The 124,564-nt window shown below is 34.5% G+C and overlaps 11 protein-coding genes and 2 long non-coding RNA genes across 14 annotated transcripts; 3 read left to right on the top strand and 10 right to left on the bottom strand.

Annotated features, from left to right (window-relative positions):
• Window positions 1–5,588: 5,588 nt before the first annotated feature.
• LOC120176513 (beta-galactosidase 16-like) lies at window positions 5,589–10,915 on the top strand. The gene is made up of 17 exons (XM_039182935.1): window positions 5,589–5,759; window positions 6,524–6,619; window positions 7,252–7,364; window positions 7,437–7,503; window positions 7,578–7,670; window positions 7,754–7,897; window positions 8,016–8,110; window positions 8,744–8,849; window positions 8,988–9,072; window positions 9,219–9,337; window positions 9,417–9,581; window positions 9,649–9,830; window positions 9,904–9,992; window positions 10,065–10,168; window positions 10,251–10,343; window positions 10,433–10,531; window positions 10,599–10,915. Exons 1-17 carry the CDS (start codon window positions 5,601–5,603, stop codon window positions 10,854–10,856), a joined length of 2,067 nt encoding a protein of 688 aa, XP_039038866.1. The 5' UTR covers window positions 5,589–5,600; the 3' UTR covers window positions 10,857–10,915.
• A 758-nt stretch (window positions 10,916–11,673) lies between these two features.
• LOC120176515 (RING-H2 finger protein ATL66-like) lies at window positions 11,674–12,531 on the top strand. Its single transcript, XM_039182937.1, has one exon. The coding sequence runs from the start codon at window positions 11,813–11,815 to the stop codon at window positions 12,287–12,289; it is 477 nt and encodes a 158-aa protein (XP_039038868.1). The 5' UTR covers window positions 11,674–11,812; the 3' UTR covers window positions 12,290–12,531.
• A 6,189-nt stretch (window positions 12,532–18,720) lies between these two features.
• LOC120176516 lies at window positions 18,721–19,113 on the top strand. The gene is made up of 2 exons (XR_005521335.1): window positions 18,721–18,816; window positions 18,912–19,113. It is a non-coding gene; the product is annotated as an uncharacterized LOC120176516 (long non-coding RNA).
• A 1,332-nt stretch (window positions 19,114–20,445) lies between these two features.
• On the bottom strand, window positions 20,446–21,908 carry LOC120176514 (transcription factor bHLH51-like). Its single transcript, XM_039182936.1, has 2 exons — window positions 21,593–21,908; window positions 20,446–20,997 (listed from the first exon to the last, which is right to left on the bottom strand). Exons 1-2 carry the CDS (start codon window positions 21,854–21,856, stop codon window positions 20,539–20,541), a joined length of 723 nt encoding a protein of 240 aa, XP_039038867.1. The 5' UTR covers window positions 21,857–21,908; the 3' UTR covers window positions 20,446–20,538.
• A 6,024-nt stretch (window positions 21,909–27,932) lies between these two features.
• On the bottom strand, window positions 27,933–30,767 carry LOC120176499. The gene is made up of 3 exons (XR_005521331.1): window positions 30,432–30,767; window positions 29,883–29,887; window positions 27,933–27,945 (listed from the first exon to the last, which is right to left on the bottom strand). It is a non-coding gene; the product is annotated as an uncharacterized LOC120176499 (long non-coding RNA).
• A 6,060-nt stretch (window positions 30,768–36,827) lies between these two features.
• LOC120176456 (probable protein phosphatase 2C 25) lies at window positions 36,828–38,671 on the bottom strand. Its single transcript, XM_039182884.1, has 4 exons — window positions 38,108–38,671; window positions 37,552–37,893; window positions 37,281–37,460; window positions 36,828–37,157 (listed from the first exon to the last, which is right to left on the bottom strand). Exons 1-4 carry the CDS (start codon window positions 38,597–38,599, stop codon window positions 36,993–36,995), a joined length of 1,179 nt encoding a protein of 392 aa, XP_039038815.1. The 5' UTR covers window positions 38,600–38,671; the 3' UTR covers window positions 36,828–36,992.
• A 4,668-nt stretch (window positions 38,672–43,339) lies between these two features.
• LOC120176518 lies at window positions 43,340–44,688 on the bottom strand. Its single transcript, XM_039182939.1, has 2 exons — window positions 44,099–44,688; window positions 43,340–43,983 (listed from the first exon to the last, which is right to left on the bottom strand). The coding sequence occupies exons 1-2, from the start codon at window positions 44,232–44,234 to the stop codon at window positions 43,349–43,351; spliced, it is 771 nt and encodes a 256-aa protein (XP_039038870.1). The 5' UTR covers window positions 44,235–44,688; the 3' UTR covers window positions 43,340–43,348.
• Window positions 44,689–44,814: 126 nt separating this feature from the next.
• On the bottom strand, window positions 44,815–46,725 carry LOC120176505 (disease resistance protein RPP2A-like). 2 transcript variants are annotated; one of them, XR_005521333.1, is made up of 3 exons: window positions 46,583–46,725; window positions 45,427–45,527; window positions 44,815–45,049 (listed from the first exon to the last, which is right to left on the bottom strand). XR_005521333.1 is itself a non-coding variant. In XM_039182931.1 (3 exons), exons 2-3 carry the CDS (start codon window positions 45,733–45,735, stop codon window positions 44,864–44,866), a joined length of 495 nt encoding a protein of 164 aa, XP_039038862.1. In that variant the 5' UTR covers window positions 45,736–46,500; window positions 46,583–46,725; the 3' UTR covers window positions 44,849–44,863. The 2 variants fall into 2 exon arrangements, 1 of the variants encoding a protein (XP_039038862.1); XM_039182931.1 differs by having other exon boundaries at window positions 44,849–45,049; window positions 45,427–46,500.
• An 84-nt stretch (window positions 46,726–46,809) lies between these two features.
• LOC120176638 (disease resistance protein RUN1-like) lies at window positions 46,810–69,230 on the bottom strand. Its single transcript, XM_039183032.1, has 5 exons — window positions 69,132–69,230; window positions 68,460–69,056; window positions 67,542–68,193; window positions 66,868–67,309; window positions 46,810–47,005 (listed from the first exon to the last, which is right to left on the bottom strand). The coding sequence occupies exons 1-5, from the start codon at window positions 69,228–69,230 to the stop codon at window positions 46,810–46,812; spliced, it is 1,986 nt and encodes a 661-aa protein (XP_039038963.1).
• A 5,875-nt stretch (window positions 69,231–75,105) lies between these two features.
• On the bottom strand, window positions 75,106–78,320 carry LOC120176681 (disease resistance protein RPP2B-like). Its single transcript, XM_039183062.1, has 3 exons — window positions 77,412–78,320; window positions 76,701–76,979; window positions 75,106–76,620 (listed from the first exon to the last, which is right to left on the bottom strand). The coding sequence occupies exons 1-3, from the start codon at window positions 78,057–78,059 to the stop codon at window positions 75,616–75,618; spliced, it is 1,932 nt and encodes a 643-aa protein (XP_039038993.1). The 5' UTR covers window positions 78,060–78,320; the 3' UTR covers window positions 75,106–75,615.
• A 186-nt stretch (window positions 78,321–78,506) lies between these two features.
• Window positions 78,507–79,056, bottom strand: LOC120176683 (TMV resistance protein N-like). The gene has a single exon (XM_039183064.1). The coding sequence runs from the start codon at window positions 78,991–78,993 to the stop codon at window positions 78,586–78,588; it is 408 nt and encodes a 135-aa protein (XP_039038995.1). The 5' UTR covers window positions 78,994–79,056; the 3' UTR covers window positions 78,507–78,585.
• Window positions 79,057–91,959: 12,903 nt separating this feature from the next.
• On the bottom strand, window positions 91,960–104,292 carry LOC120176637 (disease resistance protein TAO1-like). The gene is made up of 8 exons (XM_039183031.1): window positions 104,107–104,292; window positions 103,478–103,630; window positions 102,871–103,396; window positions 102,402–102,608; window positions 95,085–95,586; window positions 93,924–95,001; window positions 93,349–93,468; window positions 91,960–93,267 (listed from the first exon to the last, which is right to left on the bottom strand). The coding sequence occupies exons 1-8, from the start codon at window positions 104,290–104,292 to the stop codon at window positions 91,981–91,983; spliced, it is 4,059 nt and encodes a 1,352-aa protein (XP_039038962.1). The 3' UTR covers window positions 91,960–91,980.
• A 6,672-nt stretch (window positions 104,293–110,964) lies between these two features.
• Window positions 110,965–116,129, bottom strand: LOC120176636 (disease resistance protein RPV1-like). The gene is made up of 10 exons (XM_039183030.1): window positions 115,897–116,129; window positions 115,763–115,852; window positions 114,603–115,680; window positions 114,030–114,308; window positions 112,616–113,949; window positions 112,410–112,467; window positions 111,873–111,978; window positions 111,602–111,663; window positions 111,390–111,502; window positions 110,965–111,301 (listed from the first exon to the last, which is right to left on the bottom strand). Exons 1-10 carry the CDS (start codon window positions 116,127–116,129, stop codon window positions 110,965–110,967), a joined length of 3,690 nt encoding a protein of 1,229 aa, XP_039038961.1.
• Window positions 116,130–124,564: the final 8,435 nt, after the last annotated feature.

The raw sequence follows: 124,564 nt of genomic DNA, 5'->3' as shown, positions 1-124,564 counted from the left end.
ACATTACACTTGAATCCCCACTGAGTTTTGTTCTCAAGTGGTCTTGTGATGTTATTCAAAAGCTTTGAACATTAGGCAAAGAGCTTACATGATTGAAAAATCTTGGCAGAAGCCATAGTAAAGGATGAATGTGTTGTCAAATGTTTTATGAACATCTGAGCAGAAACCACAGGAAAGGATGAATGCACTGTCAAATGTTTTACAAACCTGCTATTCTGATGCTGAACCAATGTTATGATCATATGGTTTCCATTTATTGATCCAAGATGAAGTTTGTCTTCTTCAACCCCAAGATTAGAAGTGAGATATAATGAAGATTTCTGTCCAATGAAAGTTGAAATTTTAAACAAGAAACTAATGGGGTCAACTAAGGTTGAACTACAGGTTGTTGTTAAGCATCTCGACATGATATTGGTCCAAGTTGCCTTATTCGAGATCTGATTATATGTAGAGACATGAAAGGAATTGGAATAAATCTTCCTTGTGATGTTTTAAGAGTTAAAATTAGAACAGACTCTACTCTCCTAATTAATCCCTGATAAGTCAGATGATAGATTCTCTTTTCAAAGATGAAAGCTTTATGGGATTTCTACACAAGTCTAGACAAAGAAAGTCGGTGTTACCAAAGATAAAATGGGACATCAAGGTCATAGCTCTGACTACGGCAAGAGTTCCATAAATGAAACATTTCTTCTGAGACTTAAATGAAGTTAAGAAGACGCAAAGATACAAGTTGATCAGATGATTCTATAGAAATGCAAGCTTTATAGCATAAGTTTCTACACTGATATCCAGAGGTAACCCTGGCAATAAATGATGAACTAGAGGAAGACCAAGTTCACCACTTTGAAGTCAAATGAAGATTGCATCAACATTCATGCATTCATAAGAATATCATTTACACAATAGACAATGCATTACACTGATACATCTGAGTGCATTCGAACATGAAGTTTTACAGATCTTCGGAAGAACAAGAAGATTCATGGTAAGAAATACTTTACAAGAAGAAGGTATTCAAAACCTCAAATATAGGAATCATGCAAACATCTGAAGAAGTGATGGACGCAATCCACAAGAATGAGTATTATCTTGAGATTGGGGCATGTTACCCAATCAACATGTTATTTTGAAAAAATGAGAAAACGATTTCCATAGTTTCTCATTCAATCTTTTCTAAAAAATGAAATTGATGAAAAGTAAGAAAACGATTTCCTTAGTTTTTTACTTAGTAAACTATTTCCCTCATCTGTAAGTCCTTCAGTGCATGATGTTTCCAAAAAGCATTCGGGAGCTTTTTGATGTTTTCAAAGCCTTCGGGTCATCTGTAAGTCCTTCAGTGCATGATGTTTCCAAAAAGCCTTCGGGAGCTTTTTGATGTTTTCAAAGCCTTCGGGTCATCTGTAAGCCCTTCAGTGCATGATGTTTCCAAAAAGACTTCGGGAGCTTTTTGATGTTTTCAAAGCCTTCGGGTCATCTGTAAGTCCTTCAGTGCATGATGTTTCCAAAAAGACTTCGGGAGCTTTTTGATGTTTTCAAAGCCTTCGGGTCATCTGTAAGTCCTTCAGTGCATGATGTTTCCAAAAAGCCTTCGGGAGCTTTTTGATGTTTTCAAAGCCTTCGGGTCATCTGTAAGTCCTTCAGTGCATGATGTTTCCAAAAAGACTTCGGGAGCTTTTTGATGTTTTCAAAGCATTCGGGTCATCTGTAAGTCCTTCAGTGCATGATGTTTCCAAAAAGACTTCGGGAGCTTTTTGATGTTTTCAAAGCCTTCGGGTCATCTGTAAGTCCTTCAGTGCATGATGTTTCCAAAAAGCCTTCGGGAGCTTTTTGATGTTTTCAAAGCCTTCGGGTCATCTGTAAGTCCTTCAGTGCATGATGTTTCCAAAAAGCCTTCGGGAGCTTTTTGATGTTTTCAAAGCCTTCGGGTCATCTGTAAGTCCTTCAGTGCATGATGTTTCCAAAAAGACTTCGGGAGCTTTTTGATGTTTTCAAAGCCTTCGGGTCATCTGTAAGTCCTTCAGTGCATGATGTTTCCAAAAAGCCTTCGGGAGCTTTTTGATGTTTTCAAAGCCTTCGGGTCATCTGTAAGTCCTTCAGTGCATGATGTTTCCAAAAAGCCTTCGGGAGCTTTTTGATGTTTTCAAAGCCTTCGGGTCATCTGTAAGTCCTTCAGTGCATGATGTTTCCAAAAAGCCTTCGGTAGCTTTTTGATGTTTTCAAAGCCTTCGGGTCATCTGTAAGCCCTTCAGTGCATGATGTTTCCAAAAAGACTTCGGGAGCTTTTTGATGTTTTCAAAGCCTTCGGGTCATCTGTAAGTCCTTCAGTGCATGATGTTTCCAAAAATACTTCGGGAGCTTTTTGATGTTTTCAAAGCCTTCGGGTCATCTGTAAGTCCTTCAGTGCATGATGTTTCCAAAAAGCCTTTGGGAGCTTTTTGACGTTTTCAAAGCCTTCGGGTCATCTGTAAGTCCTTCAGTGCATGATGTTTCCAAAAAGACTTCGGGAGCTTTTTGATGTTTTCAAAGCCTTCGGGTCATCTGTAAGTCCTTTAGTGCATGATGTTTCCAAAAAGCCTTCGGGAGCTTTTTGATGTTTTCAAAGCCTTCGTGTCATCTGTAAGTCCTTCAGTGCATGATGTTTCCAAAAAGCCTTCGGGAGCTTTTTGATGTTTTCAAAGCCTTCGGGTCATCTGTAAGTCCTTCAGTGCATGATGTTTCCAAAAAGTCTTCGGGAGCTTTTTGATGTTTTCAAAGCCTTCGGATCATCTGTAAGTCCTTCAGTGCATGATGTTTCCAAAAAGCCTTCGGGATCTTTTTGATGTTTTCAAAGCCTTAAGGTCATCTGTAAGTCCTTCAGTGCATGATGTTTCCAAAAATCCTTTGGGATCTTTTTGATGTTTTTAAACCCTCGGGGTCATTCATAAGACCTCTGGGCGGAATGCTTTCAACATTCCCATCCTACTCAAAAGAAGCCAAATGAAAAAATTATTGTTTTTTCGTCTTTGCTCTATTCTTGTTAACACAAGAATGAGCAAAGAGGGGCAGTTGTAAACATTAATTTTTTTTATTATTTTTGTTTTTTTATTATTATTATTAATATTAGTATTATTATTATTATTAAATAAATAAAACATAAATATTACAAGGCCCAAAATTGGGGCCCGATTACAATTACAATCGGCCCAATAGAACCCAAACCCTTTAGGGTTTGTAACATTCAGCTAGGGTTTGTAACATTCAGCTAGGGTTTTCTAAACCCTAGCTTCCAGACGCGGCGCCACCCCTGAAGCCACCCTGACGACCGACTCTCTGATGCTAGATGGTCTAACCAGTTGTTGCCGACGCTTCAGTACTGCCACGACGCCGGCCTCGTCGAGCTTTCCAGAAGCCAGCTGCCTCACCAAATCAGTGCTCTATGGTGAGTCACCGCCATAGCTTGGTGACTCACCAAAGATGCTACCCATGGGACCGGTCCGAGGAGTACACTGTGGTGGCTATAAAAGCCACCACTGAACCTGCAAAGAAAAACCAGAAGAACAGAGGGCAGAGAACGACAACAAACAAAACAGAAAAGAAAAAAAAAGACAGGGAGAGATACGAACAGCAACCAACAACCAGAACAAAAAAAGAAAAAAAAGGAGAGAAGAGAGGAAAGAAGCTTACTCTGTCATCAAAGAACCCCAACCGTCGCCGGAAACAACCAAAACCCGAAGGTATTTTCATGGATTTGCTCCGATCAGGAGCTTTTTAAGAAAAACGGTCACCGGATCCGTCATTAGGACGGCCCGATCTATGTTTTGGTAAAAAAATAAAATTTCCCGACCACCGAATGCGGTGGCCGGCGGCGGTGGTCGGCACCGGAGCACAGCTGCCGGCCGATGTCTGGTTTCCCTCCGGTGAGGGAAACCTAGAGAGAGGCGAGAGAGAAATCTCTCTCTCAGTTTGAGAGAGAGAAGAAAGAAAGGAGAAATGAGATGCTGGCCCTTCGGGCCAGCCAGCATAGGGTATTTATACCCTCTCTTAAACGGCGTCGTTTAAGGGAGGACCTGTGTGTAATTTGGTAAAGGTTAAACCCTTTCCGCAGTCACTTCGAGTTTGTAACATTACAAATTAGTCACTGAAAGCAAGTTTTGATTCTTTTAATTATGTCATTCAATTTTATTTTATTACATTTTAGTCATTATCAGTTTATATATATTTAGGGTAAATAACTGATTTAGTACCTTATAATTTTATTAACATTTATTTTAACCCGATTAATTAAATAAGGCTAAATTACATTTTAGCACTTAGAGTTTTTATTTATTCGAGATAGAGCCTTTAAACTTTGATAAATTTTATTTTAATCACTGATTAATTAATTAAGAGTTAATTACACTATTAGTAATTTTATTTTATGATGATTCAAGTTATGTTCATTATTTTAAATAATTTTACATTTATTATTATTTTATTTATTTTTAGTCATTGTTTAGTTACATTTTAACTTAATTTTTATTATTTTAATATATTTAAATCATTACTTTAATTATTGTTTTACTATATTATAAATATATATAGTATTTATTTATTTAATAATGTTTATTTATTTTCCATATTAAAAAAAAGGGCAGTCTTAATACAACTGGATGTCCTATTCTGGTATTTTAAAACTAATTATTATAAAAATTATAATTTAGTTTTATTACATTTTTATTTATTAATATAGAAGAAAAGAGCTGTCTTAAGGTACCTAGAAGCCCTTTTATGATATTTCTAAATAAATAAATATCTTATTAATATATTTTCTTAAAATTATAAATTTGAAATTAAAGGATTATGAATTAAATATATTTGAAATTTTTTTCTTCTAATAATAGAGACAATTTATAGTTAATAAAGTACCAATTTTGGGTGTTGTAGGGGTGCTAATCCTTCCCTAAACGTAACCGACCACGAATCCCTTTTTATTAATAAAAAGAATGAATTTTTGGTTAAACGCAGATCAGTTTATCTTTTAACTGATGTTTACTTAAAAACTCTTTTAAAAGATGATTTTTAGGTATTCGACCTACCTGACCCAAAAGGCCGATGGCGACTCCCAAATTATTTTAAAAACCATTTATTCACATTACTTTTCCCGCCGAGAATAAATATTTCGTGCCCGGACGAAAACCGGTTACGACACTATTTGATAACTGACTTTGAATGATTCAAAATGTACTTCTGTGCTGAATCATTCAGCACTGTTTACTGAATCAGTCAGCACTGAATCATTCAGAGGTGCGAAACAAACGCGTTGAATGTTGAACGGTTCAACATTTAAAGCTGAATGCTTCCATTAAGAGGCAAACAAACAACCCCTAACTTTGAAAATATTAGATGCCTTTTTAAGTGAAAAAAATTAGTTATCTAAAATTAACTTTTAAGTATAATTTAAAAATTTATACATTTAAACCAAAAGAAATAATTTATAGTACTTACCCAAATTCTATTCCCCCATACATTTATAATTAAATATTATTAAATATCTTTATCCATTGAACCCTATATAAAGTTAAGGTGGTAGGGAGAGAAGTGCAAGAAACTTACATAGAAGCACATTATTGTAAAGAGAGATGTTAGGGTTGATTCTTGTCGTATTGGCTGCTGCTGGTTTCGGCAACTGCCATGGCTATGGCAGAAATGTAACATACGATGGAAGATCATTGATCATCGATTCCCATCACTTGCTTCTCTTCTCTGGCTCTATTCACTATCCTCGTAGCACTCCTCAGGTACATCTTCCATGTATATATATATATGCAATACATACATATAATTTTTTTTTATTTTATTTAAGTTTAAATATGTAACGTGAACTCATCAAACGACCTCAATTGTAAAATAGAGTGTTGTTCTCTCTAAAGGTTAGGAGTTTGAACAGTTGTATCAACAACGTGTGTGTTATCCATGACTAAGAAAGATTCTGAATAGATAATGTCCTTATAATCACCTACCACTATAAAATGAATGTAGTGTTTAGGTTCAGTGCAATTGGATATATATATGGGTAAACATCCACTTATACTTGGTGTAAAACTTTTAGTTTTATGTTTTTTTAAGATCATTGGATGATGAGAAATCAAAAGCCAAGATTAACTTATTTTTTTCCGTGAATATCTTCTCATTTCCTACTATTAATTTTAACCTTTGATTTCTCGAGGGACGGAGCCAGGATTTCAACTTAAGGAGGCAAAGTTTAACTTTTCTAAAATTGTGGGACAATTTCATAATTATCCCATAAATATTTAAATTATATATATATATATATATATATATATATATATATATATATATATATGACATTGAACATGTCTAAACTTTTTAATTCATGTTGGATAATACTACAAACTTTAATTCTTAAAATAAATAATAATGAATTTTAATTTATTGTTGATAGAGAAAGAAATAATGAAGGTATATGAAAAGAATACCCAATAATAATTCGTTTTAAATAAATTATAACAAAGAAAAGATGACGTGTTAAAATTAATTTCAGATGTGGCCGTCGCTTATATCCAAAGCAAAACAAGGAGGGATTGATGTGATTCAGACTTACGTGTTTTGGAACCTTCACGAGCCCCAACAAGGACAGGTGAGGCTCAACATAAATCATCCTAGATAGTCCCTCGATTATAGGGTGCTATTTGATTGAGACTTTCAATTATTAAAAGTTATATAATGATATTTTAATTATAGTGTGCTTTTTTATTAAGTCCTCATACTATTAAAGGTTATAAAATTATCACTCGACTATTCATTATTTCAAATTCGTCCTTTTATATTAAAAAATTGGCAGCGATCTGAGTTTAATGTTAACCTATTAACTGTGATATAAAAATATATGATCCTAGAATCGTTTGAGTTGTATGGTGTGGATCAAATCTTCATTTATATATTGTCATCGAGCCAGTACTTAGAAACTTTATGTCGTCGAGTCAGTACCTGAAAGTAACGATGTTGTCTTTAGACATCATAAAAATGTGATTTGTATCATACCTCAATCAGTATATTAACGTCCAGCCCAAACGACTGTCATTTTTTAACGGAAAAGGATGAGTTTAGAACATATAAATAATTTATGATCATTTTTTAACTTTTAATAGTCGGATGACTCAACAAAACAACGACTAATAATTAGGGTATCATTTATGTATTTTACCCAGAATTAAATTAAACTCTTCATTTGAACAAAATTATGGAGCTTAAAACTCAAGAATTGTGCAGTATGATTTCAGCGGAAGGCGTGATATAGTAAGGTTCATAAGAGAAGTTGAAGCTCAGGGCTTGTACGTTTGCCTCAGAATTGGACCCTTCATTGAGAGCGAATGGACTTACGGGTAAAACATAATTGCCATCCCCTCCTCCTTCATCACCATTGTGACCATACAAACTGATTGTTGGTGGTGCAGGGGACTGCCGTTTTGGCTGCACGATGTTCCCGGCATCGTCTTTCGATCCGATAACGGACCATTCAAGGTAAACCTACATACGTGACGTCCTTTACGCTGTTTTTCGATCCGATAACGGACCATTTGTGTCATCAATAATAGTTTCACATGCAAAAGTGGGTGACAAAAGTGGTAAACATGATGAGATCAGAGAAACTATATGCTTCACAAGGAGGGCCTATTATACTATCACAGGTCTTTTATTTTATCTGTGAATTATCCTTTTTTTTTTTCATTTTCTCATGGATCTGAAAATTGTTTATTACATGAAATATCAGATAGAGAATGAGTATCAAAGAGTAGAAGGAGCTTTCAATGGCAAAGGGTCAAGCTATGTTAAGTGGGCTGCAGGCCTTGCTGTAGGACTTCAAACAGGGGTGCCATGGATAATGTGCAGCCAGCAAGACGCCCCCGACCCTGTGGTATTTGCTTCTTCCAACTAACTATAATTTTTCTATTCGATTCGACTTGACCGAATGCCGTTCGAACCAACCATTTTGTCTTGTCATTGTGTTTGGGGGTAATATTTGGCATTTGCAGATAAACACATGCAATGGATTTGAATGTGGAGTAAGATTCCGAGGACCCAACTCTCCCAATAAGCCATCCATGTGGACTGAAAACTGGACAAGTTTGTACGTATACGTTGTTTTTCTTATTTAAGAATTAAACTTCTTAATCTTTTTATAGTGAGTTAATAGAATCATATGTCTCCAAACTATGACCCTCATTTTAAATTAGTCTTTAGGCTTTTAAATATTCCAATTTCATCCCAAAATTATCACTCTCATTCTAATTAGTCCTTAAAATTTTGAACATTCTAATTTCATCCCCAAACTATGAATATCATTTTAAATTGGTCCCTAAACTTTTGCATCTTTAGTTTTATCCACAAATTCATCCAAATATGTAATCCATTTCAACCATAATTTAAATTAAATTTTATTTTTTTCAAACATATAATAATATAACTCTGTCTAACGATTTTATTAACATAGGATGTGATTAGTATATACGTATAATTTAGGATTAAAATGAAATGTTCAAAAAGTTTGAGGACCAATTTATAATGAAGATTATAGTTTGGGGATGAAAATGAAATGTTAAAAGTTTGAGGACTAATTAAGAATGACAATCATAGTTTAGGGATTAAATTGAAATGTCTAAAAGTTTTGGGACCAATTTAAAATGAGGGTCATAAACTGATGAAGTATGATGCAATTAACTCTTTTAGACTTGCAAGAAGACTAATGAATGAATGAATGAAGCGTGCAAAGGTATGGTCAGGAGCCGTTCATGAGATCTGCCGAAGAAATTGCTTTCCATGTCGCTTTGTTCATTGCCAAAAATGGAACTTACGTTAATTACTATATGGTAATTACCACCATTTCATTTTCTACTATTTCTCCATGGACTTTATTTTACAAAAAAAAAATATAAGGATTAAATTTCAAATTTTAAAATAGTACAAGAACCCCAACATATTTAAACCAATATGTTTTTGTTAAACAGTATCATGGAGGTACCAATTTTGGAAGAACAGGTGCTGCACGAGTAATTACAAGTTACTACGATCAAGCACCTCTTGATGAATATGGTACGCTTCTAATTATTTATATGAATAACGAGTGTTCTGTCTATTCGTTTAACGGTTTATTCGGAGAATTACATAGCGATAAAGTTCTCCCATCGAATATTTATCTCGTAATTTTTAACTTAATCCGAGTCGAATTAATATTTCAGGTTTAATTAGGCAGCCTGTATGGGGTCACCTTAAGGAACTGCATGCTGCAATAAGATTATGCACAGTTCCTCTCCTTTCTGGACTTCATGAAACTTCCTCTTTGGGTTATCTTCAAACTGTAAGAACAATTCTTAGGGTATTATATATATATATGTGTGTGTGTATGCACTGAATTGAAACCTTGTTTCATCTTAAAGGCTTATGTATTCAAAGGAAAATCAGGGGAATGTGCTGCATTTTTGGTGAACAAAGACGACTCCTCGAATGCTAGAGTTCGTTTCCAGAACATTTCATTCGAGTTGCCGTCGATGTCGATAAGCATTCTTCCGGACTGCAAGAATGTAGCCTTTAATACAGCGAAAGTAAGACTCGAGATCCACTTCCGTTTCGAGGGGAAAAAAACGTACTCAACCCTGCATGTATTAACAGGTGAGCACACAGAACAATACAAGATCAAGGAGGGTGAAGCACATATTCGATTCGACGGAGAGATGGAAAGAGTACGCGGAGCCTATCCCGACGTTTTCGAATACGTCGTTGAGAGCCGAAGTTCTGCTGGATCAGATGAGTACGACCAAAGATACATCGGACTACCTTTGGTACACCGTCTGGTAAGCGCATGTCCACACATTTTTTCTCTCGGGTCGACCTTGTTTGAACCGTGTCCGATTCCGAAATACGCAGCTTTCAGCACGACCCTGATGCTCAAGTCGAACTTTCTGTGCTTTCCAATGCTCATGTTGTACATGCATTCGTCAATGGACGATACAAAGGTGAACATTTCGACATTAAACTATGGAAAAAAGTTGAATTTTACATGTGGGTTCATACTACTTGATCCATAGGATATGCATACGGTGGGAGAAACAACTTCGTACTGGAGAAAACAGTCGAGTTGAAGAACGGAACGAATAATATCACCTTACTCAGTGTAATGGTTGGATTACCGGTAAGCTTCGGTTTCAGTACGACGACGGATCAATCGCCGAACTCGGAAACAAAAAACGAATCGTTTTTGTTGCCATGTGCAGGACTCAGGAGCATATCTTGAGAGCAAGACTGCAGGCATACGAAGTGTAAGGATTCAAAACAAATATCTCAATAACTATCAATGGGGATATCAGGTAATTCAATTACCTTATAGTCTACCTCCTACGCGTTACATATGTTATAATTAATGATACAATTCCTCTTTTTTTTTTTTGGGATGAAGATTGGCTTGTTAGGAGAAAGGTTAAGAATATTTAGTACCGAACACGAAGTTCAATGGAGTCCGTATCAAGCCAGAGGACATCGATTAATTTGGTACAAGGTAATTAACGATGTCCACCGCTTTATCACAATACGAATATCAAATGTGACATTATCTTATGCGACAGACATGGTTCGATGCACTGAGTGGGGATGAACCACTGGCATTGAACCTCGGGTCCATGGGGAAGGGTGAGGTGTGGGTGAACGGCGAAAGCATCGGGCGATATTGGGTATCAATTCACACGCCGGAACATAGGCCTTCACAAACGTGGTACAATGTGCCTCGATCTTTCTTAAAACCCCGGGGAAACATATTGGTCCTACTGGAAGAAGAATATGGGAACCCTCTTGGGATCACGTTGGATGGTGTATCCATTACATAAGTAACCATGTTATTTATTTTTATATTATCATATGGATCACGTATTTTAAATAATCATTATTGAGTTGAGACTTTTATATTTGTATTATCAATGTATTATGTTTAAGTCAACTGTGACAGTAAATTACTAAAAATAAATTATTGAGCGTAAAAATAAATTTGCAGTAAAACATGCTATTTCTAGTTTTAAATTAGTAAAAATAAATTCTAAATTTAATTAACTAAATTGATTTCTGAAAGTAAATTAAATCAACTGTATGAGTAAAATTATTGAGCGTTTCCTTTTTCCCGTCCCTTGAAGAATAATCTGTCTTAATCTCCGACCCCCAAAGCAACCACCGAAAGCAAAATTTGTCCCTCTGTTCATTCCATTGCTTCCTTAATGGCACCCTTTAATTTTCTCTACTTCCTAATAACTTATTTATTTTTTCACTTCTACGCAAAATCTTCACAATGTCTTGTAAGCCAAATTTGTTAAAATTATTCGGAAGTAGGATATTACAAAGTGAACCAGGAATTCCAACAGAATAATTTTACAGAATCATTATATTATTTATATTTTTAATTTTTTAAATTAAAAAGATTAATATGCTTAAACTCATTTTAATTTGTTACAATTTTCAACACTCCCAACCCAACTCAATAATGATATTCAAACCCATAATCTCTAAAAAAAATTAATAATTTTTTAACCATTAAAATAAATGAATTCGTGCACTTAGTCTTGCCGTTTAAAGTTTTAGAAATTGGTATCGTTTTATGAAGTAAAAGTGTCCACTTTAATGGGAAGCTCATTTAATTTTACTCTTTGGAGTCAACCGTAAAACCTGCACCCGCAACTATAAAAGCAACACTTGGGGACAAAGATCCTCCTCCCCCAACTGTCCCATTTCAACTACCGGACATGCTTCTGCTTCCTCCGCCATAAAAAAAAACGCCCTTCCTCCTCCTCCTTCAATGGCTTCTTCACAACACTCCCGCCCTTTCCACTGGCACCTCGCCGAGGTCGAAGACCGTCACTTCCAAATCCATGGCCGAACCCTCTTCTTCATCATCGTCCTCGCCCTCATCACCCTCATCTTCGCCCTCATCTTCGTTTACGCCCGATGGTTCTGCAGATTCAGCCGTCACGCGCCTTCCCCTACTTCCCACGCGCTTCCCGACTCCCAGCCGAGGGGACTCGACGCCGCTGTCATCAACGCTTTACCGGTGACTATGTTCTCGGTCGAGGAGGCGACTCAGAGTGAGTGCTGTATCTGCCTCGGTGTGTTCGAAGACGGCGAGAAAGTTAAGGTTTTGCCGCCGTGTAAGCATTCGTATCATCCCGAGTGTGTTGATCGGTGGTTAAGCACCGAGTCCAGTTGCCCACTTTGTAGAGCTTCTCTCCTAGTTGAACTTGAACCAGAGCAGCTTCAAGTTATTGTAACTCCGTGAACGACGACAACGACAACGACGAAGACAAAAGGATTAAATGAATATTTTTTTGTCTGAATTATATTTGTAAATGACGATGATCCTTGTTGTAAAGCATCCATTCACACTAATTTCTGTGTGTTTTTTTAGATTGCCAAGTGCTTGATGAATTTGCTCAACCAATGATTTGTTTTTCTTTTTGTAATGAAAACGAATATGTTTATCTGTTGAGTGGAGAAATCAAATTCAAGCTTCTTTACTTTTCTTTCAATTTTGAGTGCAAATTTTTCTTTTGTTGATGTTGTTTCGATAAGGTGTCAAAAGTTTATGTTCTGGGTTATTCCATGTTTCAATCAATAAAGGAAGCCATTATACGATAGAGAATAAACCCTTTTAGATAAGAGGCACTCAACTATTTTTGCACGAAATAAACGACACGGAATAAAGAAATTATTGTTATTTTTTAAAGTTCGGGTTCGAGCACCTAAAATATTAGGGTTACGGACGTTTAATATCAAATGATTGAAAGTTATCTTTAAATAAATATAACTTTTTACTTACCTAGAATAATAAAAAATTACTTAAATAATCTAAATTTTTAAATTCATCAAGCGATAACATTGACTAAAAGAAATATTATTTTTTAAAAGTATGATATAAACCCCTTTTACATCTTAGTATAACATTTCTCAACCAAAAAAAAATTAACTTTCTTTTATGTTACGTGATATTTAAATTAAGGCTTAATACTAAAATAAGTGCCCAAAATATATTTAAATTCTTGAATAGGTGTATATACTATTTTTTTCGATCTATCCAGGTGTCTAACGTTACAAACGTTACCCATTTAGGTATCCTGGTAGTCAACAACGTTAATTTTTTCGGTTAAGTGACACGTGTCACAATCTGGTATTTTGAATTTTTTAAAATATTATTATATTTATAAAAACCCTAATTTCTCTTAAATTATAAAAAGCCTTCAAATACCTAAAATCCTCAAATCCTACCCTTAACCTTTCGTTGCCCTCATTTCCGGCTATGACCACTATTGCCAACGTAATCTCTGCCATCCTCCTAGTCATATGCCGTCGTAATTGTCGTCAACTGATTGTCGAGATCGCGTGAGATCTTGATTTTCATCTAGTGTTCTTGGGGTATAAAAAGTTAGTTTGCCATCAATTGGTCACGATTTCATGGGGGGTTTTGGTTGCCGGGAGAGATGAGGTCGGGTGGACCTTCGTCGACAGTAAAGGACAACGATCAACGTGGGTTAGGGGTTGAAATAAAGGTTTTCAAAGTTTTTGGGATTATTTCAAAATGTTTATGTTTTTCTTTAAAAATATATATAACTGTAATTTTTTTAGATTTAACAGCTCTCAATATCCTTTCGATCCATCTCCAATCGAATGCTTATACCTACCTGTATAGCCCTCTAACTTCCCTTTAAGCTATAACCTTACATCTTAGTATAACATTTCTCACCAAAAATTGATGTCATTTTTGATAGGCTAAGATATATTGTAAATCAAAGTTAGGGAATGAACTAAGATATACAGGAAGTTGACTTATCAACTACAATGGATAACTCATCACCAATTGTCCACAAATGTTCCCTATCATATCCAAATTCTTAAAGATCTATATCTAATGCATTCACACTAACAACTTATAGGCTTTATTCACCATCTAATGTTTGAATTATATATATTTTATTTTTACATTAATATCTAATTCTTTTTATTAATATTTTGATATTCAAATCATTATTTACGTATTATTATTTTCTCTTAAAAATTTATTAACATCCTACTGCCTCGTACATATTCCATTTTAAAATAATAGTGACACAAGTTATTTTTTAATTGACAACTTTTCTGGTAAATAAACTCCAAAAAAAAATTACATTTCATTTTTATAATATATATTGTGGGAAGGGCTATGACTCCCAAATTTTTTAGGTTTAACTGTATTTTAGGTCCTTAAGGGTTTTGAAATTATATAAATTAAGTATCATCCCTTATAGATTTTTATATTTAATTACTTTCTAGGTCCCTATTAGTTTTGAGACTAGGTAAATTAAGCTTTGGCTCCCATTTTCGGTTTAAATACTTCTTAAGTCCCTATCAATTTTGGTATTTGGCAAAATAAGGAATATTCTTATTGTTTTTGTTTAGATACAATTTAGATCCTATCAATTTCATACTTCAACTAATTAAATACTAACCTCCAATGTTTAAATTATTATTATTTATATTTGACTTTCTAATCTATATCATGATTTCATTCCTGCATGTCATATTATAAATTATTGAATAAATTATTTATATATCAAACATAGACCTAAGAAACAAGGGTAAATTATAAATTTTCATCATTGAACTTTGCTTTCTCTCGTATTTTGCTCACTAAACTTTAAAAGTTTTCAATTCCTCATTGAACTTAATACATTAGGTTTTTCTGGTCACTGAACTCTACTCTCTCATATTTTGGTCATTGTCATTATATAGTTAATGGTAGGCCTGTAAATGAACTGAACATTCAACGAACCGTTCATGAACCGTGCGGCGGGAAGTTCGTTTATGTGCGTTTATTTATTAAATGAGCGAACATGAACAAGATTTTGCGTTCGTTTAATTAAATGAACGAACATGAACAAAGGGCTCGTTCGTTCATTTACGTTCGTGAACGTTCAATTATATGTCGTTTATGTTCGTTCATTTATGTTCGAACAGAGGGCAAGTTGAATATGTTACGAAGATTATTGAAGTTGTTTGGATTTCAAGAATATTGTTTTGTTGAACAAATTAACTTTAAGACTTTATTATGTTCATATAGTTTATTTATGATTTATGTATGTTTTTGTCGTATTCGAACAAATTAACTCTAAAGTTGCAGGTTATATTAATGAATGTTAAGTTGTTATTCTTGTTGTTTACTTTTTTTTACATTCGTTTGTTGTGTTCGAATAAGTTTTTGTGTGTGTTTGTGTTGTTTGTTTTTGTTCGTTTATGTTCGTTCGTTCGTGTTCGTTTATTTATTAAATGAACGAACATGAATGATCTATATTCCTTAATGAATGAACATGAACAAAAAAAATCGTTTATGTTCGTGTTCGTTTATTTATTAAATGAACGAACATGAACATACCTCTGTTCGTGTACGTTCGGTTCGTTTACATGCCTAGTTAACGGTGTTAAAAAGGATGTTGTTTTAAAAAAAATAAAATTTTCATAAAAAAATGACGTCATTTTGCATTTATATAACAATCCATTTTAACGACGTTAGCTATTTAACGGCTGAGTAACAAAAAAAAACAATGTATAAAGTTTAGTGAGAAAATTGAAAAGACATAAAATACAATAAGTGAAATAGGAGAAATGCTAAAGTTAAATTATCAAATTTGTAATGTACCCAAGAAATAGACATAAATAGAAAAAGTTGATGGAATGTCCATTTTTTTGTTGCCCTTCAATTCGAAAGCTTTGTCTTGACTAATATGGACCAATCCGGATCGCACGCCTGATTTTGGTGGGTGAGTCATCCAACGGAGATTTTCTACATACACAAGGACTCGAATCTGAGACATTACTTAAACAATATAAACTATTTATCACTTCAATCAAAGTAATTAAAAAAAAAGTTGATGGAATGTCCATTAATGACACTAATATAAGACATAAGAAAGAAGCAATATCATTGTTGGGTAGTTCAAACATCTAGTGAACCGATGTATGTCTTATCACATTATTAATTCATGTACTAGTTACAATTCAACAAAGAGAGGAAAGACCACCTTTTTCTTTTCTCTTCCCTTCCTCATCAAAGAGAGGAAAGACCACCTTTAAGTGGGAGCATGGTGGAGTTTTGATTTACCAAAATAATAAATATATTATTAATAATCAGTGTCTGATGAGATGAGATGAGATGAGATGAGAAATTAAATATTTTAAATAAGATTAGAAGTTCGAATTTTGATATTATGACGAGTTAAAAAGATTAGTCTCATGATAGATTTTTACAGTATTCGATCTAGATTAACTATTCATTTTATGTGATTAATTTATGTTATCAAATGTAATTAAAATTTTAATAATTAATATGGATAAAATAAAAATGGTATGAAAGTGACTATAATTCTTAAAGAAAGAGTAGCACTTTAATGCATATAAAAAAATAAATAAATAGTAATTTAACACTTAACCATTAAGACCTTCAAAAGAGAAAAACACTTAGCTATTAAGAAAACCTTTTTAATTCACGTGGGAGGTCTTTCGAATTCAAGAAAAGGAGATGGTAATGGATGTGCCTAGATTACCCATTACAAATTGTCCCCTGTTCATACGCAAGCAACTCGTGATAATTTTTTTTTATTAAGATAAGGTGATTACAATGTATTATTTGTTTTAAATACTCTTAACCATTTGATAATGAATGTTTAATCACACTGTTACAGTCGTTGGTACTTGAACCTATGACTTTTAAGAATTTAATTTAAAAATAACTAAATCAATAAAATATGTAGACATTATAAATTAAACTTGCCGTATTTTACTTTTAATCTACTAATCTTTATTTTAATGTCAAATTTATTGTTATTGATTTTGTTCTAAATACTCTTAACCATTTGATAATGTATTTTACTTTTAATCTACTAATCTTTATTTTAATGTCAAATTTATTGTTATTGATTTTATTCTAAATACTATCAACCATTTGATAATGAATGCTCAATCACCCTATTGCAGTTGTTGGTGCTCGAATCCGTGACTTCTAAAAACAACAACGATTCCTTTAATCATTGAAGTAAATTGATTCATGCTGGTTTTATGTTTTATAAAAAAATATAAAGTTATAAAATTTTTAAGAGTTAATTGCATAATATGTCCCTAAATTATAACTCTCATTTTAAATTGGTCTTTAAACTTTTAAATATTTCAATTTCATCCCTAAAACCATGACTCTCATTCTAAGTTAGTCCTTAAACTTTTGAACATTCTAATCTCATCCCTAAACTATGACCCTCTTTCTAAATTAATCCCCAAACTTTTGAATATTCTAATTTCATCACTAATTTCATCCAAATAAATAATTAGTTTCAGTCATAGTTTAACCTAATTGTTGTTTTTATTAAACATATAATAATATAACTTGACCTAATGGTTTTATTAACAATGGTTGTGATTAATATACACATATAGTTTAGGATGAAATTAGCATGTGCAAAAAGTTTGAGGACCAATTTAGAATGATTGTAATAGTTTGGGGATTAAATTGAAATATTCAAGTTTAAGGACTAATTTACAATGATAATTATAATTTAGGAATGAAACTAAAACACTTAAAAAATTAGGAACCAATTTAAAATGAAGGTCATACTTCATGTGATGCAATTAACTCAATTTTCAAAGTATTATCTTTTAAAACATGTTTGATTTTTTTATTTACCTTTAGTCTTTTAATGTTTTGCCTAATTCTTTTCATGTTTACTTATTTTCATATGTATCAAAAGAATTTAAACAACGATTTAAATAATAAAAAGAATTTTATTTTTTTAAGTAATTTGAATTCAAGTAATTTTTAATAAAAACAAGTGCGTTTACTTATATTTAAAGATATACAAACTAATAAAAAGAATTATTTCTTTCTTTTTTTAACCTAATTTTCTTTCAATATTTTTGTGCCGTCTTCTTCTTTATCTTTGATTTTTTTTTTAGTCGACGGTGGCACCAATTTTATTATTAGTTACCGATCGTCAGTGACTATTAGTTATCTTTTTTTATGTCTTTTATTTTTAGCTTGAGTGTTTTTAATTTTGAATAAGATTCTCTGTATTTGTGACATGATTTTTCTCTGCTATTGTGGCACGATCCTCATCGTTGTTAGTACGTTTTTCGCATACCTCTGTGGTTGTTTTGGTTATCGCACAAAAACCATCGTGACATTTATATTATGATTGGTTAGTCAGTGATCACGTATAGTCAGATCCCCTCTTTTGGTAAAAGTTCATTTGTCGATGTAATCAGATTGTGTAGCAAAGCAACCTGCCATATTATTTGATTCACTCTCCACTCCTTTATCACTTCGTCAAGCATCTCATTTGACAGAGACAAGGAGTTTTAATAAAGGTTATTGAGTTTTGATGTTGGTCGCCATTCTCATCGGAAGGTTTAAGTTTTCTTCGTATCTTTAGTTTTAATTTTTTTCTGTATGAGTATTTTGATGATTATTATCTCCAAATTTCTCTCTATATTTTGATACGTTATAATTTTAATTCGTTCCATTAATAATAAAATCCAAATGCCATTGTTGAAAGAAACTAATAAAAAAACTGGTCTTAAATTTGCTTGACCTAATATATAATATAAATTAGTGGCCCAATTGTTAAGGTATTGCTTGACAGGCTTTAGGGCTTTACACCTATCTCTAATATATACATAAAACCTCGAAGCCGATTCTTTTCCTTCATCAATCTCGCCGCAGTCTCTTTCGAAGAACAACAATCCAGAAAAGGAAGCCGATTTCAAATCGTTTTGACCGTGAGAGCTAAGGTAAAAGAAAATCGCCATTCATCTGGGTTCTTTTTTTGACATTTTCGTTGTTCTTTATATCGAGAAATGGTTTATTCATTTTGGGTCATTGGCAGTGGAAGAAGAAGCGTATGAGAAGGTTGAAGAGGAAGATAATAAAGATGAGGCAACGATCTGAGTAGCCCTTTTGATTTCTTTCTTCACAGCTACTTGTTTTTGATGGATTAATGTCGGTTTTTCGTTTTCATGGCTTAGATTTTGTGTTTTTGTTGAACCATTTTCATTTTCTTGATAAATGTTGAAGAGCTTTTGCTTGAAGATCTGGGTTTTTTATGACCTTTTTGCTTTGAGAGTTGCAATTGCATTGGTAAAATGTGGGAAATCTTTACACTGACAATTATGGTGATGGATTTGATTGATTCTGGCTAGTTCAGCATGTTTTAAGTGAAATGGGTAATTTACATTTGGGACTACGAACATTTAGTCAAAATTTTCAGGAAGGTCCTTGGGTATGGTAACTTTTATATTCTAGTCCTTTTGATGGTATGAACCTATTTGGTTATGCCATTAAAATGATCAAAAAAATTGAAATCGAGTATAGTCAGTTTTATTTAAGTACTGAAATGGAGAATTGACATAATTTAAGTATCGATTTATGAATTAAGTCGAACAAGTTCATGTATGGGGTAAATTACATATTTCATTATTTAGTTTTCGTACTCTTATTTTGATCATTAAAATTTTAAAAGTTGTTTACGCAAATTAGCATTTTATTGATATAATATTTGTGTTATTTATGCCATTTTTTTCTTTTTGATTTTATCTTTTTTAATTCAAAGATGATAGTTTTACAATTTCATCTATGTGGTATTGTAATTATCATTATATAATTAAAACATCTCATTTTCCCTTATTACTCTAATGAGGTAACTTTTATTTATCATTTTAAAACTCATAAAATTCAACCCTATATCTATAATTTATGAAACCCTAAATCACTTTGATACAAATTCAACCCTATATCTATAATTTATGACACCCTAAATCACTTTGATATAACTTTGGATCAACATAAAATTAAGATATATAACTCACTTTTTTCTTCTCCATTTTATGACTATTAGAATTTAAAAGTTGATTTATCATGAGAAATTTAAAATGGATAAATTACAATAGATACCATCGAGTTTTAGGTGTTGTATTGTTTATACCATTCAACTTTAAAATTTGCCAATTATAGCACTAAATTTTGACTTTCGTTTCAATTGTAGCATTGAACCGTTAAAAATCGGATCAAAACGATGTTTTGGTGAGGTGTATACGTCAGCAGCCATTAGCCACGTCGGTAGCCGTCATCCATGTCATCGTGATGTTAACGATTCAACGGTTCAATGGTATAATTGAAACGAAAATCAAAGTTCGGTATTATAATTGACAAAATTGAAAGGTCAATGATATAAACAATACAATGCCTAAAGTTTGATGATATCTGATGTAATTTACCCTTAAAAATCATGACTTTTTCAAAAAAAGAATAAGAAACTTTTAGGATTATTTTATAATTTTTTAGAAGAAAAATATCCAATCATTATACGTTTAAATATTTAATGACGGGTGATTAAAACATGAATTAATAAAAAAATTAATAAATAAGTTAATTTTTTTAAATTTTAATGATTAAAATAAGAGTGAGAAGTACATTAATGAGTGATAACATTTGTAGTTTACTCATATATAATTTGTTCATTGAGGAAAGTGGGAAGGCAGGAACAAGCGTTGTCTCTTGCTTCTTATCCGCCAGTTGGATTTGGATGCATCCGATGATAAAGCATTAATCCTGTTTACGACCACATTCAACGACTGTTTCAGTGTGCTCATCGAATCCTCAACACCCTCTTTATCACTCTTGTTATCGCGAACGATCAATTCGTTTTTGATCCTTCCACCGATACTCGTAATCTCGACGTCGACGATGCTTAACCTCAGCTCTTTGAGCACTCGGATAAGCTCCGCAAACACTTCCGGCCGGTCATCGCAACACACCGAAGCCCTGATGAACATCTTGTCTTCCGAAACATTGCAATCGATCGTCACTTCATCGGACTCGGTGGGTATAGTGAAGGCTTTGCTGATTTCTGTTGCCTTCATCTTTAGATCCTTGACTTGCTCTATTGCATTTCCTAACAATGCTGCCTTGTCCATCTGAACAAAAAAAGAGGTCAAATTTCAGCTTTGGTCCCTCTACCATGCTCAATTTTGAGATTTAGTCATATTTTAATTTATCATAATTTAACTTGTCTACTTTTATAATTTCATTAGTTAGTTCAAGTAGTTAACAATTTAAGTATTCTAATTAAAGTAATGACCCCTTGAAAGAGTATATTTAAAAAAAATAGTGGACTATTGACTAACTATTGATATTATAAAAAATAAAAAAAAAATAAAAAACGTCATATTAAAATAGAGTATATCACAAAATTGAGTATAGTATAGGGACCAAAATCACAATTTGACCAACAACAAAGAATTGAACTAAATACTGGTTTTCAACATTATGAAAGTTAACTATTTTAACTAATTACTGATATTAACATTATGAAATACATAACGATTTGAACTAATTAGTGACGTTATACAAGTAGTTAGTAGATAGACCAAATTATGTCAAATCATGGTGACTGAATTATAGAAGTTAGCATGGTAGAGGTACCAAAGCTATAATTTAACCAACACAGAATTGATCTAAATACCAGTTTCCAACATTGTAAAAAAGGCTAAATTTTTCTGCAAACCATACCTTGTTAGACTTGGGGATCAGTTTCCTCAAACCCGTAAGCTGTGCGTTAATCCGATCCCTCCGCTGCTTCTCGGCTTCGCTATGGCTCTTGGAAATGGTCGTGGCTTTATCGGTCGTCGTCAGCGGAGGGAAACCGTGGCACTGGACCGAGCTCGAAGCCGTGAAATGAGGCTCGATTGGCCATGGCTCCATGAAAGAAGAAGATCCATTGCTTGTTGCACCACTGAAACCAGGCCAAGGTAAGCTCTGGTCACAGTCGTCCATTTTTGATAATGAACCAACAAAGTCTAAAGTGAGCCTTGGTCTTTATTGGGCAATATCTATGATTGAGGCACTGTTGATTGAGCTAATAGTGGCTGTGGTGTTCATATTACTCGCTGTCATTTCATCAAGGATTTTAATTTTTAGGGTAAAGTACACCGGATGTCACTAAACTATATAAATTCGATCTTTTTGATCAGCGACTTTCAAATGCTGTACAATGATTCTTAAATTTCCTAAATGGTTACAAAAGGGTCCCTGCGACAATAATTTTTGACAAGTTTAAAGACCATTATGTAATAATTCAACAAAGTTCAAAGATTATTCAGTAATCAAAGATTTAAATTGCGGCTACAGTAGCGTTTTCGATTGTGTTACATTTATCGCGATTATGACAATAATGGACACTATTGCGATCATTATAGGTATTGCGATTATAAAATAATGGTTTCAGACGACACTTTTATCGTTATATAACAACCACTATTTTGATAGTAGATTGCTAATTAAATCCCTCTTTGTAATAGCCCGAAAAAGTTTAATGATCACTTTATAATCGTTTAAGAAGCTTTAGGATTATATTATACTATGGGTAAAATACATCATTTCTCACTGAACTTTACTTCTCTCCTATTTTACTCAAAGTACTTTTAATTTTTCCAATTTACTCATTGAACTTCCAAATTGCTCTTGTTTTGGACACTCTATATTTATTTTATTTTGGTATGATGTGGTATTTTTATTATTTTTAATATAAAAATAATTTCAAATAAATAATAAAAAATGACACATCATACCAAAATAATAATAAATAATTCAAAGTGACCAAAACATGAGTAATTCAAAAGTTCAGTGAGTAAATTAGAAAAAATAGAAGTATAGTGAGTAAAATAAGAGAGAGTAAAGTTTAGTGAGAAATGGTGTATTTTACCCTTATAATATTTGAAAGATTGTTACCTGGAAAGGTTATTTTTACATAGCTCAGCGGACTCTATCATACTTTATCCTTTTTTGTTTTAACTTTTTATAGGTTCATTGAAGTAATTGAAGTACGAATGACAGACGGTACTAATACAAAACATTGAGACTGACTGATCAAATTGTTTAATTTTAAAAATAAGAAGGTCTAGAAAAGAGTTAAATCCAACAGTTGAGAGCATGTCAAAATTCAATTTTGATCAGAATTTAAGTTGATAAGGACTTAAAATGTAATTTGACAGAATATATAGGGCCCCTTGGCAAAAGCATTAACTGCAATGCAAATAGAAAATGGACAACAAAGAGAATTATGCGGATATAAATTGGAGGAAATCTATTGTTGAGAGCTCCGATTCAATTTATATTGGTCTAATTATCAGTATCATCTGTTTACTTTAACAAAACTAACAAGTTAGTCTTTTGTTTTACTTTAATTCTTCATATTTTTTTATTTTTTTTAATAGCGCGAGATGATTACAATGTAATATTTGCTTATAGTTTTCTTAAACTATTGACATGCACACACATAGTTGCTTAAATCCGGGATCTCTAAGAAAAATGATAACCCCTTTTACTGCTGAGACTGCTTAACGAGTTTCATCCCTTTTACGTAACAAAATTAATAAAAATCACGATTCAAGAATCGGTTCAAAATTTGAGTCATAGTTCGAGAACATACGATGAAATTAGCCCATTATAATTGTGAGGATGAGTGTGTGTATGATGGGAGTTGTGTGTAGGGGTATAAATGAACCGAGCTTGAACGAACAAGGCTATGTTCGTGTTTATTTATTTATTTTTAAAGGTGTTCGTGTTTGGTTCGTTTTTGTTTAAATTTTCAATATCGTGTTCATGTTCGTTTATTTATTTTTAAAGGTGTTCGTGTTCGTTTATTTATTCATTTAATGTTCACTAACATGTTCGTTTATTAAATGAACATAATTTTTTTGTTCATGTTCGTTTATTTAACTTAACAAACGAACATAAACGAACGTTATATAAACGGTTCACATACAATTCACCGAACATTTTGTTCATCATGTACGGCATGCTTATCTATGAACTATTTTACCTTTTTCTCTTCTTTTTCTTCGTAAGAAAGAAAAGATGACATTGAACCCTACAATAAAGTGAAATGCTCCACTTGGATAATATCTGTGTTTAAGCCATCATTTGTGACTCTTAAATTTTACATTATTTAAATCTATATTCGTAAATTTATTTTTAAAAATTTTAGAAAATTTCTCCCAAATATAATTAAAATGTCTTAAGATAAGATCGGATCGAATCGGAAAATTCTAAACTATCTCGGAAGAGAGTTTATATCCAAGAAGGCAAGGTTTTGGTGGCTTTTTTGTTTGTCCTCTCTCATTTTATTCTCTCTTCTTTTAATCATGGTCTCGTGGAGGAGCCCTCACAAAAGCACAAAAGTGGGCTTAAATTAGCTTCACCAACTAGCCAAGAGGGTAGGGTCCTCATATTGCAACTCATTAGATTTGATGTGAAATGTCATACATTGGGATTGCGTGTGCCGATGATCCTCATCTACCGTTGCACCTCGACTCTATTTGTGTAATTATAAGACGGTATTGTTCAATTCATTTGAGATTGAACGTTTATATTCGTGATTTTTTTAGTGTTCGAAATTAAAACTTCAAGGAATAACAACAATTTTATTACGATTGAGGTGAGTTGGTGTGTGCTAACCTATTTGTGTTTGAACGTCGGCAATGGCACAATGGAAATGTGTGAAATGTAGGTTCATGTTCCGCATGGACTTGGAGGTTTCCATCCATCTTTTTAATGCATAAAAACTGTCTAAAAAACTCCAAAAGCACTAGTACCATCACATGAAGAGATGAATCGAATAAACGTTAAAAGGGTATTTTTTTTAATTTTTTAATTTTACACTAAACAAATATTAATATAGTTTTTTAAAAGTTTATATCTTTGATATAAAAATATTATGTTCGTTTATGATAAAATATTGAATGAATCCAAACAATTTTTTGTTCACTTGAAGTTAAAAACTTTGCAACACGAAATCAAAATGAGATACAATCTTCAATGATGTTTTTAGTAGGGTATTCGATAACATATAATGAGGTTGCCCATATGCCCTATAATGAATAGGAAGGAATATGCGTAAGATGGAGTTAGATCTTTGTATTATTCGAATCCGACCCGAGTTTTATATCATTAATTCATTATTTGATCTAATTTGAGTTTAGAAAGGCATTAACGACTCAAAACTCGATTCGACCCAACATGATATATATATATATATATATATATATGGATTAGGATAAAATTACATAACATAAAACTAAAAAGTTTTACATCAATTTAGGATCGTTAAATGAGGTGTTAATCTCAGCATTTGATTTTCTCTCATTCAATGATTCTAGAAGGGTGTAAAAGTTTTAGTTTTACACTAGCTGTAAGTAGATATTAACCCTATATATGTATAGTGTAAATTTTTTTTAGTTTTATACCTTTTTAGGATTGTTGGATGAAGAAAATCAAGGGCTAAGATTAATAATAGGAAATGAGAAAATATTCACTGAAAAAAAATAAGGAGTTAATCTCATCCAACGATCTTAAAATGTTGTAAAATTAAAAGTTTTACATAAATAGATCCTAATCGCATATATGTGTGTATGTATAATTCTTATTTTTATTTGATAAAATAATGATCTAATTAAAAATATATAGAGAGAGATATTATTGCCAATATCTCTAAATATAAAAGATAATTACGATGAGATCTATTAATTGATCAAGTATTAAGGATGTTCATATTATCTCACCTTGTGTGAATTTGAACCCGACATTTATACGGAGAATGCAACACCTCTTTGCGTAATAAAAAATCTACAACCAATAAAACAACTATTATTTCTTGATTTATTGTTAGGGTAAATTACATTTTTGATTACTCAACTTTACTCGTGTTTATGCTTTGGCCTTTATTCATCTGTGTAAGTGTGCATGTATATTGATTCTTTTATGGATGAATCTTTTGCAAAAATTCTTTCTTTAAGGTACAAGGCGTGGTGGAGCAAGACGGAGAGATGGAGGGTGGAGTCATCTGCGATGGGCTACATTAGACGTTTCTCATTTTAGTTGTGTAAAAATAAAGTTACAATCGATAATTATAATGTAGTCTCCGCGGTTCATCGATGTATAGTGTTAATGTGAGGTTCGATAGTCTGAGGAACTGTCGGTTTTGCAATCGGCTGCCGGTGGTGGATGTCTATTGAAACCGATGTATCGCACAAATTAGGAAGAGATTGGTAAGTTTTTTACAATTGCAGAACACATACACATACACATATATGATGTGATATGTTATGTGTTTGACTCGGTGTGTTTTCAGATTTTGAGCCGTCGAGTTCGGTGTGCGCCTTCACGTGAGATACATACGTACAATGGACCAGTTTTATTATATCTTTAAGTCTTATTTCCCCTGCAGATATACAGAATGCATAGAGGAATTGGTTTTTGAATGAAAAATGGCGGCTGCAGGGTAAGTATGCCGTATAGGGATGGAAGATCTACGGATTTACAGAGTATAACGAGCCACTCGACCAAGACGACGAGTAAGTCCCTAGAAAAGGAATGCTGCTGCTGCTTAAGGATGCAATTTCTTCAACTGTTGCTGCCTTTTGTTGTTCATGTTAGCTGTCATTTTTGTTGCTCATGTTTGGTAGCTTGCATGAGACCTTGTAGCGAAAGCCAACATTTGTTGCAGGGTGAATATTTGATTTGCTTTAAAACACAGTTAACATTTGTTAATTAATATATAGCCATAGGTATTCGATTCATTGGTTGAGTAATCGAGATCAAATATTTCACCTATTATAAAGGCGATCATCCAAACCCAATATATTCTATTCGCATGTGAATTGATTTTCTTAAACTTGATTCAGAAACTATGTAGGTGGGTAGTGGGAATATTGTAAGGCAAGGAGGCCAAAACGAGCTGGTCGGATGCAACTACCCAAGCACCCAACTCGGGTTGCAAGGATGCATCAATGATGTGTTAAGCATGGAAGATTTGATCGTGAACGAATTCGGCTTTCATTGAGACGATATTAAGTACTTGATCGATGAACCACGCACGTCGCCTGCGCGTTTTCCTACTCGTGCAAACATTGTGGCTGCACTCGAGGAGATGGTGGATGCTGCTGCAGTAGGGGATGTACTGTTTTTTCCTTTCAGTGGACATGGAACAACCTTTTCATCCTTGAAACCTGGAGAATCTTACCAGGAAGAAGAAGCAATCGTGCCTTGTGATTTAAACCTCATCACCAGTAGGTTTCTTTCTTCCTATTGCGTGTTTCCTTTTGTTGTTTATATATCAGTATGATTATATCTGATCATGGTTAATGTGCAGACATGGACTTGAGGCGCTTGATTCAAAAGCTACAACCAGGAACAAGCTTCACAATCCTATCAGATTCAAGCCGCTGTGGAGGTCTGACTGTCAAAGATAAAGAACAACTTGGACCTACTAGAATGAAGGGTATACCACTTCCAGTTTACTTTTCTACCCTCCTGATTGATTTTAGAAATGACCATTTTTATTGGTTTCACTGGAGGGTGTTATCACTTTAAATTACGAAATCGAACTACCCTGACAGGTTAGGGTAACTCGTTTTGATGATTCAAATTAAATGTGCATTGATTTTTAATTCATTATTGAAAAGGTTAAGTGAGGCAGATGAGGCTATTACACTTTGAGATTAAATGTAAATGTCATGCAATCAATCAATAAACTTCAATGATTCGAATTTGCCTCATTCAATATACGATCCTTTTAGTTAACCGACTTTAGCAAAGGCTGGTTTTCATCGCAGTACTTGGTCTAGCCCTGTCAGTTCATGGTGATCGAAAGATGTTTTGTAACTCCCAGCAAGATGCAACACATCTAAGGGATTAACATGGTAAAAAATGACAAGAACAATATGCTTCGAGTGTGCTTGCGGTCTACATGATGCCAGACAGTTCGGCCAAACATGATTTCGAGGCAGCGATCAGGGGCGGATCCAAGCCTAGGCCTACCTAGGCCATGCCCCCCCAACACCCAAATGCCCAGAAAGGGGAAATTACTTATTGAGTCACACATAAATTATTTACTTTTTGTTATGGTCATATAACTATTACTTATTTTAAATCACAATTAATTTACGTTTTGGTTCTGTTTTTTCTAAATAATTAAAAATGTCATGTTAACATGTATAAAATGGTTATATCATGATAGTTAGTTTACCCTAAATAAAAAAACATGTATGAATTATGTTAAATAAACTTTTTATTATATTTATATTGGCCTAATCTATAAAAAAATTTCTGGCTTCGCCATGGCAATGATTGCTCCAGAAAATGCATGTGAAAGTTACTCCCTTTTTCCAATGTATCTCGGTCGAAGAAAACATTCAGTCTCGTATCTTTCAAAGCTTTTAGTAGATGAACAATGAAGTCGGGGTCTGTGTCTTTACCTCTGAAGCTAAAAAAATTTGATTGTTGGGTTGACGAAAAGAGGAAGAAGAAACCATGAAAGAGTACTGATTGTGTTGATATTCAAACAATTTAATCAAGTTAAATTACATCATTAGTCATTAATTTATTAATATCTTTTTTATTTTAAGCATCAAAGTAATATTTTTAATAAAGCCATCATTAACTTATAAAAACTAATCAACTACCGATTAAAAATTAGGATAAATTGCACCATTTCTCACCGAACTATACTCTCTCTCCTATTTTCCTCACCCAACTTTCAATTTTTCTATTTTGCTCATTGAACTTATAGATTGAATCATCTTGCTCACTCCCCCGTTTTCTCTATAACGACTGGTTGATGTGGAATTTTTCATTATTTTTTAATATTAAATAAAAACAGAAGTTGCTCGGATGCCACCGTCGGCCATCGTCGACTGCCGTAGATGATGGTCGTTTGGTTCCAAATTTCATGGGTCGCTTCGCCTCGACATCGTGAGCCCGAATTCAACTTCCATTTTATCTGAAGTTGCTCCGAAGTTCGCAAATTTGAGATTGAAAGTGAGAAAGCCAAAATGTTTCAGTCGAGATTCACAGGTTTTGGGATATTTTTGGCAAAACAACCATCAGATTTGAACTTAAGGGATCGAGATGAACCGACACATGAAATTTGGGATCAAACGGCCACCGTCAATGACGATGGCCAAAATGAAAATAACATGGTGGCTGACAGAAAGAAAATGAAGGAAAAAAAGAAAAAAAAAAGGTAAATTACACAACTCCTTATTGAACTTTACTCCATCTCCTATTTTACTCACCAAATTTTTAATATAGGATTCAAAACGACGTCGTTTTGGCGTATATTTGAGTTTTTCAAAACGATAATGTTTTGATGCTTGTGCCATGTCATAACACCATTAAATAATTAACGACAGAGTGAACAAAATGATTCAATTTGTAAAGTTTAGTGAAGAAAATAGGAGAGAATATAATTTAGTGAGGAACAATGTAATTTACCTTAAAAATTAATGATGATATCAACATTAATAATTTTATTTGAACCAACAAGATTGTGACACATTTTATTATTTTATAAAAAAATCAAAATATAAAGATACATGAGCTCGAATTTGAAACTCTTACAACTTATTAAAGAAAAAGGGGGGGGGAATAAAATTTAAGTGTGAAAATTAAAAAAACTCAAAACTTCATGTTGAGTCCCCAAACGTTACAGCAATTACACAGTGTTTTAATATTTCATTAAAACTTATTTTTAATTATTTATTTAAAAACAATAAAAATAAATTTAATATTAATTTTGAAAATGATGAAAATGGATGGCAGTTATGTCATGCAAAGGAGAAACCTAAGGTTAATTTGTCACTGATTTTAATTACACTGATCTTCGTAGAAAGAATGGTAGGATCTTACTAAATAATATTCTCAAGGATTCTTTCCTAAAGCAATGTGATAATTATATAAAGAATGTAATAAAATGTTTTTTTTTTAAAAAAAATTAAAAACAATAAAACCAAAGAAATTCAACAAGCTCTGCAGGAATAAAAAACACTGCATTGTTAGTTATCCAAGTAAGATTGAGGTTTGCAGTGTAAATGATTAAAACTAAAATTGAAATTTCATTCATGAAGACATATGATGTTCCAGCAACTGTTACTTTCAGCAGAAAACACAGTTGACTTAAACAGCAATTCAACTAGACAGCACGAATCAAATCATCGGCTCTCCAAATACCACCCAACGGAAGTTCAATCCAAGTCCTGTTGTACTCTGCTGCCTCAACATACTTTCGGTGGAGTTCCGACCAACTAGGAGATGTGCTGCCACAAAATCTAACTTTGGGATGCAACCAAGTACCAGAAGCGAATATGGTATTTGCTAACTGACTTGTTTCCCCCACTGCTGGAACAGAAAAACAAGTGCACCCGACGAACAACACACGGTTGTTCAAATCATTTTCATTAACCCAAGCCATCTTTGAAAAATCAAGCTTAAGGAGTTCCAAAGATGTGCTATCAGACAACAGTAGCAGATCTGCATCGGACACAATGAGTTTAGCACCGGCCAAACTATTTACTGGGAGTCGATGATCAACCAGAATAGTCCACTCTGTGTGTTCCACATCGAAGGCACCCAATTGACCTCCTCTAAAAACACAATAGAAAACTCCGTTGGCGTAGGCAGCATCAACAGCAGGATTAGGCCAATCAAAACCATCGAACTCAAAAGTCTTCCATGAACAATCACCCGCAGAACATAACTTTATATAAATTTTCCCATATTTACTCCACAAAAGGAAGATGGTACATTTTGGAGAGGTTGCGTTCAAGGCAAACGTCGCCACCAGAAATGTGGGAGGTTCCCCTAAATGGGGCAGCTTAATTACCTCAGTTGTAAACGGAGAGTACAAAAAGAGGGACTCTTTTTCTTCAATAAAGTCGAACACTTTGAAAAGCACCCACCCATACGAAGAAGCACAAGGTATTGCATCAAGGAAAACCCCACACTCTATTCTCCTCTCTTCTTCGACAAGGTACTCTCGGGAAAAAGGGTCAAGCAGCCGGCACTCTCCTCGTACTAGAGACGAAGCGGCAATACGCCAACAAAATTTCATTGCCCAGGGGAGTTCACCATCAATGGCAGGAATATGAGTGTTTGGGACTGACCAAGCCTTGCAAACTGCTCGTAATCGGATTCGGTCTGCCCAACGCAAACGTCCAATTATACGCTCAAGGATGTCGAGAGGGAGATCCGACCAATTGGGCCCATGTTTACCCCGTCGCCGCCTCTTCGAAATCCGTCTTCCCTTAGAATTTCTCGTACCAGTAGTAGTAGTAGTAGTAGTCATCTCTCCTGTTCTGGGATTATAAAGGAAATAATCAAGACTATTAGGAAGCGTACTAATCAACGGAAGACAGGAATGGCGGCACGGGAATCAGACTGTTTCAAAAGGTTTTGTCCGAACGATCGCTTCAAACCAATCGAATACTAACGTATGAAAGCCTAATAGGTTAAAATCAAATATACATGTTAACCTAATTTTCAAGGATCATTATCTTTATATATATGGAAAGTGTTAAATCATATAATAAGTATTTATTTATTTATTTATTTATATAACCTAATAGTTTTATTCAAAATCATAAATATTTTGGATTACAATGAAGATTTATAATTAAATTAAGCACGTCAATTTCCTATAATAATTGAAACAAAAACTAGCAATTTAAGATCAAATAAGGACAATACAAGGAAGGACTAAAAATCTAACTAAGAAACTCAAACAAATATAAATACAAATAGATCTGATCGCATCGGTAAATAAACCACGAAAGGAGATTAAACTATTGAAAGACAACCGATAAATCATAAATTAAACTCGAACGACGTAAAAAACTATCCAAACCATAACAAGCGTTCATTCTACATACGTGAAGCGTCGTTAGGTTTAGTGGGAAAGAATGTTAGGAACTGTGAGTTAGTCTAAACTATCTGATTTGACGCGATACTTAGAGAATTCTATAAGACTCATCATATTGATCTTGGTAAAAATATTGATTACATCTTGTTAAGGAATATTTTCGAGAATTCTTTCCTAAAGTAACGTGATCTCATATAAAAATAATGTAATAAGAGATTTGATATAGTTTTTAGGTATAAACGTCGCTAAATGTTAGGTTATTTAGCGACGTTTAGGATTAAAAGGGGTATACCCATCTGGTCATTAACCTGCATGAATATATAGCCTCGTTTATCTCCTCAGCTGTAACTGGTCTCGTCAGGAAGTCTCCCGCACCATCAGGAATAGAACAATGGAGGAGATTCCTTATCAAATTAACATTGCACTCTTTCACCTTATCATCAGCTTTCCCAATCAAGTTTGTAAAGTAGTCCAAAGTTTCTTTGGACATCTCCTCAAAAGATCCCAATCTCTTACCTTCATCATTAACAATCTCTCTCTTAATATTATTAATTTATGAAAATTTCTTCTAAAATATACTCACGGATCAAAACCATCAACTCAAAAGTCTTCTATGTACAATCACCCGCAGAACATAACTTTATATTTTTTCCATATTTACTCCACACAAGAAAGATGGTACATTTTGGAGATGTTGCATTCAAGGCAAAAGTAACCGCCTGAATTGTGGGATGTTCCCCTAAATGGGGCAGCTTAATTACCCCACTTGTAAGCGGAGAGTACAAAAAGAGGGACTCTTTTTCTTCTTCAGTACTAAAGTCGGACACTTTGAAAAGCACCCACCCATATGAAGAAGCACAAGGTCGTGCATTAACGAAAACCCCACACTCTATTCCTCTCCTCCCTTGTTCGACAAGGTAGTCTCGGGAAAGAGGGTCAAGCAGCCGGCACTCACCTTGTACCAGAGACAAAAAAGGCAGAACGCAAACAAAATTTCATAGCCCAGGGGAGTTCACCAACAATGGCAGGAATACGAGTGTTTGGCTTGCAAACTGCTCGTATTCGGGTTCGGCCTACCCAACGCAAATGTCCAATTATACGTTCAAGGATGTCAAGAGGGAGATCCGACCAATTGGGCCCAGGATTACCCAGTCGCCGCCTCTTTGAAATCATTCTTCCCTTGCAATATCTCGTACCAGTAGTAGTCATCTCTCCTGTTCTGGGATTTTAAAGGATATAAGCAAGTCTACTAGGAAGGCAGGAATGGCGGCACGGGAACCAGACTGGTTAAGAGTTTTGTCCAAACCCTCTCTTCAGACGAATAAAATACTAAAGTATGAAAGCCTATCTTAATTTCTTTTTATAGAATCCACTAATTTTATAAAAAAAAATAGTAAATATTTCAATTAAATAAATATTTATAATCATAAATTAAATTAAATAAACAATTAAGATCATTTCCTATAATCATTGAAACAAAACTAGCAAATTAAGATCACAAAAGACATACAAGGAAGGTTAAAATCTAAACAATAAACTCGAATAAAGATAGATACAAACAAATATGATCGCATTGGAAAACAAACCACAAATGAGAATCAAGCTACCGAAAGACCATTGACAAACCATAAATTAGACTCGAACGACGTGAAAACTTATCTACGAACGCATAACAAGTATCCAAATCTAATTAGAGGGTCTAAAGCATTAAAGATCAACAATATAACAAATAATTACCATCTTCATCAATCGTAGTAATGTCAAATCAACCCTTAAAAAGAGATAAGTGAAAACAACGGTCAAATGATTGAAAAACGTATCAAAAGACAAAAGATAATGTGTCATACATGATACTCTTTTATTTATCGAGTATCGAGACTGGATGCTCGGTCTCGAGACCGCTGGTCTCCATACCGAAAAACTAGTCTCTATATCGGAGGATCAGTCTCCATACCAAAGTCTTAATATCAATACCTAAAATGGTTGAGTGACTTAGTGATATCAAATTGACTCAAGAGTAAAGAATTTATTATCAATTAATGTCAGCATCTTAGCTCGAGTGTGGGACGTTACTAAATTGCCCTTTGGGATAAAATTACCAATTTACCCTTATGGGCCTCAATAAATGAAATAACTTATACAAGATACTTGTGCATGACGAGAGTATATCAACCGTCCCTCCAATTCAAGGGTGAATCGAGGGAAAACATGATGAGATTGACTAGAGTGTCGCCATTAATTAACAAGCCTGAGTCGAATGTTAGGATAACATATAACCTAACAAGTGAGAAGTAGTAACACGATTCTAGTTCGCCTATGCCACATGTTGCTCCTTGTAGCCCTTTTGATATGCATGATTGGTCAACTGGGTTCATGAAGCATGTACTAGTAATTCATGGTAAATTCTATGTTTGATGTTTGTAAGCATGAAAGGTGATTCCTTTTGACCCTTAAGACTTCAAATAAAAATCTAATGACGTTTTCTAGCCTTAGTAGGGTGGATGAGTGAGTTATGAGTTTGATTTCATGCTCAGAACAGAGCATTTCAGTATGTCGGTATCGATACTGTAAGAACAATACCGATACCATCCTTTGTGAAAGGCCAAAATAAGGCTATTTTGTAAGGGAAATATCGATACTCTATGCAGGGGTATCAATACTCGGGGCCCAGTATCAATACTCAGAGGGTCGGTATCGATACAGAGGCATTTTTAGAAAACATCGAAGTCAAATCCGGTATCAATACTCACGAGAGTATCGATACCCAGGGTAGAGTATCGATACCAAGGTATTTTTCAAAACATCGAAGCCAATTTTTGGTATCAATACTCAGATGAGTATCGATACCCAAGGGGTCAGTATCGATACTGTTGGCACAATATAAATATCTACAGTGATTTTGGTACAATTGGTTTGGGTGTTCGAGCTTGTGTGTTTTGAGTTCGCTTAAGCTTCAAGTATTAGATACAAGTGAAAACAATCAAGATAACTCAATTCTCACCTAGAAATCAAGCAAGTTAAGATGACATAAGATTTTCCTTTGTGATGATCAAGAAACGGTCAAGACACCCGAGTTACTCTAGCACTATAACGATTGTCCCTTGTTTGTGAATATTCGGATATTGTTTGTTGGTACGCATCCGATGCACTTAAAATCTGGGTCATACCGGTACGAATTCTTATGCCCGTAAATTTCAGAATCGTATCTTATGCTCGACTAGGTTCGGATTGTGAGCTTCCAATGCACATAAATTTCGGTTCTTATCCCGAAGCTATCACGTTCTAGATAGGCTAGTGTGTTGTCCGAGATGCACGTAAAGTTCTCAACCCACATTGCTAGACTTATCTCATGTTTTTTTTGATATGCTTCTGCATACTCATGAAATGCTAGGTAAATTAGGGGTGTCGTCCTGATATGCATGTAAATTCCTCCGATCACACCACTAGACTTACCTCATCATGTTTTTGAGTGTATTCACATGCACATGTTTTCGTTTGTTAGCATGATCATTTAATGAATTCATGTAGTATGGTAGAGGTATTGTGTGAAGCGAGGCTTGCGAGCTTAGCGTTCAGAATGTGTTTCCGTTCACAGGTTTCAGGTTTCGTAGAGTGTGATGGGTCAACGACATCATCTAAAGAGTCTCATCGGAGTACCAGAGTATAGTGATGAAGACCTAGTGGGCATGTAGAGGTCATGATTTGAAATGAGTCAGCTTGTAACATTTTAATTCTTTATTTTATTTATCGAGTTTATAAATTGGGGTCCCGCTTTTGTAAATTGTTATGATTTCATACGATGTATAAATATTTTAAAGTGAGTATGATTTCAAGGAAAGATTTTTGGGTTAGCCACTTCAGTGGTATTGGATGGCATTCGAATCCATAGGATTTGGGTGTTACAATGCGACAAACCAAGATTGAAGATTTAATGTTTGCAAAACAGCCAAGTTGTAGTGTCGACCCTGGTGCATTGCAATTAGGGTTATTTTTTAGGATTTTTTCTATATTTTTATTTTTTTAATTTACTTTTACTATTGTATCGGGTCGGGTCAGATCGGAGTCGGGTTTATGTTTTATTTTTGAAGTCAGTTTCGGATCAGATTAAATAATATTCAATTTAGATCGGAGTCGGGTTATGACTTTATTGTGTCGAGTCGGAGTCAAAGGAGGCAAAAATTTGACCCGACCCGTTGCCATCCCTATATATAAAGAAAGTTAGCATCTATTTATACTTATACTTAGCCTAAAATTTTTAGGCTTAATTTTTTTTAGGATCGTTGGATAAGGAAAAATCAAAGATTTAGATTAACTCTGTATTATTTTCAATGGATATCTCCTCATTTTCTATTATTAATCTTAACCTTTGATTTATAATCATCCAACGATTCTAAAAAGTGTACAACTTTTTAATTTTACTAACCTTGACTAATCCAAATTGCTCGTCCTATATTTGATTTTAATGGTTGAGTCTCTCAACGGAGATTTTTTAATACACAAGAACTCAAATTCGAGATATGTTCGTTGGTGCTCGAAATGGAACCTCTCAACCATTTGACATTAAATGCTTACACCTCCAACATTTCTAATGTTCAAACCCAAGACTTCAATGAATAACAATAATTTGTTATCTGACAATTCTTTTACGGCTGTAATAACATTGTTAATTTGATGTAATATATTTTTATAATATTATCATTAGATTAAATTTGATAACATTATTGTCATCGTAATAAAAATGTAACTTTTTATTAAATGATCACATAGTAAAAATAATTTGAAAATTTGATATCAAATGTTTTGAGTTCATTTCAAACATCTAAGTTATATACATAAATATACATATATATATATATATATATATATATATTGCAATTTTTTATAGACAAAAGACATGCAATATGAATTACTTTAATTAAAATGTCAACTTATAGGGTTGACCATCAACATCTGCTACGAGTGATCCACTATGAAATAATTACAGTGGGAACACATTGGACCCTAAAGCGAACCTGCACCTTCAAACAAACACATTGCAATGTCCCATGTCAAGAGCCACTGGTTCCTGTAGTTTTATGTAGGATAAATGGATGAAGTATATTTCCAAAGTGCTGTAACTGGTCTAGGAGATCTCTTCTAGCTTTCTGTTACGGTGAGAGATTCGATTCCGGTTCCCGGACTATCGAATTTTATCGGATTGTTTTTCTCCTCAATGAGTTAAGAAGCGAAATGTTGTAGCGGAATTATCATCACACTGATGTCGTCGAATGAGCCTCTCCATGATGACAATTCAACCAGCTTCTTACAAGCCGGGAAAGGATTAGGATTGTCGAGGCCGACGCAGAAAGGGCGAACGAAATCGATCGCCTCTTGATTCGTAACCTGAAAAGGCAACATAAACCAATGTTCAACTCAACATCACAACGATGGGGTTCGAAATTTATCATGTCAACCACGATTATAGCGATCGCGGACCGCTATTTTAATCCCTGGCAAGGATATTACCTTATTCCAAAGACCATCCGAGGCAAGGATCAAAAACTCGAACTCGGAGTTAATTTCCAACATCTTCGTTTCGGGTTCGGCTATTACCCATTGTTTAAGATGTTTATCACCAATTGATCTTGAAACAGCTAAAGAACCTTGAATTCTCCAAACACCGTGGCAACGATCCACATAGCCACCCTACAAAATTGAACATCAGATCATCATTCCTTTTATCTTCATTGCATTGAATTTTAGCTAAAGATGAACCGAGGGAAATTTTTTTGTTTACCAAAGCTTCAATTCTGTCTCTCTCGTCTTGCCTCGAAGGATGATGATCGGACGTTAGAGCCTCGGCTACACCGTTTCGGCTCAAAACGGCGCGACAATCGCCTGCATTCGATACGAAAAGATTGCCTTTACGAATCATTACCGTAACACAGCACGTACCACCACTCAGATCTTCCTTGAGCACATCCGTATCGGTGGTTAAATATGCCTCTCTAATTGCATGATCAATAGCGGCATCTTCACCTGTTTTTGATACCTCTGCCATTACCTTCTTATCCAAATTCTTTGACACGAATTCAGCAGCCCTTGAACCTCCATGCCCATCATAAACACCAAAGAAAGCCTGCAAAAGGAAAGAAAAGCAAGCCTCTAAAATTCCAATCACTGAAAGATTAAATGGGAAAATTACATTTTTAGTCTCACCCAAAAGTTTATAATTCAATTTCAACCTTTTTTTTAATAACAAAATCCCGAAGATTTGTACTAATTCTTAGCTTCTACCTTAAACTATGCATTTATGCGAAATGCTAGAGAAAATTTGAGGGGGAAAAGAATACCTGTTTGGGATCTCCGTCAAGATCAACGGCAGCAGAGTAACGGTCTTCCATTTTCCCTCTTCTCCCTCTCTTACAATAAACAGAATATCCTTCCGCTTCCACCCGCACCTCCTCATCTCCTCTAGGCGTCCCCGCCGATAATCCCAGCTGAACCGCCATTAACGTCGGTATCTCTATTCTCCCCGGCCTCTTCCCCTTCACCAAATACGGCTTCGTATCGGCTACGAACGGTAGCTGTATCTTCGGGACGCAAATCGACAACGGATATTTCAACGGCGAAGACGGCGATTGCGATGTCATCAAGGAGGCCGACGGGAGTTGACAAGGCGATTTGGTGGGTGATAGCGAAACGGATAAAGGGTACGACGGCGCGTGAGAGCCGTTGATCCGAGGAGATGAATGGAAAGATGAACCCTCCGATTTGCAGTATATTGAAGGGAGCTTCTTTTGCGAGAAAATGGGAGACGTCGGCATCAGTAGAGACAAAGGCATTTTTTGTATCCTTTCCTTTCTTCTCTTCTGTTTGGATAGAGCGGAAAGAGGGAGAGAAGGCGTCCAAATAACTGAACTCCCACCTTCTGAAACTGAACGTGTTTTGAAAATCCTTCCTATGGCGTTTATATATAGGCGAGAAGACAGACGGAACGATGCCGTTTTGGAGTCGGTGTTGGACTAAATTTGCAACTTATTTTAGGAGATAAAGTCAAACGCCTTTACCTTTTGTAATGGCGTGTGGCGTTACATATCATAAACTAAAAAATAATCAATAATCTATAAATATATAATTATTTTCCCTGAAATAATTTAAATCTTAATCTTAAAACTTATTTTTTTTTAGTAAAATTAGGTAGTTTTGTTAATATTGGAAATTAAAAGTTTTACTTTTTTTATTTTCCAAATATATATATGGTTTCCCAGAATTTTTAAATTTTCCATTTTTATTACGAGATTAATTTTAGTAAAATTCCATGGAATTTTTGTTCAATTTTAGCCCTTTTTTTAAAAAAATAATCGTTTTTTTCAATTTTAGTCAAATTCATAATTTTCGGTTCAATGGAAATATATTAGTGGTGTTCTAATTAAGGTTGTAGTTATTTCGTATCACTTTGCTTTATCCTTTTGGTAAAAAAGGTTTAGCCGGTGAAAATTGAATAACATTTGGTTTTTACCTTTCCGGCCTCCAACCACGACCATAGGGTTCGATCTCGATGGCCGTGTGCATGTATCTACGACATATGTGTTCGCATTTAGGGATCTGAACGAGCCGAATCAAGTTCGAGTATTGTTGAGCTCGACTCGACCTGAAGACTTATGAGTCTAATATTTTTACGTTTACTCGAAGTCATTAATTGAAGCTAGTAAAAACTCGAAATGAAAAAAATATCAAATTTAACTCGATTGAAGTTTCAAGCTCAAACTTTAACCTTAATTACATAAAAATCTTATACTGTATTTAAAAAAATAAAAACATAAATTTTAATATTATTAATAATTTATTTAAAAAAATTAAAATCTTAATATATTATATTTTCAAGTTGCTCGCAAACTTTTTCGAGCTATCCACGAACTTTTCTGAGACGAGTATCAAATAACTCATTTCGACTCCTAAAGAATTCGAATCGAACTCGAGTTAAATCCATTCGAATCAAGTATTTATTAAACTTTAATCAAACAAATCTCAAATAACTCACTATTTATCTGATCTTATTTATAATATATTCAAATTCCCAAAGAGCCAACACAATCCGACACAGATTTTGTTCAAACTTGAATTTAATATCGTTTTCAAATTCTTTAATTTAATATCGTTTTGAAATTCAGTCCCACCAGAGAAAAATATACCAACGTAATAATTATAATTTTTGTAAAAACAAATCTCAAACTAATTAAAATTTTGAATAGATCAAAATAAATATTAGTAATTTTATTTGTCTTAAATATACAAAAGGTGTCCAATATATGTCAGTTGTTTCAGTTTAGTGTCTAATGTTTATTTTGTTTCAATTTGGTGTCTAAAGTTTCATTTTGTTACTTATTTAGGTGCTCATGCCGTCAACGGCGTTAATTTTCTCGTTAAGTGACATATGTCACAATCTGGTAATTTTAAAAATTTTATTTAAAATTTAAAATTATATATATTTTAAAAAATAAAACACAAATTTTGAAATAAACCCAAAACTTTGAAAACCTCCATTTCAACCCCTAGACCCACGTCGACTGCCACCTTTTGCCATCAATGAAGCTCCACCCGACCTCCCTTCCTCTTGCCAACCAAATCCCCCATGAAATCGCGACCAATCGAAGGTCCAAACCCCCAATGAAATCCTGACTGATCGACGGTCGATCGATGATGAATCAACGTTTTATACTCCGCGAACCCTAAGATGAAAATCACGATCCCAAGCGATTCCGACTGCCGATCGACCATCGATTGATCACGATTTCATGGGAGTCTTTGTCGCCAAGGGGAGGGGAGGTCGGGTGGAGTTTTGTTGACGAAAAAAGGCGACGGCCGGCGTGGGTTTAGGGGTTGAAATGAAGGTTTTCAAAGTTTTGGGTTTATTTCAAAATTTGTTTTTCTTTTTTTTAAAAATATAATTTTTAGTTTTTAAATTTTAAATAATTTTTTTTAAATTACCAGGTTGTGACACGTGCCACTTAACTAAAAAATTAATGTCGTTGACAACTAAACGAGTACCGAAATGAAACGTTAGACACCAAATTAGAAGGAAATAAACGTTGGGCACTAAACTAGAACGTCTGGCATACATTAGGCACCTTTTGTACATTTAAACCTTTTTATTTAGATTATCTAACTTTTAATGTTACGTTTAATATGGTAGGGAACATAAACATCGAGCATGGTTAAAATATGGAAATATTCATTACCCTAATTTATTAAAAGTTTACAATCATTACCACGTCAAATTGTTTGTTTTTCGAATAATTTTACTTATCAAATAATGAAAAACGATAACGACCATAGCCTATTATTTTAAATATTAGAATTAGAAGGCAAGAACGGGCCTACAAACAAGTGCGAAAATGAAAGTCCATTGGATATGTGATAATTAGTTAAGAACATTAACAATATTTGATTTAGTAATATATATAAATACCTGCTCAATAATAAAAAGCCTTATTGTTTACTTTATGCAAAGAGGAATTATTCTAAAACAATTGGTCAAACTAAGCCGGCATTTCAAAGCAAATAAAGTGTGTATATTATATATGTGATCAGGGATGGGTATGGGTCGGTTGGATTTTTTGTTCATTCGATTTCAAAAATATTCACATTTCATCAAATCCATATTTTTTTTAGATAAAATTTGAATTTGATCCGATTTGAAATAATATATTTATTAAAAAATTCAATAAAAATATGAATTTAATTGAAAAATAAATATTAAAGCAATTATTCCTAAATATATAAGGTAAAATTAAAACTTCTTCAGGTCGGGTTGGTATTTTTCACCTTAAATTCGACTCAACCTTACCCGAACATAACTTCTAAAAAAACTCGACCCGAACTCGATTTTTTTAAATTTACTCTAACATGTCGAGCCGATTATTTTTCACCTTAAATCTTAACTCGACCTGAACACAAAAGTTTTCTAAACAACTGACTCTATCAAGTCGAATTAGATCGAAATCCATCGAGTTCTGGTCCCATGTCCATCCACGTGTGATTAAGGTATCATGTCTTTCGGTATATATAAGTTTTGTCATGTATGAACATGAGAGGTGAGTTATTAGTTAGTTTGGACTCATTAAGCGGTATGAGTAGTAATATGGGTTGTTATTTTATCTATAGAATCTAAATTTGAATTAATGTGTTTGTAGTATTTGTGTTATCAATCGCTAAGAAGAATTCTGAAAGCATGCTACATTATAATCACTCTATATTATTTAAAAACGAAGTTATTAAGAATTCTGAAAGCATGCTACATTATAATCACTCTATATTATTTAAAAACGAAGTTATTAATTGGTTTACATTATAATCACTCTATATTGTTTAAAAACGAAGTTATTAATTGGTTTTATCTAATCAAATCACGATTGTGTTCAGGGATAGACGCATGATTTTATACTAGGGGACAAACTTCTAAAATTTTAAGAGAGTAAATTTATAAAATTGTAAGGGTCCGAAAACAAATTACTAATAAAGAATACATAAAAGAAAATCTAAAAAAAGAATTTAAAAATTTCAAAAACACCCTATAAAGTAAATAATAGGAAGGAATAGTTGCACTTCCATCCTTAACTGTGTTATTAATTTATTTTAATTAACGAGGCCGCATGCATTATTTAAGTGGTACGAAGGAATAATTGCACTATAAGGTTTGACTTAGCTGTTTAATAATTGATGGGGCTTCTTCTTCTTCTTATATATATATATATATGAAAATGAAAGTTGATTTGGTAGTTTTAACTGTTGTTGATAAGGTCATACTAATAAGACGTATACATAAAAGCATGGATCTTGAACCGTTCTATTCATCGAACAATGGTTTTGATTTAGTAATCATGTGCTTTGGAAGTTAGGATTTTACTCATTAAATTTTGAATAAACGACCCATTGAAAAATCTAATTTTATTCCATTTTTGATCATTTACTATTCTTTTAAAAAATTATATCTAATATTAATTTCATTCTTTTACTAAAATATTAGTAAAACCCTAATTTGATTTGGGCTGATGAGCTTGGGTCGGTTCATGGGCCTCGGGTCTGGACTGGTTCGGGTTAGGTTTGGGTCGGATCCGGGTAGTATTGTAGTCTGGGTTAATTTGTTGGATCCGAACCTAGTAGGCCTACTGGGCTTGTATTTTGTGATTGGTTTGATGAGTTGCTTGGCCTTAAATAATAATAATAATAATAATAATAATAATAATAATAATAAATCCGAACAAAAACGGGTGTCTACAATGTTAATATATATGTATTCTCACCTTTAAAATTATTTTTGGATCTGTCACTAAGATCACAACCTTAATAAATAAAATTTCACATTAGTCTTAATTTCTAATTAGTCTATTATCAATTACTTTGATAGTGATAACTTCTGCATTACAGGCATCAGAAGCAATTAAATTCTTAAGGACCCTAATCAGAATCACAAAGTAAGAGTAGTTTTCAATTTGGAAATTTATCAATGCATTTGGATGGCAATATTGTGAAGTTGCATCTACATACACAAACAAAGATTAAAAGAAGTGAAAAGTCCCCCATCCCCTTGTTCACCACCCATACCACCCATTGTTAAGTCTTCTTTTTGCATCACAACTCATCGCATCACTAATGCTATTACTCTCTGCATCCACATAAAATACATGAACACCCCACTCCACCCCTTTATATTGTCTACCAAGTTGACCATTCTTGTAGATCTCAAATGATGCCTCCTCATAATCATTGTCTCTTATAAACATATCCTTATTAAACACAATGAACACATGACCTTTGTATCTGTTGATTCTGTTCCATCTAGAAACGAGATCCACATAATCTTTGTATCTGTAGCCCCTGTCCCATCTCCAAGAAACGCGACTCTCTCTCATGAGCTTTTCACCACTGGCAGCTGTCAGTTGGCATTTACAGAAAAAACCAACACCTCCGTCTGCAAACCAGAGATCGGCCAAAAAGCATAAAGCAAATGCCAAGAATCTGCTCCCACTACGCCCATTTGGGGCTCTCGTTAAATTTATCGGAGAATTCACGCTTCGATGCTCAAATTCATTTGCTGGAACTTCATTTCCTGGGAAACAACAAAAAAATTGATTTCCAAAAGAACCCCTCCCTTGCATCCTTGCCCATCTCTGTGCTAGGGATTGAATTTGAAGCACCGCGTTTCTCTCAATGTTTTTAATTGAATCTTGATTCAGGTTGAAGCAAATAAGGAATGACATGGAAACCTTTTCATCACGAGGAGTGTCATCACCATCATGTAAAGAAAAGAATGAATTGGAATTATGATCGGTGAAGGATACTTTCTCCAATGATGTGCAATAATTTGCATTCAAGCACCTCAGATATCGTGGAAGCTCTGAGAGTGTTTAAGCCTTTCGCAATACTCAAGTTCCAAAACGTTAAGGGATTCCAACTTTGAAATATTGCTCGACACATTTGCCACCTTCGAGTGACTCAAACTCAACTTTCTAAGTCCGACAAGATGCTGAATCGAATCCGACACTTGTTCTATTTCAGTGTACCTTAAATCTAACTCAGAGAAATTATTTTGGAGCTCAGGAAACTTCTTAAGATTATGACATTCCTCCAGCCCAAGCTCTGTAAGAGAAGCCAAATGGTTGAGGCAAGGTAGTTCAACCAAACTTATACAGTAATTGCACTTAAGTGATTTAAGGTTGATGGCTCCTGATAGATTAGGGATCTCCACTAGACTCTTGCAATAAGAAAGGTCAAGGCTTTCAAGAGATACCAACTGGTTGAGGGAAGGTAGTTCAACCAAACTTTCACACCCATTGCAGCAAAGGCTTTGAAGATTGATGGCTCCTGATAGATTAGGGATCTCCACAAGACTCTTGCAACCAGAAAGGTCAATTGACCTTAAATTAACAAGATCCTGTACATTGAAAATATAAAATAATTGCATTATCCACTTATTTTGGATATATCGAAAACAAAAACAAAAACATGAAATACCTGATGATCTTCCTTCCAAAGTTGTTCTATGAAGCTCTCCGTTAGTTTCAACACAACAAGATTCTTTGAATTAAAATTTGATGATAAGGATTTCAAGGACAAAAGTCCCAATGAAGATACCTTAGCTCATCAGAAAAAGATACACTATTAACAAAGAACGGACATGTATAAAGGATGATATATCTAAGATTATGCAGCTTCTCAAAACCAGAATATAGTAACAGCTGGTCTTCAAGTCGAGTCACAAAAAGCTTTATTCCTTCAATTGATTTATTCACCTAATAACAAGAAACAATTTAACGAGTTTCGTTACAGACAAAATTATATGAACATTTCATTAAAATTACTCATTACAAAATATAATTATACCAATAAACGCTTAGACTAATCAGACATATCTTTTTATTACTGAAAGTTTTAGACAGTAAAACTTGAGTAGATTCCATGTTATACCCTAAAACATTGGTCATTATATGTATAGTAAGTAAATAAATATTTTACTTTTTGAAATGATAGTTAAAATATTTGAAACAATTTGACAGATACCAACATATAACTAAATTAATTTATATAGACATTATATCAAATATAAATTTCAATTAAAATCACACAAATATGGAGAAAAAAAAGGAATATAGATACAACTAATACTTACTTTATTATATTTGAGCACTTGGATCATGTCTTTAAGACTCCATAACCTACTGCGCTCTCCAGGATCTTTAGATTCTCGGCGAACAATGTCTTTTCCCATCTCTTCAAGCATATCATGCATACAAATCACCCCTTTGGAATCCACTTCAATTAGACACTTATCAAGCAAATCGCTTATTCCACACATTGCACCCTCATACAAGCAACTTAGAATTTCTTCTACTTCTTTCTTGGATTCCCATTTCAAGAGGCATGCTATGTCAAGAAATATATTCTTCTCTTGTTCATCCAACTCTTCAAAACTAATCATCAAAATCTGTGAAATCTTTGGTTTTGCATATTCCTTGAGCTTGTCCACCTCACTTTCCCACTCTTTTCTAGACTTTTTTATAGTTTAGAACCCAAAACTTTAAGAGCAAGTGGACTGCCTTGGGCGTACTCCACAAACTTGTTCGATAGATCTCGAAAATCAGGAGCAGGATTCAACGACTTAAATGCAAATGTAGAAAAGAGTTGAAGAGAGTAATCCTCGTTTAGCTTACTCACCTTATGGATTTTGTCAACTCCTCCATTCGTAAGTACTTGCCTATCTCTGGATGTTATGATAATTTTACTTCCATCACCAAATGTTTTACACCCATAAGATCTATCTGCTCTGAGTCACTAACATCATCAAGGACGACGATTACTTTTATATTACTGAGCCTCTGTTGGGTTAAGACGGATCTTATGGAGGGGGTGTCTACACAAGTTTTCGAGTTCAATAGTTTGGAAAGAAGTTCATTTCGTAAAGATTCCTTCCCTGTTTTTCTATTTCTCTCTAACATCTTGAAGGAAGCAACGACATTGAAACGTTGGAGAGATTTCATTATAGACAGCTTCAGCAAGGGTAGTCTTGCCAATACCACCCATTCCCCAAAGTCCTATTATTCGACTATCTTCTTCCTCGATTAGCCGCAAGATCATTTTTTTCTGATCATCTATTCCAACTAATTCTTTATTAACACTTTTAGACTTGCTATTCAATTCTTTTATGACATACTCAACGACATCTTTGATGTATTCAGCCTCAGATCTGAGAAATCATTTTCACAAAATAAAAGTCAAAAGACATGTCAAATATAAGAAGATAAAATATGTATAGTGTCTATGGTTACCTATCGAGTTTGCCGCCTTGTATATGCCACCCTTTTAATTTGCCAATTTCAACAAAGGCATCTCTCCATCGATTCACTTCATCAAGTGGCCTATTCGATTCATGCTCTTCAAAGGATGCCTTAAAACTTCCAACAATGTTTCGGACATGAAAGGATCAACATGGTAAAGATGGGAAGAACAGTATGTTGTTGAGTTCCCTTGCGACCCATGATGTCACAGAGTTCGGCTAAGCTGATTTGGAAGAAGCATAGTCGACAGACAAGACGACTATTGAGAGATTTGAGGCTGCTATTGCTTGGAAAAGTGCCTGTGAAAGCTGCTCCCCTTTCTCCAGTTTATCTTCATCAAAGAAGATGTTCATGCCGGTGTCTTTCAGAGCTTTGAGGAGATGGCTGGTGAAGTTAAGGCGCGTGTCTTCACCTCTGAAGCTCAAAAAAACTTGATACTTCAAATGACAAGAAGAAGAAGCCATAAAGAGGAAAGATAATGGATACTGCGATTAATAGACGGAGACTAGAGATAGCAAGAGAGGAAGAAACTGCTTTTGAGAAAGTAAAGGTCATCAAATGGACAAAATGATGATGCTAATAAATGAATCCATTTCCTTTAAGTTTAATGAATGAAATGGTGGATTCAAAGAAAAAGAAGCCATTTTGTGAATGGCAAATTGGACAAGAGAAAGCAATTGGAGTATCAAACGATAAATAAAGCTACATGTTTATACTTCTGTTTTTCCATCGATTCTTTTCTTTTCTTCCTTGAACTTTAACGTTGCTCTAGACACAAATGACTTTTCTAAAGTATAATGGCTAGATCTCGGTAAGGGTAGAAAAAAGGAGGTTTTTTGAGGGTCATCAAAGAGGAGTTGGCCACCTATGTACGGTGGCCGGCCGAGTTTTTGGGCCTTTGTAACAACCTGGGAAAAAATATTTATATTTAAGCAATTTGGTGAAATTTGAGGATTAAATTAAAAGTTTTCATTGTAAGCTGTTTTAGAAATTGAAGGAAATTCAGGGATCTAACCTTGAATTCTCCCATTTAATGTAACATTTTGTTAAATACGTGCAAATTGGTTTTCTGGTTTCACACCAGAACAATTGTACACATATCCTTTCCCCAATACCCCTACTTTTAAAGCCGATTTTGTCACCGTCTGACCATCATTCTTCGATCCAAAATCACCATCGTGTTCGTCTTCGATCGGTGAACAAAACCCCGTAAATTGATCGTAGCGAAACGTTGTCTAACGCTGTGAATTTCGATTCAAGTTTCAACGTTTTTAACATCACTGCCATGAAAATCGTCAATTCATCGTTGATCGTTGCTCCGTTTTCGACACCTCCCGCACCATCGTGTTCCTTGTGTCATTCTGAGTTCACCGGTTCCCTTCTTGTCTCCGTCGTCGCCGGTGCGTGAGGGAGGTGAGGAAGTTAAAGTTTCCGACATTTTGAAATCGAGCTCTCCGCCGTTCAAAATTTTGAATCGAGCTTGGTAAGTGTTTCAAAATCCCTTAAAATAATTTTAGGATTTTTTCCAGGAATTTTTGGAAGCCATACGAGACCGCACCCGCCCCCACGAGCTGCCCCTGCGCGTGGGGAAGGTTCGCAAATGGGGGAAAATTTTGACCCGATTGACTCGACCCGGTTTGACCGAACCGACCAGGTCCGACCCGACCCGTCCGACCTGACTGCCCGACCCGTTGACCGTTGACTTTGACCAAAAGTCAAAATTTTCAAAAAGTCATTTTTTATGTTTTTCGTCGTCCTGAGTCCGATTCTGAAGTATGTTTTATGAAATTCGAACCTGAAAGCCTCGAAATTGTCAGTTAAACCCGTTGACTTTGACCAAAAAGTCAAGTTTTTTGAAAAAGCCATATTTTATGTTTATCGACGTCCTGAGTCCGATTCTGAAGTCCTTTTATTCCCAATTCGAACTTGAAAGCCTCCAAATTATCAGTAAAACCCAACATGCATATGTATTTAAGAGTTTTAGCTTTGAATGATTAAAGTAAGACTTGTGACTGATAAATTATTATTGTTTGAAGGTACAAGAGACTCTCCTGATCGCTCGACAGCTCGACCCAGCTCCTCTAAATTCGTTAGACCGCGTGTGTAGTATTCACTCGTATGACCCGTAAATCTTATGATTTCATAAATTAATTATGTTACCACTAGTAATGTAGTGTTATTATGAATTAGGTTCGAATATTGTAGCAGAGCATGGCGAGGCCGGTACTCAATAGATCTACTATTTGAACCTATTATCGAGGTGTGTTCCCTATATATTACTTAATTGTTTTATTGTTTTAACATGTGGTACACTGAAATCTATGGTTACTATTTTATTGATGCACCGAATTAAGGATGATGGCTTATGGATTATGATGCTATCTGATTATTGGTTTCACTGGTACATAATTACAATGATTAAGGATTTATGGAAATCATGTCACTATATAATTGTATTATTGAGATACTGATTTATAAAGTGCAGTTCTGATCAAGCTGGTAAATTCTTATAGACCTAATGTGACTCTTAGGTAGGCTCTGCGGCCCTGAGATCATTTTCGGGTAGGCCTTGCGGCCCTAAAATTTTTCTTAGGTAGGCCCCGTGGCACCGAAAACTTTCTTGAGTAGGCTCTCAGGCCCTAAGATGTTCCTTTAGGTTGGGTCTTTATACAATGGGTTTTTTTAAACTACGAGTTTAAAAAAAACTAAACTACCTTATGATTTATGAGATTTTACTAAACTATTACTTGATTAGTGTACCTATCATGATTTTATTGTACTGTTGGGACACACTGAGCCTAGCTCACTTTTCAAAATGTTTTCCCCTTTTAGATACTTTTCGTTAGATACCAGGATCAAGCACTTGGAGGATCGACACATTTCGTATAGTACATCTAATTGTATTTTATATTGCAAGTTGACTTTATTATTGAAACATGGACCTTTATTTCGAAGTAACTGACTTTATAACGACTACTGCTTTTGCTTTTGCTATTTGGTTTATCGTGATTTAGATATTTCGATATGTTTTAAAATTAATTTGTCGCATTTAGTTTTATATTCAAGAGTTGGTTTTATCCTTATTTCTTTATACTTTTATATATCATTTGAAATATGATTTAAGTTAACGAATAACATTTTTAGAAAAATGTCTTTAAGAATCATGAATGTAATTTGCTAGATTTAGTCTAAACGCATAGGCTGGGTCTAGGGGTTACAACCTTGGTGAAGTTCGGCCGGTTCCTCGGTTTTGTGCTCATGGCTCGTTGGATGGATTACTATGATTTTTGAATTTTTAATAATATGTTTTAAAAATATCTGTATCTTTTCACTGGTTTTGTGGGAATACACTAGATAACCTATTATGATCTCCTGAACTCATTCATCCGAAATATTTCTCTAAACATGAAAGCTAACTGTATGTTACATGAAATATCAGTAGGATTTGCTCAACATAAAGACCTGTAGATGTCTGAACTGATAAGTAATATATGTTTATATGTATCTACACGTTCTTCAACATCATCTAGTAGTTCTGTATACTGAGCTTTCCAAAGCTCACTATGTACTCACCTTTTCAGGTTAAAAGAATCATACCAGTGCATCTATCGACATTAGTAAGAGTTCTTACGGAGTTGCTTGCAGAGTATGGTACATGTGATTAGGGGCATGTAATTGTATTTGTTTTTATATGAGTCTGAAAATCTATTTTATTTCTGCATACTGATAAATCATTTTATGAGTTACATGTTTTGAAAAAAGTTTTAAATTTTCTGAGATTTTTACGATGGGCCGCTCCAGTGGCTCTAATGTGACACTCCAGATCAGATCGGGTATATCATATCGGTCTGAGAGGGTTACATTTAGTGGTATCAGAGCCTAGGTTTGAGTCAAATATTTTCTAAATAGACGGCTGGTCGAATTTCAAAAAAGATGTCTGATCAGTACTTCCCCATAGACTACAATAGTACTTCTCTGAGCTGAAAACTCCAGGTTGAGTCCCTATCTGTAATGAGCAAGCCTAAGTTTCATCCGTTAAGACTATCGTTTATAAAGGAATACCAGTAATGTCTGTCTAAATTCTGTAAATTACCACACGAACCATGTGAGAGTTACTCATCTGAGAAATTCTGACCCGACTCCATAAATGAAATTGGGATATGTTACCGCTCTATTAGCCTATTCGTGACCCAGACTGAATTGATTCATCAAGAATATTTCCTTTCTAATTCTTTTATTGGAATTAGGAAGACTTCTGATAAGAATGTATGCTCAACTGCTTAAGGATTAGTGGAGGATCCGTATTTCTATAGAAGCTACTTGAAGATATGGAAGAATTGATGGAATTTTCATTTTTGTAATTCTGTGACATGAATTCGAGGACGAAATTCTTTTAAGGATGGGAGAATTGTCAACCCCAATTTAGGGGCTAAAATTAAGAAATTATAAAGTATTGATTTTAATTGGTATTTTGGGAGAAATTGAGGATTAAATTGTAAAATTTCAAAGTTGGCATACTATTTTAGGAAGTCCAGGAAATTCAGTGACTAAAACTCATGATTTTCCCATTTTCTTTAGTAGAGAATTATAAATCTCTCCCCCGTATGTTTCTGCAGAAAAGTTTCATTTTCCCTCTCCCCTATCAACGATTTTGAACTCCGATTTCTCCACCGTCTGGCCACCGTTCGACGAATCGAAACCACTATCGTATTCGTTGTCGACCGAAGAACAAAACCCCTCAAACCTCTTGTCGTGAATCATCGTCGTTTGTCGTAAATTTCAACCATAAGTATTGTAGGTTTTAACTCAATCTCAATTGGTTTTTCGTCGATTCACGTCGATCCAGCCACCCGTTTTCGACACCTCCCGCACCATCATGTTCCTTGCATCGTTCTGTGAGTCCACTGGTGTCCTCATTGTCTCCGTCGTCGCCGGTGCGTGGAGGGTGAGAAATTTAAAGTTTCTGATGTTTGGAATCGGCTCTCCACCGTTCAAAATTGTGAACCGAGCTTTGTAAGTGTCTCAAATGCCTTAAAATAATTTTTAGAAAATTTTTGGGAATTTTCGGACACCATAACACTGTTCACTCACCCTCACGCGCCGCCCCTGGGAGTGGGGAAGCTTCAAAAACTGTTGGGGCAGTTTGACCCAGTTTTGACCCGACCCGTTTGACACGATTTGACCCAACCCGTTGACCTGACCCGTTAACTGTTGATCGTTGACTTTGACCACTGACTTTGACCGAAAAGTTAAAACTTTTGAAAAATCCATTTTTGTTTTTCGACGTCCAATGTCCGATTCCGAAGTATGTTTTTCAAATTCGAACCCAGAAGCCTCGAAATTGTCAGTCAAACTTGTTGACTTTAACTTTGACCAAAAAGTCAAAATTTTTGAAAGTCATATTTTATGTTTTCTGGCGTCTTGAATTCGAATCTGAAGTCTGTTTCGTCAAATTCGAACCCGGTAAGTTGTGTTTAACTGATTAATCACCCGATTCGATCCGTTTTTCGTAATTAAGCTATGTTTTAATGAAATTTCAGTTGATATATATAAAGGAATTATTGGAAGTTGATTTCAAGATCGAGGGCATTCGAATAGAGTTTAAATGGTCGATCAATATGGCATGAAAATCGAGGTAATACATTACTACCTCTTTATACTTTATGAAACATGTTAATAATGGATAAATGCATGAATGTATATGATTGGTCTATTATGCCTGTTTGATTATGGATGGATCGAACTGAATATGGTTTAAGTAATAAATTAATTAAGACTCTATTGAATTACAAGTCCTGTGATTAAGTGATAAAGGAATCAATCCTGAGTAAGTAAATTATAATTATCTCATTAAAGGTACTTGGATGATAAATTAGAGATACTTCGATTAGGTAAAATTATAAAAATAGCCTTATGTTGTAATAAGGACAAGATTGACTCTGGAAGTTGGATAAGAAATTTTAAAGACATATTGATATGATGAAACTAATGATGTGTACAGAAAATAATGGTTTTTCTTATGAAATCTGGATAACCGATTTCTAAATCCAAAATGGCTTGTACAAGATACTAGAAGTTTTATTAAGGAATAATTTAAAATTTAGAGATTATCCGGGAAAGCGATTAACCCCAGAATCTCTAAATTATAATTATCCTTGTTAAGAGTTTTAATACTGAAATTGTCTGGTTAGGAAATTACAAAAATGCCCTTGAGAGGGTAAAATAGTCTGAGTTGACCATAAATGAGAAAGTACTTTGAGGATTCGTAGTTAACTCGATAAATTACATATTTCATTATTAAGATCATGTCTTTGTATAGAAAATTCCTGGTAACCTGTTGTAACATCTGAGAATGCACTTAACCTGAAAATCTCTGAGTTATGAATAATAATTTATCGAGGGTGAGATTTTTTCAGAATAGTTCGAAGGGACTTTCATAATAATACGTTTGATTTTAATAATAAGATTGAACGGAATAAATTATTGTAATACATTGGATCTGTAAAATGACCAAAATATCCCTAAAATGGAATTGACCAAGAATATCACCAAACTCAGGAATGATTGGATATCCTCGAGCTCTGAAATTAATGGAATAAAATTGAGCACTAGAATAACCAAAATACCCTTATGGCCTAGACTAAGTAGATGTTTTGGATTAATTAAGGAATCCAAGTAAATATGGTGTTGTACTACCCTTAAAAGTTATGGAAAACAACTTAAGTGAGCCGATCATCCTTAATGATATGTGAGTACCTAAACAGAATATATATTACTTGAATGCGTGTTCGTCTTCTCAGGTTTGGCTCGATGATAATTTTGGAAGTATTCAACTCAACTCAACTCTAGATCACATTCAGTACTAAGAATTTGATATTTGTTAACAAATCAACTAAGAATACCAAATTGAACTGAACGGAAGTATAATATGTATCAAAATTCAGAAACGTCCGAATTACTCTGGAAAACTCTGAATTAACTGGATAGACTTGACTACTAAGTGATCTAATAAGCTCAATGACTGAGGATTAAATAAGTGATTTGGATGAGTCTGGGAATGCTAATGAACTTACATGATGTACTGTCCTTTTGGGTCATGAACTACAAATCAATTACATCAGCATTTCATGATATTGTGGAAGCGTGGAAATGAAATAAAGACATTGGAAGATCTATTCAGCGATGATTCCAAAGATGATCTATGGACAAGAATTTGTGGTATTAAATAGTAAATACCCTGAAAGGACAATGAATTGACTAGTCGACAAGCATTAGTTCTGGGAACTATTCATCTAAGAGTTGTTCGATAATCCGATTAATCTCCATAGATTATAAAGTTCCTGATCTTCGTTCTTCCTTATCAGCTTAAATCACTGGTCATGTATGAAAATGCAAGTAACTCAGATGTAAATGATTCTGAATACCCTTCTGATTACGTAGAGCTTCTGAGAAATGTCCTAATAAGATGTTCTTGATAAATCATATTCTGAATAACTGGTTATTCTATCAGTTAGTGAACTCTTCCAATAATGATTCTAACTTCCTGCATTCTATCGGTAAACTGAAGATTCGTGTTTCTCCACCCGATAAGATTATCCAATATCTCTGAATAATACTGGAAACTCTAGTGTGTTCCCTACTCACATGAATATTTTATCTGATTTCCAATTTGAATTTTATTCTAACATCTGATCTGAAATATGTTCTGATTCCTGACCTGGATTCTGTTATGATATCTGATTTGAATTATGTTTTGTTTCTGATATCTCTGTTTACTGACGGAAAATATTTTATTTGGGGGGTATTATTGCAGGAAGTATATCTGCATGTTCATTGGCTTTGTGCTCAGGGTCTTACTGGCTGTGCAGTTGGGTGTATAGTTCAGGGGAACTTACACATTATTGGTTGTGCGGTTGGAGGGATTACTATGATTTTTGAACTTTTAATAATATGTTTTAAAAAGATATGTATCTTTTCGCTGGTTTTGTGGGAATACACTAGATAACCTATTCTGATCTCCTGAACTCAGTCATTCGAAATATTTCTCTGAACTGAAAGCTCACTGTATGTTACTACCTAAAATATCAGTAGGATTCCCGCTCAACATAAAGATCTGTAAATGTCTGAACTGATAAGGAAATATATGTTTATATGTATCTACACGTTCTTCAGCATCATCTGGTAGTTCTGTATTACTGAGCTTTCCAAAGCTCACTATGTTACTCACCTTTTCAGGTTAAAAGAATCGTACCAGTGCATCTATCGACATCAGTAAAGAAGTTCTTACGGAGTTGCTTGCAGAGTATGGTACATGTGATTAGGGGCATGTAATTGTATTTTGTTTTATATATGAGTCTGAAAATCTATTTTATTTCTGCATACTGATAAATCATTTTATGAGTTATATGTTTTGACAAAAGTTTTAAATTTTCCGACATTTTTACGATGGGTCGCTCCAGTGGCCCTAATGTGACACTCTATCGGATCGGGTATATCGTATCGGTCTGAGAGGGTTACAGGCGAGGATATAAGGAGAGATGGGGAGAGAAAGAAAGAGGGATGATATCTTAAGGGGCTAGGTTTTATTTTTTAACCCAAACATGGTATTTATAAGCTAAAATTGGGAAAAATCACATTTAAGCCCTCTTACCTTTGCCGTGTTTTAGTAAATGGCCACTAAAGCTTTGCGTTTAACCATGTTTTAGTCCCTGTAACATTGCCAAATTTTTACATTCCAGTCCACGAATCTCTACATTTTATTTATTTCATTTTTGGCACTCTAGTTTTATTACTTTCAATTTAGTCGCTGATCAGTCATATTTCATGTTTTTATTATTCTGATTTCGGCTCTTTATTTTTGTTTACTTTAATTTAGTCACTAACTTACTAACATTCTAACCTTTATTTTATTGTTCGAGCTAACATACTAACTTTTATTTATTTGATCTTACTAACATATTAATTTTTTTTATTGTTATTACTAACTTACTAACATTTTATTTTATTGCACAAACTAACCCTAACTTTCTAACATTTGAATATTCACGACCTTACGGTGACCCGCCCTGGAGACGATCCTCATTATTTATGGTCAGGGTTAAATGGTTAAAAACAATCCCTAACTTTTAAATTTATGCAATTTATTTATGTTTTTTATTTATTTATTTTTCCAGCACTTTAAATTCCAGTATTTTATTTTTCTGCCCTTTGATTTTGCTGCATTTTATTTCATTCCTTTTTAATTTCCATATTAAGCATATCAACTTACACTTCATTTTATTTTAGTCATTGATCTTGCTTGCGATATTTAATGCCTATACTTTTCACTATTTACGTTTCAACCTTATTTATTTATCCTCTTACTTAGCTAGTATTTTAATATTGGCTATTGGTTTAGAAATGCTAGTAGGCTACCGATGTGACTCGTATTTTAGATTCAAATCAAACTTAGTTATCTTTTTATCGTTACCTTTTTATACAGATCTATATTATTATTCTTTATATTTTTATAAATCGTCATTTTTATTGTATATATAGAAAAGATAAATTTTTGTTGTGAGGGAGATCTATGAAGACATCTCCCAACTACAAGGGAAAGTGTTTTTCGAAGATTTTTCTCACAAAAGGTTTTTTATATTCAGTAGTCTTCTTTTTTTACATTTTTTATTTTATCTCGTTCTATTTTTATTTTGTTTTTTTCATTTTATTTTTTACCTTTGGTATAAAAATGTGAGTCAATATCTTTTTGTGAGGGGAATCTATGGAAAAGTTTCCTAACTATAAAGGAAGTGCATTCCCGAGGATTATTCCCACAAAAAGCTTTTTTATCTTAACATTTCTAAAAATTTAATAAATATTATACTCTTTTAAACTATATCATCCATAAAATTAAATAAACGCTATTTTTTTGAGGGGAATCCATGAAAAAGTGTCCTAACTATAAAGGAAATGCATTTTCAAGGACTGTTCGTACAAAATGATGTAATTTATCTTACAAAAATAATTATAATTTTTGGGGTTAAATAATAGCTTTATTCTATAAAAAAATTTTGGGCTCTTTAATTTTTTTATCCATTGCATTTATCATTTGTCATCAATTTTTATTTCCTTATTTGCAAAAGCAACATTGTTTAGTTTTTTTTTTGAAAATTGAAATCTTTTAAATTAATTCGAATAAATAGAAGGATTGTAATTTAAATATATTTTCGAGTTTATAATTTCCTAATATTTAAACATCATATAATCGTTTAGGTACCAAACTTGGAGTTGTGGGAGTGCTCACCCATCCCCACACGTAATCGACTCCCGAACTCTTAAAAATTAATTTTTGGTAAAACGCATACCATTTTTTCGTCTTTTAATGATTTTTTTGAACTCAATAAAATGATATTTTAGGTAGGTGGTGACTCCAAAATCAAATTATTTCAAAATTATATTTCATCGCCTTTCCTGAATTAATTTTTAAGTCTAACGAATCCCCAAGTGAGATTTTATGACAGCTTGGCGACTCCGCTGGGGACTTAGAGAGTCAGGTCGTAAACGATTATATTATGTTTTTATTCTTGGGAATTAAAAACTTAAATTCTATTTAATTCATGATCATTTTGTTTATTTTGAGTTTCAACATATTTGTTTATTTGAGTTTCAACATATCATGCATTATTTATTTTTAACTAATTGATTTTTTATTTTAGTGTCTTCAAATTTGAACAGATTTTTGAAACTTGTGAAAGTGTTGTCTTTTGTCATGTTTTTAAAGGTTTGTGAGTTTCTCCTCACACACACTGCATTTACATACCATAGCTCACTTACGAGCTTTGTCCTTTTTAAGTTGAGGTGAAAGCTTAGCCTACGTGGATATTTGTTTCTCCATATGGGGTTTAGCTTGTATCTTTGTGTTCATATACCTTATGTCTACGTGAGATAAATTGTTCTCCACATAGACACAAGGGAAGTATCCTTTCGAATTGAACTCGATCCGCACGAGTCTGTAATGGGCCAGAATTGATAGTTTGGCAGCCTAAGGAGGCACCAACATGGACAATTCGAGTACATTTTTTTCTTAGAACCCAATATCGTATATAGTGAGCCCTAGTAACCCACCCAATAAAATTCATGTCGAAACTCTGTTCGTTGTTAGGTACCCGAATAAGTGTACACAAAGGAGAAGCGACACTATGCCTCTCTTCTTTACCGCATTATTTTACTTTCTGAATAAAGCATGTGAACTAGAAAAACATGTGGTTAGGTTTTATTTTTCGAACAAGCATGGGGCTGAAAGCATGTTTTTGGTAGAATTTAACCTAATAAGGGTTTAAGATTTTAATATTTTAAACTGAATTTATTGTTTTCATATTTATTTTTAATGATTATATACATATAATCATTAAAAAATAATTTAAAATTCACTTATAATATTATAAATAATATAAATAAAACTTTAATTTAAAAAATATTAAAATCTTCAATTAATTATAAATAATATATTGGATTTTAGCAATTTAAGTGTTATCATATTCTCAATTGGCCTAGATTTATGTCATCACTTGTCTATTTCTATCATTAACCATAATATGTAATATAAAAAAATATGTTTAATTGATTCCTAATATTAGATTTAGCCTATTGATTAAGGATTTGCTTCGTTACTAACTGATCTTAGGTTTAAATGCATTAAGTTATTTTAGTTTTTTTTCCTAAACTTGAACATTTAAAACATATGTATTATCTTGATAATAAGTATGAGAATTGGCTCAAAGATTAATTATAATGTAACACCCCAATTTAGGGGTAAAAAATTTAAGAAATTATTAAGTGGTGGATTTAATTGGTATTTTCAAAGAAACAGTGGATTAATTGTAAAATTTTAAAGTTGGTAGACTGTTTTAAGAAGTGCAGGAAGTTCAGTGACTAAACTCATTTTAGCCATTTTCCTTTATGAGAGAATTTATAACCCCTCCCCGTGCCAGAATTCATTTTTCCCAGTTTTTCTCTCCCGTTGACCCAACTTTTTAACTCTGATCTACTCGCCGTCCGACGTCTGATCGCAACCGAAACCACCATCGTGTTCGTTATCAACCGAGGAACAAAAACCCTCAAATATTTTATCGTGAATCGTCACCGTTCATCGTTAATTTCAGTCAGAAGTATCATCGGTAATAACTCAATTTCAGTTGGTTTTTCATCGATTCACGACGATCCGATGATCCGTTTACGACACCTCCCGCTCCATCGTGTTCCTTGCATCGTTCCGAGTCTGCCGGTTTCATCCTTGGCCTCCGTCAACGGCGGCGCGTGAGGAGGTGAATCGTCAAAGTTTCCGATTCGTTGAAATCGAGCACTCCATCTTTCAAAATTGTGAACCGACCTTTGTAAGTGCCTCGAAATCACTTAAAATTCTGAATAACTGATGATTTCGTTAGTTATTGAACTCTTCCTATAGTGATTCTAAATTTCGATATCTTATCTGGTGTGTTCCATAATCACCTGGATATTTTACCTGATTTCTGATTTGATTTCTATTATAATATCTGACCTGGATTCTGATCGGATACTTGACCTAGATTTTGATCGAATACTTGACCTAGATTTTTTATCTGATACTTGACCTGGATTTTGATCTGATACTTGATCTGGATTATGTTTTGATTTTTGATATATCCGTTACGGATGGAACAGTTTTATTTGGGGAGTAATTGCAGGAAGTATACCTGGAGGCTCCTCAGCTGTGTGCTCAGGGCCTTACTTACCGGTTCCTCGGCTGTGTGCTCAGGGACTTACTAGACTTGATGGTGGGTATATAGTTCTGGGGAACCTACACATTTTGGACTTGACGGATGGGGGTATATATATATATATTTTAAAAGATCTGAAAACTTACATGATTTTTGGGAACACACTAGATAGTCTATTCTGATCTCCTGAACCTAAACATCCCAAATATTTTCCATCAGAACTGAATACTATCTTGTAATACTTGAAATATCAATGGGACCTCATCTCGTCCAAAGAAATCTGTAAATATATGAACCAATAAGGAAAAATACATTTATCTGTATTTGCACGTTCTTCAGCATCATCTGGTAGTTCTGTATTACTGAGCTTTCCAAAGCTCACTCTGTTACTCACCTTTTCAGGTTAAAAGAATCGTACCAGTGCGGTTATCGACTTCAGTAAAGGAATCACTCCGGCGTCGGCTGCAGAGTATGGTACTTGTGATTAGGGGTTGTAATTGTATTTTGTTTTAATATTTGAATCTGAAATCTGTTTTATTTCTGCATACTGATAAATCATTTTATAAGTTACATGTTTTAATAAAAGTTTTAAATTTTTAGCCATTTTTACAGTGGGTCTCTTCGTGGCCCTAATGTGACACTTCAGATCGGATCGGGTTATCTGCATCGGTCTGAGGGGTTACATTAGTGGTATCAGAGCTATGGTTTGAGTTAAAATTTTTCAAGATAGACCGACCGGTCGAATGTCAAAATATTTCTGATCAGTACATGCCCCTAGACTGCAATCGTACCTCTCTGAGCCGGAACTCCAGGGATGAGTCTTTATCTGTAACGAGTAAAACGAAGTTTCTATCCGTTAAGGCTATACTTGTACAAAAAAAATATCAGTAACATTTGTTTAAACGTTATAAAGTACCTCACGAGCCATGTGAGAGTTATTCATTTGAGAAATTCTGACTCGACCCCTGAAATGAAATTGGGATACGCTACTGCTTTATGAGCTTATTCTCGTAACTAAGGCTGAATTGATTACTCAAAAAAAATTTCGTTGAATTCTTTATTGAAATGAGGGAGAGTTTTGATAAGAATGTATGCTCAACTGGTTAAGGATTAGTGGAGGATCCATATTTATATAAAGTTACGTGAAGATATGGAAGAATTAATGGAATTTTCATTTCAACAATTTTGTGACATGAATGAATTTCGAGGACGAAATTCTTTTAAGGAGGGGAGAATTGTAACACCACAATTTAGGGGCAAAAATTTAAGAAATTATAAAGTGGTGGATTTAATTGGTATTTTTGAAAGAACGGTGGACTAAATTGTAAAATTTTAAAGTTGACATACTATTTTAAGAAGTACAGAAAGTTCAGTGAGTAAACTTATAATTTAGCCATTTTCCTTTATGAGAGAATTTATAACCCCTCCCTGTGCAGCAGAATTCATTTTTCCCATTTTTTCTCTCCCGTTGACCCAACTTTTAACTCTGATCTACTCGCCGTCCGACGTCTGATCGACTAACCGAAACCACCATCGTGTTCGTTGTCAATCGAGGAACAAAAACCCTCAAACCTTTTATCATAAATCATCGTCGTTCGTCGTTAATTTCAGTCGGAAGTATCGTCGGTAATAACTCAATTTCGGTTGGTTTTTCATCGATTCACGACAATCTGATGATTTGTTTACGACACCTCCCGCACCATCGTGTTCTTTGCATCGTTCCGAGTCTGCCGGTGTCATCCTTGGTCTCCGTCGACGGCGGCGCGTGAGGAGGTGAATCGTCAAAGTTTCTGATTCGTTGAAATCGAGCACTCAACCGTTTAAAATTGTGAACCGAGCTTTGTAAGTGCCTCGAAATCTCTTAAAATAATTTTTAGGAATTTTTATGTGATTTATAGGCTGTCGAAAGAGGTCCCACACACCCCCATACGCCACCACTGCGCGTGGGGAAGGGAAAAATGACCCGTTTTGACCGGTTTTGAACTGGTTTGACCGGTTCCAACCCGACCCGACCCGTTGACCACAGTTGACCAAAACTTTGATCGGGCATTAAACGACCTTTGACTTCGACCGAGTATACCTATCCTGACATTTTTTGATGTTCCAAATACGATTCCACAGTCCGTTTTTCAAAATTCGGCCCAAGGCCTCGAAATTGCCAGTCAAACCCGTTGACTTTGATTTTGACCGAAAATTCCAAATTTTTGAAAGTCATATTTTATGTTTCGATGTCCTGAATCTGAATCCAAAGTCCGTTTCACCAAATTCGAACCCAATAAGCTATTTTTAACTGATTTATCATCCAATTCAATCTGTTTTTCAGAATTAAGCTTCGTTTTATGTAATTTCTGTTGATATGGATCCGAGGAAATATTGGAAGATGATTTCAAGATCAAGGGCGTTCAAATGGAATTTAATGGTCGATCATATTGCATGGAAATCGAGGTAATACTTTACTAACTCTTTATTCTTTATGGTATATGTGAATATTGGAAAATGTATGAATAAGATAATGTTGGTCTCATTTGTGTAGTTAATGAATTCTTACACTCGATCTGAACACAGTAGAAATTTGGCAACTGATTATGGTTCAGATGATTAATATAGGAGATTGAGAGATTACTAGAATTAAATTACAAGTTTATGATTAGTAATAAAGAAATCAGCCATGGATTTGTATCTTATATTTTATATTATTAAAGGTTAAATGTTAAAGGTACTTGGATGGGAAATTATGATAATACTCTGGTAGGGTAAAATTACGAAAATACCCTTAAGTTGTAAGATGTCAAGAATTGTCCCTGGAAGTTTATTAATAACTCTGAAAGGATATATTGATATGATAAAACTACAGATGTGCTTAAGAAATGCTAGATTTTGCTTAGGAAATATGGATAACCGGTTTTTAACCCCTAGAGGGTTTGTGCAAGATATTAGAAGTCTATTAAGGGATCATTTCAAGATAAGAGAATATTTGAGAAATCAATTAATAATAGGATCTCTAAATTATAATTATTTTTGTTAAGAGGTAATACCGAAATTATCTGGTTAAGAAATAACGAAAATGCCCTTGAGAGATAAAATAGTTTGAGTTGACCCTGAATGAGAAAGTACTTTGAGGATCTGTACTTAACTCGATTAAGTACAAATTTAATTATTAAGATCTGTCTTTGTACAGAAAAATTCATGATATTCCGTTTGTAAAATCTAAGAAGGTACTTGACCTGAAAATATTCGAGTAATGAGTAAATACCTAAAGAAAAATTTATTGGAGTATTCTGCTTTTAGAATTGTTCGAAATGACTTAAATAAATGATACGATTGAATTTAATAGTAAGATCGGACGGAAGAAAAGGATTAAAATACACTGAATCTGTAAAATGACCAAAATACCCCTGTGATAAAAATTACCCAAGAATACCACCAAGCTCATGAATAATTGGATATCCTCGAGCTTTGAAATTAATGGAATAAAACTGAACACCAAAATTACCAAAATACCCTTATGACCTAGACTTAGTAGATGTTGGATTAATTAAGGAATCCAAATAACATGGTGTGGTACTGATCTTAAAAGTTATGGATCACCTATTAAGCCGAGCAACCAATGCTAGTGTTTTATCAGTACCTGAACGACATAGATGTCACTTGAATGCATGTTTGTATTTTCAAGTTTGGCCCGATGATAGTTTTGGAAGTATTCAGCTCAGATCAACTCTAGATCACATTCAGTACTAAGAATTGGACATTTGTTCGACAAATCAACCACAAAGACCAAATTGAATGGAACGGAAGTACAACATATATCTGAAATTCAGTAACGTTTGAATTACTCTGGAAAATCCTGAAGTAACTGGAATAGACTTAAATGCTAAATGAACTAAGTAACCTCAAGGACTAAGGATTAAGTAAGTGATTTGGATGAGTCTGGAAATGTTAATGAACATACATGATGTAATGTTCTTATGGGTCTTGAACTACAATCAAGCACGTTAGCATTTCATGATATAGTAGAAGCGTGACATGAAATAAAGGCATTGGAAGATTTATTCAGCGATGATTCCGAAGATTATATATGGACTAGAATTTGTGGTATTAAAGTGTAAATACCCTGTAATGACAATGAATTGACTAGTCGATAAGCATTAATTCTGGGAGATATTCATCTGAAGTTGTTTGATAATGAAATCAATTGACATAGACTGTAAATGTCCTGAATCTTCATTTCTTCCTTATCAGCCCAAGTCATATTCTGAATAACTGATGATTTCGTTAGTTATTGAACTCTTCCTATAGTGATTCTAAATTTCTATATCTTATCGGTATACTGAAGATTCATGTTTCTCTACCTGCTAAGATTATCCAGTACCTTTGAATAATTTATGTAAACTCTGGTGTGTTCCCTAATCACCTAGATATTTTACCTGATTTTCGATTTGATTTCTATTATAATACCTGACTTAGATTCTGATCGGATACTTGACCTAGATTCTGATCGAATACTTGAGCTCGATTTTTTATCCGATACTTGACCTAGATTTTGATCTGATACTTGATCTGGATTATGTTTTGATATTTGATATATCCGTTTACAGATGGAACATGTTTTATTTGGGGAGTAATATTGGAGGAAGTATACTTGGAGGCTCCTCGGCTGTATGCTAAGGGCCTTGGACTTGACGGTGGGTGCATGGTTCTGGGGAACCTACACATTTTGGACTTGACGGATGGGGGTATATGTATATATATGTTTTAAAAAGATCTGAAAACTTACATGATTTTTGGGAACACACTAGATAGTCTATTCTGATCTCCTGAACCTAAACATCCCAAATATTTTCCATCAGAACTGAATACTATCTGTTAATACTTGAAATATCAATGAGACCTCAACTCAGCCAAAGAAATCTGTAAATATCTGAACCAATAAGGAAAAATACATTTATCTGTATTTGCACGTTCTTCAGTATCATCTGGTAGTTCTGTATTACTGAGCTTTCTGAAGCTCACTCTGTTACTCACCTTTTCAGGTTAAAAGAATCGTACAAGTGCGGTTATCGACTTCAGTAAAGGAATCCCTCCAGTGTCGACTGTAGAGTATGGTACTTGTGATTAGGGGGCATGTAATTGTATTTTGTTTTAATATTTGAATCTGAAAATCTGTTTTATTTCTTCATACTGATAAATCAGTTTATAAGTTACATGTTTTAATAAAAGTTTTAAATTTTCCACCATTTTTACAGTGGGTCTCTTCGGTGGCCATAATGTGACACTTCAGATCGGATCGGGTTATCCGTATCGGTCTGAGGGGTTACATTTAGTGTATCAGAGCTATGGTTTGAGTCAAAATTTTTCAAGATAGACCGGCCGGTCGAATGTCAAAATATTTCTGATCAGTACATGCTTCTAGACTGCAATCGTACCTCTCTGAGCCGGAACTCCAGGGTTGAGTCCCTATCTATAACGAGTAAACCGAAGTTTCTATCCGTTAAGGCTATACTTGTACACAAAAGAATATCAGTAACATTTGTTTAAATGTTATAAAGTACCTCACGAGCCATGTGAGAGTTATTCATTTGAGAAATTCTGACTCGACCCCAGAAATGAAATTGGGATATGCTACTGCATTATAAGCTTATTCTCGTAACCAAGACTGAATTGATTACTCAAGAAAATTTTCGTTCGAATTCTTTTATTGAAATGAGGGAGAGTTCTGATAAGAATTTATGCTCAACTGGTTAAGGATTAGTGGAGGACCCATATTTATATAAAAGTTACGTGAAGATATGGAAGAATTGATGAATTTTCATTTCTGCAATTTTGTGACATGAATGAATTTCGAGAACGAAATTCTTTTAAGGAGGAGAATTGTAACACCCCAATTTAGGGGCAAAAAATTTAAAAAATTATAAAGTGGTGGATTTAATTGGTATTTTGAAAGAAACGGTGGATTAAATTGTAAATTTTAAAGGTGACATACTGTTTTAAGAAGTGCAGGAAGTTCAGTGACTAAACTCATAATTTAGCCATTTTCCTTTATGAGAGAATTTATAACCCCTCCCCGTGCTGCAGAATAAAAGATCGGATCGCTTCGGTGGATTAGTGGGTCGCTTCGGTGGCGCTAATGTGACACTTCAGATCGGATCGGGTTATCTGCATCGGTCTGATGGGGTTACATATAAAATCTAGGGGATTCAATCTATAAATTTAATACATGACTAGAATAAAAGATTTTAAAGTTAATGCTCAAATTAAGGCTTTATACAAATTAAAAACAAAACCAAGATCAAATTGCATTAAATGAAAATCCAAGGAAACAAATCATACAAGTAGCGACCATAGTGGAACAAAACAAAGCAAGGTACATCGCTGTGAATATGTAACTTACAAGGACTCATACCCTAGTTATACCAATTTTGTTAGTTGCCACAAACACTTTCGTTAAGTGCTAATGGCAGGTGGCTATATCGAAACCATTTAAATATTTTAGTGGTCATATTGATGCAAATTTGAAAATAGTAGTCATTTCGCAACCCAACCCATAGTTATGTGGTCATTTATGTAGTTTACCCTTTCTTTATAAAATCTCTAGATCTAATTCTATGGAGAAAGGTTTTTATAAAGATAAGAGCATTGTCAAGTTTACTTGGTAAACTACGCTTATTTTTTTAATAATATTTTGCATTTAATTCTATGAAGAAAGGTTTTTATAAAGATAATATTATTGTCATGTTTACTAATAAATTACACTTCATTATTTTATAATATTTCTACATTTAATTACATGAAGAAGTATAAAAAAAAGAAAGGAAAAACAAACAACATTTCAAAGGTTAGGTGCACGATTCATTTTATTTCCACAAAATCAGCGTTAGTTTAATCATTTAATGTATGATCTAATAAAAAATGACTTGTAATATTTGAAGTCAAAGGATGACATTCATATGTAAAGTTCAAATCATATAAAATTAATTTGATTTAGGGTTCAAAGGTTGTCATATTATAAGAACAAAAGATTAAATATGAAAGAGTGTTTGAATTCATCCATAAACTGATCATCAAAGATACATCATATGTATTTTAAGGACTGACAGATCCACGTCTTGTTGTTCATCCTGAAATTTAAATTTTCTTCGATTAATTATCTATTATATCGGTCAATTTAATCTTGAAATTTTATTTGTGTCCATCAAGCACAATATTTTACGATGTTGTTAATATATATGTATTCTCATCTTTAAAATTATTTTTGGATCCATCCTTACTATAGATCACAACCTTAATAAATAAAATTTCACATTAGTCTTAATTTATAATTAGTCTTTTATCAATTACTTTGATAGTGATAACTTCTGCATTACTGGCATCAGAAGCAAATTAAATTCTTAAGGACCCTAATCAGAATCACAAAGTAAGAGTAGTTTTCAATTTGGAAATTTACCAATGCATTTGGATGGCAATATTGTGAAGTTGCATCTGCATACACAAACAATGATTAAAAGAAGTGAAAACTCCCTCCATCCCCTTGTTCACCTCCAATACCTAAATCTACTTCTTGTATCACAACTCATCACATCACTAAGGCTATAACTCTCTGCATCCACATAAAATACATGAACATACCACACCACCGGTGTATATTGTCTACCAAGTTGATCTTCGATGTAGAACTCAAATGATGCCTTCCCATAATCATTGTCTCTTATAATCATATCCTTATTAAACACAATGAACATATGACCTTCGTAGTCCCTGTCCCATCTCCAAGAAACGCGACTCTCTCTCATGAACTTTTCACCACTGGCAGCCGTTAGTTGGTATTTACATATAAATCCAACATCTGAGTCTTCAATCAGGGGAAGAGCGAAAAAGCATAAAGCAAATGCCAAGAATCTGCTCCCACTACACGCATTTGGGGCTATGTCTAAATTTAACCGAGGATCGATGCTTCGATGCTCAAACTCATTTGCAGGAACATCATATCCTGCGAAACAAGAAAAAAATTGGTTTCCAAAAGAACCCCTCCCTTGCGTCCTTGCCCATCTCTGTGCTAGGGATTGAATTTGAAGCACCGCGTTTCTCTCAATATTTTTAATTGAATCTTTATTCAGGTTTGAGCAATTAAGGAATGACATGGAAACCTTTTCATCACGAGGAGTATCATCACCATCATGGAAAGAAAAGAACGAATTGGAATTATGATCGGTGAAGGATACTTTCTCCAATGATGTGCAATAATTTGCATTCAAGCACCGCAGAAATCGTGGAAGCTCTGAGTGTTTTAAGCCTTTCGCACTCCTCAAGTTCCAAAACGTTAAGGGATTCCAACTTTGAAATATTGCTCGATACATTTTCCACCCTGGAGTGACTCAAACTCAACTTTCTAAGTCCGATAAGATGCTGAATCGAATCCGACACTTGTTCTATTTCAGTGTACCTTAAATCTAACTCAGAGAAATTATTTGGGAGATCAGGAAACTTCTTAAGATTATGACATTCCTCCAGCCCAAGCCCTTTAAGAGATGCCAAATGGTTGAGGCAAGGTAGTTCAACCAAACTTATACAGTAATTGCACTTAAGTGATTTAAGGTTGATGGCTCCGAATGGATTAGGAATCTTCCGTAAATTCTTGCAATAAGAAAGGTCAAGGCTTTCAAGAGATACCAACTGGTTGAGGGAAGGTAGTTCAACCAAACTTCCACACCCATTGCAGCAAAGGATTTGAAGGTTGATGGCTCCTGATAGATTAGGAATCTCCACTAGACTCTTGCAGTCAGAAAGGCCAAGCTTTTCAAGAGAAGCCAAATGGTTGAGGCAAGGTAGTTCAACCAAATTTGCACAGTTAATTGCTCCTAATAGGGATCTCCACTAGATTCTTGCAACCAGAAAGGTGAATTGACCTTAAATTAACAAGATCTTGTACATTGAAAATGTAAATAATTGCATTATCCTAAAACATTGGTCATTATATGTATAGTAAGTAAATAAATATTTTACTTTTTGAAATGATAGTTAAAATATTTGAAACAATTTGACAGATAACAACATATAACTAAATTAATTTATATATTGACATTATATCAAATATAAATTTCAATTAAAATAACACAAATATAGATACAACTAATGCTTACTTTATTATATTTGAGCACTTGGATCATGTCTTTAAGACTCCATAACCTACTGCGCTCTCCAGGATCTTTAGATTCTCGGCGAACAATGTCTTTTCCCATCTCTTCAAGCATATCATGCATACAAATCACCCCATTGGAATCCACTTCATTTAGACACTTATCTAGCAAATCGCTAATTCCACACATTGCACCCTTGTATTCTTTCTTGGATTCCCCTTTCAAGACGCATGCCAATGCCAAGAAATATATTCTGCTCTTGCTCATCCAACTCATCAAAATCTGTGAAATCTTTGGTTTTGCATAATCCTTGAGCTTGTCCACCTCGCTTTCCCACTCTTTTCTAGACTTTGTACATAGTTTAGAACCCAAAACTTTAAGAGCAAGTGGACTACCTTGGGCGTACCAAAAAAACATGTTCGATAGATCTTGGACATTAGAAGTGAGATTCAACAATTTAAATGCAAATGTAGAAAAGAGTTGAAGAGAATCATTCTCATTTAACTGCTTTACCTCATGTATTGTGTCAGCTTCTCCATTCTTAAGCACTTGTCTATCTCTGGATGTTACAATGATTTTAATTGCATCACCAAAAGATATCTTAGCTCATCAGAAAAAGATACAAAGATTAAAAGTGAAAATGTTTCAATCTTTAGATCCTCCATCCCCACCAACATATCTAAATCTTGTTTCTGTAGCAGAACCATCATGGGTTTCTTCAATATCAGCATCTTCTTGAGAATCAAAATTCTCGTTGGACTTATCACATATCATCGCATCACTAATGCTCTAACTCTCTGCATCCACAAAATACATAAACTCTCTAATTTTTTTCTGGAACGATTTCTGACTTTGAACTCAAATGATGCCTCCTCATAATCATTGTCTATTGTAATCATATACTGAATAAACAGGATGAACGCATGGTCACACCTGCCCCATACTGCAAGATCATCATTGTTGTAACTGCCGATCCCGTCCCATCTCTTATAAATGCGGCACTCACTCGTAAACTGATCATCATAGATACATCATATGTATTTTGGGGACAGTGAAAAGATCCACGTCTTATTATCCATCCTAAAATTTAAATTTTCTTCGATTAATTATCTATTATATCAGTCAATTCTATCTTGGAATTTTATTTTTGTTCATCATGCACAAATATTTTACGCTGTTGTTAATATATATGTATTCTCATCTTTAAAATTGTTTTTGGATCCGTCATACTATAGATCACAACCTTAATAAATAAAATTTCACGTTAGTCTTAATTTCTAATTAGTCTATTATCAATTACAAAGTACTTAATTATTTACGTATCTACACATATTTGGTGTATTCTTTACCACCATCCCTAAATGTGAACCATATTTTACGATTGATTTTAGACGGTGAAGTCCGGTGGGTTATATTTTCTTGAAGAGACTGAATTCATTTTAGTTTTTTCCGAATTGACACACATGTTGTACTTTTGTTCAAACAACAGAGGCAAAATCAATTGACGGAGTGAACAACTGTTGTACTAACAACAGCGACAAATGGAACGACATGATAGTCGACGCGAGCTCTGTTGTCATGGAGTCAAAATTTGAGATCGGAATGCAGTAATCATTAACAGCAGCTCTTCAATTCGCTAAACGAAAAGCTTTATTCCTTCAATTGATTTATTCACCTGATAATAACAAACAACATATAGCTAAATGAATTTATATTGACATTATATCAAGTATAAATTTCAATTAAAATCACACAAATATGTAAAAAAAGAAAAGAAAAATACATATAATTAACTCATACTTTATTATCTTTGAGCATTTGATTTATGTCAGAGAGACTCCATAATCTACTGCACTTTCTAGGATCTTTAGATTCTCGGCGAACAATGTCCTTCCCCATCTCCTCAAGCATATCATGCATAGAAATTTGTCCATCAAAACCCATATGAAGTAGGCACTTATCTAGCAAATTGCTAATCCCAATCCATATTAGTTTTACTACGATGAATTGGAATGTATTAAGTCTGTAATCATTCTTGATGCCATTGGAACATAATTCAAATCACTTTTCAAAAAAAAAAAACTCTAATTCCCCACACAAATCAAGCGATCTCGATGGTAAATGAATTCTTGTTATTCGTTGAGGTCTCAGGTTCAAACACCATAAATGTTGGTATGAGTTTATAATATCAAATGGTTGAGAGTTATATTTGAATAAATATTGCCTTGTAATAACCCAAATTAATAGAAAAAAAAAACTCTAATTCCCCTTTCTTATTGGAGTGAATTCCTTTTTTCCCCTTTCAATGTTAGCCCTCATCCTATTTTTTGGATCAATGTGACCCTCCAACTAAAAAAAAAACCCTCAATGTGGCCATTTGACCAAAGGTTCCATTAATTCATGTTGTTCATCACTCAACTATCTTCTCTCTTTTATTTTGGTCACTGAACTCTTAAATTTTTTAACTTAATCACTCAAATTTTTGAATTACTCCTATTTTAATCACCATGTTATTTTGAATTACTTTATCGTTCCATTGGTCTAAGCTCTGGTTTTCGAAGAGGGATAGCGGCCATAATAAAGTTTAATAGAGCTAATGTGAAGTGTAAGATGTTAGCATTCCTTTCTAATGTTTATGAAAATATACTGCAAATGGCGATCCCAAGAAAAAATATTGAATAAAATAAATTAAGAAGGTCCCTAAACTATAACTCTCATCTTGAATTGGTCCTTAAACTTTTTAATATTTCAATTTCATCCCTAAATTATGACTTAAATTAGTCCTTAAACTTTTGAATATTCAAATTTCATCCCTAAATTAGGACCCTCTTTCTAAATCAATCCCCAAACTTTAAAATATTCCCATTTAATCCCCAAATTCACACAATATATAATTAGTTTCAACTACAGTTTAACCTAAATTTTGTTTTCCCCCAGACATATAATATAACTTGGCTTAACAATTTTATTAACAAGGGTTGTGATTAATATATACGTATAGTTTGGGATGAAATTAGAATGTGAAAAAAATTTGAGGATCAATTTAGAATGAATGTCATAGTTTGATGATGAAATTGAAATATTCAAAAGTTTAAGGACTAATTAGAATGATAATCATAGTTTAGGAATGAAATTGAAACACTTAAAAGTTTAGGGACCAATTTGAAATAAGTGTCATACTTCGAGGACATCTGATGTGATTAATTCTTATTATAAAGATAAGAGCTTTGTCAAGTTTACTTGCTAAACTACGCTTCATTTTCTTATAATATATCTAAATTTAATTCTATGAAGAAAGGTTTTATAAAGATAATAACATTGTCAAGTTTGCTTGGTAAACTACGCTTCATTTTTTAATAATATTTTTGCATTTAATTCTATGAAGAAAGGTTTTTATAAAGATAAGAATTTAATTCTACGAAGAAAGGTTGTCATATCAAACTCTGACATGATAAAACTTAATCACTAAAAATACATCATATCATATTATTAACGACAAAATATTTAATGTGAAAGAGTATTTGAATTCATCCGTAAATTATTTTTGGATCGTCACTACTACAAGAGATCACAAACTTAATAAATAAAAATTAGCATTACAATCTATTATCAATTAAAAATTAGTTAACTATTACGTATCTACATATTTTACCACTATCCGCTGGGTTATATTTTCTTGAAGAGACTGAATTCTTTTTAGTTTTTCCGAATTAGCACACATGTTGTACTTTTTGTACAAACAACAGCAGCAAAATCTATCTACGTAGTAAACTACTGTTGTACAAACAACAGCGACAAATGGAACTTAATGACAGTCGACGGTGAGCTCCGTTGTGATGGAGTAAAAGTTTGAGATCGGATACATGTAGTAATTTTGGATCAACGACAAATCACATGCTGCGGTAGTAGAGGAAGCAATTGATTAACGATCAGGGTTGGTGGCAGCAGCAGCAAAATTGAAAGTATGATGACTATATCGACACCAATCTCATAGTTAAGTGGTCATATTAGTAGTTTACCCAATATAAAATAACTACCACATATTATCGACTTATTATAGACCGTATAAAAAAAAAAAAAAAATAAAAATATATATATAAAATACATGATGAACTTCATTTCAAAGTTGTTGCATTCAGCCAAATCTTAGTTCCAACTCAAGATTCTTTGGATTAAAACTTGGTGACAAGGATTTGAAGGGGTAACACTCCCAATAAATATACCATCAATTCTGTCTGCAAGCAGCTTCTTTCCATGGTAGGGACACAAATTCAAGGGAACTTGATCGTGATAACTTCTGCATTACTGGCATCAGAAGCAGTTAAATTCTTAAGGTGCAAATTTACCCTAACTAGAATCACAAAGGAAGGGTAGTTTTCAATTTGGAAATTTACCAATGCATTTGGATGGCAATATTGTGAAGTTGCATCTGCATACACAAAAAAAGATTAAAAGAAGTGAAAAGTCCCTCCATCCCCTTGTTCACCACCACCCATAGCTAAATCTTCTTTTAGCATCACAACTAATCACATCACTAATGCTATTACTCTCTGCATCCACATAAAATACATGAACTCCACGTTCCAACACTGTAGTTTTTTTCTCCAAAACGATTTCTACCAAGTTGACCTTTGATGTAGAACTGAAATGATGTCTCATAATAATTATTGTCTCTTATAATCATATGCTCATAGTGTAATTTATCCTTTTTTTTCTTCTCTTCTTATTTTCTCTCTGTCCGCCACCACATCAATTTCATTCTGGTCAGCGTCGACCATAGTATATGGTGGCCGTTCAGTCCTAAATTTCATGGGTCGGTTCGTCTCGACCTCCTGAGTCCGAATATGTGGTTGTTTCACCAAAAAATATCCCAAAACCCTTCAATTTGAACTGAAATGTTTCAGTTTCTCATTTTCAATCTCAAATTCGTGGACTTCGAAACAAGTTTTGACAAAATGGTCGGATACAGACTCAAGGTGTCGAGACGAAGCGACTCATCCCATTTTAGGAAAAACGACCACCATTTACAGTGGTTGATGGTGGCCTACAGTGGCATCCGACCACCTTCTGTTTTTATTTTATTTTTTAATTAGTCTATATTAAATAATAAAAAAATGTCACATCATCAATTGTTAGAGAGAAAACGATCGAGTGAGCAAAATAATTCGATTGTAAACTTCTAATTTTAAATTGGTCCTTAAACATTTCAATATTTCAATTTTATCCCTAAATGTTGACTCTCATTCTAAATTAGTTCTTAAGCTTTTGATCATTCTAATTTCATCCCTAACTATGACCCTCTTTTTAAACCGATCCCCCAAACTTTTGAATATTGCAATTTCATCCACAAATTCACCCAATTATGTAATTAGTTTCAACCATGGTTTAACCTATTTTTTACATATAATAATATAACTTGACCTAACGATTTTATTAACAAGGGTTGTGATCAATATATGCGTATAGTTTGTGATGAAATTAGAATGTACAAAATCTTTGAGGACCAATTTAGAATGAATGACATAATTTAGGGATGAAATTAAAATATTCAAAAGTTAAAAAACTAATTTAGTATGATAATCATAGTTTAGGAATGAAATTGAATTATTTAAAAGTTTAGGGCCAATTTGAAAAGAGAGTCATATTTCGAGAACATGTAATACAATTAACTCTTATTATAAAAATAAGAGATTTGTCAAGTTTACTTATAAACCACGCTTCATTTTCTTATAATATCTCTATATTTAATTTTATGAAGAAACAACAACAACAACAACAAAACTCTATTCCCATATGCAATGGGGTAACGGTCTAGGAAGAAAGGTTTTTTATAAAGATAAGAGCATTGTCAAGTTTACAAGGTAAACTACTCTTGTTTTTTTTAATAATATTTGTAAATATAAGATCATTGTCATGTTTACTTGATAAATTACGCTTTCATTATTTTATAATATTTCTACATTTAATTATATAAAGAAAGATTAAAAAGAAAGAAAAAACAAACAACATTTCAAAGGATGACTTGTAATATTTGAAGTCAAAGGATGACATTAATATTTGAAGTCAAAGGATGACATTAATATTTGAAGTCAAAGGATGACATTAATATTTGAAGTCCAAATCATATAAGATTAATTTAGGATTCAAAGGTACATCATATGGAACTCTGACATGATATAAAACTTGATCACTAAAAATATATCGCATCATATTATCAAGAACAAAAGATTAAATATGAAAGAGTGTTTGAATTCATCCATAAACTGATCATCAAAGATATATCATATGTATTTTAAGGACAATGACATATCCACGTCTTGTTGTCCATCTTAAAATTTAAATTTTCTTCGATTAATTATCTATTATATCGGTCAAATCCATCTTGGAATTTTATGTGTCCATCATACACAAATATTTTACGATGTTGTTAATATATATGTATTCTCATCTTTAAAATTATTTTTGGATCCCTCGTTACTATAGATCACAACCTTAATAAATAAAATTTCACATTAGTCTTAATTTCTAATTAGTCTATTATCAATTACATTGATAGTGATAACTTCTGCATTACTGGCATCAGAAGCAATTAAATTCTTAAGGACCCTAATCAGAATCACAAAGTAAGAGTAGTTTTCAATTTGGAAATTTACCAATGCATTTGGATGGCAATATTGTGAAGTTGCATCTGCGTACACAAACAATGATTAAAAGAAGTGAAAACTCCCTCCATCCCCTTGTTCACCTCCAATACCTAAATCTACTTCTTTTATCACAAATCATCACATCACTAATGTTATAACTCTCTGCATCCACATAAATACATGAACACCCCATTCCAACGGTGAATATTGTCTACCAAGTTGACCTTCGTTGTAGGACTCAAATGATGCCTCCTCATAATCATTGTCTCTTATAATCATATCCTTATTAAACACAATGAACACATGACCTTTGTGTATGTAGCCCATGTCCTCTCTCCAAGAAACGCGACTCTCTCTCATGAACTTTTCACCACTGGAAGCTGTCAGTTGGTATTTACAGATAAATCCAACATCTCCGACTACAAACAGGGGATGAGCCAAAAAGCATAAAGCAAATGCCAAGAATCTGCTCCCACTACACGCATTTGGGGCTATCTTTAAATTTAACCCAGGATTCACGGTTCGATGCTCAAACTCATTTGCTGGACTTCATTTCCTGGGAAACAACAAAAAAATTGATTTCCAAAAGAACCCCTCCCTTGCCTCCTTGCCCATCTCTGTGCTAGGGATTGAATTTGAAGCACCGCGTTTCTCTCAATATTTTTAATTGAATGTAGATTCAGCTTGAAGCAATTAAGGAATGACATGGAAACCTTTTCATCACGAGGAGTGTCATCACCATCATGTAAAGAAAAGAATGAATTGGAATTATGATCGGTGAAGGATACTTTCTTCAATGAGCGGCAATAATTTGCATTCAAGCACCGCAGATATCGTGGAAGCTTTGAGAGTGTTGTAAGCCTTACGCAATACTCAAGTTCCAAAACGTTAAGGGATTCCAACTTTGAAATATTGCTCGATACAGTTTCCACCCTCGAGTGACTCAAACTCAACTTTCTAAGTCCAACAAGATGCTGAATCGAATCCGACACTTGTTCTATTCCAGTGTACCTTAAATCTAACTCAGAGAGATTATTTGGGAGCTCAGGAAACTTCTTAAGATTATGACATTCCTCCAGACCAAGCTCTTTAAGAGATGCCAACTGGTTGAGGGAAGGTAGTTCAACCAAACTTTCACACCCATTGCAGCAAAGGCTTTGAAGCTTGATGGCTCCTGATAGATTGGGGATCTTCCCCAGACTCTTGCAACCAGAAAGGTCAAGGCTTTCAAGAGATTCCAACTGGTTAAGGGAAGGTAGTTCAACCAAACTTTCACACCCATTGCAGCAAAGGCTTTGAAGCTTTATGGCTTCTGATAGATTAGGGATCTTCCCAAGACTCTTGCAACCAGAAAGGTCGAGGCTTTCAAGAGATTCCAACTGGTTGAGGGAAAGTAGTTCAACCAAACTTTCACACCCATTGCAGCAAAGGCTTTGAAGCTTGATGGCTCCTGATAGATTAGGGATCTCCACTAGACTCTTGCAACCAGAAAGGTCAATTGACCTTAAATTAACAAGATCCTGTACATTGAAAATATAAAATAATTGCATTATCCACTTATTTTGGATGTATCGAAAATAAAAACAAAAACATGAAATACCTGATGATCTTCCTTCCAAAGTTGTTCTATGAAGCTCTCTCTTAGTTTCAACACAACAAGATTCTTTGGATTAAAATTTGATGATAAGCATTTCAAGGGACAAAAGTCCCAATGAAGATACCTTAGCTCATCAGAAAAAGATGCACTATTAACAGAGAACGGACATGTATAAAGGATGATATATCTAAGATTATGCATCTTCTCAAAACCAGAATATAATAACAGCTGGTCTTCAAGTCGACTCACGAAAAGCTTTATTCCTTCAATTGATTTATTCACCTAATAACAAGAAACAATTTAACGAGTTTCGTTACAGACAAAATTATATGAACATTTCATTAAAATTACTCATTACAAAATATAATTATACCAAGAAACGCTTAGACTAATCAGACATCTTTTTATTACTAAAAGTTTTAGACAACACAAATACGTTCTCTATTTTATAAGCAACGAATTAGGTATTTCACTAACACAGTACAACTTGAGTAGATTCCATGTTATACCCTAAAACATTGGTCATTATATGTATAGTAAGTAAATAAATATTTTACTTTTTGAAATGATAGTTCAAATATTTGAAACAATTTGACAGATGACAACATATAACTAAATTAATTTATATATTGACATTATATCAAATATAAATTTCAATTAAAATCACACAAATATGGAAGGAAAAAAAGGAATATAGATACAACTAACGCTTACTTTATTATATTTGAGCACTTGGATCATGTCTTTAAGACTCCATAACCTACTGCGCTCTCCAGGATCTTTAGATTCTCGGCGAACAATGTCTTTTCCCATCTCTTCAAGCATATCATGCATGCAAATCACCCCATTGGAATTCACTTCAATTAGACACTTATCAAGCAAATCGCTTATTCCACTCATTGCACCCTCATCCTCATACAAGCAACTTAGAATTTCTTCTACTTTTTTCTTGGATTCCCCTTTCAAGACGCAAGCTATGTCGAGAAATATATTCTTCTCTTGCTCATCCAACTCTTCAAAACTACTCATCAAAATCTGTGAAATCTTTGGTTTTGCATATTCCTTGAGCTTGCCCACCTCACTTTCCCACTCTTTTCTAGATTTTTTATATAGTTTAGAACCCAAAACTTTAAGAGCAAGTGGACTGCCTTCTGCGTACCACAAAAAATTATTCGATAGATCTCGAAAATCAGGAGCAAGATTCAACGACTTAAATGCAAATGTAGAAAAGAGTTGAAGAGAGTCATCCTCGTTTAACTTATTCACCTTATGTATTTTGTCAGCTCCTCCATTCGTAATTACTTGCCTATCTCTGGATGTTATGATAATTTTACTTCCATCACCAAAATGTTCTACACCCATAAGATCTATCTGCTCTGAGTCACTAACATCATCAAGGACGACGATTACTTTTATATTATTGAGCCTCTGTTGGGTTGAGAGGGAACTTATGGAGGGGGTGTCTACACAAGTTTTCGAGTTCAATAGTTTGGAAAGAAGTTCATTTCGTAAAGATTCCTTCCCCTGTGTTTTCTATTTTCTCTCTAACATCTTGAAGGAAGAAACGACATTGAAACTTTGGAGAGATTTCATTATAGACAGCTTCAGCAAGGGAAGTCTTGCCAATACCACCATTCCCCAAAGTCCTATTATTCGACTATCTTCTTCCTCGATTAGCTGCAAGATATTTTTTCTGATCATCTATTCCAACTAATTCTTTAGAAACACTTTTAGACTTGCTATTCAATTCTTTTATGACATACTCAACGACATGTCAAATATAAGAAGATAAATATGTATAGTGTATATGGTTACCTATCGAGTTTACCGCCTTGTATATGCCACCCTTTTAATTTGCCGATTTCAACAAAGGCATCTCTCCATCGATTCACTTCATCAAGTGGCCTATTCGATTCATGCTCTTCAAAGGATGCCTTAAAACTTCCAACAATGTTTCGGACATGAGAAGGATCAACATGGTAAAAGATGGAAGAACAGTATGTTGTTGAGTTCCCTTGCGACCCATGATGTCACAGAGTTCGGCTAAGCATGATTTGGAAGAAGCATAGTCGACAGACAAGACTACTATTGAGAGATTTGAAGCTGCTATTGCTTGGGAAAGTGCCGGTGAAAGCTGCTCCCCTTTCTCCAGTTTATCTTCATCGAAGAAGACGTTCATGCCGGTGTCTTTCAGAGCTTTTCGGAGATGGCTGGTGAAGTTTAGGCGCGTGTCTTCACCTCTGAAGCTCAAGAAAACTTGATACTTCAAATGACAAGAAGAAGAAGAAGCAGCCATTAAGAGGAAAGAGAATGGATACTGTGATTAGTAGACAGATACAAGAGATAGCAAGAGAGGAAGAAGCTGCTTTTGAGAAATTGGACAAAATGATGCGAATAAAAGGACTTTAAATTCCTTTTCACAGAAACGCGTCAAAAAAATACCAATATTCCTGTATTTTCCAGGAAGCTGCCTACAGAGGAATTTAATTGGACCAATAAATCAAGCTCTTTCCTTGAAGTTTAATGGAATGAATCGGAGGATTCAAGGTAAAGAACCAATTTTGTGAATATTTTGAGATTTTAAGAATTGAAACGATCAACAAATTTTAATTGGTATCCTCATGTCTCTAGATCGCTCATCAATAGACCCTGACCACTCTCATTATATTCAGTCGAGTCTGCTCAATCGTCTCGAAATACGTGTAAGTATTAGATTAATGATTTTATAGTATATTTCTGTTTAGATTATTGGCATCTGCATTTATGGAAGAGTATTGTTTTAGATTCTCAATCTGCAGGATTAATACTACTGATAGTGGGAAATGTAAGGCCTAGCCGATATTGATTATCTCTTATAGGTGTGTCCACTGACCTATTCGATATATTTAACATGTTATGTTATATGTTGCTATCTATAAACATGTTCGTGAACTGATTATATGTATATATTTATATTTACGTGACATATCTGACTTAGGAATAATGTGACATCATCATTAATTTGTATGTTGATGCATTTCTGATATTGGCATAGGAATTATTCCATGTCCTGATTCTACATGATATTTATTCTCCATCTTGATTCTTTATGGGACCTCGTTTACCGTTCTATTTCTGTTGGGATCCTTTACGGAGGGTTAAATCTTCATTTTGATTTTTTTGATATTCAGTTTTGGATGTCTCCTTGTAAGTAATGTTCATGTTCAGTTTTGGATGGAGTGAAAAGTTCAACAATTCTCGGTATTTCCAATGGTTAGATATAGCAGCCCCGGCTACGGTGAAAACGGTGGACAGAATTAATCACATGAACATCTCTTCGTCTCGGGTTCCTTTGTTATGTTTGTTGTTACCAGGCACTCACATAGATGCAATCAGAGAGATAAATCGACTTCTGTGGTCTTCATGAGTGAACAGATGAAAGTAACTAAACTGAATATACAAATTTACCCTGACCAGTGACTAGAATCAGACATAAGATTAATGTTCGAGCCGGAAATTTACCTATGCATTTGGATGACATTATCCAGAAGTTGCATCTTCTCAAGAGCATACACAAACATTAATTAAAAAAAGTGAAATAAGAGAGAGTTAAATTCAGTAATTAAATTTATAATTTATCCATTAAAAAAATAAAATAAAAAAGTCATGTCATTACGTCGATAGTTAGGAAATGAATAAGTGACCAAAAAACGCAATGTATTATATTCACATAAGAAATTGAATAGAAGAGAGTAAAGTTTAATTACTAAATTTGTAAATTACCCAAAAGTATAAAAAGAATTCTACACACACTGCACCTGTATTAGCGGTTCCTACTCCAACACATACTCAAGGCAAGTATCCGCATCTATTTTTTCACCCACGCAAACAAAGCCTGAATTATGCAACTAAACCCAACAAAACCTTTTCACCCACGCAAACAAAGCAAAGACAAATACACCCACTAATACATAAATGCAGAACCAAAGATTAATTCCATGCTTAACGGAAAAGAAAATGAAATTCGACTCGAGTTTTCAATCATTCTCAAACAGCTTGAAAGGCAGCAACATCCACAAACTGAAAAGAAAACATCAACCCCAAATGCTCTATATATACACAAAACAACTCTAGTCTTCAAAGCTGTTCTTAGCATGGCTATGTAAAATGCTATGTATAGGCGCAAATGCTGAGATTTTACTGCCCTGTGCTTCTTAAAAAGTCAAAATTAGGTTTTGTTTATTTTTTTATTTTTAATGTAAAATGACATAATTACTTCGGGAACGCATGTGATAGTCATATGCCGTCCCCCAAAACATCCTCAGAATTGGGTTGACCGCCCCGAGCTTGGTCAGACGTACCTGTCACCGTGGCACAACCTCGGTACGTCCCCGTGTCGTTCCTGATCAAGGGATGTTTCGGGTACTTGAAACATGTAAGAAGTGTCGTCTCCGTACTTCATAGATGAAGAGAGGAATAACAAATCAGTCAAAAACAAATCATAGATGAGATTCGTGGCGGACAAAACTACGTTAGGATCATTGGCGAATGATACCATGTGATAAAGGCAGCATAACAGGAAGGACAAAAGCTAATAAATCTTCCATGACGATGAAATCAGTCAAATTGCTCAATACATTTTCCACCCTTGAGTGACTCAAAATCAACTTTCCAAGTCTGACAAGATCCTCAACACAAGAAGGGATTCTAACTCGACTCGACCTGAAGACTCGTGAGTCTAATATTTTTTTTGTTTATTCGTTGAAATCATTAATTGAATTTGATAAAATCTCGAAATGGAAAAAATCTCAAACTTAACTCGATTAAAGTTTCAAACTCAAACTTTAACCTTAAATACATGAAAACCTTATACTGTGTTTTTTTAATAAACACATAAATTCTAATACCCCAACGTAATAATTATAATTTTTGTAAAAATAAAATCTCAAACTAACTTGTATTAAAATTTTGAATAGATCAAAATAAATATTAGTATTTTTATTTGTCTTAAATATATAAAAGGTTCCCAACGTATGTCAGTTGTTTCAATTTAGTACCTAACGCTTATTTTGTTTCAGTTTGGTGTCTAACGTTTCACTCCGTTACTTATTTAGGTACTCAGACCGTCAACGGCGTTAATTTTCTCGTTAAGTGACACGTGTCACAACTGCTAATTTTAAAATTTTTATTTAAAATTAAGAAATTAAAATTATATATATTTTAAAAAAGAAAACACAAATTTTAAAATAAACCCAAAACTTTGAAAACCTTCATTTAAACCCTAAACCCACATCGGCCGCCGCCTTTTACCATCGACGAAACTCCACCCGATCTCCCTTCCCCTCGGTGACCAAAATCCCCCATGAAATCGTGACCAATCGAAGGTCCAAAACCCTCATGAAATTGTGACTGATCGACAGCCGATCAATGACGAATCAACGTTTTATATCCACGAACCCTATGATGAAAATCGCGATCCCAAGCGATTCTGATGGTCAATCGACTCTCGATTGGTCACGATTTCATGGGAGTCTTGGTCGCTGAGGGGAAGGGAGGTCGGGTGGAGTTTCATCGACGGCAAAAGGCGACGGCCGGCGTGGGTTTAGGGGTTGAAATGAAGGTTTTAAAAGTTTTGGTTTTATTTCAAATTTATGTTTTCTTTTTAATATATATATATATATATTTAATTTTAAATAAAATTTTTAAAATTACCAGGTTGTGACACGTGCTACTTAACGGGAAAATTAACGCAGTTGACAACTAAATGAGTAACGAAATGAAACGTTAGACACCAATTTGGAACGAAATAAACGTTAGACACTAAACTGGAAACCGTGACATACGTTAGGCACCTTTTATATATTTAATCCTTTTCATTTTTGATTGTCTAACTTTTAATGTTACGTTTAATATGGTCGGGAACATAAACATCGAGCATGGTTAAAATATGGAAATATTCATTATCCTAATTTATTAAAAGTTTACAATCATTACCACGTCAAATTGTTTGTTTTTCGAATAATTTTACTTATCAAATAATGAAAAACGATAACGACCATAGCCTATTATTTTAAATATTAGAATTAGAAGGCAAGAACGGGCCTACAAACAAGTGCGAAAATGAAAGTCCATTGGATATGTGATAATTAGTTAAGAACATTGACAATATTTGATTTAGTAATATATATAAATACCTGCTCAATAATAAAAAGCCTTATTGTTTTACTTTATGCAAAGAGGAATTATTCTAAAACAATTGGTCAAAGTAAGCGGGCATTTCAAAAGCAAATAAAGTATGTATATTATATGGGTGTGGGTCAGGTTGAGCCGGTCGGATTTTTATTTCATACAACTTGTATTTTTAAGATAAAATCTGAATTCGATCTGATTTGAAATAATATATTTATTAAAAAATATATTTTTATTCAATAAAAATATGAATTTAATTGAAAAATAATATAAAAATAGATATAAAAGCAATTATTCCTTGGTATTTTTCACCCTAAAACCAACCCAACCCTACCCAAATATGACTTCTAAAAAACTCGACCCGAACTCGATTTTTTTAAAATTTACTCTATCATGTCAAGTCGGGTATTTTTCACCTTAAATCATAACTCGACCAAAACCCAAAATTTTTCTAAAAAAACTGACTCTATCAGGGCGAATTAGATCAGAATCCATCGAGTTCGGGTACCATGTCCATCCACGTATGATTAAGGTATCATGTCTTTTAGTATATATAAGTTTTGTCATGTATGAATATGAGAGGTGAGTTATTAGTTAGTTTGGACTCATTAAGCGGTATGAGTAGTAATATGGGTTGTTATTTTATCTATAGAATCTAAATTTTGAATTAATGTGTTTGTAGTATTTGTGTGTTATCAATGGCTAAGAAGAATTATAAAACGAAGTTATTAATTGGTTTTATCTAATCAAATCACGATTGTGTTTAGGGACTATAACACCCCAATTTATGGGCTAAATTTTTAGAAATTATAAAGTATTGGATTTAATTGGTATTTTGAAAGAAATGGTTGATTAAATTATAAAATTTTAAAGTTGGCATACCGTTTTAAGAAGTGCAGGAAATTCAGTGGCTAAACTCATAGTTTAACCCTTTTTATTTATGAGATGAATTATAACTCCTTCCCCGTGTGTTTTCTGTAGATTTTCCAGTTTTTCTCGTCTCCCTCAACTCACCTTTGAACTCCGATCTACTCGTCGTCCGACCTCCAATCGACTAACCGAAACCACCATCGTGTTCGTTGTCGACCAAGAAACAAAACACCTCAAACCTTTCGTCGTGAATCGTCGCCGTTCGTCGTTAATTTCAGTTGGAAGTATCGTCGGTAATAACTCGGTTTCAGTTGGTTTTTCGTCGATTCACGACGACCCGATCATCTGTTTACGATACCTTCCGCACCATCGCGTTCCTTGCATCGTTCCGAGTTCACCGGTGTTCTCTGTTTCTCCGTCGTCGCCGGCGCGTGGAGGGGTGAGACCATCAAAGTTTTCGACGTTTCAGAATCGAGCTCTCCGCCGTTCAAAATTGTGAACCGAGCTTTGTAAGTGCCTCAAAATCGCTTAAAATAATTTTTAGCAGTTTTTCCGAGAATTTTCCGATATCGGGTTACTGTTCACGCGCCGCACGCGCCACCCCCGAAAGTGGGCATCGTCTGGGTGATAATTTTGTAATTAATTTATGTTTGGGTGCTATTTGTGTAAAATTCGGGTGTTAGTTTAGTAAATATTTACAGAATGGAGATAATTTGGTAATTAATTTCTGTTAGGGTGATATATGTGTAAAATGGTCTACTGTTGATCGTTGACCTACGTTGACCAAAACTTTGACCGGCTTTGATCGGGCATTAAACGACCTTTGACTTTGACCGAGTATATATATCCTAACGTTTTTCGACGTTCCAAATCCGATTCCGCAGTCCGTTTTTTGAAATTTGGACCTGAAGGCCTTGAAATTGCCAGTCAAACCCGTTGACTTTGATTTTGACCGAAAATTCCAAATTTTTAAAAAGTCATATTTTATGCTTTCGACGTCCTGAATCTGAATCCGAAGTCCGTTTTGCTAAATTCGAACCCGGTAAGCTGTTTTCACTGATTTATCATCCGATTTGATCCATTTCTCAAAATTAAGCTCCGTTTTATATAATTTCTGTTGATATGGATCCGAGGAAATATTGGGAGTTGAATTAAAGATCAAAAGCGTTTGAATGGAATTTATATGGTCGATCAGTATGGCACAGAAATCGAGGTAATACTTTACTACCTCTTTATGCTTTATAAAATATGTTGGTATTGGTAAATGCATGGATGGAAATGTTTGGTCTCATAGGTGTAATTAATGAAGTTCTACACTCGATATGAATATGGTAGAAATTCTGTAATTGAATACGGATCGAATGACTATTATAAGAGATTGGGGAATTGTTAGAATTAATTTACAAGTTTGGGATTAGTGATAAAGAAATCAGTCCTGGATTTGTAACTTATATTTTATATCATTAAAGGTTAAATGTTAAAGGTACTTGGATGGGAAATTATGAGAATACTCTGGTATGGTAAAATTACGAAAATACCCTTGTGTTGTAGGATGACAAAAATTGTCCCTGGAAGTTGGTTAATAACTCTGAAAAGACATATAGATCCGATATAATTACAGATGCACATAAGAAATATAGTTTTGTTTAGAAAATTTGGATAACTGGTTTTTAACGCTAACAAGGGTTTGCACAAGATGCTAGAAGTTTGTTAAGGAATAATTTCAAGATCAGAGAATGTTCGGGAAAGCAATTGACCATAGGATCTTTAAATTATAATTATTTTCGTTAAGAGCTAATATTGAAATTATATGGTTAAGAAATTACGAAAATGCCCTTGAGAGGTAAAATAGTCTGAGTTGACCGTGAATGAGAAAGTACTTTGAGGATTTGTACTTAACTCGATTAAGTACGAATTTGATTGTTAAGATCCTGACTTAGTGTAGAAAACTCTTAATATTCTATTGGTAAAAATCTGAGAAGGCACTTGACCCGAAAATATTCAAGTTACGAGTAAATACCTGAAGAATAATTTAACGGGGTGCTCTTTTATCATAATTGTTCGAAGGGACTGAAATAGATGATAAATCGAAATTAAATAATAAGACAGGATGGAAGGAAATGATTGAAATACATCGGATCTGTAGAATGACCAGAATACCCCTGTAATGGAAATGGCCCAAAAATATCACCAAGCTCAGGAATGATTGGATATCCTCGAGCTCTGAAATGAATAGAATAAAACTGAACACCAAAATGACCAAAATACCCTTATGGCCTATACTAAGTAAATATCTTGGATTAATCAAGGAATCCAAATAAGCATAGGTATTGGACTACCTTTAGAAGTTATGGAATAACTTAAGTGAGCCGATCAATCATAATGATATGTCAGTACCTAAACGGCATAGGTATCATTTGAATGTGTGTTTGTCTTCTCAAGTGTGGTTCGATGATAATTTTGAATGTACTCAGCTCAGCTCAACTCTAGATCGCATTCGGTAATAATAAATGGATATTCGTTAGACAAATCAACCACGAAGACCAAATTGAATTGAACGAAAGTACAATATGTATCTGAAATTCAGAAACGTCTAGATTACCCTGGAAAACTCTGAAGTAACCGGAATAAACTTGACTACTAAGTGAAATAAGTAACCTCAATGACTAAGGATTAAATAAGTGATTTGGATGATTCTGGAAATGTTAATGAACATACATGATGTAATGTTCTTATGGATCATGAATTACAAATCAAGCAAGTCAGCATTTCATGATATAGTGGAAGCGTGAACATGAAATAAAGACATTGGAAGATTTATTCAGCGATGATTCCGAAGATTATATATGGACTAGAATTTGAGGATTTAAGTGTAAATACCTTGTAAGGACAATGAATTGACCAGTCGATAAACATTAATTCTGGGAGATATTCATCTGAAGTTGTTTGATAATGAAATCAATTGTCATAGACTGTAAATGTCATGAACCTTCATTTCTTCCTTATCAGCTCAAGTCTCATTATGAATAATTGATGATTCTGTCAGTTATTGAACTCTTCCAATAGTGATTCTAAATTTTGATATTCTATCGGTATACTGGAGATCCGTGTTTCTCTGTCTGCCAAGATTATCCAGTACCTCTAAATAATATTTGTAAACTCTGGTGTGTTCCCTACTCACATGAATATTTTATCTGCTTTTCGATTTGAATTCTGATCTGATACTTGACATGGATTCTGATATGATATCTGACATGGATTCTGATCTGATACTTGACTTGGATTATGATCTGATACTTGACCTGGATTTTGATATGATACTTGACATGAATTATGTTTTGATTTTTGATATATCAGTTTACGGACGGAACATGTTTTATTTGGGGGTATTGTTGGAGGAAGAATACCTGAAGGCTCCTCGGCTGTGTGCTCAGGGCCTTACTGGACTTGACGGTGGGTGTATGGTTCTGGGGAACCTACACATTTTGTACTTGACGGATGGGGGTAGTGTTCATGTTTTCTTAAAATATGTTACATAAACCGATTTTACTGAAATATTTTATCTGTATCTTTTTACTAGTTTTAAGGGAACACACTAGAAAACCTATTCTGATATGTTGAACCTAAACATACCAAATATTTTCCATCAGAATTGAATACTATCTGTTAATACCTGAAATATCAATGGGACCTCAGCTTAGCCAAAGAAATCTGTAGATATCTGAATCAATAAGGAAATATATGTTTACATGTATCTGCACGTTCTTCAGCATCATCTGATAGTTTTGTATTACTGAGCTTTCCAAAGCTCACTCTATTACTCACCATTGCAGGTTAAAAGAATTGTACCACTGCAGCTATCGAATTCAGTAAGGGAGTTCTTCCGGTGCTGTTTGCAGAGTACGGTACATGTGATTAGGGGGCATGTAATTGTATTTTGTTTTAAATACGAGCCTGAAAATCTATTTTATTTTTGAATACTGATAAATGATTTTATGAGTTTACATGTTCTGATAAAAAAATTTAAATTTTTCGTTATTTTTACAATGGATCGCTCCGGTGGCCCTAATGTGACACTCCAGATCGGATCGGGTTATCCGTATCGGTCTGAGGGGATTACAGGGACAAACGCATGATTTTATATTAGGGAAAAACTTCTAAAACTTTAAGAGAACAAATTTTTAAAATTTTAAGGGTTTGAAAACAAATTACTAATAAAGAATACATAAAAAATTCTAAAAAAAGAATTAAAAAAAATTCAAAAACACCCTATAAAGTAAATAATATGAAGGAATAGTTGCACTTCCATCCTTGACTGTTATTTTAATTGACGAGGCCGCATGCATTAAATAAATGGTACGAAGGAATAATTGCACTACAAGGTTTGACTTGGATCTTGAACCGTTCTATTCATCGGACAATAGTTTTGATTTAGTAATCATGTGCTTTGCAAAAAATGACCATCCAGCTCAGTTGGTAGAGCACAAGGTTCTTAATCTTGAGGTCGTGGGATCGAATTTCATGGAGGGCATTTCATAATTTGGAGGTCTCCTACGGAAACTGCTCTCAACCTAGTGTTGGGGGCAGCCTACTATCTTACCTCCCCCTTATCCCATTACATATGGGAATAAGGGACATCCATTTCCCCTTACCCATTGCATATGGGAATAGAGTATTGTTGTTGTTGTTGTTGTATGTGCTTTGGAAGTTAGGGTTTTACTAATTAAATTTTGAATAAACGTCCCATTGAAAAATTTAATTTTATTCCATTTTGATCATTTACTATTCTTTTAAAAAAATTATATATAATATTAATTTCATTCTTTTACTAAAATATTAGTTTGATCTTAAATACAATATATGAGTATTGTTATGGATGTCAATTTAACCGAGTTTTAACTCGATCTGACTGGATCTTTTTTTTAAAAAAAAATGGTGTTTGGGTCAAGTCGGATTAGATATTTAAGATGCAATATTGGGTTGAGTTGGATTTGATTGGAGGGTGAAAAAACTCCGACCCGACTTGAGGATAAAAATATAATTTTCTTAAAAATTTCTTATTTTTAAAATTAAATCCTTAATTTTATAATATTTCTACATTATTTTATAATATTTCTACATTTAATTATATGAAGAAGTATAAAAAAGAAAGGAAAAACAAACAACATTTCAAAGGTTAGGTGCACGATTCATTTTAATTCCAAAAAATCAGCGTTAGTTTAAACATTTAATAAATGATCTAATAAAAATGACTTGTAATATTTGAAGTCAAAGGATGACATTCATATGTAAAGTTCAAATTATATAAAATTAATTTGATTTAGGGTTCAAAGGTTGTCATATAAAACATCGTCTCATATTATAAGAACAAAAGATCAAATATTAAAGTGTTTGAATTCATCCATAAACTGATCATCAAAGATACATCATATGTATTTTAAGGACAGTGACAGATCCACGTATTGTTATCCATCCTGAAATTTAAATTTTCTTCGATTAATTATCTATTATATCGGTCAATTCTACCTTAGAATTTTATTTGTGTCCATCATGCACAAATATTTTACGATGTTGTTAATATATATGTATTCTCATCTTTAAATTTTTTTTTGGATCTGTCGTTAAGATCACAACTTTAATAAATAAAATTTCACGTAAGTCTTAATTTCTAATTAGTCTATTATCAATTACTTTTATAGTGATAACTTCTGCATTACTGGCATCAGAAGCAAATAAATTCTTAAGGACCCTAATCAGAATCACATAGTAAGAGTAGTTTTCAATTTGGAAATTTACCAATGCATTTGGATGGCAATATTGTGAAGTTGATACCTTGGCCTGGGCAGCAGCCAATTTCAAGGGGAAGTCCTTGCTAGTTTGTATTTTGAAGCTAGCTTGGATTAGTCTTTTGTATTTTGTCTGGGGAGAACGTAATTTCAGGCACTTTAGAGACTGCTCTCGGGTGTTTGATGAGGATTTCGAGGGTATCAAAAGGACAGTTAGTGCTAAGTTGCATGGCTATAGCATAAACAAAACTGATAGGGTTAATCTTTAGCTTTTCCTGGATTGGAACATTGGCGAACTTGCTGGTTGCTGCTGTATTCTTTGGTCTTCCTGGGCACTCACCTGTAGACGTGTGTGAAGACCCTACGGGGTGGCTGTTACATGGGAAGTTTGTTTCCTTATTTTGTAGTTTGTTGTTTTGCTCCTTTTCTTGATTGTCTTAGTTGAGTTGATATGTAATGGCTTGTTTTTCTTTTTTTTTTTTGCTCGGCAAAATAAATTTATTAATAATTTAACAAACCTAAGTTAAGAGCCTCATTAAAAACCTCCCTTACCTAAATGGAGGAAAAGAGTACTCGAAACTAGTGCAAGGAACAAAACCAAACAAATGTTAACAAAACCATTACAACGATGTCCCACCATGAAACACACCCAAACTGCTAACCCTTATTGCACTAAAGAGAACCTAACAAGAACACTACAGCACTAAAAAAATACTCAAAATGTGAGCCTCTGCAAACCATCTTACCAAAAAAGCACAGTCCGACTTAAAAACAAACGCAACAATAAGTTAATTGCAGCAACAAAACACAACAACCAACGACGTTTTCTGATCCCCAAGACACAAGAATCCACTCACCTGAGTGCATAGACTATTTGTAACCAACTCAGCTAACCACCACTTCCCCAAGGTTCCTACAACCAAACTGGAAGGAAGACAGTAATCTGCCGCACCAGCACAATACCAAGAGCGCAGCAACCGTTACGGACATCACGAAACAACCAAGCCTGGGATGGAACCTGATTGCGGATACTAACCAACGCCAATAACTCCAAAACGGGATGCCAACCATGTCAACGCCACCTGAGAATCTACACGCTAATTTGACTTCAAAAGAAAATCATCATCTATCCCCCAAAACAAGCAACATCAAAAACTACTTGATCCACAAATCCCTATAAACCACCCGCTTCAACTTAACTTCATTCAAAGCAGCTAACTATCCAAAACCAACTTCATCAAAGGCTACAAGGTCCACTAAACCCCACCACATCAACCCACCTTAACTTCGCTTAGGCTACTAGTAAGGGGTTGCTGTTTTATTGTTGTTGACAGGTATCTTGTTTCAGTTGTAGTAGGTATTCGCTCTTTTCTTTGGGTAATAAAATCAAATTATCCAAAAAAAAAATATTGTGAAGTTGCATCTGCATACACAAACAAAGATTAAAAGAAGTGAAAAGTCCCCCATCCCCTTGTTCACCACCCATTGTTAACTCTTCTTTTTGCATCACAACTCATCGCATCACTAATGCTATTACTCTCTGCATCCACATAAAATACATGAACACCCCATTTCATCCTTTCATATTGTCTACCAAGTTGACCATTGTTGTAGATCTCAAATGATGCCTCCTCATAATCATTGTCTCTTATAATCATATCCTTATTAAACACAATGAACACATGACCATGACCTTTGTATCTGGAGCTCCTGTCCCCTCTCCAAGACACCCCATTTCATCCTTTCATATGTCTACACAGTTGACCATTGTGTAGATCTCAATGATGCCTCCTCATAATCATTGTCTCTTAATCATATCATAATCATTGTCTCTTATAATCATATCCTTATTAAACACAATGAACACATGACCATGACCTTTGTATCTGGAGCTCCTGTCCCCTCTCCAAGAAACGCGACTCTCTCTCATGAACTTTTCACCACTGGCAGCTGTCAGTTGGTATTGACAGATAAATCCAACATCTCCGACTCCAAACCAGAGATCAGCCAAAAAGCATAAAGCAAATGCCAAGAATCTGCTCCCACTACACCCATTTGGGGCTATCTCTAAATTTAACCAAGGATCCACGCTTCGATGCTCAAACACATTTGCTGGAACTTCATTTCCTGGGAAACAACAAAAAAATTGATTTCCAAAAGAACCCCTCCCTTGCCTCCTTGCCCATCTCTGAGCTAGGGATTGAATTTGAAGCACAGCGTTTCTCACAATGCTTTTAATTGAATCTTGATTCAGGTTTAAGCAATTAAGGAATGACATGGAAACCTTTTCATCACGAGGAGTGTCATCACCATCATGTAAAGAAAAGAATGAATTGGAATTATGATCGGTGAAGGATACTTTCTCCAATGAGGTGCAATCATTTGCATTCAAGCACCGCAGATATGGTGGAAGCTCTGAGAGTGTTTTAAGCCTTCTGCAGTCCTCAAGTTCCAAAACGTTAAGGGATTCCAACTTGGAAATATTGCTCGATACATTTTCTAAGTCCAACAAGACGCTGAATGGAATCCTGCACTTGTTTTATTTCATTGTGCCTTAAATCTAACTCAGAGAAATTTTTTGGGAGCTCAGGAAACTCCATAAGATTATGACATCCCTCCAGTCCAAGCTCTTTAAGAGATGCCAAATGGTTGAGGCAAGGTAGTTCCAACAAACTTATACAGTAATTGCACTCAAGTGATTTAAGGTTGATGGCTCCTGATAGATTAGGGATCCACATAAGACTCTTGCAATAAGAAAGGTCAAGGCTTTCAAGAGATACCAACTGGTTGAGGGAAGGTAGTACAAACAAAATTTCACACCCATTGCAGGAAAGGCTTTGAAGGTTGATGGCTCCTGATAGATTAGGGATCTCCTCTAGACTCTTGCAATAAGAAAGGTCAAGGCTTTCAAGAGATACCAACTGGTTGAGGGAAGGTAGTTCAACCAAACTTTCACACCCATTGCAGCAAAGACTTTGAAGGTTGATGACTCCTGATAGATTAGGGATCTTCCTCAGACTCCAGCAACCAGTAAGGTCAAGGCTTTCAAGAGATACCAACTGGTTGAGCGAAGGTAGTTCAACCAAACTTGTACAGTATTTGCACTTAAGTGATTTAAGGTTGATGGCTCCAAATGGATTAGGAATCTTCCTTAAATTCTTGCAATAAGAAAGGTCAAGGCTTTCAAGAGATACCAACTGGTTGAGGGAAGGTAGTTCAACCAAACTTGTAAAGTATTTGCACTTAAGTGATTTAAGGTTGATGGCTCCAAATGGATTAGGAATCTTCCTTAAATTCATGCAATAGAAGGTCAAGGCTTTCAGAGATCCACTGGTTGAGGAAGGTAGTTCAACCAAACTTAAACACCCATTACAATTAAGTGATTTAAGGTTGATGGCTCCAAATGGATTAGGAATCTTCCTTAAATTCTTGCAATAAGAAAGGTCAAGGCTTTCAAGAGATACCAACTGGTTGAGGGAAGGTAGTTCAACCAAACTTGTACAGTATTTGCACTTAAGTGATTTAAGGTTGATGGCTCCAAATGGATTAGGAATCTTCCTTAAATTCTTGCAATAAGAAAGGTCAAGGCTTTCAAGAGATACCAACTGGTTGAGGGAAGGTAGTTCAACCAAACTTAAACACCCATTGCAGCAAAGGCTTTGAAGGTTGATGGCTCCTGATAGATTAGGGATCTTCCTCAGAGTGTTGCAATCAGAAAGGTCAATTGACCTTAAATTAACAAGATCCTGTACATTGAAAATATAAAATAATTCCATTATCTACTTATTTTGGACCGTATCAAAATCAAAAACAAAAATATGAAATACCTGGTGATCTTCCTTCCAAAGTTGTTCTATGCAGCTACCAGTTATTTTCAACACAACAAGATTCTTTGGATTAAAATTTGATGATAAGCATTCCAAGGGACAAAGTCCCAATGAAGATACCTTAGCTCATCAGAAAAATATACAATATTAACAGAGAACAGACATGTACGAAGGATGATATATCTAAGATTATGCATCTTCTCAAAACCAGAATGTAGTAACGGATGGTCTTCAAGTCGACTCACGAAAAGCTTTATTCCTTCAATTGATTTATTCACCTAATAACAAGAAACAATTTAACGAGTTTCGTTACAGACAAAATTATGAACGTTTCATTAAAATTACTCATTAGAAAATATAATTATACCAAGAAACGCTTATACTAATCAGACATATCTTTTTATTACTGAAAGTTTTAGACAATACAAATACGTTCTCTATTTTATAAGCAACGAATTAGGTATTCACTAACACAGTAAAACTTGAGTAGATTCCATGTTATACCCTAAAACATTGGTCATTATATGTATAATAAGTAAAAAAAAAAAAGGAATATAGATACAACTAATGCTTACTTTATTATATTTGAGCACTTGGATCATGTCTTTAAGACTCCATAACCTACTGCGCTCTCCAGGATCTTTAGATTCTCGGCGAACAATGTCTTTTCCCATCTCTTCAAGCATATCATGCATACATATCACCCCATTGGAATCCACTTCAATTAGACACTTATCAAGCAAATCGCTTATTCCGCACATTGCACCGTCATACAAGCAACTTAGAATTTCTTCTACTTCTTTCTTGGATTTCCCTTTCAAGAGGCATGCTATGTCAAGAAATATATTCTTCTCTTGTTCATCCAACTCGTCAAAACTACTCATCAAAATCTGTGAAATCTTTGGTTTTGCGTATTCCTTGAGCTTGTCCACCTCACTTTCCCACTCTTTTCTAGACTTTGTATATAGTTTAGAACCCAAAACTTTAAGAGCGAGTGGACTGCCTTGGGCGTACCGCAAAAAATTATTCGATAGATATTGAAAATCAGGAGCAGGATTCAACGACTTAAATGCAAATGTAGAAAAGAGTTGAAGGGAGTCATCCTCATTTAACTTATTCACCTTATGTATTTTGTCAGCTCCTCCATTCGTAAGTACTTGCCTATCTCTGGATGTTATGATAATTTTACTTCCATCACCAAAATGTTTTACACCCATAAGATCTATCTGTTCCGAGTCACCAACATCATCAAGGACGACGATTACTTTCATATTACTGAGCCTCTGTTGGGTTAAGACGGATCTTATGGAGGGGGTGTCTACACAAGTTTTCGAGTTCAATAGTTCGGAAAGAAGTTCATTTCGTAAAGATTCCTTCCCCTGTTTTTCTATTTTCTCACTAACATCTTGAAGGAAGCAACGACATTGAAACGTTGGAGAGATTTCATTATAGACAGCTTCAGCAAGGGTAGTCTTGCCAATACCACCCATTCCCCAAAGTCCTATTATTCGATTATCTTCTTCCTCGATTAGCTGCAAGATCTTTTTTTTCTGATCATCTATTCCAACTAATTCTTTAGAAACACTTTTAGACTTGCTATTCAATTCTTTTATGACATGCTCAACGACATCTTCGATGTTTTCAGCCTCAGATCTGAGAAATCATTTTCACAAAATAATTGTCAAAAGAAATGTCGAATATAAGAAGATAAAATATGTATAAGTGTATATGGTTACCTATCGAGTTTGCCGCCTTGTATATGCCACCCTTTTAATTTGCCGATTTCAACAAAGGCATCTCTCCATCGATTCACTTCATCAAGTGGCCTATTCGATTCATGCTCTTCAAAGGATTCCTTAAAACTTCCAACAATGTTTCGGACATGAGAAGGATCAACATGGTAAAAGATGGGAAGAACAGTATGTTGTTGAGTTCCCTTGCGACCCATGATGTCACAGAGTTCGGCTAAGCATGATTTGGAAGAAGCATAGTCGAAAGACAAGACGACTATTGTGAGATTTGAGGCTGCTATTGCTTGGGAAAGTGCCTGTGAAAGCTGCTCCCCTTTCTCCAGTTTATCTTCATCGAAGAAGACGTTCATGCCGGTGTCTTTCAGAGCTTTGAGGAGATGGCTGGTGAAGTTAAGGCGCGTTTCACCTCTGAAGCTCAAGAAAACTTGATACTTCAATTGACTAGAAGAAGAAGAAGAAGAAGCCATGAAGACATAAGAGAATGATTCTGTGATTGATAGACAAAGAGACAAGAGATAGCAAGAGAGCTTTGGTTTGAGCTGCTTTTGAGAAATTGGACCAATAAATCAAGCTCTTTCCTTGAAGTTTAATGAATGAATTGTGTGGTTGAGGCAAAAAGATCAAAATTGGCATATAAATCATCCATCATGCGTGTGCGTGTGGACCTTTGAAACCCCCCACCAGTCATTTTCTTCATTTCAAAAATCTTTATGCTGTAATCCCTCCAATTATTCGAACAAGCACTTAAATATGAAGCTTTTGATCGGACCTATAAATCAAGCTCTTTCCTTTAAGTTTAACGGAATGAATCGGTGGATTCAAGGTAAAGAACCAATTTTGTGAATATTTAGAGATTTTAAGAATTGAAACGATCAACAAATTTTAAATCATTTTAATTTTTTGAGTAATCATTTTAAAGTTAGTTTTACATATTAAATCCATTTTGAATCATTTAAAATAAATTAAAATTTTAACATTTGAATTTAAATAATTATTCAAAATTGCACGAACCAAATGATCTCAGTGATTGATGGATGTTGTTATCTTAGAGATCTAGGGTTTAAGAACCAACAATTGCAAAATATCTAAGTATTTATTGTCAAATAATTGAAAGTAAACTCTACCCCTTGTAATCATTCCATATTAATAAAAAATAAATAATAATTTATACAAAATTAGAGCCTAGTAATAAATGAAAGTATAAACCAAAACAATAAGAGTTTACAAATGCTCTCTCTGCATGCTTAGCAAATGATGGCTTTAAGTTGATCATCGCCATTGCAAAACGCATACAACCTTCTTCTGCAGCTATATGTAATGGAGTGTCGATAAACTCCACCTCATCCAAGCGCCATAACACATTCAGGCCCGTCCTTGAGCATGGGCAAAAGGGGCACTCGCCTAGGCCCCTACTTACTAGGGACTAAAACTATAAATTTATCTATAATTAAAAAAATAAATTATTTATTTAGTCACTAATTTATTATTTTATTTCTGTTTTGGCCATTCAATTATTATTTTTCTTCAAAATCATAGTTACCGTTATATTTTGTTTCTTTTTTGTTACTCGTCATTAAAAAATTACCAGGAAGCTAAAGTGACAATTTTAAATTATTTTTTCACTATCACATCCCGAATCCTAGGTTAAATTAGAAAGTTTTTAAATTTTTTGTGCTTAATCAGGAATTATTAAAAATTTAGGCCCCAAGGGTATAATTTACCCAATTTTCTTTTGGGTAGTTTGAAAACTCCCACTTTTTCTTTCTCTTCTTTCTTTCTTTCTTTCTTTCCTACTGTACGTGCTCTCTCTCCCCCCAAACAGTTTCTCCATGATTTCATATTTATTTTTAGTTTTTCTTCGATTCGTCGCTAATCGTGAGGAGGTGTGCGACACCTCTGGTACCCCATTGTTCGTCCAGTGGTCTCCATTTTTCGTTTGGCACCGGTGTTAGCTTTATCGGAGAAGAGGAAGTTTCGGGTTTTTAATAAAACCTAATTTTCGACGACCTTTTTTCGCAAACCAACCTCGGCAAGTTATTCTCTGTGGGTTAAAATAATTTTTTGGTATTTTTCTTACACAAATCATTGTCGGATGGTGTCTCGCGCGCCCCATGCACCGTCGTGCGCGTGTGGGGAAAATTTTGGTCATTCAAACCGACTAAACCGGTTAATTGTTGGACCGAACCGGTTGGATCGGTTGACCGACCCGACCTGTTGACCGTTGATTTTGATTGTTGACCGTTGACTTTGGGTTGGTAGTATTGGTACTGGTTGAATGAGTAAGTTTAAAGGCATGAAAGAAGAGTAAAATAAGGAATTTAGCTGGGTAATGGATGGTTTTTGGGTTTAAGGAATAGATTTTGGGTTGGTAGTATTGGTACTGGTTGAATGAGTACCGATACTACAAGGCAAATTATGAGGAAATTACGCATGGGGTATCGGTACTTGTATGAACAGTATCTATACCAGTGTGGAGGGTATCGATACCAGGAAACATCGAATCTAATTTTGGTATCGATACCGGGGTAGGGTATCGGTACCCTAGCACTGAAGTATCGATACTGTGTTGGTAGTACCGATACTACTTAAGCTAAGAAGTGGAAATTAGTGCTTTATTTAGTTGCTTCGGTAAGAATCTTTTCAAGTAATTCAAATTATGAAATTTATTGGATTGTGTATTCATGTATATATCGATCGAGAGCATAATCCGGACAAGTTGACATGTAATAGTCATCGAGGAAAAGATAAAAGATCGGTATTGACTAGTGAGGCCAGGTGAGTGCTTCTTATTTTGAATATAGGATTATATGGAAATTGGACTTGCGAGAAGTCTATTTCCTCTAAGTCTAGTGCATGAAGTCATAAACATAAGTATGTGAATGATATGATTTGTAGGTATGCATGAATATATGTGTTGATATGTTGTGTATGTGCTACATAATTTATGTCAAATGAGTTGTGTGAACATGCCTGGTATGTATTACATGTATGTGAATATAAGAGAATAAAACATAAACTATATGAAAATATATGATCCGTATGATGTGACCTATGTGAATATATGAGAGAGTATATGAGTTATATGTACTACAATATATGAGTGATTTTACAAGAAATGATATGAGCTATGTGATACAAAGTTATGTGATTACATGATCATAAGAGATAAGACATGTGATAAGAGATATGTGAAATGAATGTGTGAATATGAGATAACATGAATGATAATGCCCATGTTATGTGTCATGAGAGCTAGAGGTATAGCTGGCATGCCAAGAGTCGAGGGTTCTACGTGGTCCTTCGGGACATATATGTAATCCTTTGGAACATATATGCGATACTTTGGTACACTTATTTAGTCCATTGGAATATGTATATGGTTCTTAAGGAGTGGTCCTTCGGGACATAAGTGATATGTATTCCTTCGGGACATAGTGGTCCTTCGGGACAAATTCTATGCCCCATAGTGGGAATTATACGAGCTGTGGTGACAGCATATGTGCACAACCTCTATGTACTCACATATCTTTGGTTCTCACATGTGTACATGGGCTAATAAAGAGATAACAATAAATACAATATATGTGATTTATATGCATTGTGCTATGAAATGTGTTACAAGAATTATATGATGTTATATGTGTTATATAATGTGTATCAGTGATAAATACAAGATCATGTGATAAAAGAATTAACGATAATAATATGAATAATGGTAAAAATGTTAATGATGATATATGGGTGTGTATGCATTTGTTTATATGTAATATTATATGATATTGTGTTTACTTTCTGGTTAAGAAGGTTAGGTATAAGAGATATAAGTGATAACATGATAATGGAATATAAGTTAGGAGATATTGACATAAATGAGTATACAAATATGTTTAAATGAAATTATGATCTAAACCTTATTATATTTCTATGTGGTATAAGGTATAGTACAAAGATTCAAGAAATTATATGATAAAGTCATAGGAACTGGGTGGTAATAAGCTAAGGGAATATAGGAAATTAGTATTTAAGAAATATACTATAATGATTATGTGAAACTAGGATATAAGCTATATGGCATTGATATATGGAATATATGAAAATAAGTACATGATTGTGTAGATACATGAACATGTGATATAACTATGGGATAAGGAGGTATATATATTATATGATTTATATGAAGAGATAAGAACAATATATCAGTTATGTGAATATATATATATATAAGAGTATGATATAAGTTATATAATTGGTATAAATGTTAAGTACATGATTTAATGATAAGAGGGATTAATGAGAATAATAATGATAATTATAATAAGATTAAAAATGATGTATTTAGGATAATGATGATATGTGTGCATGTTTATAGTTGCTTATATTAACTGTTTTATGATGTGGGTGTATTACATGAAATATGAAATGTTATGCATTGTTAAGTATCTAGAGTTTCTAGTATACATGTTTTATGTCTCACTAAGTCATCGACTTAGCGTGTGAGTGTTTCACACGTAGGTTTTAAGGAGATAAAGGAGCAAAGAGGAGCAAGACAGGTCAGACTCTCCTTCCCAAAGATCAGATCAGAAAAACATTTTGAATTATATGTATTTTGTTTTATTGAAAGTAGTTGGCATGTAATTTAAAATTTGGATCAAGTAGGCTCTGATAAGTTTTGTAAAACCATATGTTTTATATAATAGAAATTATTCTGTTTATAACGAATATCAAATGAAATTTTAGTCACTTTGTAAAAGTAAATGCTTTGAAAAGTCAATGTGACACCTCGGACTTGAATCTGGGTCGGATCCGGGTTGGGGGTGTTACACCTATCTTTATATTTTTGACGTCCTGAGTCCGTTTAGCCAAATTCTGACCAAAAGTCCTATTTTGCATCATTTTTCGTTTTAAGTCCTAATTATGTTAAGTAAATTATGAGTTTGAACTTACTTTTGGGTCTAATTTTCTGAAGGTACCCTCGTGTCACCAAATCGCTCACCACTAGACCCTGATTACTATCATTCTATTCAGTCGAGTCTGCTCGCTCGTCCCGAAATACGCATAAGTATTAGATTAATGATTTTATAGTATATTTCTGTTTAGATTATTGGCATCCACATTTATGGAAGAGTATTGTTTTAGTTTCCCGATCTGCAGGATCTAGTACTATTGATTGTGGGAAACCTAAGGCCTAGCCGATATTGATTATCTCTTATAGGTCTGTCCCCTGACCTGTTCAATATATTTAACATGTTATGTTATATGTTGTTATCTATAAAATATTCGTGAACTGATTATATGTATATATTTATATTTACGTGACATATCTGACTTTTGAATATCGTGGCATCACCATTAATTTGCATGTGGATGCATTTCTGATATCTGCATGGGATTTATTCCCCGTCCTAATTCTGCATGAGATTTATTCCTCGTCTTGATTCTTCATGGGACCTCAATCCCCATTCTGTTTCTATTGGGATCCTTTACGGAGGGTTAAATCTTCATTCTAATTTTTTTTGGTATTCAGTTTTGGATGTCTCCTTGTAAGTAAAGTTCATATTCTGTTGATTCGAAATGAAAGGTAAAATTGTGAATTTCTGTTGGGACATTTTGCTGGTAAAATATCTGAATTTTAATATTATTCGATTATTATTTTGATTACAATTTTATGTTTGAATGTTCTGCGGCTTGATATTACTTGATGTAATTTAGAGGACATTCTGATTACTTGATATTCTAATTCAATTTAACTAGGGTAAGGTGTTTCAACACTATCATTCCTATTCACTGGGAATTATTAACTCTGCATTTGATATTCATTATTCTGAAACATGAGTATAAGTTTTAAAGTAATCCGAATGGGATCTTGATAGCACATTTATTTGTATTGTTTATATTATGAAAACCGAAAGGATATAATTATGTTTCTGTCTTTCTTTTTCATATTAACCAGATATAGGAGCGGTTTAGGTATCAAATATGTGGTCTCGATTATATATTCGCCCCCAATAAAATCTCAGAAACATGCCTGAACACATTCCCATTTCTATGAACTAATGAGTACAAAACACTAACATTTCCCATACGAGCAGCACTTCTCATACTTTCATCTATGTCGGGAGGTGGGATCAATTCACAATCGGAAGAGAGAACTTAAGGTCAATAAAAAACTGTTTCTATTCTACCATTACACAATTTTTAATTATTAGAGAAAATAAATATCTCATCAAATGTTTGAATCTAACTAACACGATGGTGTTGATTTCTGTGCCAAAGCTTTGAAATTAAGGAGACAAAGACACCATGAAGGAGTATAAATTGTGTGGTTGAGGCAAAAAGATCATAATTCTGATATGAAACATCCATCATGCATGTGCGTGTGGAGCCATGAAATTAATCCATATGCTTGTGGACCTTAGAAACCCCCACCACAATCATTTTCTTCATTTCAAAAATCCTTTTACGTAGAAGTTGCTTCGTTAACAATAATATACAAAGTCAATGACAGACAATTAATTTTATACCACCTTAAACTCTTTTTAGAATATTTAGAGATCTTAAAGATGTTATATCAAATTACTGAAACCGTCAATAAATTTTAAATCGTTTGTAATAAGATAATCTCATAATGAGGGCACCATACCTACACAATTTAATATACTCGCTCGTAGAGTATATCAAGAGCAATCTATTATATACCTACAGAAGAAGAAGACGGACTCAACAGGGGAATGAAGATGAGACGCAACCATCACAAACTATGACAACTAGAAAATACAAGGAATATATTCAATTCAGAGTTTAGGAAGTACTTCTGTACAGCTTCGATGTATGTATTCATAGATTCTCTCAAGTAGTTCCATGTGACCGATCGCTTACCACCTTGGAACTTGTCTTTGTATTGCATCAATTGATCCGCAGCTAACTATATATATCCCAGTAAAAAGCCTTATGAAGTTTGAATCAAAAAGGAAATTCGAGGTTGAATGAAGGAAAACTGGGGGTAAAAAAACCATTGCAAGTTTTCAAGCAAGGTTTGTTATTAAGGGGGTTTGTCCGAAACCTGTTGCAGAAGTACTGGGCTGTTTCCTTCAGTGTGGTGGAGATGTCTACTTACTGCCCAATCCATGCAACGAAAGCAATGGAGCTGAATCAAGTCAACTACCGACTCTATGAATTAAAAAACCACCACCGACTCTACAAAGAAATGCAACTATCATAAGCAATTGAATTCTTAATGTACAAATTTACGGTAACTAGAATCACAAAGTAAGAGTAGTTTTCAATTTGGAAATTCAAGTTGACCTTTGATGCAGAAAAATGATGCCTCGTCATAATCATTGTCTCTTATAATCATATCCTCATTAAACACAATGAACACATGAACTTTGTATCTGTAGGTCCCGCCCATCTCCAAGAATCTGCTCCCACTACACCCATTTGGGGCTATCTTTAAATTTATCCGAGAATTCACGCTTCGATGCTCAAACTCATTTGCCGAAACTTCATTTCCTGGGATACAACAAAACAGTTCATTTCCAACTTTGAAATATTGCTCGATACATTTTTCACCGTAGAGTAACTCAAACTCAACTTTCTATGTCTGACAAGATGCTGAATTGATTCCGACACTTGTTCTATTCCAGTGTATCTTAAATCTAAGTCAGACAAATTATTTGGGAGCTCATGAGGAAACTTTTTAAATTATGACATCCCTTCAATTGAAGCTCTTTGAGAGATGCCAAATGATTGAGGCTAGGTAGTTCAACCAAACTTGTACAGTAATTGCACTTAAGTGATTTAAGGTTGATGGCTACAAATGGATTAGGAATCTTACTTAAATTCCTGCAACAATAAAGGTCAAGGATTTCAAGAGATACAAATTGGTTGAGGGAAGGTATTTCAACCAAATTTTCACACCCATTGCAGCAAAGGCTTTGGAGGTTGATGGCTCCTGATAGATTAGGGATCTCCATTAGACTCTTGCAGTCAGAAAGGCCAAGTTTTTCAAGAGATGCCAAGTGGTTGAGGCAAGGTAGTTCAATCAAATTTTCACACCCATTGCAGCAAATGCTTTGAAGGTTGATGGCTCTTGATAGACTCGGGATTTTCCTTAGACTCTTGCAACCAGAAAGGTCAAGTTTTTCAAGAGATGCCAAATGGTTAAGGCAAGGCAGCTTAACCAAATTTTCACACCCATTGCAGTAAAAGCTTTGAAGGTTGATGGCTCCTGATAGATCAGGGATATTCCGTAGTTTATTGCAATTAGAAAGGTCAATTGACCTTAAATTAAGAAGATCCTGTACATTGAAAATATAAAATAATAGCATTATCTACTTATTTTGGACCGTATCAAAAATAAAAACAAAAATATGAAATACCTGGTGATCTTCCTTCCAAAGTTGTTCTTTGCAGCTATCAGTTAGTTTCAACACAACAAGATTCTTTGGATTAAAACTTGATAAGGATTTCAAGGGAAAAAAGTCCCAACGAAGATACCTTAGCTCATCAGAAAAAGATACGCTATCAACTGTCTACGGGAAGTTGTTGAAACAAGAACGATGATATATCCAAGATTATGCATCTTCTCAAAACCTGAACATAATAACAGCAGGTATTCAATTCGATAAACGAAAAAGCTTTATTCCTTCAACTGATTTATTCACCTCATAATAAGAAACAATTCATCAAGTTTCGTTACAAAAATATTGTGAACATTTCATTAAAATTACTCATTATATAATATAATTATACTAAGAAAATCATAGATTGATCAGACATATCTTTTTAATACTGAAATTTTTAGACAATAAAAAATGTTTTATATGTATAGTAAGTAAATAAATATTTTATTTTTTGAAATAATAGTTAAAATATTTGAAACACTTTGACAGATAACAACATATAACTAAATGAATTTATATATTGACAATATATCAAATATAAATTTCAATTAAAATACACAAATATGTAAAAAAAAAAAAGGAATATTGATCCAATTAATGCTTACTTTATTATATTTGAGCACTTGGTTCATGTCTTCGAGACTCCATAACCTCTTGCGCTTTCTGGGATTCTTAGATTCTCGGTGAACAATGCCCTTCCCCATCTCTTCAAGCATATCATGCATAGAAATCCGCCCATCAGAATCCATATGAAGTAGACTCTTGTCTAGCAAATTGCTTATTCCACACATTGCACCCTTATACAAGCAACTTAAAATTTCTTCTACTTCTTCCTTGAAGTCCCCTCTGAAGAGGCATGCTGTGTCAAGAAATATATTCTTCTCTGACTCATCCAACGCATCAAAACTACTAATGAAAATCTGGGAAATCTTTGGTTGTGCAATAAGAAAAGTCAAGGCTTTGCTGGTAATAGTCTGATTTAGTTGTCAATTCTTCATCTTTTGTATAGGATTTTGGTCAACTACATTACAATGTCAACGGGAAATAAGTCAACTTGTTGGCATACTGATAGTGGGTTGTTCAGATCAAGTTTTCTAGACGTGTATATGATTCTTCCCGTATTACGTATTCTTATCGTCTATTTCTCAATACGTGAATGTCTTTGTAATAATCTTTGTTAATATCTCTCTGCTTTTTAGGTCTATTTATCCTTGTACACCACCATTGGCATATTGGCAGAGCAGGTATCCTCTTGTTGTTGGCGACCCATTCTCTCTCTCTCCAGTTTAAAGGTACTTTTCCGTAACTTCTTTAAGCACTCCGTCATTTTTCTTGAAATATTTCAACATTATCCATATTGGCCCATAGGTCGCTTAACCATATCCCTAACATATGCCATATCCTTGTGTTTTGTAGCTTGCATTGTCCTATAACGAGGCTGTCTTGACTGGAAGGTTGACCTCTTCAAATGGTAGCATTGTTCAATATGTGTTTCTAGGATCTCTTCGGAAACGGGTCGAAGAACTCCTGAATTGTTCAGAGGCATTAAAGAACGATTTGCGTGATTATTTGAAGTCGGGCAGTTGGCCTATTGATGATAGATCCAGATGGAGTGAAAAGTTTTCTTGGTATTTCCAATGGTTTGGTGTAGCAGCCCCGACAATGGTGAAGACAGCGGTGGAATTGAATAGAAGAGGGTAAAGTTTAATTACCACATTTGTACTTTACCCAAAAGTATAAAAAGAATTCTACACACTGAATTATGAAACTAAATATTTTATTAATGATAAAGTGAAATAAACCTTAAGCCTGAATTATGCAACTAAACCCAACAAAACCTTTTCACCCACGTAAACAAAGCAAAGACAAATACATCCACTAATACATAAACGCAGAACCAAAGATTAATTCCATGCTCAACGGAAAAGAAATGAAATTCGACTCGAGTTTTCAATCATTCTCAAACAACTTGAAAGGCAACAACTTTAACAAACGGAAAAGAAAACATCAACCCCAAATGCTCTCTCTCTATATATACAAAACAACTCTCGACTTCATAGCTGTTATTAGCATGGCTATATTGTTGGTTTTTGGCAAATATCCCACATTGGTTTTGTATAAGGAGGAGGGGAAATTCTTTTGTTATAAATAGAGCCCTCCTCCTTCTTAGTTGAGCATCCCTCAAATATAAGCCTTCTTCTATATTAAAGGCTATTTGTATTCTTTCTTTCTCTTTGTAATATTTCCTCTATTAGTGAAATATTATTTTAGTAGTATTCGAGGAGGTAGGCATAATTTTGGCCTAACCTCGTTAAATGTTGGTGTTCTCTTTATGTTTATTTAATAGCTATTGTCGGGTATAGTTGTTAATTATTGTCCTATTAAAATTACTTGTCCTGGTAGTTCTGTCTAAGGAAAGTGGGTTTTAAGAGGGACCATCGTGACCCCTCCTCTTTCCTGGGAATCTACCTTGGGGTGATTTTTTAGTACAATCGTTTTCACATTAGTCACCTAGATAATAGTTGAAAGGTGAATCTGTTATTGGTGGAAATTAACCCGAATTCCACAACAATTGGTATCAGAGCTCTTGGTTTATTTTAGTATGTTCTGTGGTTGTGGCTTAGGCTAATCTTCACATCAGAAAAAATTTCCTTGGGATAATTGGCATTCCGCATTGACAGCTATTAAATAGAATTTGTAGCAGAAATGGCAGACGCAACAAAAACATCCACAACGTCGTCAACAGCTGTGACAAATGTTAGATTTGCAGTGGAGATTTTTGATGGCACCGGTCATTTCGGCATGTGGCAAAGTGAGGTTCTAGATGCCCTATTTCAGCAGGGTCTAGACATTGCTATTGAAGGAGAGAAACCAAATGATGTTGAGGAGAAAGAATGGAAGATGATCAATAGATTGGCATGTGGTACTATTCGATCATGTCTTTCTAGAGAGCAGAAGTATGCATTTTCTAAGGAAACTTCTGCAACTAAATTATGGAAGGCACTGGAGGAGAAATTTTTAAAGAAAAGCGGTCAGAACAAGCTCTACAAGAAAAAATAGATTGTTCCGCTTCAACTATGTACCAGGTACCACTATGAATGATCACATTACTAGCTTTAATCAGCTGGTGATTGATCTGATGAATATGGACGTGACTTTTAAAGACGAAGATCTAGCTCTGATGTTGATGGGATCACTTCCTGATGAGTTTGAGTATCTTGAAACTACTCTACTTCATGGGAAAGTTGATGTGTCTCTCAGTGAAGTAACAGGTGCCTTGTATAGTTATGAATTGAGAAAGAAAGACAAACAAGAAAACATAAGTGTCGAAGCAGAAGCTCTTGTTGTCAGAGGCCGTTCGATGAGTCAAAATAAAGGAAGGAGAGGGAGATCGAAGTCAAAGTCCAGATTGAGCAAAGATGAATGTGCCTTTTGTCGAGAAAAAGGGCACTGGAAGAAAGAATGTCCCAGGCTAAAGAACAAAGGCAAACCTGAAAGGGGAAAGGCTGTCTTAGAATCAAATGTGGTCGAGTATGATGATGCAGATTCAGATTTCACATTCGCTGCTACGCCATCAACCAGCTGTTCCAGTTCATGGCTGTTAGATTCAGCTTGTAGCCACCATATGACCCCCAATAGAGAATGGTTCTTTGATTTTAAAGAACTAAAAGGTGGAATTGTCTACACAGTAAATAATTCCCCTCTTGAAACACTTGGGATTGGTTCAATTCGCTTGAGGAATCAGGATGGATCAATCAGAACCTTAACAGGTGTCCATTATGTACCATATTTAATGAGAAATCTCATCTCTGTGGGAACCTTAGAGTCAAAAGGTTTAGAAGTGAGGGCAAAAGATGGGATTATGAGGATTATCTCTGGTGCACTGGTGATAATGAAGGGAATCCGGAAAAAAAACAATGTGTATTACTTTCTGGGTAGTATAATTGTTGGGACAGCAGCAGTGGCAGCTTCTACTGATGAACAGGAGTCAGAAGCAACCAGGTTATGACATATGCGCTTGGGGCATATGCGTTTGGGGCATGCTGGTGAAAAATCCTTGAAATTACTGATAGATCAAGGATTATTGAAGGGTGCTCGGGCTTGCAAATTAGCTTTTTGTGAGCATTGCATCAAAGGGAAGAAAACGATGGTGAAATTTGGAACAACAATCCATGATACTAAAGGTATTTTGGATTATGTTCATTCAGATGTATGGGGGCCTTCCAAGACAACTTCATTGGGAGGAACACACTATTATGTCACCTTTGTTGATGATTTTTCCCGGAGAGTTTGGGTGTATACAATGAAGACAAAGGATGAGGTGCTAGGATTTTTCCTTAAATGGAAAAAGATGGTGGAGACTCAAACAGGTAGAAAAATCAAACGTCTCCGTACAGACAATGGTGGAGAGTACAAAAATGATCCATTTCTGAAAGTCTGTGAAGAAGAAGGTATTGTCAGGCACTTCACTGTCAGAAGTACACCACAACAGAATGGGGTGGCAGAGCGTATGAACCGAACATTAGTGGAGAAGGTTCGGTGTATGTTGTCTAATGCTGGGTTAGGCAAAGAATTTTGGGCTGAGGCTTTGGTCTATGCTTGTCACCTTGTCAACCGCTTACCATCGACTGCTATTGGTGGTAAAACACCATTAGAGAAATGGTTTGGAGTACCTGCTACAGATTATGATTCCTTACATGTGTTTGGTTCCACTGCATACTATCATGTTAAGGAGTCAAAGCTGGATCCAAGAGCAAAGAAGGCGATCTTTATGGGGATCACCTATGGTGTGAAAGGCTATCGTCTTTGGTGTCCAGAAACAAAGAAAATAATCTTCAGCATGGATATTACCTTTGATGAATCTATCATGTTGAGAAAGGTGACTTTAGAAAAATTGGAGCAGACAGATGGAACTCCCAAACAGGTGGAGTTTGAAGGAAGCAGAATTGACCCAGCCAGTAAAGAAACTGATGTTGACTCTCCTATGGTAGAAGAAGAGTCGGATGAAGAAGAGGTTCAGACCCAAGAACCTCCACAGCAACATGAATCAATTGCACTCAGAAAGGGAAAGAAAACCATTAGACAACCTGCTCGTTATGCTGATAATGTCTCTTTTGCATCACCAATTGCAATCGATGACGTTCCTGCCACTTTTAATGAAGCAGTCCAAAGTTCAGAACATAAAAAGTGGAGGATCGCCATGAATGAAGAAATGAAATCCCTTCAAAAGAATCAGACGTGGAAACTAGCTAGTCTTCCGAAGGGAAAGAAGGCAATAGGGTGCAAGTGGGTATATGCAAAGAAAGATGGATTTCCTGACAAGAATAACATCCGCTACAAAGCAAGATTGGTGGCTAAAGGCTACGCTCAAATGGAGGGAGTTGATTATAATGAAGTATTTTCTCCAGTTGTAAAACATTCCTCCATCAGAATTTTGTTGGCTTTGGTAGCACAGTTGGATTTGGAACTAGTTCAGATGGATGTAAAAACTGCATTTTTACATGGAGACTTGGATGAGGAAATCTACATGACTCAGCCAGATGGATTCAAAGTTGCTGAAAAAGAAGAGATGGTGTGCAAATTAGAAAAATCGCTATACGGATTGAAGAAATCTCCAAGGCAGTGGTACAAGCGATTTGACAAGTTTATGATAGGGCAAAAGTACACAAGAAGCAAATATGATCATTGTGTGTATTTACGCAAGATACAAGACGGATCCTATATATATCTTCTTCTTTATGTTGATGATATGCTGATAGCTTCCAGGAGTCAGATAGAAATTGCAAAACTATAGACTCAATTAAACAGGGAGTTTGAGATGAAGGATCTTGGTGAAGCAAAGAAGATTCTAGGCATGGAGATATCAAGGGATAAGAAATTGGGGAGGCTTTGTTTGTCTCGGAAAGAATATCTGAGGACGGTACTAAAACGTTTTGGCATGAATGAGAAGTCAAACCAGTTAGTACACATCTTGCTCCTCATTTCAAGCTCGGTGCATCCATGCCACCTAAGGATGATGCAGAACGGGAATACATGTCAAAGGTTCCATATGCAAGTGTTGTTGGTAGCTTGATGTATGCAATAGTGTGTACGAGACCCGATATTTCACAGGCAGTTGGGGTTGTGAGCAGGTATATGCATGATCCTGGAAAGGAGCATTGGCAAGCTGTGAAATGGATTCTGTGGTATATTCTGAACACTGTAGATGTTGGTTTGGTCTTTCAGCAGGACAAACAAGATGGTCAGTGTGTAGTTGGGTATTGTGATTCAGACTATGCAGGTGATTTGGACAAGAGTCGATCAACTACTGGTTATGTGTTTACTTTTGCAAAGGCACCAGTCAGTTGGAAGTCCACCTTACAGTCAACAGTGGCTTTGTCTACTACAGAGGCAGAGTATATGGCAGTTACAAAGGCTGTGAAGGAGGCAATTTGGCTTCAAGGGTTGCTTGGTGAATTGGGAATGGAACAGAAGCACATCAAAGTACATTATGACAGTCAGAGTGCTATTCATTTAGCAAAGAACCAGGTTTACCATGCAAGGACGAAGCACATCGATGTTCGATATCACTTTGTTCGAGAGATTCTAGAAGAAGGTGGAGTCATAATCCAGAAGATTCAGACCACTAAGAATCCTGCTGATATGTTGACAAAAGTGGTAACTGCGGTCAAGTTTAAACATTGTTTAGACTTGGTCAATATTATTACAAATTGAAAGATGAATTTGCAAACACTACTGAAGATTGGATTGTTTTAGAGACGTGTGTGGAATTTGCCAAGGTGGAGATTTGTTGGTTTTTGGCAAATATCTCACATTGGTTTTGTATAAGGAGGAGGGGAAATTCTTTTGTTATAAATAGAGCCCTCCTCCTCCTTAGTTGAGCATCCCTCAAATATAAGCCTTCTTCTATATTAAAGGCTATTTGTATTCTTTCTTTCTCTTTGTAATATTTCCTCTATTAGTGAAATATTATTTTAGTAGTGTTCGAGGAGGTAGGCATAATTTTGGCCTAACCTCGTTAAATGTTGGTGTTCTCTTTATGTCTATTTAATAGCTATTGTCGGGTATAGTTATTAATTATTGTCCTATTAAAATTACTTGTCTTGGTAGTTCTGTCTAAGGAAAGTGGGTTTTAAGAGGGACCATCGTGACCCCTCCTCTTTCCTGGGAATCTACCTTGGGGTGATTTTTAGTACAATCGTTTTCACACTAGTCACCTAGATAATAGTTGAAAGGTGAATCTGTTATTGGTGGAAATTAACCCGAATTCCACAACATATGTAATCTGTCAAATGATGCCCTCCAAAATAGCCTTAAACTGTTATGGTAATCCAAAACCAAGAAAAGAAAACATCAGCTCCAAATGCTCTATACATAAAGAAAACGACTCCCGACTTCAAAGTTGTTATTCTAGTGTGTGGGATAAACAAAACCCCATCAATCTTGCACGACAATGGAATCTGTCAAATGATGCCCTTGAAAATAACCTCCACATACAACATTATGAGAAAACATAATAAGCAATCAAATAGAAAGAAATTCAATCCGTAACTCTTACACAAATCTTCCTTTTGGCGAACAAGATCCTTGCCCATCTCTTCATACATAGAAATCTGCCTATTAGAATCCATATGAAGTAGAGTTTTGTCGATCAAGTTGCTTATTCCACTCACTACACCCTTATAAAAGCAACTTCTTTCTTCTACATCTTCCTCGAGTTCCCCTTTAAAGAAGAATGCTATGTCAAGAAATATTTTCTTATTTCCCTGAATTGGCACACATGTACTTTTGTACAAACAACTGTGGTACAAGCAACAGCAACAAATGGAACGACATGATAGTCGACGATGAGCTCCGTTGTCATGGAGTCAAATTTGAGGTCGGATACATGCAGTAATTTTGGATCAATGACAAATCATATGCAGTGGCAGCAGAGGAGGCAATCTCCGAATCACATGCAGCGGCAGCAGCAGCAGCGAAAGAAAAAGAAGACAAACTGAACTGGCAAAGGAGACGTCGACATCGTATGAAGAGAGGAAAAATAACCTAGACGAGATTCATGACACAGACAACAATGTCAGGATTGTTGGTGAATGATACCATGTGATAAATGCCATATAACAGGTAATCCGACAAATGATACCCTTCAAAATAGCCTCCACCTACAAAAGAATGAGAAAACATAATAAGCAATTGAATTGAAAGAAATTCAACCCTTAACTCTTTTAACAGATCTCCCTTTTAAATGTACAACTATCATAAGCAATTAAATACAAATGAAAACAGCTTACCTACGCATTTGGAATGAGAAGTTGCATACCCAAAGATTAAAAGAAGTGAAACTATTTCAATGTTTTAGGCCCTCCATCACCTTCTTCACCACCATTGCCAAATCTTCTTTCATCCCCAGTTCTTATTTCAGTAGCAGAACCGTCATGAGCCACCTCAATATTAGCAACTTCTTGAGAATCAGAATTCTGGTTGGATTTATCCCATCTCATCACATCACATATAAAATTAATTTGATTTAGGGTTCGAAGGTTGTCATATAAAACATCATGTCATATTATAAGAACAAAAGATTAAATATGAAAGAGTGCTTGAATTCATACATAAACTGATCATCAAAGATACATCATATGTATTTTAAGGACAGTGACAGATACACGTCTTGTTATCCATCTTGAAATTCAAATTTTTTTTTTCCGATTAATTATCTATTATATCGGTCAATTCCATCTTAGAATTTTATTTGTGTCTATCATGCACAAATATTTTACGATGTTGTTAATATATATGTATTCTCATCTTTAAAATTATTTTTGGATCCGTCGTTACTATAGATCACAACCTTAATAAATAAAATTTCACATTAGTCTTAATTTATAATTAGTCTATTATCAATTACTTTGATAGTGATAACTTCTGCATTATTGGCATCAGAAGCAATTAAATTCTTAAGGACCCTAATCAGAATCACAAAGTAAGAGTAGTTTTCAATTTGGAAATTTACCGATGCATTTAGATGGCAATATTGTAAAGTTGCATCTGCATACACAAACAAAGATTAAAAGAAGAGAACAGTCCCTCCATCCCCTTGTTCACCGCCAATACCTAAATCTTCTTTTTCTATCACAACTCATCACATCACTAATGCTATAACTCTCTGCATCCACATAAAATACATAAACACCCCATTTCACCCTTTCATATTGTCTACCAAGATGATCTTTGATGTAGAACTCAAATGATGCCTTCTCATAATCATTGTCTCTTATAATCATATCCTTATTAAACACAATGAACACATGACCTGCGTAGCCCCTGTCCCATCTCCAAGAAACGCGACTCTCTCCCATGAACTTTTCACCACTGGCAGCTGTCAGTTGGTATTTACATATAAATCCAACATCTGCGTCTTCAATCAGGGAATGAGCCAAAAAGCATAAAGCAAATGCCAAGAATCTGCTCCCACTACACCCATTTGGGGCTATCTTTAAATTTAACCAAGGATTCACGCTTCGATGCTCAAACTCATTTGCTGGAACTTCATTTCCTGGGAAACAACAAAAAAATTGATTTCCAAAAGAACCCCTCCCTTGTCTCCTTGCCCATCTCTGTGCTAGGGATTGAATTTGAAGCACCGCGTTTCTCTCAATGTTTTTAATTGAATCATTATTCAGGTTGAAGCATTTAAGGAATGACATGGAAACCTTTTCATCACGAGGAGTGTCATCACCATCATGTAAAGAAAAGAATGAACTGGAATTATGATCGGTGAAGGATACTTTCTTCAATGAGCGGCAATAATTTGCATTCAAGCACCCCAGATATCGTGGAAGCTCTGAGAGTGTTTTAAGCCTTTCGCACTCCTCAAGTTCCAAAACGTTAAGAGATTCCAACTTTGAAATATTGCTCGATACATTTTCCACCCTCGAGTGACTCAAACTCAACTTTCTAAGTCCGACAAGATGCTGAAACGTCTTAAGTTTATGACATCCCTTCAGTCCAAGCTCTTTAAGAGATGCCAAATGGTTGAGGCAAGGTAGTTCGACCAAACTTATACAGTAATTGCACTTAAGTGATTTAAGGTTGATGGCTCCGAATGGATTAGGAATCTTCTTTAAATTCTTGCAATAAGAAAGGTCAAGGCTTTCAAGAGATGCCAACTGGTTGAGGGAAGGTAGTTCAACCAAACTTTCACACCCATTGCAGCAAAGGCTCTGAAGCTTGATGGCTCCTGATAGATTAGGGATCTTCCTCAGTCTGCCGCAACCAGAGAGGTCAAGGCTTTCAAGAGATACCAACTGGTTGAGGGAAGGTAGTTCAACCAAACTTCCACACCCATTGCAGCAAAGGCTTTGAAGGTTGATGGCTCCTGATAGATTAGGGATCTTCCTCAGTCTGTCGCAACCAGAAAGGTCAATTGACCTTAAATTAACAAGATCCTGTACATTGAAAGTATAAAATAATTGTATTATCCACTTATTTTGGATGTATCGAAAACAAAAACAAAAACATGAAATACCTGACGATCTTCCTTCCAAAGTTGTTCTATGAAGCTCTCTCTTAGTTTCAACACAACAAGATTCTTTGGATTAAAATTTGATGATAAGGATTTCAAGGGACAAAAGTCCCAATGAAGATACCTTAGCTCATCAGAAAAAGATACACTATTAACAAAGAACGGACATGTATGAAGGATGATATATCTAAGATTATGCATCTTCTCAAAACCAGAATATAGTAACAGCTGGTCTTCAAGTCGACTCACGAAAAGCTTTATTCCTTCAATTGATTTATTCACCTAATAAAAAGAATCAATTTAACGAGTTTCGTTACAGACAAAATTATATGAACATTTCATTAAAATTACTCATTACAAAATATAATTATACCAAGAAACGCTTAGACTAATCAGACATCTTTTTATTACTGAAATTTTTAGACAATACAAATAAGTTCTCTATTTTATAAGCAACGAATTAGGTATTTCGCTAACACAGTAAAACTTGAGTAGATTCCATGTTATACCCTAAAAAATTGGTCATTATATGTATAATAAGTAAAAAAAAGGAATATAGATACAACTAATGCTTACTTTATTATATTTGAGCACTTGGATCATGTCTTTAAGACTCCATAACCTACTGCGCTCTCCAGGATCTCTAGATTCTCGGCGAACAATGTATTTTCCCATCTCTTCAAGCTTATCATGCATACAAATCACCCCATTGGAATCCACTTCAATTACACTCTTATCAAGCAAATCGCTTATTCCACACATTGCACCCTCATACAAGCAACTTAGAATTGCTTCTACTTCTTTCTTGGATTCCCCTTTCAAGACGCAAGCTATGTCAAGAAATATATTCTTCTCTTGCTCATCCAACTCTTCAAAACTACTCATCAAAATCTGTGAAATCTTTGGTTTTGCATATTCCTTGAGCTTGTCCACCTCACTTTCCCACTCTTTTCTAGACTTTGTATATAGTTTAGAACCCAAAACTTTAAGAGCAAGTGGACTGCCTTGGGCGTACTCCACAAACTTGTTCGATAGATCTCGAAAATCAGGAGCAGGATTCAACGACTTAAATGCAAATGTAGAAAAGAGTTGAAGAGAGTCATCCTCGTTTAACTTATTCACCTTATGTATTTTGTCAGCTCCTCCATTCGTAAGTACTTGCCTATCTGTGGATGTTATGATAATCTTACTTCCATCACCAAAATGTTTTACACCCATAAGATCTATCTGCTCTGAGTCACTAACATCATCAAGGACGACGATTACTTTTATATTATTGAGCCTCTGTTGGGTTAAGACGGATCTTATGGAGGGGGTGTCTACACAAGTTTTCGAGTTCAATAGTTCGGAAAGAAGTTCATTTCGTAAAGATTCCTTCCCCTGTTTTTCTATTTTCTCTCTAACATCTTGAATGAAGCAACGACGTTGAAACGTTTGAGAGATTTCATTATAGACAGCTTCAGCAAGGGTAGTCTTGCCAATACCATCCATTCCCCAAAGTCCTATTATTCGGCTATCTTCTTCCTCGATTAGCTGCAAGATCTTTTTTTTCTGATCATCTATTCCAACTAATTCTTTAGAAACACTTTTAGACTTGCTATTCAATTCTTTTATGACAAACTCAACGACATCTTTGATGTATTCAGCCTCAGATCTGAGAAATCATTTTCACAAAATAATAGTCAAAAGGCGTGTCGAATATAAGAAGATAAAATATGTATAGTGTATATGGTTACCTATCGAGTTTGCCGCCTTGTATATGCCACCCTTTTAATTTGCCGATTTCAACAAAGGCATCTCTCCATCGATTCACTTCTTCAAGTGGCCTATTCGATTCATGCTCTTCAAAGGATGCCTTAAAACTTCCAACAATGTTTCGGACATGAGAAGGATCAACATTGAGAGATTTGAGGCTGCTATTGCTTGGGAAAGTGCCGGTGAAAGCTGCTCCCCTTTCTCCAGTTTATCTTCATCGAAGAAGACGTTCATGCCGGTGTCTTTCAGAGCATTGAGGAGATGGCTGGTGAAGTTAAGGCGCGTGTCTTCACCTTTGAAGCTCAAGAAAACTTGATACTTCAATTGACTAGAAGAAGAAGAAGCCATGAAGGCGTAAGAGAATGATACTGTGATTGATAGACAAAGAGACAAGAGATAACAAGAGAGCTTTGGTTTGAGCTGCTTTTGAGAAATTGGACCAATAAATACCAATCTTCCTGTATTTTCCAGGAAGCTGCCTACAGAGGAATTTAATCGGACCAATAAATCAAGCTCTTTCCTTGAAGTTTAATGGAATGAATCGGTGTATTTTCCAGAGATTTTAAGAATTGAAACGATCAACAAAATTAAATCATTTTTAATTTTTTGAGTAATCATTTTAAAGTTAGTTGTACATATTAGCTCCATTTTGAATCATTTAAAATAAATTAAAATTTTAACATTTGAATTTAAATAATTATACAATATTGCACGAACTAAATGACCTCAGTGATTGATGGATGTTGCTATCTTAGAGATCTAGAGTTTAAGCACCAACAATTGCATAATATCTAAGTATTAATTGTCAAATAATTGAAAGCAAACTCTATCACTTATAAATACTCCATATTAATAAAAAATAAATAATAATTTATAAAAAAATTATAGCCTAGTAATAAATGGAAGTATAAACCAAAACGATAAGAGTTTACAAATACTCTCTGTGCATGCTTAGCAAATGTTGATCATCTCCATTGCAAAACGCATACAACCTTCTTCTGCAGCTATATGTAATGGAGTGTCGATAAACTCCACCTCATCCAAGCGCCTCAACACATTCAAGCCCGTCCCTGAGCAGGGCAAAAAGGGCACTCCCCAAGCCCCTACTTGCTAGGGACTAAAACTATAAATTTATCAATAATTAAAAAGAATAAATTATATATTTAGTCACTTGTTTATTAGTTTATTTCTGTTTTGGCCATTCAATTATTATTTTTCTTCAAAATCATAGTTAACGTTATATTTTGTTTCTTTTTTGTTACTCATCATTAGAAAATTACCAAGAAGTTAAAGTGACATTTTTAAATTATTTTTTCACTGTCACATCCCGAATCCTGGGTTAAATTAGAAAGTTTTTAAATTTTCTGTGCTTAATCAGGAATTATTAAAAGTTTAGGCCTCAAGGGTGTACTTTACCCAATTTTCTTTTCGGTAGTTTGAAAACTCCCACTTTTTCTTTCTATTCTTTCTTTCATTCCTACTGTAAGTGCTCTCTCTCCCCCCAAACAGTTTCTCCATGGTTTCATATTTCTTTTTAGTTTTTCTTCGATTCGTCGCTAATCGTGAGTAGGTGTGCGACACCTCTGGTATCCCATTGTTCATCGTGTCATTTCCGTTCATCCAGTGGTCTCCATTTTCCGTTTGGCATCAGCGTTAGCTTTATCGGAGAAGAGGAAGTTTCGAGTTTTTAATAAAACCCAATTTTCGACGTCCTTTTTTCGCAAACCAACCTCGGTAAGTTATTCTCTGTGGGTTAAAATAATTTTTTGGTATTTTTGTTGCAAAAATCACCGTTGGATGGTGTCTCACGCGCCCCATGCACCGTCGTACGCGTGTGGGGAAAATTTTTGCCGTTCAAACTTGCTAAACCGGTTAATTGTTGGACAGAACGGATCGGTTGACCCGTTGACCGACTCGACCCGTTAACCATTGATTTTGACTGTTGACCATTGACTTTGACCATCGGCTATGACCCGTTGACTTTTTTTTAATACCTCTCTCTTTATATTTTTCGACATCTTGAGTTCGTTTTCGCAGTCGGTTTAGCCAAATTCTGACCCAAAAGCCCTATTTTGTATCATTTTTTTTTGTTTTAGTCCTAATTATGTTAAGTAAATTGTGAGGTTTTGAACTCACTTTTGGGTCTAATTTTCTGAATGTACCCTCGTGTCTCCAGATCGCTCACCAGTAGACCCTGATCACTACCATTCTATTCAGTCGAGTCTGCTCGCTCATCCCAAAATACACATAAGTATTAGATTAATGATTTTATAGTATATTTTTGTTTAGATTATTGGCATCTGTGTTTATGGAAGAGTATTGTTTTAGATTCCCAATATATAGGACCTAGTACTATTGATTGTGGGAAACGAAAGGCCTAGCCGATATTGATTATCTCTTATAGGTCTGTCTCTGACATGTTCAATATATTTAACATGTTATGTTATATGTTGCTATCTATAAACATGTTCGTGAACTGATTATATGTATATATTTATATTTACGTGACATATATGACTTCTGAATACTGTGACATCACCATTAATTTGCATGTTGATGCATTTCTGATATATGCATGGGATTTATTCCCCTAATTCTGCATGGGATTTATTCTCTGTCCTGATTCTCCACGGGACCTCATTCCTCGTTCTATTTCTGTTGGGATCCTTTACGGAGGGCTAAATCCCCATTCTGATTTTTTTGTATTCAGTTTTGGATATCTCCTTGTAAGTAATGTTCATATTTTGTTGATTCGAAACGAAAGGTAAAATTGTGAATTTATGTTGGGACATTTTGCTGGTAAAATATTTGAATTTTAATATTGTTCGATTATTATTTTGATTATTATTTTATGTTTGAATGTTCTGCGGCTTGATATTACCTGATGTAATTTATAGGACACACTGAGCTTTGTAGCTCACTCTGTTTCTGTTTTTCTTTTTTTAGATTAACCAGTTATAGGAATGGTTTGGCTATCGGAGGTGTGATCTCGATTATATATTGTATGTGGTTTAATATTTATTTCTTAACCTTCTTAAGATGTGACATGAGTTTATTTCTGATTTTGTATTCAGTAAATGTTTTCAAAAATGACTTATTAATAATTTTTGTTCGTGGATCGTTTATGCGATCAACGTGGTCACCGATTTAGTTGTAACTCCTAGGCTAGGTCTAGGGGGTTACATTTAGTGGTATCAGAGTACATGTTTCAATTCTCAGACTGTGCAACCTGTTATAATTCTAAAAATTTGTTTAAAGTAAATTTGCAAAAGGATTTTTAGAAAAGTATGAAAAATGATTTTTGAAAAACCATGCCACAAGATTTTCAAGTATTTTATGAAATTATCGAGACTCTGATGCCATTCTGGAAAGTTACTACCTTTATGTAATGATAGTTTAATATTTAATATATAATCGTGAGCCTGATTTGGATGTCTGTTGTCGTTTAGACACCTTAATTTGCTATTTCAGGTCTAATGTCTGAACTCTTGCAATTAAGTCAAATAACAATTGTCATTCACTGTTAGGGGGAGTTAACATATATTTGAACAAAAACGGTTGAGCCAACTCCTAAAGTAGAAAAGGTAGAGATATATGTTCTTGATTTTATTTTAACACTCTTCAGTCCTCATCGGCTAAACTGCATTAGTAATTATGAATTTATTCTCGATTTTCTCGTACGAATTTTATATGCCTTATAACTAAATGTTCTTCCAAGTTCATCTCGATTGTGGGGTTTGATAAAATTCTGGTTCTGTGCGATAATATGAGAATATAAATTGATTCTTCTAATAACGCTAACCTGTTCGAGTTCTTATTCTGTCACATCGTGGTTTTCTATAAAAAAATGATTTTTGACCAATATTATATCAAAAATGCATGAGATGCCAATGATTTGTGTAAAGTTTTACATTCCAAAATGGAATATTATTTTGGTATGAATTATTTTGAATTCCTTCAAATCTTTTGTAGATTAATTTTGATATCTACTAATAGTTTCTTTCTTTGGTTAATAAATATGATAATTTTATCGTTCTAATTCAATTTAACTAGGGTAATGTGTTTCAACACTATCATTCCTCTTCAATAGGAATTATTAACTCTGCATTTGATATTCATTATTCTAAAACATGAGTATAAGTTTTAAAGTATTCTGAATGGGATCGAATATAAGAATTTCCTTTGTATTGTTTATATTATGAAAAGCGAAAGGATATAACATCTATATTACTTTGATTCAGAATATCTCGAGGGGAGAGAGTCAATTTCGGGTATTACTCTGAAAGTAGAATTCTATTTCTTCCTAGTTTATTTCAACCCACGCATACTTCAAAATGGATTTGTGAATGAGTAACTGTAAACTTTTTCAGTAGATTGCCTTTGACTTTATCAAATTAAGATTCAGTATGTGCTTTATTGATCATCTCAACTAGTCTGTTTACTTTATTATGGTTCAAACTGGTTACATTCCTGATAACTGATTGGGTTGCTTACTTTTGAGATTGTTCACTTTGGTGAGTTTCCCTTATCTATAATGATTGATTGAGATATGGGATTTGTGTCACAGTTTAAAAAAAAAAAACTCTTTCTGAGGCTCTGTTACATGATTAAAACTTTGGTACAACCTATTATCCGTTGTTTGATGGTCTATTTGGGAAATTATTCAGATTCTGAAAGACAAGTTGAAATGTCATATTATAGGGTTCTGAGATGATCGGAGGGATCTTTTACCGTTGATTGAGGTTTACTCTTTGTCGAGTTCTATGATGAGTAGGACTAATTGCATAATATCATGAGTTACTACTAGAGATTGAGCATGTTCATGGTTAATGGTTACCAGCCTGATCCGTCTAATTTTATTTCTGTTGAAAATGTTCAGCTGAGATCTGATATGAGTTACGAGAATGAGCATATTTGTATTGTTACCTATGAGGATCAAATTATAAGAAACTAACAAATACTCATGATTAAGGTACTTTGGAGTAACTGTAATCTTTTAGAGGCCATCAAAAAGGCTCAGAAATCTATAGAGGATTAGTTTCCTCATTTTTTCTGTCAAGTAAAATTTCGAGGCCGAAATTTTCTTAAGGGGAGTTGTCACATCCCAAATCCTGGGTTTAATTAGAAAGTTTTTTAATTTTCTGTGCTTAGTCAGGAATTATTAAAAGTTCAGGCACTAAGGGTATAATTTACCCAACTTTCTTTTAGGTAGTTTGAAAACTCCCACTTTTTCTTTCTCTTCTTTCTTTCTTTCCTCCTGTATGTGCTCTCTCTCCCCCAAACATTTTCTCCATGGTTTCATATTTCTTTCTAGTTTTTCTTAGATTTGTCGCTAACCATGAGGCGGTGTGCGACACCTCTGGTACCCAATTGTTCATCATGTCATTTTTGTTCGTCTGATGGTCTCCGTTTTCTGTTTGGCATCGACGTTAGCTTTATCGGAGAAAAGAAAGTTTTGGGTTTTGTTAAAAACCCAATTTCTGAAATCTTTTTTTCGTAAACCAACCTCGGTAAGTTATTTCCTGTGGTTTAAAATAATTTTATGGTATTTTCGTTGCAAAAATCGTCGTCGGTCGGTGTCTCACGCGTTCCCACGAGCCATCGTGCACTTGTGTGGAAAATTTTGGTCATTCAAACCGGCTAAATCGATTAATTGTTAGACCGAATCGATTAGACCAGTTGACCCTTTAACCGACCCGACCCGTTGATCGACCCGACCCATTGACCATTGACTTTGATCGTTAAAAGTTGACTTTAACCGTTGACATTGAACGTTGATCATTGACTTTTTATGAATACCCCTATCTTTATGATTTTTGATGTCTTGAGTCCATTTTCGCAGTCCATTTAGCCAAATCCTAACCTGAAAGCTCTATTTTGTGTCGTTTGTCGTTTTAAGTCCTAATTATGTTAAGTAAATTGCGAGGTTTTGAACTCACTTTTGGGTCTAATTTTTTGAAGGTACCCTCATTTCTCTAGATCACTCACCAATAAACCCTGATCACCACTATTATGCTCAATCAAGTTCGCTTGCTCGTCCCGAGATACGCGTAAGTATTAAATTAATGATTTTTATAGTATATTTCTGTTTAGATGATTGACATCCGCATTTATGGAAGAGTATTGTTTTAGGTTCCCTATCCATAGGACCTAGTACTACTGATCGTGGGAAACGTAAGGCCTAGCCGATATTGATTATCTCTTATAAGTGTCCCCTGACCTGTTCGATATATTTAACATGTTATGTTATATGTTTCTATCTGTAAACATCTTCATGAACTGAATATATATATTTACGTGACATATCTGACTTTGAATAATTTGAAATCACCATTAATTTGCATGTTGATGCATTTTTGATATATGAATGGGATTTATTCCCCGTCCTGATTCTGCAGGAGATTTATTCCTCGTCATGATTCTACTTGGGATATATTCCCTGTCCTGATTCTGTATGGGACCTCGTTCCCCATTCTGTTTCTGTTGCGATCCTCTACAGATGGCTAAATCCCCATTATGATTTTTTGGTATTCAGTTTTGGATGTTTCCTTGTAAGGTAATGTTCATATTTTGTTGATTCAGAACGAAAAGTAAGATTATGAATTTCTGTTGTGACATTCTTTCGTAAAATTTCTTAATTTTAATATTGTTTGATTATTATTTTGATTACTATTTTATGTTTGAATGTTTTGTGGTTTGGTATTACCTGATATAATGTAGAGGATACACTAGCTAACTATGTTTCTGTCTTTCTTTTTCATATTAACCAGATATAGGAGCGATTTGGGTATCAAATGTGTGGTCTCGATTATATATTCGCCCCAGGCCACTAAAATCTCAGAAACCGGCCTGAACACATTCCCATTTCTATGAATTAATGAGTACAAAACACTAACATTTCCCATACGAACAACACTTCTCAAACTTTCATTTATGTCAGGAGGTGGGATCAATTCACAATCGGAAGAGAGAACTTAAGGTCAATAAAAAAAATTGTTTCTATTCTACCATTACATAATTTTTAATTATTATAGAAAATAAATATCTCATCAAATGTTTGAATCTAACTGACACGATGGTGTTAATTTCTGTGCCAAAGCTTTGAAATTAAGGATACAAAGACACCATGAAGGAGTATAAATTGTTGGGAAATAAATGAGAACGAGTAATTTTCCTATAACCAGATTAGTGAGAATGCGAAATAATAGCAGAAAAATAATACCCGAAATTGATAACGGAGTTCGGCCAATTATGCCTACGTCTCCGGACCGCTGTAGATCTTTTACTAAAGAGAGAAAATTTACAAGTGTTTACAAGACACTCACAACTCACAAGAAAACTCTCAAAACTCTTTAGTATTGGGAGAAAGGAATGATTTGGGATGGTTTTGAAGCTAAATGGGTTAGGGTATTTATAGTTGAAGCTTAAGGAGTAATCTTGTAAATACCCTAAAGTTTAATGACTCAATTTGGTAATTATCCCTTTGCCAATTTCAACAATATTGACTGCCCACTTTGAATTCAAAAACTGCCGTCTAATTTCAGCCGGCCATCTAGAATGCCATGCAATAATTTGTCAACTTTCCTGCCATCTAGAATGCCATGCAACAATTGTCAACAATCTCCCACTTGAAGACTGATTTTAATCTGTCTTCACACCTTGATCAATGCATCATCATTTCTGGTCCTGTTATTCTAGCATGCCAACTGAAGCTGAACACAACTTCAGTTTGTCCGTATTCACCGTCATTGTCAACATGTCTGTCGGATTTTGAGCTCCACTAATCTTTTCAAGTTTCAAAATCCCATTTTCCAGAAGAGACCAGATAAAATGATATCTCAATTGTATGTGCTTCGTATTGGAATGAAAAGATGGATTCTTTGCTAGATGGATAGCACTTTGACTATCACAGTACAAGACATTATTTTCTTGTTTCTTGCCTAACTCTTCTAAGAAACTTTGGAGCAAGACCATCTCCTTTCTGGCTTCCGTAACAGCGACATATTCTGCTTCATTTGTGGAGAGAGCAACTATCTTCTATAGTTGAGAAACCCAACTTACTGCAGTTCCTCCTAGAGTATAGACATACCCTGTAGTGCTTCTTCTGATGTCGACATTTCCGGCTAAGTTAGCATCTACATAGCCTGTCAGTATCATATATCCACCTTTGAAACAAAGTACTTTATTTGTGGTACCCCGCAGATATCTGAGGATCCATTTGGCTGCTTCCCAGTGTACCTTGCCTGGATTATTCATGTACCTGCTAACAGCTCCCACTGCATGAGCAATATTTGGTCTAGTACAAACCATGGCATACATTAGACTTCCAATTGCTGAGGCATACGACACTTTCACCATGTGTGCACGTTCTTCCTCCGTCTTTGGTGACTGTTCTTTGGAGAGTATAAAATAAACACCTAAAGGTCTACTTACTGGTTTAGCATCTTGCACGTTGAACCTGGAGAGTACTTTGTTGATGTACTCAGCCTGTGATAACATCAAAGTCCCCGACTTTGTGTCTCTCTTAATCCTCATCCCAAGATTCTGCTTTGCAGCGCCCAGATCTTTCATTGCAAACTGCTTCGATAGTTTTTACTTCAAGTTTATAATCTCTTGCATGTCTGGGCCTGCAACAAGCATGCCATCAACGTACAACAATAAAATAATGAAGCTGTTGTCGAACCTCTTGATGTAGAAACAATGATCTGCTTGGCATCTGGTAAAACCACTGCTACTCATGAAACTATCAAACTTCTTGTATCACTGTCTAGGAGCTTGTTTTA

This window comes from Hibiscus syriacus, unplaced genomic scaffold (genome assembly GCF_006381635.1).
Source record: "Hibiscus syriacus cultivar Baekdansim isolate YM2019G1 unplaced genomic scaffold, ASM638163v2 tig00112249_pilon, whole genome shotgun sequence".
In the NCBI taxonomy this organism is placed as follows: Eukaryota; Viridiplantae; Streptophyta; class Magnoliopsida; order Malvales; family Malvaceae; genus Hibiscus; species Hibiscus syriacus.
Note: the sequence above shows the minus strand (reverse complement) of the source record. Positions and strands in the feature narration are given on the sequence as shown.

Bases quoted from the DNA above. Each gene is read 5' to 3' on its own strand.
- LOC120176513 (XM_039182935.1), top strand. From the start codon at position 5,601: ATGTTAGGGTTGATTCTTGTCGTATTGGCTGCTGCTGGTTTCGGCAAC. The intron at 5,760-6,523 runs GTACATCTTCCA...AATTAATTTCAG, and splicing joins ATCCTCGTAGCACTCCTCAG to ATGTGGCCGTCGCTTATATC. The intron at 9,338-9,416 runs GTAAGAACAATT...TTCATCTTAAAG, and splicing joins CTTTGGGTTATCTTCAAACT to GCTTATGTATTCAAAGGAAA.
- LOC120176515 (XM_039182937.1), top strand. From the start codon at position 11,813: ATGGCTTCTTCACAACACTCCCGCCCTTTCCACTGGCACCTCGCCGAG.
- LOC120176514 (XM_039182936.1), bottom strand. From the start codon at position 21,856: ATGGACGACTGTGACCAGAGCTTACCTTGGCCTGGTTTCAGTGGTGCA. The intron at 20,998-21,592 runs GTATGGTTTGCA...TTTTTTGTTCAG, and splicing joins TGATCCCCAAGTCTAACAAG to ATGGACAAGGCAGCATTGTT.
- LOC120176456 (XM_039182884.1), bottom strand. From the start codon at position 38,599: ATGCCTTTGTCTCTACTGATGCCGACGTCTCCCATTTTCTCGCAAAAG. The intron at 37,461-37,551 runs GTAAACAAAAAA...TCAATTTTGTAG, and splicing joins GAGACAGAATTGAAGCTTTG to GGTGGCTATGTGGATCGTTG. The intron at 37,158-37,280 runs GTAATATCCTTG...TTGCCTTTTCAG, and splicing joins CGGATGGTCTTTGGAATAAG to GTTACGAATCAAGAGGCGAT.
- LOC120176518 (XM_039182939.1), bottom strand. From the start codon at position 44,234: ATGTGTCGAGCAATATTTCAAAGTTGGAATCCCTTAACGTTTTGGAAC. The intron at 43,984-44,098 runs GTATCCTTCACC...ACCTGAATCAAG, and splicing joins ATTGCACATCATTGGAGAAA to ATTCAATTAAAAACATTGAG.
- LOC120176505 (XM_039182931.1), bottom strand. From the start codon at position 45,735: ATGATTAGTTTTGAAGAGTTGGATGAACAAGAGAAGAATATATTTCTT. The intron at 45,050-45,426 runs GTAAGTATTAGT...TCTTGTTATTAG, and splicing joins AAGTGCTCAAATATAATAAA to GTGAATAAATCAATTGAAGG.
- LOC120176638 (XM_039183032.1), bottom strand. From the start codon at position 69,230: ATGATATGTGATAAGTCCAACGAGAATTTTGATTCTCAAGAAGATGCT. The intron at 68,194-68,459 runs GTAAGCATTAGT...GCAAGAATCTAG, and splicing joins AAGTGCTCAAATATAATAAA to TGGAGATCCCTATTAGGAGC. The intron at 67,310-67,541 runs GTATCCTTCACC...CTTGTTTCGCAG, and splicing joins ATTGCACATCATTGGAGAAA to GATATGATGTTCCTGCAAAT.
- LOC120176681 (XM_039183062.1), bottom strand. From the start codon at position 78,059: ATGGGTGTAGAACATTTTGGTGATGGAAGTAAAATTATCATAACATCC. The intron at 76,980-77,411 runs GTAAGCGTTAGT...TCTTGTTATTAG, and splicing joins AAGTGCTCAAATATAATAAA to GTGAATAAATCAATTGAAGG. The intron at 76,621-76,700 runs GTATTTCATGTT...TTCAATGTACAG, and splicing joins TTTGGAAGGAAGATCATCAG to GATCTTGTTAATTTAAGGTC.
- LOC120176683 (XM_039183064.1), bottom strand. From the start codon at position 78,993: ATGGCTGCTTCTTCTTCTTCTTGTCATTTGAAGTATCAAGTTTTCTTG.
- LOC120176637 (XM_039183031.1), bottom strand. From the start codon at position 104,292: ATGTGTGGAATAAGCAATTTGCTAGACAAGAGTCTACTTCATATGGAT. The intron at 103,397-103,477 runs GTATTTCATATT...TTCAATGTACAG, and splicing joins TTTGGAAGGAAGATCACCAG to GATCTTCTTAATTTAAGGTC. The intron at 102,609-102,870 runs GTTTGGTTGAAC...GTTGTATCCCAG, and splicing joins TAAGTGCAATTACTGTACAA to GAAATGAAGTTTCGGCAAAT.
- LOC120176636 (XM_039183030.1), bottom strand. From the start codon at position 116,129: ATGGCTTCTTCTTCTTCTAGTCAATTGAAGTATCAAGTTTTCTTGAGC. The intron at 112,468-112,615 runs GTATTGGCGGTG...GATTCTGATTAG, and splicing joins GATAGAAAAAGAAGATTTAG to GGTCCTTAAGAATTTAATTG. The intron at 111,503-111,601 runs GTATCATTCACC...CTCCTTTGCCAG, and splicing joins TATATGGCATTTATCACATG to TTCAGTTTGTCTTCTTTTTC.